A 144,179-nucleotide genomic window follows, 5' to 3' on the forward strand; every position below is an offset into this window, starting at 1 on the left:
TCTTGCATTTTTAGCCCACTCCCACCTGCTAAAACATTAGATCCCCAAATCCCAAGAGACAAATTCCCCCATGCTATTTAAAAAAAAAAAAAGTTGGTTAATATAATTAGAATTAAGACAAAAAAATCTTGCCTAAACCATGTAAAAAATACTTTAATATAATAAATTATAATGAGGGATAAATTTGATGTCTAAGTACTAAAACTTATTTAAAAAACAAAAAACCTTGGTTTACATTGCTAATATTTTATTTGACACTGATGAGAGATTGTATTTTCCTGCAAATTACTGCACTACTTTTTGCCCACCCAATCCCACCCCCCACAAAGTACATTTTACCTGCTCCTTCTATTAAGGCAGCGGGTACTACAGCAGCCACGGGATCCCAGTCCTGCTGCAGAGCTCTAGTGTCTGGTTCCCTAGGCAGCGTAGCCCAGCCTACACCAATGGCTCCCCCTTGCTGATGTAAGTGACACAAACTCAGTGGAAATAGGCTGGAGTATGGGAATGAAAAGTATTTCATGGTAATAGAGTTCCGGGTCTTTGTACTACAGGGTCTTGACTAATTACCTCCTCCCTTTTTCTTATCAATATTACTGGTAAGTGAACTGGAGGGAAGGCGTATGGATTTGGTTATGGGATCTGTCATGTGGGATAGCTTGGCTGCTTCTTTTGTGCAGAAGTGTTGCTTTTGTGTGTTGTCTGTATCTGAAGAGGCCCATTTATGGGTCCAAAATGTCACTGTTCCTATGGAAAATGTGTTTGGACAGCTTGCTTATTTGCACTGCAACAATATCTAGAGGCTCAGGTACTATGATAATAGACAATACATACACAGAGATGGTCCCTGCTTCAGCCAGGCTGCTTTTATGTTGCATCTCTTATGTAACTTGCCTCATGAAAACTAGATCTTCACAGGAAAGGATCTCTATTGTCTTCAAGCTTGAGCTGGTTTTGCCCTGTCAATTTATGTAGGCTGCTCTGTCAGAGTGAAGTCAGCTTGGCCAAGGATTGCTCATTCTGCAAGAGGACTCTGGTGGCTCTCACTTTCAATAGGTTGATGGGCTAGAATTCCTCATTCCTTGATCACATTCCCTAGGTCACGCACAAGAGCCTCCATTAGTATTCATCAGCGTCTTGGGATCCAGGTTGTGGAAGGAACAGATCCATTATTACATACACGGTTTCTGGCTGCCCCTGAGATCAGCTACCTTCATAAATTGGTATTTTTACATACTTATACATATCCTCTTTACAACTGTTCCAGGAAAGAAGCAGTAGGAACTTGTGTAATTTCTCCAGTGGGATAACTGCTATGCAATAGGCTAGAAGTTGCAGGTGGTAAAGACAGACTACATCTAAGTTGATCCAACAGCTGATATTTCATTCTATCCTTTACCCACACCTCTTCTCTCCAATCATCGAATACTCCATGAGTTTAGGCTTTAAACATTTCTGTAATTTAATGTTTCCTGATGGGCTGAACAGCAACCTTCATCTCTTCACAGCTCACCTTTTTGGATAAAAGTTGATTTGCACTGGTTGAAATGAGAGCCATGTTTAAACTTTCAAATTCTGTTACAATTCAAAAACATTGAAGTCTCAAACTAGAACACAAAACATCTTTTCTGGAGGGGATAGGGTGAGGCAGGGAATAAATGAGTTTTTCTTAACTATGAGCAACTGAGTAGACTGCCTTCTGGGATGTATTTATTGCACTGAGAATCCTGTTTTGGAGAACTGGGTCTGCGAATGATGACTGCTCTATCCCCAAAGGAATCCTGGGGTAGACTAGATGGAATATTTTGCTCCGACTTTCTTTACTGCATTCTTCGCTCCATGACTCATAGTATGTAGCAAACCTCTCCAATTTATTAATCAAAATTAAAACAAATACACAATGATCCATCTTCATAACTTTAGCTGCTTTTATTTGAACCATGTGTAGTCGGTAGACTCTGACATTGTGAGAAGAATGAGACAAACACTACTCTCCTGTTGTGCTGTTCTTTGAGATGTGCAATATGCACAATATAGAAAGGAGAAGGTAAAATAGAGGCTTTGGAAAATTTAGTGTGACAGTATGTTTTAATTTGGTATCTCCTTTTGTCACAGCTGCAACCATTTTATAATGTAGAAGTTTTTCTTTCCAATCCTAAGTAGTGACACTCCATTCTTGAGGATATGTTGCCCAATGACCAGAACAGTTTCAGGATTAGTTACTTGAATGTAGTTTATAGAGACTGCACCCTCTGTAATCTTCCGGTACCTTGAAACAAAACAGTAATTACAAGATGAAACTGATTGATTGTTGCTAACTCTCAAACATTCAGTTTAGAAAAAAAAATTACTGTATTGTTGGTGCAGGAGACTGGACAACTTGGGTAGTTCATAATGGAATATGAAACCATTTGCCTCTAGGTCACTTATTCAAGTTCATTTCAGGTCAACATTGACTGGTATCAGTCATGTTCCTAAAGGATACACCAATCCCCACCTCTGGCAATATGCCTTTGCTGAGAGGTGAGGTAAAGGAGGAAACTGACTACTACTGTCTTTACATACATATACAACTATACAGATAAAATTATGGGGTCTAAATTAGCTATTACCACTCAAAAGAAGATTTATGAATCATCGTGGATAGTTCTCTGAAAACATTCATTCAATGTGCAGTGGTAGTCAAAAAAGCTAATAGGATGTTGGGAATCATTAGGAAAGGGATAGATAATAAGAAAATGTATCATATTGCCTGTATATAAATCTATGGTATGCCCACATCTTGAACTGCATGCAGATCTGGTTGCCTCATCTCAAAATGATATATTGCAATTGAAAAAGGTACAGAAAAGGGTAACAAATTGTTAGCAGTATGGAACAGCTTCCATATGAGAGGAGATTAATAAGACTGGGACTTTTCAGCTTGGAAAAGAGATGACTAAGGGGAAATATGAAAGGTCTATAAAATCATGACAGGTATGGAGAAGCTAAATAAGGAAGTGTTATTTACTCATAACACAAGAACTAGGCATCACCAAATGAAATTAATAGGCAGCACGTTTAAAACAAAAAAATGGATTTCTCCATACAACACACAGTCAACCTATGGAACTCCTTCCCAGAGGATGTTGTGAAGGCCAAGACTGTAACAGGGTTCAAAAAAAGAACTAGGTAAGTTCATGGAGAATAGGTCCATCAATGACTATTAGCTAGGATGGGCAGGAATGGTGGCCCTCTGTCTCGCCTCTGTTTTAGAAGCCGATTCTATACCGGTTCTGTTCATTCCCTCTGAAGCACCCGGCATTGGTCACTGTCGGAAAACAGGATACTGGGCTAGATGGACCATTGGTTTGACCCAGGATAGCCACTCTTGTGTGTCCTTAATCATTCATGGCTCTTAATCTGGTGCATTGCACCAGCAATTAATTCACTTATTTCAATATTTTGCTCTAGCCAATCAATTCTCTTGATGGCTCTTTTTCACTTCTTAGTGCATTTGGAATTCATGTGTCATTCCTTTAGAACTCTAGAGAACTTTATGTTCTGGTGCACAGTAAAACCATACCAGACTTAGTTATTTAATGAAATTTAGCAGATAGCAACCCATTCTACAACTCAGATCAATAGTGTGAAGGTATTTTATCAGCACAGTTCAGACCTATCAAATTACTTTAGATTAATTTACAAGTTAAAGTGAAGGTAGTGTGTTGTACAACTTTTACACCTATGCTTTTCTCCCACCTCAGTCTGTAGTACCAACAACTCACTAATTGATTTCTCAGATGGATGACTACTAGGTGTTTTGATATAACTGAAGACTGAACAAAGCAGACCTTCTGTTAGAAATGAATTTCTGGAAGTGTACAACTGCAGCCCATATAACAAACAATTGGAACATACCCACTCGGTCCATCTGGAATGGCATTTGCTTTGTGACACAGGTCAAGTACACTCATTCCAGGTTCAAGCATCAATTCAGCAAATGGAGCTTCTCTGAAAAGTTCCTGTAATTCTTGATCAGACATAGCCTCCAGTGCCTCCACATTGCTGTAATACAGTGCTTTCGTACATCTAAAGAAAATTGTGGTTAACCAGATTAGGGTTCTCCTGTTTTCTTAATTAAAATTTTCTCCCCACCCATCTTTTTACCATAGTAGCCTACTTTCCTGCCCCTCCCCCTCCCCCCCCCCAAAAAAACGAACTGAAACCCTTCAAACCTTGTCAATGCAACTCAAGGATAACAGTATCTGCAGAATTACATGACATATGCCTTTTTCCATTTTGTTGCCCTCCCCTCCCCCACTCAACTGTTCATGAATAAGGCTACGATTTAATTACGGGTACTTTTACTAAAGTCATAGGTCATGGGCAAGAAACAAAAAAGTCACAGCCTGTACCATAAATACCCTGACTGAATCTTGGGAGGGTGGGGGTGAATCTGGAGGGCCCACAGCACCAGCTGCCGGCGGTGTAGGGGAAGCATCCTGGGGGGCCAGCCGCTGCTCTGTCTGCCTGGGGACTGCTGGTGGGAGCCACTGAGCTGTGGCAGCTCCTGCCGCCCCGGCGGCCAGCCACATCAGCCACTGCTTGGGTGGTCCCTGGGGCCAGCTGCCTGGGGCTGCTAGGGCAGTGGCCAGTGCAGCTCCCAGGCCGCTCCAGCAGTGGCTGGCTGCAGAGCTGCTCTAGCAGCAACCAGTGTGACTGTCCCCAGAGCCAGCAGCTTGGGTGGCCCTGGGGTCAGCTGCATTGGCCTCTGCTGAAGTCAGAGCCCTATTCATGAACTATTCACACAGTACCTCCCTCTGGTCATGAAGAGCACTTATCCTAAATAAGCCAGTAATTGGACAGACAAATTAGTAAAACTTTACCTTTTAGCAGATTCCAGACCTTCTTTTCCATGAACAAGCTTAGTTACTTCTGCAGCAAGTCGTTTTTGAGGTCCCCACTTTTCAGGTTCTTTAGCATGCATTTCCATCATGTGCTCAATCTCCGGAAGAGGAAGGAAAGTGAAGAGTTTCAGGTACCTAAGGGCAGGGAGGGAATTATTTTATCTCTACATTGGTCAGTATATTAGACTTCCTTTCTTTCTACCATGCAAATTTAATTCCCTGTGTTAAAATTATTTTAATTAACCCAGATTGTAGATATTCTACTTTTTCAAACCTTTATTTCTGTTTGCAAAGTTAGGACAAACCATATGTTTTCTAGATTATTTTCTCAAGTACATACTCATACACTTTCATGGTGGTGTCCCGAATCCACTTAAAACTCAATGGTCCACTTTTCTGATGCTAACTTGTGATGCATCTACCAGTATGAGTGAATAAAGGAAGTGCTAATGTCATGTACATTTATTAATCTAATGTATATTATTTAATCAATAAAGACTCATTTTCAAAAGAGTAACTGGCATGATGAGAGTGGAAATCCATCTTACTGCATGATTTCATACTGTAACTATCTGTATAGAACATAGGCACATTTTCAGTGCTGCTGTTATATAGAGTTCTCTTGAGCAAATTTTGCAAAAAGTGAGGTTTAAGAAGAACTACTTGCCTTTCAACAGTGCTATCTGGCTGTCGAACAAAAAACTGATACAGCTCAAATGGAGAGGTCCTATCTCTGTTTAGCCAAACTGCATTACCAGCAGACTTTCCCAATTTATCTCCCGTGGTACTGGTAATAAGAGGCACAGTGATTCCAAACACATCTTCTCCCGTCACTCTGTGGAGAAAGAACCACAATGCATTAAGATCATATTGCTTGGTAAGCTTAAATGTAACTTGTACTTGGAACTACTGGTCCTTCTGAGCTGCTTCTAAGCCTTTCACAAAGTAATTAGATTATACTAAAACACATTTTTTTAAAAATGTATCTTGTGAACTCACTGCCACTAAATGTTTGAAGCAACAATATTGGTGGGATACAAAATAAGCTATAGTTTTATATGTAATAATGAGACTATCCACTTAGGTTTTTAAAAAATTAGAAGGGATATATATAAGCCTCAAGCTTCAGGGTATAAGACAACTAGCAGCTAATAAGAGGCAAGGAAGAAACTTTCTCTGTTGGCAGGTTATTCCATAACAGGGAATTTGGCAGGTTATTCTGAAGCACCTGGTTCAGAATACTGCATTAAGATGCACTGAATGTCCATTTTGATGTATTATAGCAGGGGTGGCCAACCTGAACCTGAGAAGGAGCCAGAATTTACCAAGATACATTGCCAAAGAGCCACAGTAATAAGTCAGCAGCCTCCCAGCGCCTCCCCGTCCCTCCTTCCCCATGCCTCCCACCCGCCGCAATCAGCTGTTACGTGGTGCGCAGGAGGCTCTGCTGGGGAGAGAGCGAGGGCATGACAGGCTTGGGGGAAGGGGTGGAGTGGGGATAGGGCCTGGGGCAGAGAAGGGGGTTGAGCACTGAGCACTCCCCGGCTCAGTGGAAAGTTAGCATATATAGGCTCCAGCCCTGGAGTCAGTGCCTATGCAAGGAGCCGCATATTAACTTTTAAAGAGCTGCATGCCGTTCCAGAGCCACAGGTTGACCACCCCTCTACTATAGCGTATTGTAGATGTTCTTGTATGTTCAACAAAACTTGTACAATAACTTTGAATGTTGTCTAGCTTTTTGAGAAGTGCCATAGCAGCCTTTATTTCCATTTCAACTACCAAGACAGGCTAGACCAAGCAGTCTGTTTGCATTTCACTTATTAGTACAGCAGCAACACCCCACTCCCACTGGTATCTGCAGTTGTTCCTTAAAAGCATTTTTCAGCTGCCTTTTCTCCTCTGCTTCCACTTATCTATTGCAGGGTATGCTGCTATAAATCTCACAAACAGTCTTGTATCTTGGAGACAGTCAGAGATGTTTAGAAGCCTCTTCTGTTCTTAACAGGCTAGTTGTTGCCATGATGCAGATTGCAATTACTGAACATTAAGTACCTCCTGGTCTTTTATTATAGATTGTGACTTTAAAAAAAAAAAAAAGTCTGAGCAAGCATTTAAATGCTGCTCCCTCAAAGTCTCTACATCTCAGACAACCTGACAACGGAGGGCTGTACTGTCACCCAGGCACCCAAGAATTGTGTCTACTTATATATTAGAGATGTTAAGAAAAATGATTATTTTTCATTTGTTGAAATTTTGGAAAATATTGACCTGTTTAGCGTTACCCATCCTTGCAATTTTATCAAGTTTCATATCTGATATTTTACTTAATGCCCCAGATGCTGGAGCCAAATGAGCCTGAGACTCTTGGCTTTCATTTAAAAAATAAAAATTTCTAGCCCTTATGGTTACAAGGAAAAGCTTGGAAGCGTGATCCGTGTGTTCCTATAGGCCAAAAAATCAGAGGACAAACACCCACTGTTGTCTTCTTTTTTTTTTTTTTTTTTAAATAATTTAAGCCAATATTAACTATTTGAGGCCTGACTCATTATTTTTGAATACTTGAGCTTGGCCATCCTGAGTTCCTTGCATTACTTGAGGAAACAATAAGGGAAAAAGCTTGACCTCTCCAGTATTTTAATATCACCCTCATCACTGTCACACTTGTGGATCACCATGCGTGAAGCAACATGGTTGACCTTGGGATAGCCATCTCCTTGCTTTTAGATGACAGGTCCCAGCCTGCTAGGTGCCACAGACCACTCGGCACAAGATGGCACCTAGCAGGCTGGGACACGTCATCTCTCAGGGGCTTCCAGTGCCCAGCCGTATGAGAGGAAGCAGTCGGCTATGCTTCTGCAGCCCATGGCAATTTGGGACACGTGGTCTCCCTGAGGCTGTCCATCTCTGTGAGAAATGAAGTGGGAGGCCACGGTGATGCAGCTTGTGCTGGCATCTATCAAGGGCTGTCCAGCCCAATGAGATGAAGTGGTTAGACATACTCGTGCAGCCCATGATGGCACCGGGCAGGCTGGGCTAGCGTCTCTCAGGCTGCCATCCCTGTGAGAGATGAAACTGGTGGCCACGGTGGGGCAGCTCACGTTGGCACCTCAGGGGTTGCCCATCCTGATGAGATGAAACATCTGACCATGCTGGTGCGGCCGGTGGCAGGCCGGCTCCCCTCATCTCTCAGGGGCTGCCCATCCCTCTGAGAGAGGAAGTCAGAGCCCGCTGGTGCAGCCCAGTCACCCCCCTTGTCCCACCGCGCGTACTTGGTGACGAGCTCATGTCCGGACATGATGTTGCCCATCTGGTCGGCTCCCCCGAGCTGGATGCGACAGCCGTGGTGTCGGTGCAGGTGCAGGAAGTCGTAGGCCTGCAGGGCCGGGTAGAGGAACTCGGCCAGGCTCATGCCCTCGGCGCTGCGGAGCCGCGCCTGGCAGCTCTGCCTGCTGAGCAGGGTGCCCATGCGCAGGCGCCCCCCGACCCCGCACAGGAAGCCCACCACCGGCTCGCGCCCCAGCCACCACGCGTTGTCCTGCAGCATCGCCTCGCCCAACCGCGCGCCGCCCGCCGCGGGCCAGAACAGCAGGCGATGGTGCTCGAAGAGCCTCCGCAGCCCCCCGCGCAGGCCCAGCGCGTGCGCCCGCGCGAGCTCCTCCGACAGCGGCTCGCGCTCCTTGGTGCGGCCGCTGGGGTCGCCCAGGCGGGCGGTGGCCCCGCCCACCACGGCGATGACGTTGTGCCCCGCGCGCTGAAAGTGCAGCAGGCCCATGACGGCGAGCAGGTGGCCGACGTGCAGCGAGTCGGCCGTGGCGTCGAAGCCGCAGTAAACGGTCTGCGGGGGCTGGCCCGGCTCCAGCAGGGCGGGCAGCCCTTCCTCCGCGCCCTGCGCCGGGAACACCGCCTGGAACAGGCCCCGCTCGCCCTGCGCCGCCAGCAGCCTCGTGGCGGCCGGAGCCCGCAGCGGCTGGCGATGGATCCGCCGGGAGAGGACCCCGCAGAGACCCGCGGCCCGGCGGCACCCCACTCGCCTCACCGTGGGCGCCGCCATCTTGGCTGGGAAGGGCGGCGCCAGGGACGCTGGGGAAGAAGAGCCTGACGGAAGGTGGGCTCCTCCCCGATTGGCGCCGGGCCGGGCACCGCCGAGGGGCCGGGCTCCCTGGGCCCCGCCCTCTGCGGAGGCTGGGCTCTGCGTAAGAGCGGGGTAGAGCAGCCCCTCTTCCGCCCCTCCCGCGTTTTTGCAGCCCCAAGCGGGGAAAGAGGCGGGCGCACGCACGCTGCCCTTGGTCAAGAAAAACATCCCGTCGTCAAAGAACGACCCTGTGCGCAGCCAGGCTTTGCAAAGCCCTCCCGCCCCGATCAAATCGACCCCCGTGTTCGTCAGGCCCGCCCAAAGGGCTCCTCTTTCCAGGACTCGCTCCCTGGCCAGTTTCATTTCTCCAGCCCCACTTGTTAGTTACAGACGTTAAAATTACTGGCGTTTTAAGCGCTTTTTTTTAAAATGTGTTTCTTGTTCTTAATATTTGGATTCAGTGACACCGCAGTCTGCTTTGGCTGCTATTATTGGGGAGTAAGTGCTAGCTGAACCTGCCAAAGGTGAGAGAAACTCTACTCCGGATAGAAAAAGAGAAACTAGGGTTCCCCCCCCCCCCGCCCCTGGGCCATACCTAACCAAAATGGCGTGGTTCTGGTGCAGCAAAGCACGTGCTTATTTTTAAGTTTGTGAGTGACTTCCTTGAAGTGATTAGGTAAGTACTTATGCGTGTGCTTAAGTTTTAAATTGGTGTCTAGAAAAGGACAGAGGGGTTGCAGACTCTGTCCCTATAGGTACCTTGAGTGGCAGGTGAAATTCTTTACCTACATAAAACGATACATTGGAGGTACTGGGGCATGATGGTGTGTTAAAGAGTTATATTTGTGACAATCCCTTGAAAAGGAAGTATGGAAAGACTCTGTGTACCAATATAAAATATAACCATCAGTGTTAAAAATGTTCAATTTTATGTATCAAATGATTTGTTATACTGCTTTTGCTTTATTATTTTGCAATTAGATGTAATTTGTGGCCTGGGGATGCCTTGTGAATCCTTTCCAATATGTCATTGTAGACTACTGTGAAACTGCAATGCAGTTTTCATAGGAAATAATATCAGCTTTAGGGAGTCACCTCTACTCCTGAATTTAAGTGTAATAGGATTTCACTAACAGTCCAAACCTGGTTGGTGGGCCATCTTTGGATACGCAATCCCATGAAATAGGCTTCACTTATCCCTGCTTCGGTTATCTTCCCGATCACTTTGCTCCCCCTTCCTCCACAAGACATGCTCCAAATACCCTTTTCTTTACATTCCCTGCACATTTCCAGTTCATTTCTTCTGTTAGGTGTTCTCTTTCTACACTTACCACATTTCTGCCCAGGAACTGGGGTCTTTTAGGAATGGGTTCTTCCCTTTTTTCCATGGGAATTATTTCTTTGCTTCTTGCACCATGCTGTCACCTGCCATTTTCTTGCTAGGTGACTCGCGCTTATTCTACTTGGGTATCTGATTTTTTTTTTTTTAGACCACTTGTCAGTTCAGACATTAACATATTGTAGTGAAAGTTCCTTTTAAAAATTCAAACTTTTAATTAGGGTCTTGGGTATTCTCTCTTATGGATACCACAGTCAAAGCTCTATTTGTAGCTATAAGGTTCTTAAGAGGTTTCCATGTCTTCTGAGCCTTGGCACCGTTTTGGTAAAAGCAATTCCATTTATATTCCTTATGTGGAATGGAATGCTAATCAGACTTTTAAAGATTCTTAATCTCTTTTCTGAGGGAAGGCAAATGATTTATAGTTTGTCTGTACTACCAGTTACATGAATTAATGAACTGAACTGCACTTTGCCATGCTCTATGTTAAGCTTTATGGCAGGTCTGAATCAGGTAACATACTCTATCCACTCAAGTCATTCTGTGGGCTTATCAGATTGAAAATTTTATTGAAGGCTGAACTTAGGTATTGACTTTTTTCTCCTTATGCTGGTTAGAGCTTAACATTTTTCAAAAGTTTGAAATTTCAATAAACGTTTTACAAATGAATTTGAATTTGTTTTTCAAAATATTTTCCTAGTTTTGCCTAGTTCTTATTACTGGTTCAAAATAAGGCAGCTTATAATACATTTTCACAATGAAAAAGAACAATGAGTTACTGTGTTCTAACACCAAACAAGGAAGCTAATTAGAATAGGAAAAACAGTATTATTCCTAAAGCTACCTTGTCTCTACTTCAGTGTAGAACTTTCTTCACTCTTCCTCTTGGCAACTTCCTGCTACAGTTTTAAAGAAATAGTGTACCTATCCTTATGGTGAAGGTAGTGGAGACCTTTTAGGAAAAATACCACACACTTGCACCTAGTGCAAGTTGGTGTTTTCCTTAGGCAGATATAATTTTAATGGATAATAGATTTGTCAGAGAGGAATTCTGAGTAGTCAGATGGGAACTGAAGTTCAGAGGCAGGCAATCTCCTCTTCAATTTGATGGTGGGATTTTAACAGGGGACCCCTGCCAGCCTTAAGAGCCCACTCCAGCAGGCTTGTATAATTTTTGGTGGTGCCCAGAATGGGTCCAAGTCCCACCCTGCCCCCCAGCTGCCTAAGGTTCTGGAAGGGAGTTTGGGTGCAGGAGGGGGCTTGGGGTTCAGGATCTTGGAGAGAGTTTGGGTGTGGGAGAGGTGCAGGCTCTGGGAAGGAGTTTGGGTGCTGGGTGTGGGCTCTGGGCTGGGACAAAGGGTTGAAGTGCAGCCTCTGGGTGGGGAAGGAGGGTTGAGGTGTGGGAGGGGCTAGGCCAGGGATGAGGAGTTCAGGGTATAGCAGGCAGGCTTCCCCAGGGCTGGGGGCCAGAGAGAAGGACTCCCCCAGCCCTCTCCCCACCAGCAATCTCCACAGGAGGGGGGACCCCTCCCCAGCACAACATTCAACCAAGCCCCCCAGGCTGCTGATCAGGAGGTCCAGCCAGGATAAACCTCCCCCACCCTAGAGTTGGCTCAGAGTCACCTGCTGGGAGCGGGGGTGGGAGACACACAGCTGCCATGTGTCTCCTCCCCACCTTCCTCCACAGGCACAGCAAGCTGCCTCAGCCTGCCCCCGATGCTGCTCCCTTGTAGTGGACTGTGGCAGTGGCCATCGAGGGAGTGCAGCAGGAGGCAGCTGCTCACTGCCGAGGGTGGGCAGGGACAGCCAGAGGAGGCAGGTGGGGCTGGGGGAGAGCCCTGGCCCTGAACATTAGTGGAGCCAGGCCCCGAATTTGCTGAAGCCTGTGCACCACGGGCCCATAAAACTCACTGCTCACCAGTATATCACTCCATAGTCAGAAGTAAGGAGCTAGTCACTTGCAAATTAACATTAAGGGGGCGGGGGGGCATAATTTTTTTGCTAGAGATGGGCAAAGTACAAAATAAAGTGCCCTCTGGTTCATCATTTCAAAGGGCATTTTTGGAGCTTATCTTCATACCCTGCACTAGTCTGGTCAATTTCCATTATTGACACAGTATGTCAAATAGTTGTGACAAAGCTCTGTCCTTGTCTCCGTGGGTCCTGCATTCCCTGGTGGATTTCGCTAGCCTCAGAGGCTCACTGTGACCCTCCACGTAGCCCTTCTCTTTTTAGGGGCAAGGGTTATAGCCTACTGAGCCATTTTCATCATAAGCTAGCAAGGGAAGTGATAAGAAGCTATCCTCCCTCACACAGTCTCTGTTGTCTCAGTAATTAATCGGGGGGGACCCAGGCCTGCCCTCTACTCTGGGCTCCAGCCCAGGGACCCTAATAGTAACAGCTATGATAGCTGACTTTTTTGAAACAGGACACATACAATTCCCTGAGCTACTTCCCCAGAGCAGCCCCCACTTTTCTGAGATCCACTTCACCCTTACCTCAGGGCCTCCTTCCTTGTGCCTGATATGGTGTGTACTACTCAGCCTCTCCAACCGCACAACTTCCTCCTCCAGCTCCTGACAACCCCCTTGACTACCTGGGAGGTTTTTAACTAGTTTCAGCCAGTCCCTGATTGGCTTCAGGGGTCCCAATCAACCCAGCTGTCTCCACTGCTTTCTGGAAGGATCTTAACTGTCCCCAGGTGTCTTGATTAACCTGGAGCAACTGCTATTTGGTTACCATGGTAACAGGGATTTGTTTAGCCTGGGGCTAACATATCTGTTTCTCACTATTTTCCTATAGCCATCTGGCCTTGCCCCTTCACATAGTACACACAGCATTATGAAATAGGATTGAGCTATTACAACATCATCAGGAAATAGTTTGTGATCACGACAAATAAATGAACTGAAAGTAGTTTTTAAGTTTCACTTCTGCTCTTTAAAAGCCTTTTAAAGGTCTGTGAAGCAAATGCTCTTAGTAATAGAGAAACAGGTAAGAAAAGCAAAAATTTACTCTGATATTAAATGGCTTTTTATTTAAGTGTTTAGAATACACAAAGTTTCTTTCAGTCACCAATAGTTAACAATTCCTTTTAAAAAAAAAAAAAAAGTAGAAATTGGTGTTAATTACACACGAGAAAATGGAGACGACACACCAAAATGATGGTGCAATATTTGCTGAATGTGTTTCTTCTACGTTGTGAGAAGTTGAAACATCAATGTTATTTTTCAGAGTAGCAGCCATGTTAGTCTGTATCTGCAAAAAGAACAGGAATACTTGTGGCACCTTAGAGACTAACCAATTTATTTGAGCATAAGCTTTCGTGGGCTACAACCCACTTCATCGGCTGCAGTATGTTTGAATTAATCCAATTACAAGGAAGGGCTCAATTCTCTTATTTTTATGAAGGTTTACTTTGCTGGCGAACAGTATGAGGCTGTGATATTACATGTCAAAATTTTCTGTTCATGTACCTTTCATTCATATGGAGGAAAAGGGTTTATTATACTGTTTTAGAACACATTTGTAAGCACAATGAAATTATATTTTTTCATATATGTATGATTTTGATTCTGGACATAATGATACAATCTTTCTTTACCACAGTGATATCAGATGAAAGAAAGAGGAAGGAAGGAAGAAATTCTTAAATATTTTCCAAAGGAAGAGACTTTTACAGTCAGACATGGAACGGGGTTTGTATATCTCTTGGCTTACGTTTTTGAGGTGATTAATAGAAGAAACTGGTACCCAGTTAAAAATATTTACACATTTGCAATTGGGCTCTTCCTCGTAGATCTGATGTGCAGATCCCAGCTGCTTATGGACATGCAGGACATTTGTGGCAGCTCAGGTCTATTATTATTATTTATTGTTTGTTTGTATTGTGGTAGCACCGAGGGGCTCCAATCATGGATCAGGATCACAATAACTTCTTGCTGCTCACCTGTCGATGGTGGCTATAGAGGAAATAATAGTAGGGATGTACAACATCATGGAAAGGGGCTCACAGGCCTACATGGTTCTTGGTAGAAGACTGGGGCCTTACTATTTATAAAGCAGTGTACACAATGGGTAAAATATGGTAAACAAAAGATAGTCCACCCAGCCTGAGAACTATGCAGTTAACGAACAAAGTGATAGGTACCATTGGTAAGTTTGATGAAAGATGTAGAATATTTGTAAGAATCAGTTTCCAATGTAATATTTTCTATTCCACCCACTTTTTCCTTTATAAATTTTTAACCACTTGCTCTCGTTTGAACAACACTGAATCACTAATCCTTATTTTTTTTTAAATTCTTTTTTATATTTGGCGTGTGTATCTCAGTACTCAGAATTGCACTTACTTAAGACCCAATCCAACATCTGTTGAAGTCATCTGAAAGACTTCAACAGTGTTGTGACTGGGCATCATCTGAGGCAAGGCTGCACCTCTTGGACCTGATTCCCTACTCCGTTACACTGGTCTTATCCAGTGTAACTACATTCTGGTCTGTAAAGTTAAATGGATAAAACTGATGCAGTGGAGTGAGTATCAATCTTGTGCAGAACAGAGCATTCTGTATCTAGCAAATTGTCCCACATAATGGATTATTGATGTTTTGGTAAATATAAGAAATTCCATATAAAAATTGTTACAAATAATGTAAAGGTTGTAATGTGAAGTACTCAGAATTCAGCAATGGAGCTATGCCAATTTACATCAGTTGAGGATCTGGCCCATTATTTTTTCTGTAAACTCCTGCCTCATCCAGTGTATAGGCTTGTTGGTGAGTAGTGAAGAAAGCTGGAGGCTTTATTTACCCTGTTTGTTTGTTTTTTGCATACATCTGTGTAAAACCAAAGAACTCCAAAACAAAACAAAAAACCTGGAAGGGTCAGCAAGTCCAGCTTCCTGTGCTGAGGCAGGACCAAATAAACCTAGACCATCCCTGAAAGGAGTTTGTCCAACCTGTTCTTAAACCTCCAGTGGTGGATTACACAACCTTCCTTAGAAATTCTCAGGCTACCCAGAGTGGCTCATGAACATGAGTGCCAACCTCAGGGAAGATTGTCAAGAAGCAGGGCTACAATCCCCAAATTGGTTGTATTTTCTATACTTAGATTTCACAAACCAAGTAACAAGTGTGAACTCCACAAGCACTATAATAGCCCTAACATGGTAAGACTAGATCAGTGGTTTTCAACCAGGGATACGTTTACCCCTGGGGTACGCAGAGGTCTTCCAGAGGGCACATCAACTCATCTAGATATTTGCCTAGTTTTACAACAAGCTACATAAAAAGGACTAGCGAAGTCAGCACAAAGTAAAATTTCATACAGACAATGATTGTTTGTACTGCTCTATATACTGTGCATTGAAATATAAGTACAATATTTATATTCCAGTTCATTTTATAATTATATGTTAAAAATAAGAAAGTAAGCAATTTTTCAGTAATAGTGAGCTGTGACACTTTTGTATTTTCATGTTTGATTTTATAACGCAAGTAGTTTTTAAGTGAGGTGAAACTTGGAGTATGCAAGACAAATCAGACACCTGAAAGGGGTACAGTAGTCTGGGAAGGTTGAGAGCCACTGGACTAGATGACCCTTGTGGTCCCTTCTAACTCTATGGTTCTATGATTCGATGTTAACATGGAGTCACAGACAGTCCCCTTGGGCACTCTGGTCTATCTTTCCATCCAGGCAAGCCTGCCTTTGTGATAGATGGTCCCATACACCAGAAAGCACAACAAAATTCAGGTTACTCTCAGTTCCAAAGGATCTGTCGCTTACCCCAGGTCAGTTGCACCTAGATCTCTCACCAAAGGCAAGCTTGTAGCTAATCCTGTAATAAAATAAAGATTTATTAACTAAGAAAAGAAATGAGTGTTATCTACCACAGCAATTCTCAAACTTTAGCAACCTGAGGACCCCCATTTTGATTTAAAAAATTTTGAGCACTCTCAAGCCCTCTCCCCGCTCAGCCCTTGCCCTGCCCCCTTCGCCAAGGCCCCGCCTGCTCTCATTCCATACCCTCTCTCTCCATCATTGGCTCTCCCCCACTCTCACTCACTTTCACCAGGCTGGGGCAGGCAGGAGGTTGGGATGGAGGAGGGGGTGTGGGCTCTGGGAGGGAGTTTGGGTGCAGAGGAGTGTGGGGGGTGGACTCTGGGAGGGTATCAGCATGCCTTCATGGATCACAACTGAGAATACCAAATTCAGGACAAACAGAAATACGGCAAATACATCCCAAAACTGGTGGTTATTCTCCCATAAGATATACTAAATCAGCAACACAAGTAAATTTCTATTTCACCACACTGACTAATAAGTCGGAAAAGCAGATTTTTTAGGCATTCCAGTCCTGGATTCAATACCCAGACACTAGACTTAAAGATGCATGGTTCTTTAAAACAAGTTTCATCAAACAAAGTGTTCTTCTGATCCCAAAGGACCAGCCACACACCCAGGTCAGTGTATCACTCGGATATTACCCAATAATCAAGCTGTTATTAATCCTTTAGTATCTAAAATCTAAAGGTTTATTTATAAAAAGAAAGAAAGGTAAGAGTTAAAATTGGTTAAAGGAATCAAATACATACACAAATTGCAAAGTCCTTGGTTCAGGCTTGTAGCAGTGATGGAATAAACTGCGGGCTTGTTAAGTCTCTGGTTGCTTCCAAATCATTGGAAGGGCTTCAGCCCCTTGGTTAGAATGCTCCCATTAGTATAAATTCATAGGCCATAGGTTTGAGTAGGAAAGAGGCAAAATTGAGATGTTTCCAGCATCTTTTATAGCTTCTGCCATGTGGAGGGAAATCCATTGTTTCAAACAAAGACATCAGGCCAGCTAGTGGAGAATTACAGGTAAAAGATGGAGTTTGGAGTCACATGAGCAAATCACATGTCCATGCATGATTTCGCTTAGTCATAGCAGGAAATTCTATTAAGAGTAAATATGCATCTTCCACTGTGAGCTAAGTGTTCTTCTGATGGGCCACTTAACTTGAATAGTCTCTTCAAGATGTGCAGGCTAAATACCTTGTGGGCGTTGCCACAGGAGCAAACATATTTGAAATCCAGGTATAAAGCCAATACTCATAACTTTAAATACAGTAATGGTAATGCATACAAATAATAGAATAATCATATTCAGCAAATCATAACCTTTCCATAGACACCTTACTTGACAACCTTTGTACAATATTTGTTGCAATTATATAACAGTGGTAGCAACAATAATCTACAGGGTTATATTTTAATCAGATAACTTCACAGAGGGGATGTGGGCTCTAGGCTCTGGGAGGAAGTTTGGGTACGGGCTCTGGGAGGGAGTTTGGGTATGGGAGTGTGCGGGGTGCAGGCTCTCGGAAGGAATTTGGGTGCAGGCTCCGGCCAGGCAGCGCTTACCTTGGGCAGCCCCAAAAGCAAACTGCATATCTGTCTGGCAGCGGTTCCTAGGCGGGGAGGCCAGGGGGTCTCCGTGCGCTGCCCCTGTAAGCAGACACCGCCTCTGCAGCTCCCATTGGCCGTAGTTCCTAGCCAATGGGAGCTAGGAAGTCAATGCTTGGGATGGGGACAGTGCACGGAGACCCCCCTCCTCCTCTTCCACCCCAGGGATGTGTCAGCTTCTTCCAGGACCGGTGCGAAGCCAGGACAGGTGGGAAGCCTGCCTTAGCCCCGCTGTGCCACCAGACTTTTAGCATGCAGGAGGCACTGGGAGGGAGCAGGAGGAGTTGATCAGCTGGGCCTGCAGACTTCCTGGGGTGTGTGGACCCCAGTTTGAGAAACACTGGTCTACAAGGTTAAAGCAGGTAAACATACATACACAAATGAGTTACTGTCTTTGGTTTCAAAATATAATAGTAGTTGCTGTGATGCGCAAGCTTAATATGTCCTTTAGGACAAACCCAAGCTAAGCAGCTGGGGGAATTCCTTGTTTATTAGAATTACTGCCCCCTCCAAATTCCAAGCAGCATAGTGATGACAATTTCTCCTTAACAGGGATTTTTATTCCCTTACCCCAGCATTCAAGCTGTGACGGGAGGATGGTTTGTGCATGTATCCACTTCCTGGGTGTGGGGAAGCAATCAATAAAGTCATTCATCCATTGGTGTTCCCCAATTTGTCTGGTGTCTATAGGCCTTGTTTTGTTGGGGAGGAAATGACACCTCTTGTGGTAAACTAGTGTTTAACACTTGGTAATTCTTCTCTCCTGACTGGGGGGTTTTCAGTTTCATAGCAAACACTTTCGTAGTACAAAGCAAACACTTCCATATTACCTTATAACAAGGGATACAGATATTAACAAGATTGAGATTGAGATTAATGCACGCATCAACTCACAAGCATTCCGCTAAATACATTCTTATAAATTTATCATCTATTGTAACAATGGTAACACACAGGTGAGTCAGACTGGTTTCCAGCTATGAATTTGTTAGTGTTCAGTGATGTCTAGGGGCCCAGCGTCACAGAAGCCTGTTCCGGAGCTTAACTGCCCTCATAGTTAAAAGGTGCCCAAAGGTTAAATTTTAGCCCCATTTACTTCAGTGGTGCCAAGTTTTCACCCAAAATGTTTTTTTCATGATAGATGCTCAGTAAATTACCTGCATTACAACTGTTGACTGTTTTTAACAACATAGATTGGGGCTCTTTTTGAATATGTCTATTGAATTTCTTTCTCTTTCTTTGAAACTATGTAGGTTACAAGATTGCCACACGTTTAGGAAATAAAAAAGACATGTGTATGTTTCTAGCCCTTCATATGGAGAAATCTCCAATGTGTGTTAACCCATCTGAAAAGGTATGCAATGAGAGAGATTTCAGAGTAGCAGTCGTGTTAGTCCGTATTTGCAAAAAGAAAAGGAGTACTTGTGGCACCTTAGAGACTAACCAATTTATTAAAGCATAAGCTTTCTTGAGCTACAGCTGTAGCTCACGAAAGCTTATGCTCTAATAAATGAGAGAGATGTCACTGCAAAGAGGTGTTTCTTTCCAATAAAAGGGGATGAACCCTTAAAATCACTGATAATATGAATTAATAGGTACCAACAGTAATCAATACCGTTTAGTTTTCAGTCGGCAAGCAGATGAACAGTTACATAAAGAGCTCAGTTCTCTAATTAGATAACAGCTGAGATGTGATCATTCACAGCCACTATATCATATCAATATACCATAATTCTTAACATACCTGATGGTAGATAGTACAGTGGTAGGAGATTTCTGGAAAAAGGCTAGTGTATACAAGTCTTCTGTTTTAGTTTTCCTATCTGTTAAATGGGGATCGTAATGCTTACTTGCCGGGGTGCTGGGGAGATTTGTTCATACCTGTATAGAGATTTTAAAATGTAGAACATTTTATGTATTAAATATTATTGTTATTGATCACTTTCCATCCTTCCTGTGCATAATAGGCCAGATTAACTAGTATGCTACTGTTCTTTAAGATAATTGTATAACATGTGAAACCCCCTAGGGTAGATTATTCCAGTTACTGCCTCCACAGAGAAGACTAGAATTTTACCTTTAAGAGTGAATTTGTTAGAGCTTAATTTATACACTAACTTCATAAGAAAGCTTTGTCAGATAATATTATCTATTATTTGAATCCAAAGCCACTCAGAAAGATTAGGTCTTTATTGTGCTGGGCACTGTATTGAACAGAAGAATGGCCTTACTGGGGCAGACCAAAGGTCCATCAAACCCAGTATCCTGTCCTCTGACAGTGGCCAATGGCAGGTGCCCCAAAGGGAATGATCAGACAGGTTATCATCAAGTGATCCATGCCCTGTCACCCACTCCCAGCTTCTGGCAAACAGAGGCTAGGGACACCATTCCTGCCCATCCTGGCTAATAGTCATTGATTAACCGATCTTCCATGAATCTATCTAGCTCCCTTATACATGGACATAGTTTCTCCTCCAAAAAGCTTGCAATCTAATCAGTAGCACTGATGTTTCTCTGCTTTACTGTATCCATCACAGCTAATGTAATCCTGACTAAAGATCCTGATAGAAATCATAGAATATAGAATATCAGGGTTGGAAATGATTTAGACCCCTCACAAAGTCACGGTTCCTTTTTCTTGCTCATAAATTTCATTTGAGGGTGTTTTAGAAAACTATGGGTTGATCTTGCTTGCTTGAAGTCACTTGGAGTTTCATCAGTGACTTCAAAGGGAGACTGATTGGGTCCATTCAGAAACAGCATACACATATAAAGATAGTGAATTAATAAGAATAATGAACAAGTAAATAAATATGCATAGGACTGATAAAGCAGAAAGACAAATTTAAGAGCCAAAGATTATTAGGACTGAAGAATCAATGTACTTAAATACAGTGTAGCCAAATCTGTAATACATTGAAGCTGCTTTTTAAAACATAGGTGTTTGTAAAATAAAATTTGCAGACAAATAGTAAGTCACAATGTTTTCTTTCAGTTCAATAAAACTGGGATTGTTGTGTGTGAGTCAGACAAAATACACAAAGTGGTAGCAATGAGCTGCTCCAGAGAAAACTTACATGCTGTGCAACATGTCATGCTGAACGTTCCCTGTTCTTTGAGTAACTGCACTGTGTATTTGTCCAGGAAACCCTGCTCCACCTGTACTACATTTCTCATTCAAGGTAAATAATAAACTGACCAACCCTTGAAGTCAATGGGAGGTTTTTTCTTTTTCTTTTCTTTTTCTTTTTTCTTTTTTGGGTAAGGAGGTCAGAAATAAGCCCATACTGAATATCAGGTTTGAAAAAATCATGTTATCTTATGGAGCTCAGTCCTGCAAATCCTGACTCTCACAAGTAGTCCTTTATTCATGTAAGTAGTCCCTTTGAAATCAGTGAAACTACTTGCTTGGGAAGGATATGCAGGTGAGGGTCATAAATTGTAGTTCTCATGTCATGTAGTGTGAGTTTGTGTCAGGATCCACTTATGAAGCAGGTCCAAAAATATATAACTCTCAGTTTTTGGCTCCCCTGTCCCGAAGGGCCACATGCTACAGCTCAAGTTGGTGGTGCAAAGCTTGCTTTTATGCCCTCCCACTATTGGGCTAGCTGGGCACCAGGCCAGCCCCTAGCAAAAGTTAGAATAGCTGGGTGTAAGGCTAACCTGGCCCTGGCTCCTTTTCTCAGCCATGCTCTCTCTACTGGCCTCAGGCATGACGGATGTGATAGTACCCGTTACAGTGATCTTACAGTGATTCTACAGCATCCAAGGAGCCCTCTGTACTCGGGTGGGGATATTCTCTGTGGACAGCTACATTAGTTTTTTTACATTAGAATGCACCAACAGTGTTGCACACACTGGCTGCACTGCAATAGAGAATTAGGCCCATCATTGTTATCAAGAAATGTAGGCATTAATGATCCTTCTGGTTGAATTATACTGTAAATCAGTCTAAATTTTCATCTTTAGGATCAGTTTCTTCAGTCTATTACTGGCCATTGTCTCCAGAAATGAAAGGGGAAGATTCAGCAGTTCAGGAAGATCTCAAGCAAGTTGACCAAATGTTTCTCAGAAGTAATATAAGTAGCAGTGTTTTTCTACCAATCGCGGACTCTGACACTGTATTTAAGATTTCATCTAGAATCAAAATATACAAGTGCACAGAATGCAGTTCCCATTATGCTGAGGCTGTCCCTAAAGACATGGAAAAAAATAGTTCATTGCTTAATATGCAAGGCCATATAAGGATATGTGCAGAGCAGACGAAGAATGCATTGTGTTGCCTTGATTGTTTACTGCACTGTCCCCATGGAGAATTTGAAAAAAAAGAAAAGATTGAAGTGGAAAAAATGCACACACATGCATTGCAGCTTTGTTATCTTTTAGCAGCAAGATCTGGTAAGTATACTGAAAATATAGAAAAAATAGCAAACAAATATGAAAACGAGGTATTTTTTCCTAATAAATTTAGCTAGAGCTAAGCGAAATATTTCATAACTCATGCTGATAACAAAGGAATGGGCATGCTTTCCTCACCCAGGATCTAAATAAATAATTTTTCATTTAAATAAGTAGATATGTTTATTGAAATCGTATCCAGTACTACATTTGAGTCAAAATAGATTTAAACTCAAATCAGTGCAAGCAGTGATGAGCTGCCAAAATCTTAACAACTGGTTCCCTCCTCACCCCATGAGGGGGTTGTTGCCCACCCCCAGAACCCCTGCCCCATCCACCCCCTTCCCCTGTCCCCTGACTGCCCCCAGAACCAGGCAGGAGGGTCTTGTGGGCCATCGTAGTGGGTGTCCACCCCACCCCTAAGAGCCAGAGGGACCTGCTGTGGGGGCGAGATAGGGAGTCCTGGTGGTGCTTACCTGGGGCAGCTCCCAGGAAGCATCTAGCAGGTCCCTCTGGCTCTTAGGGACGGGGGAACGTAGCTAGGGGGGAGAAGGGGGAGCGGTTGTTCCCCACATTGATCACATCAAAAGGAGCACCCATGGGGAAAATTTGGTGGGTGCAGAGCACCTACTGGCGGCTCCCCGCCCCACGCCTGGTCCCAGCTCACCTCACCTCCGTGCCGCCTCCGCCCCTGAACGCACTGCCCCGCTCTGCTTCTCTGCGCCCCCCTGCTTCCTGCGAATCAGCTGTTTGGCGAGAAGCCTGGGAGGGCGGAGAAGCAGGCAATGGCTTTACGCTCAGGCCAAGGGTGGTGGAGGTGAGCTGGGGCAGGGAGCAGTTCCCCTACGCGCCCCCCCCCCCCCGGTTACCTGCTGCAGTGCGGGCAGCCCTCCTTGCCGTCACTGTCTCAGCTCACCTCCTCTCCACCTCCCTGGGCCTGAGCGTGAAGCTGCCACCTTTTTCTCAGCCCGCCCTGGCTTTCCACATGAACAGCTGATTCACAGGAAGCCTGTGGGGGGCAGAGAAGCAGAGCAGGGCGGCGTGTTCAGGGGAGGAGGAGGAGGGGGAGGCGGAGGTGGGCTGGGGGTGGGGCAGGGAGCTGCCAGTGGGTGCTCTGCACCCACCAAATTTTCCCTTTGGGTGCTCCAACCCAGGAGCACCCATGGAGTCGGCGCCTAAGGCGCCACTTTTGGCCGGTTGTTAAATTTAGAAGCCCTTTTAGAACCGGTTGTCCCTCATGGAACAACCGGTTCTAAAAGGGCTTCTAAATTTAACAACCGGTCTAGCGAACGGGCTCCAGCTCACCACTGAGTGCAAGTGAAATTGCAGCAATTTATTTTGAATCACACTATCGTATTTCAAACCCGAAAAGCTTTGTTTAAAAACAATGAAGATTACTAAGTGACAACCATGTCCTTATCTAATATCATTTATAAAACCTAAGCAATTAAAATCAAGGAAATGGTAGTAAATCTTATAATGTCCACCTAATAAACATAAACAAAAGTTTTTTTTATCAAGTACAAAGAAGTGCATATTTTATCACAACACAGCATCCATAATTCTGACTCTCTGGATTGTATGTATGTATGAATATATTTAGATATTTTTTATTTTCATGATTTTGGCCTCTGACATTTTCTTGTGATAATGTCAAACAAAAATGACAGTTAATCTATTTATCCACAGACACATTTTTTGGTAAAGTACTTATAATTGCTCATTCTTCTTTTGCATTTGTAGTTTACCAGGAAAAGTGTATAAAATTGTTTGTTTATGGTAAAGCTATGTATGTAAGTGGCCTTGCATTTGGAGTTCATCACCATACCCAATTAATGTGTACATAAAACATTTTATGTTCCATTTTCAGGGTTTTGTATTGTGTTTATATTTTGAGATTACTAATCAAGGAAAAACTTTACATTGGGTTGTGGTGTTGTGATGAAATATGCTTTTCTTTGTATCTGATTATAATGATACCTTTCCATAATAACAGTGTATATGTTGTTATCTAGATAATGTATTAATATAGGGTATGCTCTGTAAGGGTACTTGTGGTAGTTTAGACAGATCAATCTACTTATACATTCTGTTTCAATATTCTAAAGCATGACACCTTAAACTACAATATAATATTTAAAATCTAACCACTAAAGTGATATAAACTGTTCTTTTTCTTCTAAAAGATGATCCAGATCGAGGTGTGGGTTGCATATTATACAGTCAGAATGGATATTTTGTAAGTATGGCAAATGCTCCATGCACTTCTTTAATGTTCACTCTCTCCAGTGCATTAACTAATGAGTATACTAGGACTGGTACTTCCAGCTTTTGCCACTGTTAGCTGGCTGGTCATTGCTATATTAATGTATCTACCTTACAACTAGATAATGCCTTCAGTATTTAGTCCTTAGTTAAGTGTATAAGGCACAATACCCCATAGAAACACAGGACTTTTTGGCTGCACTTTCAACCACTTCTGTAACACAGTGATAATGCATACCCTATTATTGGGCCTCGAAGATGAGATTTTAATCTAATCTTAGTTACACTAGACTTTATTTTACATCAAGATAACTGAATCAGAATCTGGCCTTGAACCTTTCTCACCTCTTTGAAAACCGAAAAATACTTATTAAAACACCTAAAGTTTCTAGAACACCACGTACAGTTCATTTAAAGAAACACACCTTCTTTTTGTGAAATTGCAGCTAACAATTCCTGGCACCTCCTTCCTCTGATATTCTGGATTTCACTTACAGCCTCCTTTCCCTCAGAAGGCTAGCTCCTAATCACTTAACTATAAACACAGTAACAATAATGATAGCACTTTATCATTGAAATCCAGACAAGTGATTCACCATGGCCCAGCAAAGAAGCTGGCCCTAACTATATTATTAAGGTAGGGAGGGAAATATATTATGATGGTGGAGGAATTTTGAGGTCACTGGATGCAGGAAAAAAGTATGTGTAGTAGCTAGTGGTTTTGAATGGGATAGTGAAGGTGAGAAGGTTATTTGCTGGTGCAGTTGAGTTATTTTAGTCTGATAAATTGGAAAAATTGCCTCAACTTTGGGAAGCAGTATATTAAAATATACAAAATAATGTATATTACATTAATTATAGGGCTTCAGACTGTTGTGTATATATGTAAGAAATAATTGGTCTTGATACTAGACAGTGACTGAGTATTTGAGTAGAAAAATATTTGAGATGTAAAAGTGATGTAACTTGTATATTACAACTTTTCTCAAACATGGCAATTGTGTGTGTCTAAAAAAAAGACAATTTCATGTATTTGTATTTATCTTTATTTAAACTACAGTGATACGTGTCTTATTTTTTTTAGTTATTCTTGTTATCTTACAGCTCTATTAGGGTCTACTAATTTTTTTTCTTAGTTTGGGGCAGGTTATAATGGATATCCTATTGGTGCAATATTTGCAAACCTGCCTTGTGCAGGTAGAAACATCAAAAAAGAGTCGGGAACAGCAAAAGGACCAGTCCTTATCCATGCTGAAGCAAATGCTCTACTATTCAGGTTATTATTATTATTTATTATATATTATTATTTTATTATTATTATTTGTTTAAAAGTAATTCAGTGGTTTTACATAAATTCCTTATGATACTATATATCAATGCAGTTGTAATATCCATGTGATTAATTGTGGAGCCGTGATATAAATTGCATTCAGCATGCACCTTTGATCACCTCACCTGGTGTCTGCCCAGTAATTTATCTCCCCCTAGGACTACTAATATTCTACACCTCTGGCACAGTAATATGCTGTCAAAATTTTAACAAAGGCTTTTTCACAAATTTTTCACCATAACACCTCACTGTTCCACTCTTCAGGAATAGTTACCCAACATGCCAACCTCCTCCACACAACATGAAGCTCCAAACACCCTTTGAAAGATTTACCTGGCAGCATCAGCTGATCCTTAGAACAGCAACAGTAGTGGGAGGTGGGTTGACTTGAGGATTCTGGTGGAAATAGTAGTGGCTGGTGAATTATTTACATCTGTATGTGTGGGGAGCTGATGCGGGCAGCACTGGTACTATCGACTTTGTTGATAGCAGAGACTGGCCATTTTGGGATGAAAATGCTATGCTTCCATTGCTTAGCAACAAGCAAATGGCACTATTCGCTGTGCAGGCACTTAACTGTGGTACTGGAGAAGAAGGAGAGAAGATGCTTTGGCTGGCATTGCTGCTGCCTTAGCAATAGGCAAGCAGCTGTGTTCGAAGCAGATTAAGACTATCTGAGGTTCAGATACACTAGAATTACAGAACTCTCCTGCCCTTCAAAACAGACACTTCTTCTTTGAGTAGTGTCCTTGTGGGTGTTCCACTTCAGGTGTGCATGTGCCACTCCTGATCTTGATAGGTAATTTTCCATTAGAAGTGTCCATTCAGCCCATGCGTACACTCTATACAACCTTGTGCTATGCTGCAAAGGTATATAGGGGCTGCGCGGGTGAACCACCCTCAGTTCCTTCTCTATCACCTTGGCTTGAGAAGGAGCTCTAGCGTGTCTGTCTCAAGTGTGCCTCAGCGTGTTTTGTAGTTGTTATTTAGTTAGTTTAGTGTTTCTAATTAGTATTAGTTGTTGCTAGTATAGAAGTAGTTAGTTGTGAGAGGTTTCACTTTTTCCTCTCCTCCTTTTTCTCTCCCACTTTTCCTGGGGAGCTTATTTGGCCTGACTGGGTAAGCTTGGCTCCCCATGTTTCAAACTCTGCCTCTCTCATCGGAAGGCTATCGAGATCTGCGACAGCCACTCTACATGTATCTGTTGCTTAGGAGATTCCAACACTATACATATAAAATCGTAGGACTGGAAGGGAACCTCAAGAGGTCATCTAGTCCAATCCCCTGCATTCATGGCAGGACTAAGTATTATCTAGACCATCCCTGACAGATGTTTGTGTAACCTGCTTTTAAACATCTCCCATGATGGAGATTCCACAACCTCCCTAGGCAATTTATTCCAATCCTTAACCACCCTGACAGTTAGGAAGTTTTTCCTCATGTCCAACCTAAACTGCTCTTACTGCAATTTAAACCCATTTCTTCTGGTCCTATCCTCAGAGGTTAAGGAGAATAATTTTTCTCCCTCCTTCTTGTAATAGCCTTTTATATACTTGAAAACTGTTATGTCCCCTCTCAGTCTTCTCTTCTCCAGTCTGTACAAACCCAATTTTTTCAATCTTCCTTCATGTTTTCTAGACCTTTAATCCTTTTTGTTGCTTTTCTCTGGACTTTCTCCAATTTGTCCTCATCTTTTCTGAAATGTGGCGCCCAGAACTGACATCTCCCAAAAGTGTAACTTTTGCCTGGTTCTTAAATCTAGAGCTTTGAAGAATCAGGAGACCAAACTGAAGCTGCTGCTGATGGAGCACTCCCTGTGATCTGCTTCCAAGTTAGGTCAAGATACTCCTGTCCCACACATTTATCTCCAGACAGATCCAGTACCCCTTTGACTTCGGCTAAGGTCTTGTCTAAGAAGGGGCGGAGCTCAGAGGACTCAAGGAATGCTCTGAATAAGAGGCACTCAGTCTCTCATCACAAGGAGCAGCTCTCAAGAAGTCCCAATCTCCTGCCAGCTTTACAGTGTCAGAGGCTTTAACCTCTCGACTCGGTCCCATGGAGGCTAAAGACTACTTCTGGTACCAGATTGTGGAACACTTCGGAGAAACATGGCACTGGCAGGACCCCGGTACCATCCGCCTCCAGATTTGGACCATCTATTTCAGACTTACCAATGGTGCCTTTCCACATTGGTACTGACAACATCAAAGCACATACCTTCAGCCCCGACACCTGTGGGTTCCAAACCAATGATACTGTCCTAGTCAACTGCTGTATCATTGCTAACCCACTCAGTACCACAGGAATGCCATTACTCCAGGGACTTGCAAGTATTTGGTGAGTCGGAGTCTCCATTGCTTATGGGTACCGAACAACTCTCAGTACTGAGACCCCAATCTCCACATTACTGGTGCTTCCTGGTACTGTAGGATTCTCCACCCTTTTCTACTGGGCCCCCCCTTTGGAGGACAATGAGGAGGATGAAAGAGACGTTCAATCAGTTGCCTCCTTATCAGAATGGGGTTCCATTTCACATCACTAAAGAAACCCATGCTTTGATGTTAGGGATAGTGGGCTCAGTCTTGGGTATCACCTGCTCTCCAGCATGGGCCTCCCCAGTGGCCAAACTGGGATCCTTGAGCAGCACATTAGCTGCAATTTGCCAGATCTCCAGCTCCACTGCACCAGGAAATTAGGGTCACATAGTCTCCGGCACCAAACTCCCAATGTTAGGAGACCTTTGAGGAACAGGAAGTTAGGGCAGACAGAGGTTCCTTAAGTCTCTATTTTGTCTGCAACTCCGGAGGAGGCAGTAATGCCTGCACACCATCAATAGCCAATGATTTTTGTCAATTCCAAGACCTTGTGAAGGGGGTGGCAGACACCCTCCAGACATCTCTTGAGGTTAAAGGCTCACATTACAAGCTCCTGGACATTTTGCAGTCAGTGACACCCACTTGGGTTGCGCTACCCATTAATGAAGTGCTCATGCATCCAGCAAAGACTGTGTAGCAAACTCCTGCCACCAAATCATCAACTTGTAAATGGGTGGATAAGAAATATTATCTTCCCTCTCAGGGACTCAGAATTTTAGTTTTCCTATCCCAACCCTATTTCCTGATGGTGGATGCTGTAAATGAGCAAAGTAGACAGCATTATTCCAGATCTGCTTCTCATAACAAGGGCCATAAAAGGTTAAACCTTTTTGGATGGAAGGCCTAATGATCCGCAATCCTCCAATTTTGGTTCACTAATTATCAGGTGATCATAGCCAACTACGACTACACGAATTACAAGTTCACATCCTTTATTAAACATCTTCCACAGGAGCATAGAGAACATTTCCAGGCCATCATTGAGGAGTGTCAGTTATTACCCAGAACCTCTCTCCAAGCATCCTTGGATGCCACAGACACTGCTGCTAGATCCATTTCCATAGGAGTTGTCATGCACAGGGCGTCATGGCTCCAGTTGTCAGGATTCCTGAGAGAGGCTCAGAATATAGTTGAGAACATCCCATTTGATGGTCAGAAACTTTTCTCAGGAACTACAGATGAGTCCTTGCACATGCTGAAGGACTCCAGGCCCATGCTGAGATCTCTGGGTATATACACCCCTCCAAACAAGAGGAGATTTAGCAGGTCTCAAACTGCCCAGAGATTGTGCCAGCTCAGTTCTCTGGTTTTCACATAACTACCGAACCTGCAAGAAAAAGACAGATTTCAGCGGGAAAAGAGCTTCCCACCCTCCTTCAGCTAGCACTCAGTCATCATTGAAACAGCAATTTTGACAGTTCAGTTGACGGCTCAACTCCTCCCTTAGCTCTAGTTTGCAAGCTGCAACCTTTTGCCCACCTTCCCACTTTTGGAGACTTTTTTCCCATTCCCATTAGGCTTGGCAGCATATTACAACAAACAAGTGGATCAGAGAGGTTATAACATCGGGCTACACCATCCGCTATAGGTCTCACCCACCCCCCCTTCCCTATCCCTCTTCAGGGACTCCTCTCACAAGAGTATACTCAGTGAAGAAGTACACTCCTTCTTTTGATTAGGAGCAATAGAATCAGTCCCATCCCCTCACAGGGGGAAAGAGTTTTACTCAAAGTATATGTCGTGCCAAAGAAGGATGGAAGGTGGAGAGCGACCTTAGATCTAAGACAACTGAACAAATTTGTAAAATCTCAAAAGTTCCAGATGGTGACTCTGGCATCTATAATCCCTTCTCTAGAGGCAGGAGATTAGTTTTCAGCCCTCAACCTCAGGAGGCCTATTTTCATATAGCAATACATCCCACACACAGGATATATCTGTGCTGCACCAGGATCCTTTTCAATACAGAGTACTTCCCTTTTGCCTCTCTTTGGCCCCATGGGTGTTCTCAGAGGTTTTAGTGGTAGTGGCTGCTTACCTTCAGCGAGAAGCAACTTTAGTCTTCTTGAATTTTCTTGTAGCTTGACAACTGGCTGCTCAAGGGCTAATCTTACAAAGCAATACTAACTTCCACCCAAACAGCTCTCTCCCTCTTCCAGGAGTTGGGTCTCCAGCTATACCTAAAGAAGTCCAAGTTAGTCCCTGCACAGAGAATACAATTCATAGGGGGCATATTGGGATTCGTTGGCAACCAGGGCCTCCCTTTTCACAGACAGATTCATAACTTTGTCGAATCTGGTTGGGACAATTTAAGGACGTCCCCATACTACCGTAAGGAACTGTTAGGAGCTCCTGAGTCATATGGCAACTTGCACCTTTATGATCAAGCATGCAAGAATATGGGCATGTCTAAACTAGAAACATAAGTTGACCTATGTTAAGTTGACTTACAACCACCACAGTAATTACTGCAGTGGAGCATGTCCACACTACCCTCCTTGGGTTGGTGGTGTGTGTGCTCACCAGGACCACTTTCACTGACCTAAGAGGGGCAGTTTGGGGAGATGAGAACCAAGTGTCTCAGCTCAACTGGCAGCTCCCTGCCAGGAGCTCCTGATGGGTTGCCTTCTCTCGCCTCCCTGTTCCCCGCTGGGAGTGAGGGAAGCCGCCCAGAGCTTCTCATCTCCCCGTTCCCTACTGGGAGGGGGTGGGAAGCTGCCCAGGGGTTCTTACCTCCCCATTCCCTGCCAGGAGCAAGGGGGAAGCTACCTGGAGTTTCTTGTCCCCAGGGAGCAGGGTCCAGCTGCCTCAGCTTCTCCCCCTGTCCGCTCCCTGCTGGGAGCTGGGCAGCCTTGTCAATTTCTCAGAGCCACGAAATTGATAAGACAGCCAATGTTCCAAGCTGGGAGTGGGGTCTAGTTGCCCAGCTCTCCAGGAGAGCAGAGGGCAGCTGGGCTCTAGCTGCTCAGCTTTCTTGTCAATTTCACGGCTCCTGCCATCTACACAGACACTGTGTTGTCCTAACAACAACGACATAACCGCACCTCTCTTGGAGGTGGAGTTATTATGTCAGTGTAGTAGGGCACTTAGGGTTTGTCTACACTACCCGCTGGATTGGCGGGCAGCAATCAATACAGCGGGGGTCGATTTATCGTGTCTAGACGCAATAAATAGACTGCTAAGCACTCTCTCGTCAACTCCAGGACTCCACCAGAACGAGAAGCTCAAGCGGAGTCAATGGGAGAGCGTCAGCTGTCAACTTACCGCAGTGAAGACATCACGGTAAGTAGATCTAAGTACGTCGACTTCGGCTACGCAATTCACGTAGCGGAAGTTGGTATCTTAGATCAACCTATATGGTAGTGTAGACAAGCCCTTACATTGGTGGGAGCAAGGCTGAAGTGTATACACTGACATAATTAGATTGACATTAGCTGCCTTACGTCAACCTAACTGTGTAGTGTAGACCAGGCCTATGTCTTTGCTGCTATCAAGGGCTGGTTCAGGGGGACCTATTATTCTGCCAGTAATAGCTTGGACAAACTGGTTACAGTTCTTTTCAAGGTGAAGAACTTGCTGGATTACTGGAAAGATCACGCAGTGTCTGCACGGGCATCCCAGCTCCAACAATAACTGTGAGAATGGATGCCTCACTATTAGGGTGAGGAGCGCACCGTAACATACTCACAACTCAAGGCACCTGATCACCTCAGGAAACTGGTCTCCATATCAACTTGTTGGAACTCAGGGCAGTCAGAATTGCCTGCCTTCAATGCCTACCCCTCATCAAAGGCAAATCAAAGAGTATCGTGATGGACTATGTAGCTTATATGTTCTATATCAACAAATAGAGCTGAAAGATTCCCCCTCCCCGTGCGTTGAAGCTATAAAGTTATGGAACTGGTGTATAACCCATCAGATTCAGATCTCAGCTGTTTACCTTCCTGGAGTCCAGAATATCACAGTCAATATGCTCAGCAGATGCTTCTCCCGGAAATACAAATGGGAGTTGGACTCTCAGACCCTTCATGGGATATTCTAGAGGTGGGGACTTCCACAGGTGAACCTATTGGCCACATACAGCAACAGGAAGTTCCCCTCTCTTTGGGAGATGCCTTTCTCCTTCTTTGGACAAACGGCCTGTTCTTCGCGTTCCTTCCAACACTGCTAATTCTAAAAGTGAGGAGGAAGATCAGGCAGGACAAAACCATAGTTATCTTCGTAGTACTGACCTGGCTCAGGCAAGTTTGGTATCCTTATCTGCTTCACCTGTATGTCCAACCACCGTTCAGTCTTTCAACTGTGCCTCATCTCCTCTCCCAGGAAGCGGGTCATGTGCTTCACCATAACCTAGGGGTCCTCCATCTCCAACCCTGGCTCCTAGATGGCTCATGGGATTAGAATCCATCTGTTCAATAGGAGTACAACAAGTATTATTAAACAGTAGAAGGGCGTCAACTTGAATTATTTATCATCAGAAATGGAAGAGCTTCAATCACTGGTGTCACCTGCACTGCCTTGCGTCTGAATCTTCTCTGCTTTCAGCCATCTTGAATTATCTGCTCGACTTAAAAAAATCTGATTTATCAGTTAGTTCCATTAAGATTCTCCTTGCTGCAATATCAGCTTTTCATTCCTCACTAGAGGGGTATTCTGTTTTTGCACATCCTCTGTCCTTAAGATTTATTAAGGGTCTGGGGAATCTATATTCTGACTTGGGATCTCAACCTGGTACTTAGTTACCTTTTGAGACCTCCATTTGAACCTATGGCAACCTGCTCCTTGCTTCACTTATCTATGAAGATGGCCTTTCTAGTAGCTATCATGTCAGCTGGAGAAATTGGAGCCTTGACCCATTTACAATATATTTCAAGGATAAGGTCTCCCTGCAACCACACCCAAAGGTTTTACCTAAGGTGCTGTTGGATTTTCATCTTAATCAGTCTATTAATCTACTGGTATTTTTCCCTAAACCACACAAATCTCAGTGAGAGACTTCCCTTTGTATGTTAGACAGGCATATGTTAGACAGGCGTTGACCTTTTATCTGGATGGACCATGCAGTTTTGGAATCACTGAGACACTTTGTCTCCATTGTGGAAGGATCAAAAGAACCTATGATCTCTTCACAGACACTGTTGAGATGGATCTCTGGGGGTATTACTGCTTATTATGGTGCAGCTGGTGTTTTGCCTCCTCAAAGGATTACAGCATACTCTACCAGATCACAAGCAATTTCCACAGTGTGACTCAAAAACATCCAAATGCCTCAGATGTGCAGAGCTGCTATATGGTTTTCAGTGCACACCTTTTCTAAACACTACGCCTTGTTCCACACCATCAGATCTGATGCAGAACTTGGTTCTGCTGTGTTGTCTTCAGTGTTGGACTTGATTCTGAAGCTTCCTGTGAAAATACTGCTCAGGAGTCACCTGAAATGGAGGACCCATAGGGACACTACTTGAAGAAGAAAAGGCTACTCACTTTGTGCAGTAACTGTGGTTCTTCAAGCTGTGTGTCCCTATGGGTGCTCCACTACCTGCCCTCCTTCCCCTCTGATTTAGACTGTTCTTGTTGCATGTTGGGGTAGAGAAGGAACTGAGGGCAGTTCACCCATGCAGCCCTCTTTACCCTCTGAGCGCAGCACGAGGTTGTATAGAGTGCTTGCACGGTCTGAGCAGACACTGTTTACAGAAAGTCTTCGATCAAGGGCTTGAAAGGTGCATATGTGCCTGAAGTGGAGCACCCATAGGGACACTCATCTTGAAGAGCCAAAGTTACTGCACAAGGTGAGTAAATCTTTCTTCTAGCTAGTACCCCTGAGTCCAGCAGACTGCACTTTCCTCTCCAACCTACAGCATTCCCTGGCCAGGTTGAAAATATTCACTGTCATTTAATTTTCACATTCCTTTAAAATATGCAAAAATTAAATAACAGTATTCCCAGTACTGCAGTATGAGCCTGATTGCGAACTCGCACCTGTTTTACACTGAAGATGAAGTGAACTGTAGCTGTAGCTCACGAAAGCTTATGCTCAAATAAATTTGTTAGTCTCTAAGGTGCCACAAGTACTTCTTTTCTTTTTGCGAACACAGACTAACACTGCTGCTACTCTGAAACACTGAAGCTTGTAATTACCATTAATAATTCTTATCATATAACTGTTAAAAATTATTTTGAGGCGTTAATTAATTAATCCATAACATTTCTGTGAAGTAGGCAGATGATATCCTCATTTTACAGATGGGGAAACCAGTACAGATAGAGTTTGTGACTTACCCAAGACTACAAAGGGAAGCAGTGTTAGTACCAGGACTAAAATCCAAATTTCCTGGCTTCCCTTCCACTAGACTACATTGGTCCAACTCCATTTTCAGTGAAGTTGCTTTTGATTCACAGCTGAGAGCACACTGAGAGTACAAGAAGACTGTACATCCAGCGGTTGAGGGAAAGATGGTAGTTATAACTGGCCTAGCAGCCAGTTTATGGCCATTTTCTCTGTAGAGAAAAGACAGAATACTCCAACAAGATTGAAATGGTTTCAGATAAGACATAAATATTTTACTGTTGTAAATAATAAGTGTAAATATATATGTATAATGATGGGAAGCTCAAAGGCAGAAATAAAGTGAGATGGGAAATCTGGAACAGAGAGAACTAACAATAAATAAGGTTCTTCAGGGAAAGTCCTAGGATTTATTTGAGGGTCACCTCATCATGATCTCTTGTTTTGCTTTTGCAGAGAATAAATGCTGCTACTTTATTTTTTTTCAGATCCAGAAAAAAAATAGAAGAGAACGATGTTCTTTACTGCACGAAACCTCCCTGCTCTGAATGTCAGAACTATATACAGTTTGTGGGCATAAAGAAAATTGTTTCTGTACAAGAATCATCACAGTCATCGTCAAACCAACAAGTAAGCTATTGTAATGCAATTACCTTATTTTAATTATTTATTTAAACATTCATTTGGTGTTTAGTGCTACAGGTTATAATCAACGTACTCAATTTAAAAGACCCTAAGCATCTGTACATGCCTGCATCACGTAGTAGAGGAACCTTCACTATACAAAACACCTTCAACATACTTCAACGTTCATAATTATACAAATGCATGCCAAAAACAATATGGCTTTCACTGTTCCCTGAAAGCCTTTAAATCCAGACTTTTCTGGAGCCAAAAAGGGAGTAAATGCTATATTCTAGGACCCTCTCCATTGAGAAAGTGCAGCCTCCTGCAGTTTAATCCTAGGGATTGACAGCAAAAGCCTCCCTAGCTGAGCTCATCTTTCTTTCTTCCACTTCCCATGCTTTTGTCTACTTTGACATTCACTCTGTCAGACCATGTGTATATTTTCAGATCCATCAGTATGGCTCACTGGCCTAGGATCATTGAAGCACAAGGAGTTCTCTTTCAAGTGACTATCTATATGATCATTCCACTAAAGGTTCATGTGTGCTCAAGTTCAGAGTCTTTTGGACAGCAGCATCTGCTATGGCTACACATGTATCCTGCGATTCTTCATTGAGTCGTGTCCCTATGGGTGCTCCACTGTAGGTGTGCCTGTACCCCAGATCAGAGATTTTAGGTAGCAGTGTCCGTTAGGTCTGCACATGCATCCCCTGCAGCCTCGTGCCCTGCACCGACACTATATAGAGGTGCCCAAGCGAACTGCCCTCAGTTCCTTCTCAATTGCTGTGGCCTGAGATGGAGCCTCAACAGCATCTGAGTTGAGTTTACCTCAACTGTATTTTTCTTTCATTGTTAATAGTTAGTTAACATTAGTTCTTTGAGTTTCCTTTGTGTTAGTTAGCTGTAGTAATTTTTATAGTTTAAATTAAAAAAAAAAGTAAACAAAAAATCTTTTAAAATAAAAGATTTTACTTATACTTTTAGGATAAGGACCATTGTTCCTCCATCTGTTTTTCTTTGTTTTTTTTTCTCATCAGGGGAATTGAAGCCCTGGGAGGGTATGCCCAGTTTACCTGGGTTTAAATGTTGCCTTTTGTGCCGAGAGGCTATACTGGTCAGTGTCCATTGCCTTGGGGAATTGTATGTTTCCCAAAAGTGTAATTTCTGCCTGAAATTAAAATTGAAGGCCAGAATGAACTGGAAACTTAAACTACATCTTCTTATGATGGAGAGTTTGCTCTGACTGACTTCTGACCTCAGCCAGGGCCCCCCCCAACCCTGCATACAGTTGTCTCCAAATGGGTCAACTGCTTCAACTTCCTCAGTGCAGCTCTCCCCTAGAGCATTGAAGAGGAAATTGCTCTCATCCTGCCGGACCTGCTGCTGGCCACTTCTGGGGTGCAACGCAGTCCGTGGTGCCAGGACAGGCGGGAAGCCTGCCTCTGAACCCCGGCTATGCTGCTGACCGGGAGCCACTGGAAGTAAGCCTGCACCCCAATCCCCTGCCCCCAGCCCTGAGCCCTCCCTCAAACCCGGAGCCCCTTCCTGTACCCCAAACTCCTCATTCCCAGCCCCACCCCTGAGCCTGCACCCCCAGCCCAGAGCCCTGACCCACTCCTGCACCCCAACCCTCTGCCCCAGCCCTGAGCCCCTCCCACACCCCAAGTCCCTCATCCCCAGCTCCGCTGGGTCGCGGGCATCAACAATTTTCTTCAACTGTGTCATTGGTAGTGATAGCTGCTGATGAAAAGTCACATCTGCAAAATAAGACTACATCAAAAGAACGTGATCACAAAACACTGGTTTTTTTTGGCCATAAATCATATTAGTTGGCTACTTTACAATTGCAAATGATCAGGCCCTCATGGCCAGATATGATTATTTGAACTATGAGAAGTTTGCAGCATTCCGGGCAAACTGCCTCCAGATGCAAGGGAAAGAAGGTAAATGAAGGACAGCTGATTGCCAGAACCATCCTTCAGGCTGCTTTGCATGCAGCAGACACCACTTCACAATTGATGGCCACCGCAGTCATGATGAGAAGGGCATCTTGGCTGTAGGGGTCTGGCTACTGTCAGGAGGTTCAGTCTACAGCAGAGGATTTGTCCTTTCAGGGATCAGAGTTGTTCACCTCTAAAATAGGTGGTGCCCATCATATAGAAAGATTCTATCATGACTCTTAGCTCTCTCGGGTTCTATAAACCTGTCCCGAAAGGAAAAAATATCAGGCAGCAATTGTATGCCCCACAGAGCTCAGCTCCACCTCCCTTCTTTCACCAAAGATCGACTGAGCCTTCCAGTGGCAGCATTACCATAAGAGAAGACAGGGTACCTCTGAAGCCTACTTATCACAGTCTGCATTGGAGCCAAACCATTCATTTTGATAGGACTGTCAAGACATGCACCTTACCTCTTTGGATCCAGAGCCACTGACCCTTCCTTTGTGACCATTTACCCCTTTTCAGGTATGCCTGGTCCTCCATAACCCCCAGACCAATGGGTCATGATATGATTACAACAGGATAGTCTATCCAATTTCACACTGTGCCTATTCCCATCCCACCTTCGCTGGCCCTTTTCAGGGACCCATCTCATTACCCACCTATTACACCAGGAGGTCCTCTCGCTTCTTTCTCTTGGAGTAATAGAAAGGGTATCTTTAAATTACCAGCAAAAGCATTCTACAGCAAATACTTCCTTATTCCAAAGAGGAAAGAAGGATGATGACCCATCTGGGACGTAAGAAAGCTCAACACATTCATATGCAAGTTGAAGTTCAGGATAATTCCCTCTCTGTATCCAGGGTACTAGTTAGCATCTCTTGATTTCCAAATTGTGTACTTCCATATATCTATAATTCCATAGCACAGGAGGTATGTAAGGTTTGTGGTAGGCCTTCTAACTATCGACTGCACTGAGGGCTTCTAACAAGGTTGTAACAGTCGTCACTGCACATCTAAGAAAAAAATCCTTCCCTGGACAATTGTCTAGTTCAAGTAAGGGCTCCTCATCAGGTATCAGATGCCATAGTTATGCCTTTACCTGTTCCAGAACCTGGGCCTGAAAGTGAATGTGCAGAAATTCAACTTAACTCCCATTCAAAGACTTGAGAGGAGCAGACTTCTGCTTGTTCATACATCACATTACTGTGTGGCAAGCTAGGGTGTGACTCTGCAGCGCACTAGTTTTGCTTTGTAGTGTGACATCTTGTGTGCACATTGCTGCAGCACAGTAAAAGTCCGGCGGGTGCTCTGGCTTACTAAACTTTACCAGTGCTTTCTACCTCTCACTTTAAAGACTGTTGGACACAAGGAAAACAGAGAACTGAAAATTTGATCATGCAAGTGAATGTGCTTTCTTGAATCTTCCATATCTGACAGTCTGGCCTTCCCTTGGAGCATTGTATTGTGTCCAGAGTTTTTCTGGCCATTACTCACTTGCTGAGTAACTTGAAATGGAGGACCATTTCCTTCAAGGAAATACTTATATTTCTTTCCTTGCCTCTATTGCAAATGGCTTGAGTTGACTTGGTAACTTTTATATAGTTTAGTATTTTTCAGTTTTGGAAACTATAGTTCTGGAATATTCTTTTTGGGGGGTTGTCCTAAGCCTGGCTTACATCCAGATACCTGGTCTGCCTCCAGTTAATAGGAGAAATGAGAATATGCATATTGTAAAGACTACCAGACATGGAGAATTCTGGAAAGAATATTCACAAATAAGAGCACATTTTTCTATCGGCCAGAGATATATTTGTATTTTTAAAAATTTTTTTTTTCCTTTTCAGGACTCCACAGACTCTTTAAAGAGCAACTTTGAATATTATCAGGTATGTATCCTTATTGAGGAGTATAGAGCAAGGAAAATGTTGCAAAAAAGTATTCACAAACATTCATTTAATAAAATCAAATTCACTTTGATGTTGCTCAAGGCCACTTTAATTTTCTTTTATTTAAATGTTTATCCAAGCCAATTTTGGTTTGTAAGAAAGTTTACCAAACAAGAAACTGTGGCGCATACTTATGTAAATATGTATTCACGCTAGTGTTCACAATAGAGGTGTTTGGTGGCTTTCTTGAAAGCTCATTATGGGTTTGGGAGTCATCCTGTCAGGGATAGAGTGGGAAACAAGGCACCAACAAGAAGAAATGTCAGGAGTAGCACCAGAGGAGGAAAACAATGTCACTTAAAGAATTAAGATTTTTTAAACATGTTTGATAGAGGTAAAGGGATCAGAGTTTGGGGGAGGAAAGAGAAATGGGAGAGACAGAGGTAGTGACAAATTAGATAAATACTGATATAAAGGTAGCTTTTTGACCTGGAGTTTGCCTTGCCCCAGTAAACTGAGAGTTTTAGGAATGAAATAATGACACAGATGGGATGTAGGTTTGTGTAAAGGTACCTGGAATTGTCTGATCTCCCAAGAAATTCCCTGGACAGATCTAATGAATAGCTAGGATGAATAAAGGCAGCTGTGGTCAGAAAAAGAGCTATGCAAAAAAATTATTTGGGACTGTGCTTTGCATAAATTCCTTCTGTTTTTCAACAGTGGAAACCTCAATATGCGGAATGTTCTGGTAAGATAACTACATACAGTTGAACATTGTGTCTTAAGGTTGCTAAATTTGATATTTTATTATTACTCAATTATTTAAAAACACTTCTAGCATGTCATAACATATTGGAATAGGCCCTTTTATATAACAATCACAGTTTTCAGTTGTGAGTCCTTAACTTAGAACTATTATCTCTATTTTGGTTCAGGGCCATACAATTCAAATATCTGCATCCTATCATTCTACTTGCTGGTTTAATACTTCTGACTGAACAACAGGCTGACGTGTACAAGAATCCTGCTCTCTGCACCATAAGTGGCCCCGTTTTCTGCATGTGTTCATGGGCCTTAGATTAGCTGTAGGAATGTGCAAAATGAATAATAAATTTACAAAATAGCAGGTGTCTTTCAATCACCAGTCTTTGGCATCCCTTTTGGTCTTTGGTCTTTAGTCTCTAGTCTTTCTTTGAGACTCAAATGAATATGAAATGAAAATTTCATTTTGGACATAGGCTTCTAATTCTCATGCCTTTGATGTGTGTTTAGGTGGTTTCCTCTGGCGCTAAATAAGCTGATCAGAATCCTGCATTTTGTTTTTCTTTTATCTGAGAACAGTTTGGATTCCTTAGGCTTGATTCTTCAGCCTACTACATTCATTTTATGCTGGTATAAATCCACTGAAGTCAGTGGAGTAACACTAGGGTAATGGAATGAATCAGGCCCCTTTATTATAAAATAAGAGCCAATACTAAAATTGTCTTACATAAAACTTTGTTTATTAGAGTTAGAATACCAATAAAATATAAATGACAAATGTTAAGCAGGATAGTGTATGCCTATTCTAAGAATACACTGTCTTCCTTAGGTATGATACTTGTTATAGTTTAGTCCCTTTGATTTAAGCAAGAGCAACCATACATCCTGAAATATGCTTAAAATTATAAAAAATGCCTAAGTCCCATTTTCAAAAGTGATATAAATATTTAGAGTCTAAGTCCTGTTGCCTTTAATGAGGGTGGAAACCAGACTTGAGAAGAACCAAGAATGGAATTGGAAGAAAGAAGCTCCAGACAGCAGTTGTGGACAGCATGGTCAGTGTATCTGGAGATGAAGGGAAGAAGAGATGTTGGGTAATAGTATGAGCAGGAGAAAGGGTCAAGTATTTTAAGATGGAGAAGATAAAAGTATGTTTATATAGGGAGGGAAAGGAAACTGATGAGAGTGAGATGTTGAAAAGAGTGAGAGAAGGGGTGACAGCATGAGAGCTGGGCAAGAGAGGTTAGAATAATAAAGGTAAGGGGTCCTTTGGGCAGAAAGAGAGGTTGACAAAGGAAGACAGGCAGTGTTTCACAGTCTGTGACAGGAGGAGAATGTACTGGGGATAAGGAGGGAAAGGAAGAGAGACTGGCCATTTTGATGAGTAAGGGAGTTGATCCATAGGTGCAAATCAAACAAAGAAGTGAGGGCAAGGAGGCAGAAGGCTGGAAGGTGAGATGGGACATGAGTATGGAAATTAAAGTAACCAAAGATGAGGGTAGGGGATTCCAGTGTGAGGAGGAATGAAAGCCAGGAGTTGAAGTCAGAGGGGAAGGTGGATGCAGGGGAGTTAACTGGTTAATAGACAGCAGCAGTATGGAGAGGGAAAAGTAAAAAGAGTTGGCTGGGTTGTTGTTCAAAAGAAGAGAATGACTGACAAGGGGGAGGATAGAGGAGCTAGAATTGACAAGATTGGGATAGGAGAAGTTCAAGGCTCCCACTATGATCCTTTGAGGGTGACTTGGTCTGCCTAAGGTCTTTTCTGTGCAATGATGATGATGATCTCGCTCCCCTGCATCTTGTACTATGGTTCACATTTTTGTCTTGATTTTTTCATGATAAGCTTTGACAAATCTGAATTTTGCCTGGATAGAAGGACCTTTGGATCCAAATATCAATCAGATTTTAATGTCTTGTTTATCAAATATAGTAGTAAACTGATCCTGAGATACCCCACCTGCTCCCTTTTGTAGTGAACAAAGATCTGGTGCCATTCATGGTAATAGATGGGATCCCATCCATTACTAAACCTCATAGAGCAAATCTGATCATTTCTGATTTAAACTTTTTTCTTTTTCTTTTATCCTCCAGCTTCCCCCTTCAGTAAGCAAACAGAGAATTCAGAAAAAAGAGATGGAGAGGAAACAGAAAGAAAGAATGATAAAGGCAAAAACTATATATTAATCAAACTTGCTCATATTCTTATTTCTTGGTTTACATAATTCTTTTTTCTTTAAGATGTTTGAATAAATTTAATTGTTCTGAAAGTCATGAGCCATGGTACGGGCAGGCAATTTGAATACTTCTAACATCCATCTCTGGCAACATACCTCAGTCTTAATTTGAAATTTCCATGCTATTCCATTTCTGGGCCTCTCTTCCTATAATAATAAAAATAAAGTTATTGTCCTGATAGAATGGGTTGTTATTTGTATAGCACTGCTGCTGTGCCACTGGTGCTTTACAGACATGTACGGACGTAAGGTCCCTGGGATCTTACAACCTAAAACACACAGGTAACATAATGGATAGTGACAACAGATCATTGTGGGGAGGGGGATAGACACAACAGTAATGGATGGGAAGGGAATATACCTTTTGGGAGAGTATTGTTTTTAAGTAAAGCTGATTGTATAAAATGTATTATTTTATATTATTTGTATTAATTATGAGTTATTTATTTAAATAATGTTCAGGTAACAGAGAGGGACATATAGCATCAAAGAGAAGATACATGGCAGTATGCTAGTTGAAATAAATGAGTTTTGGAGAGGAACATGAAGTTGAGTGAGTGAGAAAAGGCTGTCCCAGGTATAGGATATCTTGTTTGGGCCTGATACAAAACCGGTTGAAGTCAATGGAAGTCACTCCTTGTGCCAGCCAAAGGAAGGGGCAGGTATAGGAGTTACTCTCCCTTCAACAGATACAGGTGGAGTAGCCAGAGAAGGGAGCAAGACTAGGGTATCATTGCACATTGGCAATCCCCAGCTGCTGGAATGGCCAGTGTAATTTACAGCAGGGACTGAAGAGGCACAGATTGGTCTCGGGATTAGGAAAGTTCAAGAATGAGGATCCTCACAGAAGGTCAGGTAGACCAAATTTTATTGTGGTTTTAGGATATAGTTCTTTATTTTAATACACATAGAAATGAAAGGTACAGCAATGTTCATTTTAACCAGAGACTGCATAATTTGGGAATTATTCTCTGTAGCTCAGACCCATTGGCTATTTTATTTTTACTCCATTTGCTGCTTTTGCTCCATGCTTGTTTTGATGAACTAGCTTCTAATTCCACTTTTTTCTTCAGGTCCTCCTCCTCGTCTACCAAATAAAGAAGACCTGTGCATTTTCTTAGCACTCCATATGGAAAATTCACCAAACTGTCAAGAGCCAAGTTGTAAATATGTGCGTAACAAACAAAAAGAAACAAAAGTGAGTTGAGTGAATTCAGTATCTATTATGCAGAATAAGAGAGGCCATGATATTAATTAGGATTTTGACTATTACATATTGCTGATTATGATTTTGACTGGTTAGAATTTTAACCTAAATATGCAAAATGTCCAAGAAGTTCTGATAAATCAAAAACTCCTTTTATTTTTCCAAACTACATAAATACTTGGTCTCTATGCCAGCCAACAGTGGTGGAATAGCCTTTACCAAATAATGTTGTGATGCTTTTAAAGATTTCATATGAGTGAGGTGGTTTCCAAATCTTAGTGTTTTCACATGGTCATATAATGTTTAGTCTTACATGATCTCATCATAGTCCAGATTTGGTATATCATAAAACAAGCACACCGCACAGCTGATAGTGTCTGTTTTAAAGTGGTTCAGGACCAGATGAGCAGAGATTTTGCAGGTTGGGGTTGAAGCGCACTGTCACTTGTGCTTGCAGAGAAAGTGTCTGCCTCAAGCCAACTCTGATAGTTCCTCATTTTCACAAGCACAAAATTCAGCCCCCCCCAATCAGGAATTCTTTATGTGATGTTGTCTAGGATGTTCTGATATTGTTTAACATAGCGCTGCAGAACTAGGAGTAGTAAGCAGGATAGTTTGGCTATATTAGTACTAAATTATTGCAATTCCCATCTATCCTTATGGATATTGATGGATCTGTGTGTCTAGCTGGAGAAGAATTTCTAGACGGAAGGACTATATTTTCCTTCCTTCTCACTAATTCTCCTTATTAAAAATGTTCAGGGTAACCTCTTTGGACTAGGGATTGACATGTGTTATATGTTCACACAGTGTCTGGTGCAATGGAGCTCAACTTTGTTGAGGTCTTCGTGTACTACAGCAATATAAATGTTAAATAATACCAATAATATATTTGCTAACATTTGGCTCATGGAAGACTTAAGTTTGTAGCATAGTCAGCCTTAGTTTTCAAGGACAGAAATATAAAAGCAAGACTTTCATACTGAAGAAAGCGTTAAAATAAGTAATACTAAAATATATAATTCTTACCTATATTTTTCTCATAACTTTTTTTACAATTGTTATTAAATATTAGATATACTTACCTCTGTTTAAAATATTGTCTCTTAGCCAATATTTTCCTGTTTGGTCCTGCAGTGAAATTATTGTGCTTGTTTCATCCCTGCAGTTGCAGAGGATATAAATTGCATCTCAAGGGGCAGTTGCTCTGGGAGAGGGTTCACCATATTGGAAAGTAGTCAGTCATACAACTTTTACATTCCTGCATGTGATTCACCCTGGGGAGCAAGCATAATTCTAGCTAGGACTTCCTAGGATCCTCGCTGAGGGTGTGTCTTCACAGCACATTTAGCTTGAGTTATAACTTGAGTGATACCCCTAACTTGACTCCCATTCACACACCAGGCTCTTGCTTGGGTTAAGTGGTGCTTTAAGATCAAACTAGCTGGCGTATCTAGCCAATGATGGGTTGAAGCTCAAGTGATGCTGGAGTGAAGCTCGAACTAGTAATGCAGTGGGGGTGCAACCCCTTGAGTTATAATAACGCATCAGTAGCTAATCCAATTATCAGATCACTTGGTGTAACTCTAGTGTTTTTTTGAAGTGTGGTCGCTTGCACTTAAACTAGGTAAGCAGTAATTTGAATATACTAGAACTAACTGTTTCAGTGAAGACAAGCCCTAACAGAGATTTCCCCGGAGATGCACTGAATCAGCAGATCTCCTGAGTGCATTAGACCCACCACCTTCCCAGTCAATCCCAAAAACAATATCTGTGTTCTGCTTAGCTGGCTGCACATGCCCTCACTCAGAAGAAAGTGTTGCAAGCAGTTTGCTTTGGTGAAATGGATATTGCCATCCCCTGTTTTAATTGGCAGGTTTAATCATAAGAACATAAGAACAGCCATACTAGGTCAGACCAAAGGTCCATCTAGCCCAGTATCCTGTCTTCCGACAGTAGCCAATGCCAGGAACCACAGAGGAAATGAACAGAACAGGTTATCATCAAGTGATCCATTCCCTTTTGCCCCTTCCCAGCTTCTGGCAAACAGAAGCTAGGGAGGACACCATTCCTGCCCATCCTGGCTAATAGTCATTGATGGACCTGTCCTCCATGAATTTATCTAGTTCTTTTTTGAACCTTGTTATAGTCTTGGCCTTCACAACATCCTCTGGCAGAGAGTTTCACAGGTTGACTGTGTGTTGTGTGAAGAAATATTTCCTTTTGTTTGTTTTAAAGATATTGTAAAAGCATTTTTTTGTAGTTTTTCAAAACTGGAATTGTCATCTGTGAAGCTAACAAACCGAAAAGGATTATTACAATGGACTGCTCCACTGAAGATCTTCATGCGGTGCCAAAAGCATTGTTAAGATTTCCAAATGCACTGAGAGGCTGTGAAGTTTACCTGTCTCGAATGCCTTGCATCAGTTGTGCAAAACTTTTGATTCAAGGTGAGTATTAGAGATACAATACTTGTAACTAACTGGCATCATACCTGTGAAAGAGTCACAGGTTGATAAAATAGTGATGTCAAGGGTTACTTCTTTTCCCTCTCTACTCTTTTCCCATTCCCTCCTGCCTTCTGCTGAATAACTCATCCTATTGTTGAGTGATGGTTTAGCTAGAGAGGTAAGTCATCCTGTCCTGCGCAATAAACTTTCATACCACAATCCTGTTATTGAAAATGAGTGAGTAAATGAGTCCAATTAAAACAGAAACTGCAACCTTAATGCTGACCAGAGGTGGCCTGCTGGAGGCTCAGGTTAGGAAAGTGTTGTCTTTTTTTTTTTTTTTTTTTTTTTTTTTAAAGTTAGGTCAGTCAGGTTAAAAATAGAGAGAGATTGTATGGGAATAAATGTTGTAGACATTGTGGTGCCAAAAAGATTTTATGCATATATGGTGGACATGTCCAGCCATTAGAGAATATTAGGATGCAATTTGTAACCTGATAATAGTTGGATATATTATAAATGATCCTTTGGCAAGCCTTCTGGGGCTTCATAGAAGAAATGGTCACACTCAAAGAAATGAAAATTCATCTCTCATCTGGTTGCAGCTGCTAGACCACTGATAACCTCTGACTGGAAAAAGAAAAATAATACAAAGCTAGAGGAATAATTCTCAAAAATTAAGGGAGGGTGTTGCTATGGAAAAATTAATGTACCAATTATGCCCAGCAAAAAAGGCAGAAGACAAATAGATAATTAGATATTTGGTTGCCATTTATTCAATACTAAAAGTACATTTGCCTGCAAAAAACAAACAAACAAACAAAAATTGATCAACAACAACAAAACCATATAGAATCCGTTTAATATTTTTGAATATTAGCATTTGATAGTCACACCTGGTTTGATAAATATGAGTAGTCTGTAGTTTCACTCAGCTTAATCACATTACCTGAAACAATGCTTCCTGGATGGTGTAAAGAGATTCACTCTGTAATATGGTAACACCTTGCTAAATAGAAAGGAATCATTTATATCCTTAGTCCAAGCACAGTTAAATGATCACATTATATACAAATAGAAATATCAAGATCTACTTGACTAAGCTGAATTTTAAATGAGTTATGTTTCTAAGATTTATAGTGGTGATATTAATTTTAAAATGTGCCTTTCTGTGAGCATTAAAATGGATTATTTATATGTGTGGGCAATTCCGTCATTAGGGTCGTATTGAGATTTCCATTTACGGTGGCAGCAAAGCTCTTAAAACAAATATGACAAAATAAGTACCTGGCTTCATATTATATATGTAATTCAAAAGATGTCAATTTTTAAAATTTCTATTAATAATAATTTGTTTTGCTCCAAGGGTGAAATTTCTGTTTTATTGTTGATTGAGCTATGTTATCAATTTACTGAATGTGTTCAGTGAAGAGGATGTATTATGTCTGAGATTAATAGGTAGATGTAGAATGTTAATGACATAGCTGTTGTTTTCTCATTTTTCATATTTGTGTAGCTGGTGCTGTACATAGAGGGTGATTATTATTATTATTTATTTGTAGTGTGGTAGCACCTAGGAACGCTAGTCATGGTTCAGGACCCCATTGTGTGTATTAACCGTAACTGCCTCACACTGCTGTTCTCATGAATAATAATACATGAAAAACTATAACTAATATAATTACTTCCAGTACTGCTTTAATTTTACTAGTTAAGAAGGTGTGTTCACTTTATTATATTTCTTTTTAAATATTATCTTACATATATTTCTCTTCATACAGCTCAAGTTTCTCAAGTGTATTACTGGCCTAATCTTGAAATACAAACAACAGAAGTAAATCTGAAAAACATTGAAATGGAAGCTGAACATGTTGATAACATCTTTAGGGAAAGCTACATCACTGCAGCAGTCTACATACCAATATTAGATGTTGAAACAGTGAAGCAAAGGATTTTCCCACGAACAGGATCTCCACCAGTTGATAAGAACACCACTCCAATTACCTCTGTGTATAATCATAAACGATCACCTAAACTTTTAGAAATACTTAACCTGGCGCACATTACAAAAGATAAATTATTCCAAGAATCATACAGAGATGATATTATTAAAGCAATGCAATCTTTTCAGACACTGGCAGGTGGCATTGATACCGAAATAAAGGAAAATAATTTTCAAGAGGATAAACATGCCATTCAAAGAGAACCCAAGTATATTCACGCGTTGCAGCTCTGTAACTTACTAGCAGCCAGAAATGGTAAGTGAATGATTAGTATTAAGGTAAAGTCAGTAAATAACATGGTGTAGGAAAGAAATGGGTTCAGGATTTAGAGTCCTGGGTAGAAGAGAATTATGTGTATTTAATACGTGATATAGGAAGCAGCTATGAAGCTGTAACACTGAGTTCTGTGACCTTATTCAGGTAATGACTTTCAAGGAAGCTGTGCATACGTTTAGCTAACTTGCTACATTAGAGGTGAAATATCACAGTGGTATCGCCTATGTTAGAAAATTAGCCTGTGGTATGCAGACCAGATTAAATTAATTATACCTCAATATTACAGAACCAATACAGGTCATCTGAAAAAGATACTTTCAAGGCTGGTAGTAGAGATCGGCAAAAATATCCATAACAAAGGACCAGATTGCATCGTTAACCCTAGACCAGCTTGCATTTGGTGAAGAGCCACGCTGCACTACCAAGAATTCCTTGCAGAATTATGCCCCAAAGAAGCACAATGCTTCCTACAGGTCCATTGTGAGCAAGAGAATAACATCCATTTCACTAACCTCTAAGAGGATGGCTCACATTTTATCTCTGACTAGCCAGCAGGGACATGACCCTACCTTCACCCCCACCCCTTTGCGGTTTCTGGCACCTCAGGGGGTGCTATTAGACAGTCATCCTTGTGCTCTGAATGCAGACACTACAGTTACGGCTGGTCCCTTGCCCACACTTTTGCTCCCACTCTTGTGCACTCACACAAGATGTCGGACATATTGGTCCAAAATATATTTTTTAATCAGATTTGACTGGTTTTTAGTTCATTAAACGTTTGCGAATTTGGAGCAATTTTATAACAGTTTAAAAGCAATTCTGGGACAGTATTCCATATTACTTTTTTTGCATTTCAAGCTGGGTTGTGATTGGTCATACTCATAGACTTTAAAGCCAGAAGGGACCACCATGATCACCTAGTCTGACCTGCACATTGCAGACCACAGAACCTCACCCATCCCTCCAGTAATAGACTGCTAACCTCTGGCTGAGTTACCGAAATCCTCAAAGATTTAAAGATTTAAATACTTCAAGTATTTAAGTATTTAAGTATACTGCAAGTCGCCCCATGCTGCAGAGAAAGGCGAAAAACCCCAGGGTCATATTGTATTGGTTTTGGTTCACTGAGTTTCAGAGTAGCAGCTGTGTTAGTCTGTATTCATGCATGCATCCGATGAAGTGAGCTGTAGCTCACGAAAGCTTATGTTCAAATAAATTTGTTAGTCTCTAAGGTGCCACAAGTACTCCTTTTCTTTTTTGGTTCACTGAGTGGATGAGTTCACCTTTTGTAGTCAGAAGACTTAGCAGAAACCATTATGACTCGCTTTCTCAGGTGGAGGTAGTATTTTTTTATGCTTTTTCTGAGATACCAGGAGATATAATAACTGTTGGAATAAGCAGCAAGGAGTGCTACAGAAATTTAACAGATCATTGGCACTTCCACTCAAGAAGACACCACCAGGTGGGGGTAGAGGTGGGTTGCATAGGGACATAGGGCTGTGTGGGCTGAGGTCTTCCATTCAGGTAAGTCAACTGTGGAATGTGCTGATTCACGACATCCCTGGGTAGTCTTCACCGCTGGTGCTGATATGGAGCCCTCACTGCAACTTAACACTTTCTTTCCTTGGTTGAATCTCCTTTGGAGGGCAGTAGTGGTAATAGCAACCTCTTCTGGCTCAGGGAAGTGTACTTTGCATATCTTTGCACCAACAGGATGAATCAAGTCCTGAGACTTTATTGGTAGCTTCACTGTTTGATTTTTTTTTTTTTCCATGCCAGACAGTCCTAATACTGGAGTGGGGACACTGATCTACAGAAAAGAAGACATTGTAAGTACAATATATGCAGCCCAAGAACTATTAATATTAGTCTGGATACCATTTGAAAATGGTGAGGAAAACCCCTCAGTCTCACAGTCAAGTATTCATTTTTGATACAAACATTAATCTGTTATAGCTGATTGTCACATTAAACTTTTGCGTGTAGGATTTTTGTGCAATATATTGTGATTCATAGAAATATTTAAAAGAGCTCACATCTGCCATAGATATGCACTGCATTTCTGTGGGTTTTCTCAGTATTATTTACATAAGTGAGCAAGTTAATTCTACTGACATAAATAATGATTCTTAAAAACTCTCCTGCACCACCCCTCCTCAGGCAAGTCAAAATCTGAAAGGATTTTAAAGACAGTGAAACTTGCACAAGGAGAAAATTACTCACATCATATTTCCACAAGACTATTTTTAACAGAGTATAAAAAATAATCAAACATTCAAATAGAATATAACGAGGCTAATAAAATGTGCAGCTGCAATCTTCCGTAGGCCTTAGAACTTATTGCCTTAGTATGTCCAGAGCCCTACTCATATTTCACACAATTGCATATGCCAAGCCGTAACATGGTGTATTTGACTGAGGATGGGGCTAGGTCTAAGGAATGCACTTTTGAGGTCTATTACCAAGTCAGTGGAGTCACAACACTGTGAGATCAGAATCATGCCCTCTGTGTCTGTTTCTCCATGTAAAGAATGCAGATAAAAATACTTCCTGGCCTACTTCCCAGGATGTTGTGATGATTAATTATTTAATATCTACACAGTGCTTGGAATGTGCAAAGCCCCCTCCATTTGATATATATTATTACTAATCAGCTGACTTCCCTGCATTCCAGTCCTACTACACTCATGCAATCTCTACAGTATAAATACTTGCAAAATGAATAACTAATTCCACCTCAGCTGGGCAAACACTGCAGTCTTGCTCAAATTTTTAAATTATTTCACTGCATGCACTACAACCTTTTTTGCATTTGTCTTCATGACTAATCAGGTTTCACTGAAATGTCTGGTTTCAGAGTAGCAGCCGTGTTGGTCTGTATTCGCAAAAAGAAAAGGAGTACTTGTGGCACCTTAGAGACTAACAAATTTATTTGAGCATAAGCTTTCGTGAGCTACAGCTCACTTGATCGGATGCATTTGGTGGAAAATACAGTGGGGAGATCTATATACACACACACAGAGAACATGAAACAATGGGTTTATCATACACACTGTAAGGAGAGTGATCACTTAAGATAAGCCATCACCAACAGCAGGGGGGGGAAGGAGGAAAACCTTTCATGGTGACAAGCAGGTAGGCTAATTCCAGCAGTTAACAAGAATATCAGAGGAACAGTGGGGGGTGGGGTGGGAGGGAGAAATACCATGGGGAAATAGTTTTACTTTGTGTAATGACTCATCCATTCCCAGTCTCTATTCAAGCCTAAGTTAATTGTATCCAGTTTGCAAATTAATTCCAATTCAGCAGTCTCTCGTTGGAGTCTGTTTTTGAAGCTTTTTTGTTGAAGTATAGCCACTCTTAGGTCTGTGATCGAGTGACCAGAGAGATTGAAGTGTTCTCCAACTGGTTTTTGAATGTTATAATTCTTGACGTCTGATTTGTGTCCATTCATTCTTTTACGTAGAGACTGTCCAGTTTGGCCAATGTACATGGCAGAGGGGCATTGCTGGCACATGATGGCATATATCACATTGGTAGATGCGCAGGTGAACGAGCCTCTGATAGTGTGGCTGATGTGATTAGGCCCTATGATGGTATCCCCTGAATAGATATGTGGACAGAGTTGGCAACGGGCTTTGTTGCAAGGATAGGTTCCTGGGTTAGTGGTTCTGTTGTGTGGTGTGTGGTTGCTGGTGAGTATTTGCTTCAGATTGGGGGGCTGTCTGTAAGCAAGGACTGGTCTGTCTCCCAAGATCTGAGAGAGCGATGGCTCGTCCTTCAGGATAGGTTGTAGATCCTTGATGATGCGTTGGAGGGGTTTTAGTTGGGGGCTGAAGGTGATGGCTAGTGGCGTTCTGTTGTTTTCTTTGTTGGGCCTGTCCTGTAGTAGGTGACTTCTGGGTACTCTTCTGGCTCTGTCAATCTGTTTCTTCACTTCAGCAGGTGGGTACTGTAGTTGTAGGAATGCATGATAGAGATCTTGTAGGTGTTTGTCTCTGTCTGAGGGGTTGGAGCAAATGCGGTTATATCGTAGCGCTTGGCTGTAGACAATGGATCGAGTGGTATGATCTGGATGAAAGCTAGAGGCATGTAGGTAGGAATAGCGGTCAGTAGGTTTCCGATATAGGGTGGTGTTTATGTGACCATCGCTTATTAGCACCGTAGTGTCCAGGAAGTGGATCTCTTGTGTGGACTGGTCCAGGCTGAGGTTGATGGTGGGATGGAAATTGTTGAAATCATGGTGGAATTCCTCAAGAGCTTCTTTTCCATGGGTCCAGATGATGAAGATGTCATCAATGTAGCGCAAGTAGAGTAGGGGCATTAGGGGACGAGAGCTGAGGAAGCGTTGTTCTAAGTCAGCCATAAAAATGTTGGCATACTGTGGGGCCATGCGGGTACCCATCGCAGTGCCGCTGATTTGAAGGTATACATTGTCACCAAATGTGAAATAGTTATGGGTCAGGACAAAGTCACAAAGTTCTGCCACCAGGTTAGCCGTGACAGTATCGGGGATACTGTTCCTGATGGCTTGTAGTCCATCTTTGTGTGGAATGTTGGTGTAGAGGGCTTCTACATCCATAGTGGCTAGGATGGTGTTTTTAGGAAGATCACCAATGGACTGTAGTTTCCTCAGGAAATCGGTGGTGTCTCGAAGATAGCTGGGAGTGCTGGTAACGAAGGGCCTGAGGAGGGAGTCTACATAGCCAGACAATCCTGCTGTCAGGGTGCCAATGCCTGAGATGATGGGGCGTCCAGGATTTCCAGGTTTATGGATCTTGGGTAGCAGATAGAATACCCCAGGTCCTGGCTCCAGGGGTGTGTCTGTGCGGATTTGTTCTTGTGCTTTTTCAGGGAGTTTCTTGAGCAAATGCTGTAGTTTCTTTTGGTAACTCTCAGTGGGATCAGAGGGTAATGGCTTGTAGAAAGTGGTGTTGGAGAGCTGCCTAGTAGCCTCTTGTTCATACTCCGACCTATTCATGATGACGACAGCACCTCCTTTGTCAGCCTTTTTGATTATGATGTCAGAGTTGTTTCTGAGGCTGTGGATGGCACTGTGTTCTGCATGGCTGAGGTTATGGGGTAAGCGATGCTGCTTTTCCACAATTTCAGCTCGTGCACGTCGGCGGAAGCAGTCTATGTAGAAATCCAGGCTGCTGTTTCGACCTTCAGGAGGAGTCCACCTAGAATCCTTCTTTTTGTAGTGTTGGCAGGAAGGTCTCTGTGGGTTAATATGTTGGTCAGAGGTGTGTTGGAAATATTCCTTGAGTCTGAGACGTCGAAAATAGGATTCTAGGTCACCACAGAACTGTATCATGTTCGTGGGGGTGGAGGGGCAAAAGGAGAGGCCCCGAGATAGGACAGATTCTTCCGCTGGGCTAAGAGTATAGTTGGATAGATTAACAATATTGCTGGGTGGGTTACGGGAACCATTGTTGTGGCCCCTTGTGGCATATAGTAGTTTAGATAGCTTAGTGTCCTTTTTCTTTTGTAGAGAATCAAAGTGTGTTTTGTAAATGGCTTGTCTAGTTTTTGTAAAGTCCAGCCACGAGGAAGTTTGTGTGGAAGGTTGGTTCTTTATGAGAGTATCCAGTTTTGAGAGCTCATTCTTAATCTTTCCCTGTTTGCTGTAGAGGATGTTGATCAGGTGGTTCCGCAGTTTCCTTGAGAGTGTGTGGCACAAGCTGTCAGCATAGTCTGTGTGGTATGTAGATTGTAATGGATTTTTTACCTTCAGTCCTTTCGGTATGATGTCCATCTGTTTGCATTTGGAGAGGAAGATGATTACAATTACATTACAATCTACATACCACACAGACTATGCTGACAGCTTGTGCCACACACTCTCAAGGAAACTGCGGAACCACCTGATCAACATCCTCTACAGCAAACAGGGAAAGATTAAGAATGAGCTCTCAAAACTGGATACTCTCATAAAGAACCAACCTTCCACACAAACTTCCTCGTGGCTGGACTTTACAAAAACTAGACAAGCCATTTACAAAACACACTTTGATTCTCTACAAAAGAAAAAGGACACTAAGCTATCTAAACTACTATATGCCACAAGGGGCCACAACAATGGTTCCCGTAACCCACCCAGCAATATTGTTAATCTATCCAACTATACTCTTAGCCCAGCGGAAGAATCTGTCCTATCTCGGGGCCTCTCCTTTTGCCCCTCCACCCCCACGAACATGATACAGTTCTGTGGTGACCTAGAATCCTATTTTCGACGTCTCAGACTCAAGGAATATTTCCAACACACCTCTGACCAACATATTAACCCACAGAGACCTTCCTGCCAACACTACAAAAAGAAGGATTCTAGGTGGACTCCTCCTGAAGGTCGAAACAGCAGCCTGGATTTCTACATAGACTGCTTCCGCCGACGTGCACGAGCTGAAATTGTGGAAAAGCAGCATCGCTTACCCCATAACCTCAGCCATGCAGAACACAGTGCCATCCACAGCCTCAGAAACAACTCTGACATCATAATCAAAAAGGCTGACAAAGGAGGTGCTGTCGTCATCATGAATAGGTCAGAGTATGAACAAGAGGCTACTAGGCAGCTCTCCAACACCACTTTCTACAAGCCATTACCCTCTCATCCCACTGAGAGTTACCAAAAGAAACTACAGCATTTGCTCAAGAAACTCCCTGAAAAAGCACAAGAACAAATCCGCACAGACACACCCCTGGAGCCAGGACCTGGGGTATTCTATCTGCTACCCAAGATCCATAAACCTGGAAATCCTGGACGCCCCATCATCTCAGGCATTGGCACCCTGACAGCAGGATTGTCTGGCTATGTAGACTCCCTCCTCAGGCCCTTCGTTACCAGCACTCCCAGCTATCTTCGAGACACCACCGATTTCCTGAGGAAACTACAGTCCATTGGTGATCTTCCTAAAAACACCATCCTAGCCACTATGGATGTAGAAGCCCTCTACACCAACATTCCACACAAAGATGGACTACAAGCCGTCAGGAACAGTATCCCTGATACTGTCACGGCTAACCTGGTGGCAGAACTTTGTGACTTTGTCCTGACCCATAACTATTTCACATTTGGTGACAATGTATACCTTCAAATCAGCGGCACTGCGATGGGTACCCGCATGGCCCCACAGTATGCCAACATTTTTATGGCTGACTTAGAACAACGCTTCCTCAGCTCTCGTTCCCTAATGCCCCTACTCTACTTGCGCTACATTGATGACAACTTCATCATCTGGACCCATGGAAAAGAAGCTCTTGAGGAATTCCACCATGATTTCAACAATTTCCATCCCACCATCAACCTCAGCCTGGACCAGTCCACACAAGAGATCCACTTCCTGGACACTACGGTGCTAATAAGCGATGGTCACATAAACACCACCCTATATCGGAAACCTACTGACCGCTATTCCTACCTACATGCCTCTAGCTTTCATCCAGATCATACCACTCGATCCATTGTCTACAGCCAAGCGCTACGATATAACCGCATTTGCTCCAACCCCTCAGACAGAGACAAACACCTACAAGATCTCTATCATGCATTCCTACAACTACAGTACCCACCTGCTGAAGTGAAGAAACAGATTGACAGAGCCAGAAGAGTACCCAGAAGTCACCTACTACAGGACAGGCCCAACAAAGAAAACAACAGAACGCCACTAGCCATCACCTTCAGCCCCCAACTAAAACCCCTCCAACGCATCATCAAGGATCTACAACCTATCCTGAAGGACGAGCCATCGCTCTCTCAGATCTTGGGAGACAGACCAGTCCTTGCTTACAGACAGCCCCCCAATCTGAAGCAAATACTCACCAGCAACCACACACCACACAACAGAACCACTAACCCAGGAACCTATCCTTGCAACAAAGCCCGTTGCCAACTCTGTCCACATATCTATTCAGGGGATAGCATCATAGGGCCTAATCACATCAGCCACACTATCAGAGGCTCGTTCACCTGCGCATCTACCAATGTGATATATGCCATCATGTGCCAGCAATGCCCCTCTGCCATGTACATTGGCCAAACTGGACAGTCTCTACGTAAAAGAATGAATGGACACAAATCAGATGTCAAGAATTATAACATTCAAAAACCAGTTGGAGAACACTTCAATCTCTCTGGTCACTCGATCACAGACCTAAGAGTGGCTATACTTCAACAAAAAAGCTTCAAAAACAGACTCCAACGAGAGACTGCTGAATTGGAATTAATTTGCAAACTGGATACAATTAACTTAGGCTTGAATAGAGACTGGGAATGGATGAGTCATTACACAAAGTAAAACTATTTCCCCATGGTATTTCTCCCTCCCACCCCACCCCCCACTGTTCCTCTGATATTCTTGTTAACTGCTGGAATTAGCCTACCTGCTTGTCACCATGAAAGGTTTTCCTCCTTCCCCCCCCTGCTGTTGGTGATGGCTTATCTTAAGTGATCACTCTCCTTACAGTGTGTATGATAAACCCATTGTTTCATGTTCTCTGTGTGTGTGTATATAAATCTCTCCTCTGTTTTTTCCACCAAATGCATCCGATGAAGTGAGCTGTAGCTCACGAAAGCTTATGCTCTAATAAATTTGTTAGTCTCTAAGGTGCCACAAGTATTCCTTTTCTTTTTGCGAATACAGACTAACACGGCTGCTACTCTGAAAACTGTAAGGAGAGTGATCACTTAAGATGAGCCATCACCAGCAGCAGGGGGGGAAGGAGGAAAACCTTTCATCGTTGACTCCAGAGTCTCTCGAGACTGCTGAATTGGAATTAATTTGCAAACTGGATACAATTAACTTAGGCTTGAATACAGACTGGGAATGGATGAGTCATTACACAAAGTAAAACTATTTCCCCATGTTATTTCTCCCCCGCACCCCACCCCCCACTGTTCCTCAGATGTTCTTGTTAACTGCTGGAAATGGCCTACCTTGCTTGTCACCATAAAAGGTTTTCCTCATTTCCCCCCCCCCCCCCCCGCTGCTGGTGATGGCTCATCTTAAGTGATCACTCTCCTTACAGTGTGTATGATAAAACCCATTGTTTCATGTTCTCTCTGTGTGTATATAAATCTCCCCATTGTATTTTCCATCAAATGCATCCGATGAAGTGAGCTGTAGCTCACGAAAGCTTATGCTCAAATAAATTTGTTAGTCTCTAAGGTACCACAAGTACTCCTTTTCTTTTTACTGAAATGTCTGTTCATGGAAAGCAAATTTCAAATTTGCATGAACAAGATTTCATGGAAATTGAAAGAAAAATTGTCCTAAAAACAGGATTTGCTGTTAGGGACTATAACCCTAACTGGGACTTCAGATGTATTTAATATTCATGATTCAAAATCCAAACATTTTTGGAGATGGAAATCTACATGCTCAAAGAATAATAATGAGCTGATCAAAGTGCACAACAATACAGCAACTTCCATGGAAATCAATTACAATCTTTGGGAGTTGGATTGGGCCTAAATGTATCAGGATCCTGGGAAAGTATTCTTTTTTTTTTTATTTACTTTTGCCTGGTGTTATTATAGGTTGCTGTTGGCTACAATGGATTTCCAAAAGGGACAGTGAATAGTTTGTTTTCACAGAAGGATGATGGTAGTTGTGACCAGCATGCAATCATCTGTGCAGAAGCTAATGCAATTATTCTGAGGTAGGAAGTGTGAGGAATAGTGGCATGAAAGGGGAGGGAGGTGGTGGCAGAGGGTGTGGATGTGGGAGGTAGAGAGGGTGGAGGAAGGGACAGAATGGGGGCAAATGTCACCAGAGGTGAGGAGGAGGATGCAGATGTAGAACCTACATTTGTGCTGGTGGGAGGAGAGAGGAGAAAGAGGTGGGGAGGGGAAGAGGAGTAGGTAGACCTGATGGGAACTGTAGAGATGTGAGAGTAACAAGGAAGAGGAAATGGAGACCATGGGGAAAGTGGGAGGGAGGATGATGATGGATGCTATGATGTAGAAGAGGGGTGTGGTGAGAGCCATGGGTGAATGGTGGATGGACAAGATTACAAAAAGGTACACTAGAATATGTTACCTCACCCTACTAGAGAGGGTGACGAAGACAGCTGGGCTAGGAATTGGGAGGATCTGGGTGGTGGTGGGCAGGGGTGTGTGTGTGTGAGGACAGGAGTATTATCTGTACAGTGCTGGGACCACACAGCTGAAAGGAGGACCATACAGACTTTTCTCCTTGGATAGAGTCTGTGCAACCTCATTCCATCACTTCCCATGGCAGTGAGTCCACAGTATATCCTGAGTCTTAGCCATGGGGCTGTGGTTCCTTACTAGTCTCCTTTGGTCAGTGGCAGAGGAAGAGAAGGAAGAAGAACTCGCGTTAGATATGCTAAGAGAAATAAGTTCAACCTAAAAAGAGCTAATTTATAAAAATGACAGTGTTTTTGTCTTTTACAGAACTGAGGATGATCTGAGTGACACTGAATTAATCACCACATATGAGCCCTGTAGTGTCTGTGAAAACCTAATTAAAGCAATGAAGATAAAGAAAATCATTTGGCCTAATCGAGATGAAAAAGTAGGTAGCAGAAAGTTTACAGCAAAAAGCCGTGTGTCACAGTTACAGGGCTAACTGCAACTCTTCCCCTTCTCTGAGTGCACCACCTCAAGTCTCAGACCCTGTGACTACCTCTCTTCAAGTGGAATCACATGATTTTCCCACTCGCAAATGGCCCTAGGCTGCAGTACCCTGTTCACCAAACATGTTTATCCACCTGGTCCTACTGGGTTTAGTATCTGCTGTTCTTCCCTTTGGAAGCCTACGACCTTCTGATTACAGTGACCTTCTTAAAAAAGGTTTCAGAGTAGCAGCCATGTTAGTCTGTATCCGCAAAAAGAAAAGGAGTACTTGTGGCACCTTAGAGACTAACACATTTATTTGAGCATAAGCTTTCATGAGTTACAGCTCACTTCATCGGATGCATTCAGTGGAAAATACAGTTGGGAGATTTATATACACAGAGAACATGAAACAATGGGTGTTACCATACACACTGTAACGAGAGTGATCACTTAAGGTGAGATATTACCAGCAGGAGAGTGGGGGAGGGGGGAACCTTTTGTAGTGATAATCAAGGTGGGCCATTTCCAGCAGTTGACAGGAACAGCGGGAGGAGAGGGGTAATAAACATGGGGAAATAGTTTTACTTTGTGTAATGACCCATCCACTCCCATTCTTTTGAAAGTTCTAATTCTTGACGTCTGATTTGTGTCCATTTATTCTCTTATGTAGAGACTGTCCAGTTTGACCAATGTCCATGGCAGAGGGGCATTGCTGGCACATGATGGCATATATCACATTGGTAGATGCGCAGGTGAACGAGCCTCTGATAGCGTGGCTGATGTGATTAGACACCTATGATGGTGTCCCCTGAATAGATATGTGGACAGAGTTGGCAACGGTCTTTGTTGCAAGGATAGGTTCCTGGGTTAGTGGTTCTGTTGTGTGGTGTGTGGCTGCTGGTGAGTATTTGCTTCAGATTGGGGGGCTGTCTGTAAGCAAGGACTGGCCTGTCTCCCAAGATCTGTGAGAGTGATGGGTCGTCCTTCAGGATAGGTTGTAGATCCTTGATGATGCGTAGGAGAGGTTTTAGTTGGGGGCTGAAGCTGATGGCTAGTGGCGTTCTGTTATTTTCTTTGTTGGGCCTGTCCTGTAGTAGGTAACTTCTGGGTACTCTTCTCCCTCCTGTCAATCTGTTTCTTCACTTCAGCCGGTGGGTATTGTACTTGTAAGAATGCTTGATAGAGATCTTGTAGGTGTTTGTCTCTGTCTGAGGTGTTGGAGCAAATGCGGTTGAATCGTAAAGCTTGGCTGTAGACAATGGATCGTGTGGTGTGATCTGGATGAAAGCTGGAGGCATGTAGGTAGGAATAGCAGTCCGTAGGTTTCCGGTATAGGGTGGTGTTTATGTGACTATCGCTTATTAGTACTGTAGTGTTGCTTATTTAACCATAAGCACAAAGCATTTAAGAGAAAAGGCTCTTAAAATAACCAAGGGGGCCCTTGAAAAGTCTAGCTTACCCCAGACAGCCCTGGGTCACCTTAGCTCTTGCTCCCACTGAGAGCATGCCTTTTAGTCAAGAAAAAAATCCTATTGTCCTCCTGTGTTCGCAGGCTCGCCTGAAACTGGTGTCTCTGTTGCTGCCACCTGTGCAGCTCTGACTATGCTGCCATTTAAACTTGTACTAGCTCACTGAGAGCAAGTGCTAGTATGTGTATACAAGCAGGGGAATCACACCCTTAGCTCATAGTGTAGGCGTAGTCCCAGTCAACCATTGGTTCCCTGACTGCCTCCCCAGTCCTGGTAATCCATCTTTCGCCTCATTTCCTTTAGAAATCTCCTCCTAATCCTCCTACTTTTACAGTGGCATTAGGAGAGGCATAACAGGACTAGCAGCTTTTTGATGGAGTGTGTCATGGCAATTTTCATGAGTTCTATGCCCGAGACAATATTGTGCCCTATAGATAAGCCCCTTCATTTTCCAATTAAACTGATTTTTACCAAAAAAAGTCTGGGTTTTACAAAAAGTATTATTCAGTTTTTTCTCAAAAAGAAAAGGAGTACTTGTGGCACCTGAGAGACTAACAAATTTATTAGAGCATAAGCTTTCGTGAGCTACAGCTCAGTTGCATCCGATGAAGTGAGCTGTAGCTCACGAAAGCTTATGCTCTAATAAATTTGTTAGTCTCTAAGGTGCCACAAGTACTCCTTTTCTTTTTGCGAATACAGATTAACACGGCTGCTACTCTGAAATCAGTTTTTTCTGATTTTCATCTTACTTTTGTATCATTTAAATATATAAAAAATAACTTGTTTTATTAGGAAAATACAATACATTGCATGAGATGTATGTTTTATGATAATACATTAATCTGTGTGTATAAACAAGCTGTTATTGATGTAAGGCTATGTATTAGTCTAGAAGATGCACGCAATAAACAAAAAGGTGCACACACAAGCTGTGAAGTGCGTGTGCATCTGAACGTACTGATGAATCTCATGCCTACCACATACACATTTCAAGCTATTAGCAGATAATGGTTTAAAGGTTTGACACATGAAAATGGGAAGAAAAGGAAAATCTGTATTGGACTACATTTCAGAACATAAGGAAGTATTTGAAAGTTTTTAAAAAAACAAAAACAGGAGAAAAGGATGAAGTTGAGTGTATGCGCTGCAAAGGGAGTGGCCCAATTATTAAATGTAAATATTTATAGGCTAATAGTTCTAAGTCTACAACTGTAAATTGTTTATTCAAATGAAAAATGGGGATTCCAGAGACATTGTTTTCTTAAACTCAGGGTGGCATTGTGTTTTGAATTCTGTTTTAGTACTGCAGCAAACCACATTGATGAATGGAATTCAAAGCATTAATCTACTGAATACTTTTTTCCCCTGTCTTTCCATCCACCAAAATAAACTCTAATATTTACCCAGAAAAATTAATAGTTTTTTGCACTGATTTTCACCTGTTTTTGTGATGATAAACACTGATAGTTTCTTGGGAATTAATTAAATTAAAACTGAAAATGAAGGGCCCCACCTATAGAATAAATTAAACTGGAAATTTCCAGGGGTAATACCTAGCAGAATGCCTGGCAGATCGCTCCTCTTACAAGATGGAGAAATTCAAAAAAGGGCTGCCTGAATATATGTGGAAAGTTTTATTTTAATATTTAATCAAAGGCTCAAGTGCATTTATTTGCATATATAATCATAGTGCATTAAGGACCTGATCCTGCAATATTGAGGTTAGTTTTACCGTTGACTTCAGTGGTTACAGGACCAGGTGCTATGACTTCCATTTCATGGTGTAATTATTTTTAGCTAGCCAAAGAAATTAAATTCAAACAAAAGCATTATAACTGAAATTACCCAGGCTCAAAAATCAGGAAATTCCATGATACAGAGTGTGATTTTTTTTTTCCCCTGCACACCCTCTCCATGGCCAGCCACCTTGCATGATAAAACCATGGAGATTTTGCTGTATTTTACAGTTTTCTGCTTTGGAAGGGGGCAGGGTTTGGTCCTGTATATGCATCTGGGGCTCAACTGCAGCTGCTGCGTGAAACGTAACTGAGTTTTCTGACCTTGGTGCTTGTTAAATATGTGTCAGCTGTGATATTCCATTAACAGTGTTTCATTTAATATTTCATAGAGTGAAATAGGACTGTTTTTTGGAGTCACAAGTCTCAATCTTGCAGAGATTTAACTCAGTGGGACTATGTTCACAAATCGTTCAATGACTGGGGCCAGAGGGCCTGACTCTGCAGTCACTTCCTATATACGGATATTTCTACAGTATAATTATTAAAGTAGAATGAGAACTTCTTTTTTCTGAAGATAATACAGCTCATTGAACTAAGATCCTTTTTTAATGACTGTATAAATGATTCTGTAAAGTCATTTCAGCACAAGAATTAATCTACCTGATTAGAGTTTGAAATAAAATTATTTGACAGTCAGCAACTCATGATAGTTACTATTATGCCCCACTATGAAATGAATCCAGAAGATTATTTAAAAAATTCCCTTCAGCACAACAAACTACTAAATAGTGCCACTTTTCATTAGAAAAGTGAAATGGTCAATATTTTCCACTCATTTATTTTCTTTTTGTTTTCTTCTAGAAGCAACCAGAAGGTGCAACTAAAGATCCAACAGGTAGGCAACTATATAAAATATGAGCGAATATTAAATGCATGAAAATACTGCTTTAGGCCCCGTTTGGCAAATACACAACTTTACATATGCGAAGACCCATTGAGTTTAAAGAGACTTGTCACATATGTAAAAAGAAAAGGAATACTTGTGGCACCTTAGAGACTTGCAAATTTATTTGAGCATAAGCTTTCGTGAGCTACAGATCACTTCATCAGATGCATTCAGTGGAAAATGCAGTGGGGAGATTTATATACATAGAGAACATGAAACAATGGGTGTTGCCATATACACTGTAAGGAAAGTGATCACGTAAGATGAGCTATTACCAGCAGGAGAGCGGGTGTGGTGGGGAGGGAATAAACAAGGGAAAATAGTTTTACTTTGTGTAATGACCCATCCACTCCCAGTCTCTATTCAAGCCTAAATGAATTGTATCCAGTTTGCAAATTCATTCCAATTCAGCAGTCTCTCGTTGGAGTCTGTTTTTGAAGTTTTTTTGTTGAAGAATTGCCACTTTTAGGTCTGTAATCAAGTGACCAAAGAGATTGAAGTGTTCTCCGACTGGTTTTTGAATGTTCTAATTCTTGACATCTGATTTGTGTCCATTCTTTTACGTAGAGAATGTCCAGTTTGACCAATGTCCATGGCAGAGGGGCATTGCTGGCACATGATGGCACATATCACATTGGTAGATGCGCAGGTGAACGAGCCTCTGATAGTGTGGCTAATGTGATTAGGCCCTATGATGGTGTCCCCTGAATAGATATGTGGACAGAGTTGGCAACAGTCTTTGTTGCAAGGATAGGTTCCTGGGTTAGTGGTTCTGTTGTGTGATGTGTGGTTGCTGGTGAGTATTTGCTTCAGGTTGGGGGGCTGTCTGTAAGCAAGGACTGGCCTGTCTCCCAAGATCTGTGAGAGTGATGGGTCGTTCTTCAGGATAGGTTGTAGATCCCTGATGATGCGTTGGAGAGGTTTTAGTTGGGGGCTGAAGCTGATGGCTAGTGGCGTTCTGTTATTTTCTTTGTTGGGCCTGTCCTGTAGTAGGTGACTTCTGGGTACTCTTCTGGCTCTGTCAATCTGTTCTTTCACTTCAGCAGGTGGGTATTGTAGTTGTAAGAATGCTTGATGGAGATCTTGTAGGTGTTTGTCTCTGTCTGAGGGGTTGGAGCAAATGCGGTTATATCGTAGAGCTTGGCTGTAGACAATGGATCATGTGATGTGGTCTGGATGAAAGCTGGAGGCATATAAGTAGGAATAGTGGTCAGTAGGTTTCCGGTATAGGGTGGTGGTTATGTGACCATCACTTATTAGCACCGTAGTGTCCAGGAAGTGGATCTCTTGTGTGGACTGGTCCAGCCTGAGGTTGATGGTGGGATGGAAATTGTTGAAATCCTGATGGAATTCCTCAAGGGCTTCTTTTCCATGGGTCCAGATGATGAAGATGTCATCAGCGTAGCGCAAGTAGAGTAGGGGCATTAGGGGACGAGAGCTGAGGAAACGTTTTTCTAAGTCGGCCATAAAAATGTTGGCATACTGTGAGGCTATGCGGGTTGCCATAGCAGTGTCGCTGATTTGAAGGTATACATTGTCCCCAAATGTGAAATAGTTATGGGTGAGGACAAAGTCACAAAGTTCAACCAGGTTTGCCTTGACATTATTGGGGATATTGTTCCTGACGGCTTGTAGTCCATCTTTGTGTGGAGGCAGCTTTGTGTCCATGTTGGTGTAGAGGGCTTCTACATCCGTAGTGGCCAGGATGGTGTTTTTAGGAAGATCACCAATGGACTGTAGTTTCCTCAGGAAGTCAATGGTGTCTCGAAGATAGCTGGGAGTGCTGGTAGCGTAAGGCCTGAGGAGGGAGTCTACATAGCCAGAGAATCCTGCTGTCAGGGTGCCAATGCCTTAGATGATGGGGCATCCAGAATTTCCAGGTTTATGGATTTTGGATAGCAGATAGAATACCCCAGGTCGGGGTTCCAGGGGTGCGTGTGTGTGGATTTGTTCTTGTGGTTTTTCAGGGAGTTTCTTGAGCAAATGCTGTAGTTTCTTTTGGTAACTCTCAGTGGGATCAGAGGGTAATGACTTGTAGAAAGTGGTGTTGTTCATATTCCAACCTATTCAGGATGACGACAGCACCTCCTTTGTCAGCCTTTTTCATTATGATGTCAGAGTTGTTTCCGAGGCTGTGGATGGCATTGTGTTCTGCACAACTGAGGTTATGGGGCAAGTGATGCTGCTTTTCCACAATTTCAGCCCGTGCACGTCGGTAGAAACACTCTATGTAGAAGTCCAGTCTGTTGTTTCTAGCTATGTAAAGTTACTCCCGTGCATAAATATTCACAGCAGAAGTGCCTTTTCAATTCAGCCTTTTGTTCTCTTTGTGACAGTGGGACAGTCCTTTTATCTATCATGAGTACATGAGCCCTATCAAAGTTATTTAGGAGACTTTCTATTTTTGTATCCTACTGTTTCTTTCCCAAATTGTATCCTATCCTGTTGCCCCACCAATGAACTCTTTCTTGAGAAGAGAGGAATATACATTATACATCAAGGATCTGCTGCCATCCTTTCTCTTAAAAGCAGAAATCAGTATATGGAAACTAGAAAGTTGGTGCTAATTTATATGTTCAAAAAAAGTAAAGAGGACCCTGAGAATCGGAACAGTTTAATCTTTCTGTAGGCACATGAGTTCACAAAGTAAACAACTTGAACTGCTGCTCCTTCTCATTTCAGATGCACAGTAACTTCTATCCTACTTGTTATAGTCTGACTCTTATTTAATGTGATTTATTGATATACATTTGCTTAATCATGAAAGCAATGATGCATAAAATAGTCCAGTTAATGTAGAAACACCGAGTCATATAGAAAGATGAAGTAGTTTATTCCTTTAATAAATATTCAACTCCTGTTAACATTAGTAGGTTATGCTTAACATTAATGAGAACTGCTCATATACATCAAGAGAAATGACTGATTAGCAAAAATTGTGCAACTGTTTCTGCAGTATTTTGTAGAACTATTGTTTTTCTGTGCTATCTTGATAGACATTTGCCTTATCTTATTGTATTTCCATATGTTTGTAAAAACGGTACCAATTTAAGGAATTATTTCGAGTAAAAGTATCAGAGTCTTGAGGTGGATGGACTCCATGGCTTTGGAGACTGACACTAAACTGCCTTCTGAGTGCATATTGCCTAAACATACTAATACTTTACATTTTCCCCCTCATGGAATCCCACATTCAGAAGAAGAAGAAAATAATCCAAGCACTGAATCCTTTCAGGTAAAATGCAGCATCAAAAAAGTCATGAGCATTTGTGATGAAAAGATTTTAGCACTCCAAGGTGAGTTTTCTGGCTTTTTAATACTTTCTCTGAGATCTGCTGAAGACTCTAATGACTTTAAGGTTTAATTCAGCAGGAAGTTTGATCAGTGTTTTTAGTCTTTCCTATACTGGCATTAGTTTAATCCAATTTTAAATGCAGTTTGAAAGTGTATGTTAGTCTAATCACTTTCAAAATCAGTTTAGAGTATCCACACTAGTCCACCAGGAATGATCAGGTATGTTAAATCATGTTAAGACAAATCTCTGGTCAAGAACCCACCATCCACCAAAAAGGCCTTAGCATAGTTCTGAAAAATTGTTGCAACCTATATTTCCCAGACTTACAAATTTACTTGCATAAGAATGTACTTTTCTTCTAAGGAGGAGAGGAAGTTGTGTTTCTGTTTAGTTCTAAGTTTCATCAGGCAGTATTTATAGTTGCAGTTTTACTTACAGCTGATCGAGAGAAATGTAATAGAAAGGATGCTGAAGGAACTCCAGTCTCAGGAGAGAAGGAAGGAAAGACAATGGAAATACAGTCACCAGCAGATGAGGAACATGCTTCTGGTCAGGTAAACACATTAAAAAAAAGAAAAAGAAAAACGGATAAAACCAGAAAAATATGGCTACATAATGCTTTAAATATTTATATTAGAATGGTTAAGATAGTAAGCTCTTTGGGCAAGGAACCATCCTTTAATTTTGTATTTGTACCGCACCTAACACAGTAACGTTCTGGCCCATGCCTGGTGCTCCTGTGTTACTATAATGCACATAATAATAATTAATAATATGGTAAAGATGAAAACTCACTAAATTGGCCTGTGAGCATTGAGTAAAATTTTTAATGCCAAAATTTTTAATTGGTTGGAGATTATCCCTTTGACTTTAATTGTAGTTAACATTTTGAGAAGTATGCTGGTATGAGACTGACAAATTTACCATAATTTTGTTGGCTACTGTAGCTGAGGTTGCTGGCCCCTTTAATAGCAGGAACTACTGGTCTGCCTATTAACGGAGCTTGGCCCTTTAAAACTCAGGATCCTTTTTCGAGTGCTGTCCCTGTGGGTGCTCCACTCCAGGTCACAGTGCGTCCCGGCGCCGTTGATCGGAGATCTTCAGTAGCAGTGCCTGGTCGGGACGCACGCGCTCAGCTGCTGTCTCACATCGTCGTTGGGGTCTGCCTGAGTACGTGCATCCCGCACCCCCCTCAGTTCCTTCTCAACTGTTGTCGGCTGAAGAGGGGACTTGGGGCAGTGCTCATCTCTTCCCTAGTTACTGTAAGAAATAAGTAGAGAAAATAGAAATAGTTAGCTAGCCATTTCCCACTTCTCCCTTTCCTTTAGCATAGTTCATTAGTTTAAAAAAATATATTCCCCTGCCCTCAAGTTAGTCTCTTGTTGAGACTTCCCTGGCCGTTCATACTTTTGTTATGCTGTGGTCGCCACGGTTTAAGAAAAAAAAAAAAAACCGATGAAGTCCTTCACACTATGAAAACTCTAGAGCCACTTTGCGCGCATTGGGCATATACCCATCCATCCCCTGGAGACCACGGTATCACCCTTATCAGAGGCACAACAATATCAATATCACCGACCCCAGTATGACACTGGGAGAAACCACAACAGACCTCTTAGGCGCAGGCAAAACCAGGCACAACCAACTACTTTCCACCTATCGGGTAACAAATAACAATTTTGAAGTGCTGGTCAGGGGTTCTGCGCGACCACCCCTTGACTCCGCCGCCTATTTGCTCATTGGCTACTGCCTCCAGGCTTTCCACCATGTCTGGCAACAGATCACGCAGGACCGCTTGGTCCTGGAAATAGTTCAGTCAGGTTACTCCATTCCTTTCTTATCTTCCCCGCTCACCCTTTCCCCTTCCTTGTCCCTCTTTAGGGACCCCTCTCACGAGCACCTTCTCCACGTTGAGGTGGCTCATCTTCTCCACCTAGATGCAGTTGAACATGTACTGACGCAACATCGGGGGAAAGGGTTCTACTCCCACTACTTTCCGACCCAAAAGAAAGGAAGGGGGTGGAGACCTATTTTAGACCTACGCTGACTGAGCTACTTTGTTCGTGTACAAAAATTCAAGATGGTTACATTGGGCACAATAATACCCGTGCTGGAACAAGGGGACTGGTTCACAGCCCTCAACCTACAAGATGACTATTTTCATATATTCATTCATCCAGCACACAGATGCTTCTGCGATTCACACTCAGACACAACTACTTTCAATACAGAGTACTTCCAAACGGACTCTCCACAGCACCGTGGGTATTCAAGACCCTAGCTGTAGTTGTAGCCCACCTCCGCAAACACAGGATTATATTTTTCCCCTGCTTGGATGACTGCCTATCAAAGCCAGCTCCTACGACGAGACGTTAAATGCGACAAACTTTACCCTCTCCCTTTTCCACAGTCTAGGCTTGCAAATAAATTTCCAAAAATCCACCCTAATACCTACACAGCCGGTAGAGTGCATTGGAGCCCACCTGGACTCGATTCGAACTATAGCCTCGCTTCCATACAACAGATTCCTCACGATTACGCTTCTCATACACATGATCGCTTTCGCCCCAGAATACAGGCATGGACCTGCCTTCAGCTTCTTGGTCACATGGCAGCCACCACCTATGTGGTCAAATACGTCACGCTGCACATGAGGTGCCTTCAGGGTTTTCATAGATTCATAGATACTAAGGTCAGAAGGGACCATTATGATCATCTAGTCCGACCTCCTGCACAACGCAGGCCACAGAATCTCACCCACCCACTACTGCGAAAAACCTCTCACCTATGTCTGAGCTATTGAAGTCCTCAAATCATGGTGTAAAGACTTCAAGGAGCAGAGAATCTTCCAGCAAGTGACCCGTGCCCCATGCTACAGAGGAAGGCGAAAAACCTCCAGGGCCTCTTCCAGTCTGCCCTGGAGGAAAATTCCTTCCCGACCCCAAATAAGGCAATCAGCTAAACCCTGAGCATATGGACAAGATTCACCAGATACCCAGGAAAGAATTTTCTGTAGTAACTCAGATCCCACCCCATCTAACATCTCAACTCCAACTACAAATCCAAAAGACACAGTTTCTGCATAACACTGACTCCGCCACCAAACTTATTGGCCTCCCTACATTGGTGGACAAAACCAGGGAACCTATGCACGGGTTCCACCCACACTCCCCAGTACTCAAGCTTACCACAGAGGCTTCCCTGTTAGTTTGGGGAGTGCATCTAGGCGACCACAAGGCACAGGGCTGCTGGTCCCTATCAGAGACATGTCTACACATCAATCTCACACTCAGCAGACACTTCTCCGAGAACACGAATGGGAATTACGTTCCATGATACTCTGACAGCTCTTCTCCCACTGGGGCACTCCATCGACCTGTTTGCCACTCCTCAAAACCACAAATGCCATCTATTTTGCTCCAGAGCGGGACTCAGAAACGCATCTTTAGGGGATGCTTCCTCATTCCTTGGAACAACTCCCTCATGTACAGTTTTCCACTGATTCTACTGATACACAGGGTTCTACGCAAGCTCACAGAGGACAAGGCCTGGGTCATACTTATTGCCACAGCTTGGCCCAGACAGACATGGTATCCCTACCTGCTACCCATGTCCGTCCGTGCTCCCTGGACTCTCCCTGACAGACCAGATCTCCTCTCCCAGAACCGCGGTTGGCTTCTTCATCCGCAGCTCTGGAAACTCCATCTGACGGCGTGGTTCCTTCATGGTTTCAATCCCATGAATTTGCCTGCTTGGAATAGGTCCAACACGTCCTCCTGCATGGTAGAAGGGACTTCACTCGTAACGCTTACCTGCAAAAGTGGAAACGCTTCTCCATCTGGTGCTTCCACAGATGCCTAATACCCCAGACTGCAATCCTCCCTGACATCTTAGACTATCTTTTCAAACTAAAACAGGATGGGCTTTCGCTCAGTTCTATCAGAGTACACCTCGTGGCCCTTACCACCTTCTGTGACGCTCTGGACGGCTATTCACTCTTTGCCCACCCCACCATGAAACGCTTCCTCACGGGCCTGCAACATCTCTACCATGAAATTCATTCACCAGTAGCTTCCTGGAGTCTCAACCTAGTTCTCCATGCTCTTATGAAACCTCCTTTTGAGCCCCTCGCTACCTCATCCCTGCTCCACATGTCCATGAAAGTGGCTTTCTTGGTTGCCAGAATGTCAGTGAGAAGGGTTAGTGAAATAAGCACCCTGATGGCCTACCCTCCCTACACCATTTTCTCTAAAGACAAGGTTGCTATGAGACCCTACCCCAAATTCCTCCAAGGCGGTGTCTACCTTCCATCTTAACCAGCCAACATACTTACCTGTATTCCATCCCAAGCTTCACACGACTCCACAGGAAGCAGCGTTACATACCCTTGATGTCCAACGGGCTCTTGCTTTCTATCTTGACAGAACTAAACCATTTCATAAATCCCCTAGGCTATTTGTTTCTACTACCGAGAGATCAAAGGGTGAGGCTATCTCTAAGCAAAGACTCTCCAAGTGGATCTTGGACTGCATCATATCCTGCTATCAGACCCAGAATGTTCAACCACCAGAGAGTGTTAGGACTCATTCTACTAGAGCAATGTCAACATCCATTGCCCTCCTTCACAAGGTACCTATTACAGGCAGCCACGTGGACATCTGACCACACATTTGCCAAACATTATGCCATCACATGGGATACCATGGCAGAAACCATAGTCGCCCATACGGTACTGTCTACCGTTGTCCCTCACGCAACTCCAAAAGCCCACCGACCATAGCGGGTACTGCTTCAAATTCATCTGGAGTGGAGCACCCACAGGACAGCACTCAAAGAAAAAGAGAAAGTTAGTCACTTCCAGTAACTGAGGTTCTTCAAGATGTGTGTCTCTGTGGGTGCTCCACTACCCACCCTCTTCCCCTCTACTTTGGAGTACTAATCAGATAACTCTATGGTAGAGAAGGAACTGAGGGGGTACAGAACATGTGTGCTCAGGCAGACACTAACAACACTGCAAGACAGCAGCTGAGCACGTGCGTCCCGACCAGGCACTGCTACCGAAGATCTCCGATCAATGGCGCTGGGACACACTGTCACCTGGAGTGAAGCACCCACAGGGACACACATCTCGAATGACCTCAGTTATTGCAAGGTGAGTAACTTTCTCTTCTGGGAGATGTAGTTCTCACAGTTGCTTGGTAATTGTGGGCAGAATTGCAGTGCATGGTGGGAGAAAAAGCAGGCCCTTTAAAGGGCATCCGTTCCTTAAAGTGACTGGAGATGTTGTGGGAGGGAGAAAGGAGAGAGGGGAGCATGTACTTGTTGGGGAAAGTTCTCTGGAAAGACCAGGCCTTGTGTGGGGCTGATCACTTATAGAACTGGGTAGGCACTGAGCTCAGGAGGGTCTGTGGAAAAGGTTGGTGAAGATGCAGGAACCCTGAGGAGGAGTAAGTTTCTCAGGGCCTGAAGAGACAAGACAAAGGAGCCAGGAAGAGGTAGAGTAAAAGAAGGAAAAGACCTGCCACAGTAAAGCACTGGAGTAAAGTATGCTGGAGGTCCAGGATTGCATTCAGTTTTTGTCTAGGTGCCCAGGCCATAGCTTCCAGTGGGGATCGAAGGAAGCCCCACTTCAACCCCTGAATGGGGCTTGCCATCCCAAAAGGGCCAAAAATCATGAGTCAGGCCCTAACATATTAATCATGCAATTGGCTTAAAAATCATGTGTTTTTAAATAGGTGCTTTCTGTTTGACTTTTGATTTTTGAGCCTTTGTTTCATGTTTTCAGTCTTTTCTCCACAACTGGAAGGGCTAGAAACTTACCCTTCTGTTTAAATGAAAGCTGAGATTCTCATTTAATCATACAACTCTAGGAGCTGGGGCTTTACGAAAAACACCAAATATCCTGAGACTTGTGATAAAATCCTGGGGAAGGGCAAAGGAAATACTTTGTTTTGTGCTTGGCCTGCTTTTGTTTGTCCTGGAAGTGAGGACTTTATAGTTTGGCCAGAATCCAAACTAATGTAGCAGAAAGGAAACTGAGTACTTGTGGGAAAATTGAAGTGATGCTAGGGCCATAAAGATCCTTTTATAGCTAGCTACAGGTATAATGGAGTCCATAATGTAGGATTCAACTCATTCATTTTCTTTATACATATCCAGTCATGTGTCATGCAACTTTTATTAGATAGCAATTGTAAAATTTCTGTAAAATTTCTTGTAATATAACTGTTGTTTCAGTGGTTAATTGTATTATCTTTGTGATTATCAATAACTGGGGCAGAAAATAGCCCCAAATTTGAGAGATTCCTTTCAAAGTTTTGAAGTGGCAATATCAATAATTCAGAGCCTATCATTCACATGACAAATTTTCTGTTCACAAATTTTCTATGAGCAGTCTGATTTTTCTTGAATGTCTTCATTATTTGAAGTTCTTTACTTAATTGTTTGATTGAATCATTCTTGAGCTATAGATTATTCACTAACTGTTCAGTGTGAAAATTTAATATCTGAAGTTCAAGTGGTGTTGATTAGTTCTGAGGGATTACGTAAATCACATGGTAAATTTCTGTTCCACGACTGGAGGAACATAACTCCTAGAGTCAGGTTCTTCATCGAGTGGTGTCCCTATGGGTGCTCCATTTTAGATGGCGGTACATCCCAGCATTATTGATCGGAGATTTTGCTAGCAGTGTCTGGTTGGGGCGCGCGTGCGCAGGAGCTGTCTTGTGGCAGTGCTGATGCCTCTTCTGGCACGTGCATGCACTGACCCCCTCAGTTCCTTCTCAACTGTCCTTGGCTTGAGATGGAGCCCATTACAAGATTTTAGTTAGATTTTAGAGCTTTAGGATAATACTTATAGTGTTAATAGTGAATAGTGATTTTAGAGATTTAGGATAGTACTTATAGTGTTAGTAGTTAATTTAAGCTTGGATTTAAGTAGATGTAGTTTTTAGTAGTGTAGTGTAAAAAAAGTTTTTTTTGGTTTTTTTACATTTCTTTCTCCCCATCCTCAAAACCTTGAAGAGGGACAAAAAACAAAAATGCCTGGACACATCACCAGATTTTAAGAAGTGCGCATCTTGCAAGGATGCCATGCTGGTCTCAGACAGACGTTCACTCTGTGCCCACTGCCTGGGGGAGTCGCACATCCCTCAAAAGTGTGCTCACTGTAGTAACCCAAAGGCAAGGGCAAGGAGAGATAGGGATCTCTGCCTAAAATGCATCCTAATGGAGAAAACATTGACCCCCCACAACGGAATCCACAAGTGGCTCCCCTGGGGCCATGCCACTGGACAGAGCTAGTGCCTTGTCCTCAGAGAAATCAAGGAAGAGAGCATTATCTCCAAGCTGAGAACCTTTAAAAAAGAAACGGTCTCCGGTGAGATCCGTGCCCTCGATGTCAAGCTTCTCTAGAGTAAGCACCTTCAATACACCGGACACCTCCAGCACCATCTGCCAGGCAACCTCTGCCAGCAAACTTAAGGAGTCGAGCAGCAGGCACCATTCAGCCTCCTACTCCTACTCCACGGTGCCCTCTACCCCAGGGAAAGGAAAGGCACTGCAACCGATGCTGCAAACCATGGTGCCCCCTCCAGCACTGCTGATAGTGGCACAGAGCATAGAACAACTTAATCAAGACATCACGGTGCTGAGAAAGGCCACACACAAGTGATCGGCACCGAAAGCAGTGGCACCGCAAACAGTAGCACCGATGTCTGCCGAACAAACCTCAACAACTCAGATTGCATCTGCACCGACTCTCCTCTACTTGGCACGGCGGATTTGCCGGTACCTACGGCACCAAACCAACCCCACTCTCCCATCGCACCACCATTTTCAAGAGATGAAGAAGATGAAGAAAAGGAAGTTTTTTCTTCTTTTCTGGCCATTCTTCCCCAACAGCAACCAAATACAAAAGAAAATCAGACCCAAATAAGGGTCTTCCACCATGGCTGGCTAACCCCTGGATATGCCCACCCATGCCATTCCAGTTACAATGGCCACAATGGAACCCATGGGCAGCTTTTAGGGCACAATTCCGACGGCCTACATCCGCACACAGAAAAATCATAAAATCAGCATCGACTTCAGTACCCGAACCCTCTGAAGCCACAGAGGAAGGGGAAGAAGAAAGAGATAACACATCAGAACATGGTGAGCCTCTAGAATACAACTCCTCATCTTCTATGGATTAAACAGTTATACCCACAACTACAATGGCCCCTGATGACTTCAAAAACCTCTAGGAGCTCTTCGGGGTGTGGCACAGAGCCAGAACATCCCTCTAGTGGAAGTACAGGAGACACAACACTAACTTCTGAAAACACTCCATACATCAACTTCCTCCAAGATCCCCATCCCCATCAATGTTGCCCTCCTGAAACCAGCAGACATAATGTGGCAAACATTGGCCTCCATCCCACCAACCAACAAGTGCATGGATAGGAAATACCACGTGCCAAATAAAGGGATGGAATTCCTATTTGCACACCCACTACCAAACTCCTTGGTGGTGGATGCAGTAAATCAAACAAACAAATATAAATCCACTCCTCAAAACAAAGAATGGAAGAGACTGGATTTTCTAGACCAAAAAGTGTACACATCAGCTACACTGCAATTCCTCACCGCAAATTACACCGCGCTACTGGCAAACTATGATCATGATAATTATAACAAATTCACAGAATTCACCCAGAATATACCTGAGGGGAAAAGAGAACAATTCTGGGCCATCGTGAACAAAGGCCAGCTTATCTCCAGGACAGCACTACAGGCCGCCCTCAATATGCCAGACACAGCAGCTCCCATGACTGCAACAGCCATTGTAATGTCAGGACATCATGGCTAAATTCATCAGGAATCCCCAAAGAACTGCAACATAAAGGGGAAGATTTGCCCTTTGATAGAGACAGACTATTTTTGGCCAAAACCGATGAAGTTCTCCAGTCCATGAAAGATTCCAGGGGGACCCTCCGAACATTAGGGCTATACACAACACCAAACAGGAGTCAACTTTATCAGCCATACAACAGAAACAGGGACAACACATCTCAGCAACAGCAGAGACCATACGAATCAAGGGGACAAAGAAATAGACCACGAAGATACCAACAGAATCAACCCCAGAACTCAGCGTCTCAACCACCACCAAACAAACTGCAATTTTGAAGTATTGGTCAAGGGTCTGCATGACCTCCCCATAACACCTGAATCAGCGGACAACACACAAATCTTTGGGCACTGATTCAGGCCATTTTACACCAACTGGCTGTGATCACATCTGATCAGTGGGTTTTAAAACTAATTCTAATGGGCTATGCCATCCCTTTTACATCTATACCAACTACCCACCCTCCTTCCCTGTTCTTCTGCAGGGACCCTTCTCACAAGCATCTATTGAGACAAGAGGTGCATCGCTTTCTGCAAATAGGCACAATGGAACTAGTTCCAACACAACACAGAGGGAAGGGATTTTATTCCCATTACTTTCTGACTCAAAAGAAAAATGCTGGGTGTAGACCCATCCTAGACCTAAGAAAACTCAACAAATTCATCTGCCCACAGATTCAAAATGGTCACCCTGAACTTGATCATCCTTATGCTGGAAGAAGGGGACTGGTTTGCAGCCCTTGACCTACAAGATGCATACTTTCACATTACAATCCATCCAGCTCACAGACGCTTCCTAAGGTTCACAGTAGGACAAGAACACTTCCAATACAGAGTGCTACCATTCGGCCAATCGACAGCATCGAGAGCGTTCACCAAAGCACTGGCGGTAATAGCTGCACAGCTGCACAGACAAAGGATACTCATAGTCCCTTACTTAGACGAATGCCTAATCAGGGGTTCCACAAAGACAGAAATAGAAAGAGGTGTTCAATTAACTATATCCCTCTTCCACTCACTGGGGCTACAAATTAATGAAAGGAAATCCATCCTCACTCCAGTATAACAGCTGGAATTCGTAGGTGCTCGCCTGTACTCACTCCCTTCCAGAACCCCGCTTTACCATGATGACCTCCCTTATATTGGTGGTCTCGCACAACTCATGGGTGTATGCATGCACCTGCTTACAACTACTGGGACACATGGTGACCACCACGTTCATGGTCAGGCATGCCAGGCTACACATGCAGTGCCTATAAAGATAGCTAAATATAGTCTACAACCACGAAGGCACAGCCTAAGCAAGAGACTCACACCCACCGCAGAGGTGATTCAATCGCTGCACTGGTGGACAAACCCATCAAACGTGTGCTCAGGCATACCTTTCCAACAGGAAGAAGAACATGACTACTTGTGGCACCTTAGAGACTAACAAATTTATTAGAGCATAAGCTTTCGTGGGCTACAGCCCATTTCATCGGATGCATAGAATGGAACTGTGTGTGTGTGTGTGTGTGTGTGTGTGTGTGTGTGTGTGTGTACACACACACACACACACATATACAGATAAGTTGGAAGTTACCATACAAACTGTGAGAGGCTAATTAGTTAAGATGAGCTATTATCAGCAGGAGAAAAAAACTTTGTAGTGATAATCAAGCTGGCCCATTTAGACAGTTGACAAGAAGGTGTGAGGATACTTAACTTAAGGAAATAGATTCAATATGTGTAATGACCCAGCCACTCCCAGTCTCTATTAAAACCCAAGTTAATGGTATCTAGTTTGCATATTAATTCAAGCTCAGCAGTTTCTTGTTGGAGTCTGTTTTTGAAGCTTTTCTGTTGCAAAATTGCCACCCTTAAATCTTTTACTGAGTGGCCAGAAAGGTTGAAGTGTTCTCCTATGAGTTTTTGAATTTTATGATTCCTGATGTCAGATTTGTGTCCATTTATTCTTTTGCATAGAGACTGTCCGGTTTGACCAATGTACATGGCAGAGGGGCATTGCTGGCACATGATGGCATATATCACATTGATAGATGTGCAAGTGAATGAGCCTCTGATAGTGTGGCTGATGTGATTTGGTCCTATGATGGTGTCACTTGAATAAATATGTGGACACAGTTGGCATCGGGCTTTGTTGCAAGGATAGGTTTCTGGATTAATGTTTTTGTTGTGTGGTGTATGGTTGCTGGTGAGTATTTGCTTCAGGTTGAGGGGCTGTCTGTAAGCGGGGACTTGTCTGGCTCCCAAGATCTGTGAGAGTGAGGGATCGTTTTTCAGGATAGGTTGTAAATCTTTAATGATGAGCTGGAGAGGTTTTAGTTGGGGGCTGAAGGTGACGGCTAGTGGTGTTCTGTTATTTTCTTTGTTGGGCCTGTCCTGTAGTAGGTGACTTCTGGGTACTCTTCTGGCTCTGTCAGTCTGTTTCTTCACTTCAGCAGGTGGATACTGTAGTTGTAAGAATCCTGGATAGAGATCTTTTAGGTGTTTGTCTCTGTCTGCGGTGTTGGAGCAAATGCGGCTGTATCGTAAAGCTTGGCTGTAGACAATGGATCGTATGGTGTGATCTGGATGAAAGCTGGAGGCATGTAGGTAGGAATAGCAGTCAGTAGGTTTCCGGTATAGGGTGGTGTTTATGTGACCATCGCTTATTAGCACCGTAGTGTCCAGGAAATGGATGGCTTGTGTGGATTGGTCTAGGCTGAGGTGGATGGTGGGATGGAAATTGTTGAAATCCTGATGGAATTCCTCAAGGGCTTCTTTTCCATGGGTCCAGATGATGAAGATGTCATCAATGTAGCACAAGTAGAGTAGGGGTATTGGGGGATGAGAGCTAAGGAAGTGTTGTTCTAAGTCAGCCATAAAAATGTTAGCATACTGTGGGGCCATGTGGGTATCCATAGCAGTGCCGCTGACTTGAAGGTATATATTGTCTCCAAATGTGAAATAGTTGTGGGTGAGGACAAAGTCACAAAGTTCAGCCACCAGGTTTGCTGTGACATTATCGGGAAACACCATCGGTTCAAATCACAACAGACAGCTACCTGATTGGATAGGGGGCCCCCCTGAAACAATATACTGCCCTGGGCAAATGGTCACAATAGAGATGCACCTTCTCATAAACCTACTAGAACTACACATGGTCCGCAGTGCATGCTACCACTTCCTTCCACTCATAAGAAACAGAATGATAAGGATATTAACAGACAACATTGCTTGCATGTTCTATATCAACCGCCAGGGTCGAGCGTGATGCCACTCATTATGTGTGGAAGCTCTAAAGTTATGGAACTGGAAAAGTATAACATCACTATAACAGCTTCATATCTACCAGGCTGCCTGAATATCATGCTGGACACACTAAGCAGACAGTTCTCACAAGAACACGAATGGGAACTGAATGACAAAATAACACAACTCATCTTCGGAGGTGGAGAAATTCATCCATAGATGTATTTGCCACACAAGCAAACAAGAAATGCCCAGGATTCTCCTCATAAGAAGGACAGAACACAATCACTGGGAGACATGTTCCAGATAAATGGAACGCCCATCTCTTATATGCTTTCCCTCCAATTCCTCTAATCTCTAGAGTCATACACAAAATATAAACCAACAGGGCCAAGATAATCATAGTGCCAACATGGCCCAGGCAGACTTTGTTCCCTTATCTGAATCGCATGGCAATATGCACTCCATTCAGTATCCTTTGATGACATGATCTCCTCTCAAAGGACAACGGACAAGTCCTCCATCCCAATCCAGGGAAAATTCACCTCAGAGCATGTCTCCATGGCTCTGAAGGAACGAATTAACTTGTTCGGATCAAATACAACAGATACTTATTAACAGCAGGAAACAAAACACACGACATACATACACCTAAAAATGGAAGAGATTTTCCATTTGGTGCCAAAACAAATATCAGCAAACCAAACCCCACTCCCATTGATCGTGGAGTACCTACTATCGTTAAATAAATCAGAACTGGCTACAAACTCGATCAAGGTCAACCTCGTGGCAATAATTGTCCTCCACCAACAGATAGAAGGGACATCAGTATTCGCAATCATGCTTAACTCGAGCGCAGACACTAAATTGGGCTGTAGAGTCCTAGCAGCAGCTACACAATCAACTCCAAAGTCCCTTCCATCTGCATGAGGGCACTGCTCTACATTCTCATGAAGTGGAGCACCCACAGGGACACCACTCGATGAAGAAGAGAAGGTTACTCACCTTGTGCAATAACTGAGGTTCTTTGAGATGTGTGTTTTGTTTGTTGCTCCACTACCCACCCTCCTCCCCTCTACTTTGGAGTAGGAATCAACTGCTCCAGGGTAGAGAAGGAACTGAGGGGGTTGGCACGTGCGCATGCCAGAAGAGGTGTCAGCACCACCATGAGACAGCTACTGCACATGCGTGTCCCGACCAGACACTGCTAGCAAAATCTCCGATCGACTGCTCCAGGATGCACTGCCACCTGAAGTGGAGCACCCACAGGGACACACATCTTGAAGAACCTCAGTTACTGTACACGGTGAGTAACCTTCTCTTTCTAGTGAAAATACACTTATGAGTTTAAGATTTATTTTCCTTAAATAACCTCTAATATTCTCTTAAGATACGCTGTTTCCATGAATGAATATCTCTGCTAGTGAGCTCATTTAGTCATGGAAAGCAGACACACAAGGGGTGCAAGCTCAACCAAAATACATCATTTGTTTACTTAAGTGAATATTCATGAACATTTCTTGGGGAATTTCCATTTCTTTAGATTTATGCACATTGGTCATTGTCCTTGTATCTGAGCTGCCTCTCTCCATTACTCATAGTGTGGGAACAATTTGCGTACATAGTCATAGCCTCTCTAACTGCTACAGGCCTCTGATAATGAGGTCAACATCATTGAAAAATACTTAACCTTTGATAAAAGGTCCTAAGGGACAAGATTCTTATGGCTTGTCTACATGGTACGGCAATGCACACTACAAGAGCGTGATTTCTAAAGTGCACTAACATGCACTAATTGGTCTGTATAGACCCTGCTAGTGCACACTAAAAGTTTCCTAGTGTTCTTCAAATAGTATTATGTTAAAGTGCACTAGGGAAATTCTAGTACACATCAGGATGGTCTGTGTGGACCAATTAGTGTGCAATATGTTAGTGAACTTTAGAAATCACACCCCTGTAGAGCACATTGCTGCTCCATGGAGACTTGCCCTAGTTTGGCTGTAGAGGTGACAAATGCTGATGGCCATGCTTAATAATAGTTCTGACTACTTCCACTTTCTGTAAGGAGTTTTCTGAGAGATTTCTCCTTGTATAACTTTTAAAAATTAAATTAATAACACAGCAGTCAATTGTCAGTGAAACAGCAAAGACTAAGGTTATTTTCCATCTCTTCAGCAGTTCTAGAACATTAAGGTCAAATTATATCCACTCCAGGATGAGTGCACTGTGGGGCAATGGAAGCATTTCTTCTTGCTAGAGCAGTTGACAGTGTTAGTTTCCCAGAAAGTGATGGTATGGGGCCAGGGCTTCACATTGGCCAGCAGAGCTAGCGTGGTATGGATGGGAGAATACACTGCACTGTTTGAAAGTGTGCTGGAGCTGCTGATGCATTGTGAGCTACACCAGAGGACATGGCAAATTCCTCTTCAGGTGCCTACTGGAGCATGGATCCTCCCGCCTTCCCCTAATGCAGGGGTTCTCAACCTTTTCCTCTCTGAGGCCCCCCCAATATGCTATAAAAACACCACAGCCCGCCAGTGCCTCAACTGTTTTTCTGCATGTAAAAATCAGGGCCAGCATTAGGTGTTAGCAAGTAGGGCAATTGCCCCAGGCCCTTACACCACAGAGGGGCCCACAAAGCTAAGTTGCTCAGGCTTTGGCTTCAGCCTCGGGGGGTGGAGTCCCAGGCTTTTGGGGCTTGGCAGGACTTTGGCTTTCTGCCCTGGGCCCCAGTGAGTCTAATGTTGGCCCTGCTTGTTGGCCCCCCTAAGACCTGCTTGTGGCCCCCCAGGAGGCCCCCGACCCCTGGTTGAGACCACTGCCCTCATGTACAAGTAGTGGTTTAAAGCCATGGGATAGTTGCAAGATTTTTTTTTAGTCTCAAGTACCATATAACAGCTTGAAATGTTTAATATTTAATGAGCTTCTAGTTCTTCAACTACATTTTGTCTAATATATGCAGACCATATGTTCTTCGACTCCTATTTAACAGAAAATTTTGTAATTGCTTTTCCCATCATTGTCTATGAACAAGGTATTTCTATTCAGATAGTCTGTATTTATTATACTCTGCACTGTATACAGACAATCACAAAACTTTATATTTATATTTATTTATAATTTATTTTTATATTTCATTTATTTATTTATTTATTTATATTTATATTTTAGCAGGCCATTTTAAATTCGTCTGAAGTGTCTGCATCCCACAGAGATGACATAGTGAAAGAAGACAGAGAAAAAACAAATCCTTTATTGGCTGAGACTGAATCAGAGCTAGAAACTGAATCCTTGGACAAACCAAAAGGTACATAGCATAGACCAATGAACTAATATTACTGTTTTATCTGAGGAGTTCAAATGGGGAATCCTGTACTTTCTCAATTGACAAGCAGGAAAATCTAAATTGTAGTTTGAAACATATTCCCCTTCTATCACATGGGAAATGTCTTAAGAAGAACCCCTGCTAATTCTTGGCTTCTTAAATACTTAGTCTCACCAACTGAAGGAATTCATTACACAGATTCAGGTGAGTCCATGATAGATATTAAGATCTGAAGGGACCATTACGATCATCTAGTCCGACCTCCTGCTCAGCACAGGCCACGGAATCTCACCCATCCACTCCTGCAAAAAACCTCTCGCCTATGTCTGAGCTATTGAAGTCCTCAAATCGTGGTTTAAAGACTTCAAGGAGCAGAGAATCCTCCAGCAAGTGACCCGTGCCCCATGCTACAGAGGAAGGTGAAAAACCTCCAGGGCCTCTTCCAATCTGCCCCGGAGGAAAATTCCTTCCCGACCCCAAATATGGCGATCAGCTAAACCCTGAGCATATGGGCAAGATTCACCAGCCAGATACCCAGGAAAGAATTTTCTGTAATAACTCAGATCCCACCCCATCTAACATCCCATCACAGGCCATTGGGCCTTTTTACCATGAATATTAACCTTATATCATTCTAACTCATGATTTTGGAAGTAGCTAGAGCCAGAGTAGCATTTGTTTATTTATTTATTTGTATTACTCTAGTGCCTAGAAGTCCCAGTTATGGACCAAAACCCCATTGTATTAGGCATTGTACAAACACAGAATAGAAAGGAAGTCCCTTGAAGCATGACCAACCGTGAGGAGGTCTGAAAGTGACTAATTGACCCACAATAGGTGAACCATTGCATTTAATAAGCAGGAAACCAGTGCCACAGTGACATGATTGTGTAGGTTGTGCAGGACATTCTGTAAAAACAGGGCCTTCTGGGATGGAGAAGTGCACTGTGTAGAACTACATTAACAAACTGAAGCACGTTAATATAGAAGTGGAAAGAATATCTGTGATGATTTCAGAATAACAGTTGTAAGTCACTGAAATGACACGGGGGTGCAGATTAGTGAGTGATAGCCTCAGTTGACCCATATCTGTTTAATTCAGTGACTAGTAAAGTATCAGCCAGGAATCATCTTACCAATGAATTATTTTTAATATGTCTTATATTTTTGCAATAATTTCAGAGTCACATAATGCAGAAGAGCCATCTGTGAATGCTGCAGAAGATGAACCAGCATAAACATCAGAACAATCAGAAGAGTTTTAGGGACATAGATTCATAGATACTAAGGTCAGAAGGGACCATTCTGATCATCTAGTCTGACCTCCTGCACAGCGCAGGCCACAGAATCTCACCCACCCACTCCTATGAAAAACCTCACCTATGTCTGAGCTATTGAAGTCCTCAAATCGTGGTTTAAAAAGACTTCAAGGAGCAGAGAAGCCTCCCTCAAGTGACCCGTGCCCTATGCTACAGAGGAAGGCGAAAAACCTCCAGGGCCTCTCCAATCTCCTTGGAGGAAAATTCCTTCCCGACCCCAAATATGGCGATCAGCTAAACCCTGAGCATATGGGTAAGATTCACCAGCCAAATACTACAGAAAATTCTTTCCTGGGTAACTCAGATCCCATCCATCTAATATCAAATCTCAGAGGATTAGTCCTATTTACCCTGAATATTTAAAGATCAATTACTTACCAAAATCCCACTATCCCATCATACCATCTCCTCCATAAACTTATCGAGTAGAATCTTAAAACCAGATAGATCTTTTGCCCCCACTGCTTCCCTTGAAAGGCTATTCCAAAACTTCACTCCTCTGATGGTTAGAAACCTTCGTCTGATTTCAAGTCTAAACTTCCTGGTGGCCAGTTTATACCCATTTGCTCTTGTGTCCACATTGGTGCTGAGCTGAAATAATTCCTCTCCCTCTCCTGTATTTATCCCTCTGATATATTTATAGAGAGCAATCATATCTCCCCTCAACCTTCTTTTAGTTAGGCTAAACAAGCCAAGCTCCTTAAGTCTCCTTCCATAAGACAAGTTTTCCATTCCTCGGATCATCCTAGTAGCCCTTCTCTGTAGCTGCTCCAGTTTGAATTCATCCTTTTTAAACACGGGAGACCAGAACTGCACACAGTATTCTAGGTGAGGTCTCACCAGTGCCTTGTATAATGGTAATAAAACCTCCTTATCCCTACTGGAAATGCCTCTCCTGATTCATCCCAAAACCGCATTTGCTTTTTTCACAGCCATATCACATTGGCAGCTCATAGTCATCCTATGATCAACCAATACTCCAAGGTCCTTCTCCTCTTCCGTTACTTCTAATTGATGCGTCCCCAACTTGTAACTAAAATTCTTGTTATTAATCCCTAAATGCATAACCTTACACTTCTCACTATTAAATTTCATCCTATTACTATTACTCCAGTTTACAAGGTCATCCAGATCCTCCTGTATAATATCCCGATCCTTCTCTGAATTGGCAATACCTCCCAGCTTTGTATCATCTGCAAACTTTATTAGCACACTCCCACTTTTTGTGCCAAGGTCAGTAATAAAAAGATTAAATAAGATTGGTCCCAAAACCGATCCCTGAGGAACTCCACTGGTAACCTCCCTCCAACCTGACAGTTCGCCTTTCAGTAGGACCCGTTGCAGTCTCCCCTTTAACCAATTCCTTATCCACCTTTTGATGTTCATATTGATCCCCATCTTCTCCAATTTAACTAATAATTCCCCATGTGGCACGGTATCAAATGCCTTACTGAAATCTAGGTAAATTAGATCCACTGCATTTCCTTTATCTAAAAAATCTGTTACTTTTTCAAAAAAGGAGATTAGGTTGGTTTGGCACGATCTACCTTTTGTAAAACCATGTTGTATTTTGTCCCATTTACCATTGACTTCAATGTCCTTAACTAATTTCTCCTTCAAAATTTTTTCCAGGACCTTGCATACTACAGATGTCAAACTAACTGGCCTGTAGTTACCTGGATCACTTTTTTTTTCCCCTTTCTTAAAAACAGGAACTATATTAGCAATTCTCCAATCATTCGGTACTACTCCTGAGTTTACAGATTCATTAAAAATTCTTGCTAATGGGCTTGCAATTTCAGGTGCCAATTCCTTTAATATTCTTGGATGAAGATTATCTGGGCCCCCCGAATTAGTCCCATTAAGCTATTTGAGTTTCACTTCTACTCAGATATGGTAATATCTACCTCCATATCCTCATTCCCATTTGTCATGCTACCATTATCCCTAAGATCCTCTTTAGCCTTATTAAAGACTGAGGCAAAGTATTTGTTTAGATATTGAGCCTTTAACCTCCACTCCATCCTCAGTGTTTAGCAGCCCCACTTCTTCTTTCTTAGTTTTCTTCTTATTTATATGGCTATAGAACCTTTTACTATTGGTTTTAATTCCCTTTTCAAGGTCCAACTCTACTTGACTTTTAGCCCGTCTCACTTTATCCCTACATGTTCTGACCTCAATAAGGTAGCGTTCCTTGCTGATCCCTCCCGTCTTCCACTCCCTGTATGCTTTCTGCTTCTTCTTAATCACCTCTCTAAGATGCAAAAAGAAAAGGAGTACTTGTGGCACCTTAGAGACTAACAAATTTATTAGAGCATAAGCTTTCATGAGCTACAGCTCACTTCATCGGATGCATTCGATGAAATGCATTCGATTAAATGCATCCGGTGAAGTGAGCTGTAGCTCACGAAAGCTTATGCTCTAATAAATTTGTTAGTCTCTAAGGTGCCACAAGTACTACTTTTTTTTTTGCGAATACAGACTAACACGGCTGCTACTCTGAAACCTCTCTAAGATGCTTGCTCATCCAGCTTGGTCTACAACTCCTTCCTATGAATTTTTTCCCCTTTCTTGGGATACAGGCTTCCGATAGCTTCTGCAGCTTTGATTTAAAGTAATCCCAGGCCTCCTCTACTTTTAGATCCATAAGTTCTTCAGTCCAATCCATTTCCCTAAGTAATTTCCTTAATTTTTGAAAGTCAGCCCTTTTGAAATCAAAAACTCTAGTTGCAGATTTATTTTTGTTAATCCTTCCGTTCAGTTTGAACTGAATTAGTTCATGATCACTTGAGCCAAGATTATCCCCTACAACCATTTCTTCTATGAGGTCCTCGCTACTCACCAAAATTAAATCTAAAATGGCATCCCCTCTAGTCGGTTCAGCAACTACTTGATGAAGGAATCCATCAGCTATCGCATCTAGGAAAATTTGAGCCCTATTATTATTACTAGCACTGGTCCTCCAGTCTATATCTGGGAAGTTAAAGTCTGCCATGATCACACAGTTTCCATTAGTATTTACTTTATTAAAAACATTAAAAAGGGCTCTATCCATATCCAAATTAGATCCTGGAGTTTTATAGCACACCCCAAGCACTATCGTAGGAGAGGCTTTACTAGTTATCTTCCCCAATGTAATTTTTGCCAAGACGGATGTGGGAAATACTGAGTATCAGATGTTTTAGAAATGTGTACCAAATAATGGAAAAGAACAGAACAAGAGGCGGGGCTGCGGGTAACAAGAGATGAAGGACAAGGACAGAAAACTTTGGCTGAACTAAGGATTAATGATATAAGCAGTGTCTGAGAGTCTTCACCACCACAAGATAATGGAACCCAAAGATAAGAACGTTGGGCACATTGGGTAATAAACAACAGAAAAGGAATAAACAAGTGCTGTATATATATGGCTGTGGGAAGGGAAATAAAGTGATTTTTACCAGCAACTGTTTCAGTTGTCCTGTGAGCCAGCCTGCTAGCAGCAACAAATGGTGACCCCGACGTGATAGAATTCTGTGAATTTGGTACCACGGACGGAGGAAGAAATAGCAGGGACCGCCGCTGCCGGTGTCCTCCGTTCAGGTGAGGAACCGGGACGCCCTATTGAGGCGGGGGAGCTCCCACTGAAAGGTGAGCGTTGGGGAACATCTCTCATAATGGGAGCGGCAGCATCTGCAGATGAGCAGGCCGTATTCAAGGTCTTAAGCAATCTGCTCAGTAACCAGGAAGAAAAATTTTCCCCGGAAGCTCTTCAAAAACTGCTTCGGTGGGGAAGGCGACGGGGTTTTTTGGTTACTGCAAAGAATGTATTTGATTTTTCGGTATGGAAGGCGTTGGGGGAGGACATGTGGGATTCAGTGGGTGTCGGAAATAAAGAAGCTATTGCCTTGAGCGCTATCTGGCGGACTGTTCATCGAGCAGTTACCACCGCAGCAGCTCAGGCAGGGGTGCGTATTGCATTACGCGAGGCATTAGAATCATCAACGAAAGGGGTGTTCCCGGCCGGGGCGCGAGACTTTTTTGGGAAAACAACACCCACGATCCCCTTGGCACCCCCAGAGGCTGGTGAAGTGCCACTACCTGGAGATGCCGATTTCTCCGGTAATGAAGAACCAATGGCAGTGGATCAATTGGTTTCAGAGGGACAATCTCCCCGGGGCAAGGTTGTTTCTGTGCCTGAGAAATCCAGGCTATATCCTTCGGTGGAGCATCCTTCGGTTTTACCGTCGGCCCCTGTTGGACCGGTTCGGATTACTGATTTGCCTGAAGGGGGAGAATTTGATGACCTGACGCAGGAACAAATAATTCGCCGTTTGTACAAGGAGGGCAGTAAGGCTCAGCAGATAATGGAAGAACTGGATCGAAAGGAGGGTAGACCAGTGGGATCATCACAGTCACAGTTATTGAAACAGCTACGGGATCAAGGCATACCAGATCCTTCGCAGTGGCCTCATGTTTGCAAATTATGCGGATGTTATGACTGTACGGAACATCTCACATCGGAAGGAGCCTTGACGACAACAGCAGAGGAAGACTACCGTAAACTTTTGAATCCTATTACGCGACCGGTCCAACCAAAGGCAAAGACTCTGCCACCTGAGTACTCTCCGGTCAAACGAGAACAAGGGGACAGAGGGAGAGGGGTGATTTGGAGAACAGAGGGAGAAAGGAGAGAAGGATCCCCTGATCCAATTAAGAGGTGGCATGGGTTGATAAAGGATGCTATTATTGAAGGGGAAGTCTTGGATGCTATGCCAGCTACGTTCCCAGTTTCAGTATCACAGACCGGGGCTAGAACATGGGTACCATTGGATTGGAAACTAATGAGGGAAGCCCAAAAGGCTATTATGGCATATGGGCTAAAAAATCCTTATGTACAAGCATTATTGGAGCAAATGTTTTTGGGGCAGGCTATGTGTCCTTTTGATGCACAAAAATTTGCTGACATGCTGTTAACATCCACACAGAAATTGTTATGGAAAGATTCGTGGAAAAAGAAGGCTGAGCATGCGGTAGTGACTAATTTAGATAAACCCCAGGGCGCCCTCTCCAGGCAGCAACATTAGACATGCTGTTGGGAGAGGGGCGATTTGAAGATCCTCAGGTACAGGCGCAATTGGTACCCCAAATATTACAACAGTCTCAACTTCTAGCATTGGAGGCATTTAAGGAGCTCCCTGATTTGGGCACCCCTTCACCCCCATATTTAAAGATCATGCAGGGTATGGGCGAATCCTTTGCCCTCTTCTTGGATTGTCTAAGAACGGCATTGGATAGGGCCCCTAATTTAACACCAGAAGCCCGATCGGCGCTAGGATTAGATTTAGCTCTCCAAAATGCTAATCCCACGTGTAAGATTTTGGTGACTTTGCCAAAATCGGCCTCCCTAGTCGATATGATTGAAGCCTGCACTCGTGCCCCCTTGGTGGAGGAGGAGTTTAAGGCAAAGATTCATGCACGCGCCTTGGCGGTAGCCTTGAACACCTCCAAGCCAAATTGGCGAAAGGGAAGGGAGGGGGCGTGTTATCAGTGTGGTATGATGGGTCATTTAAAACGAAAAAGCCCAAAGAGAAGCGCACAAACGCAAAGCGGCTCACCCCCTGCCCCTTTTCCTGGGACCTGTAATCGATGTGAAAAATTCGGCCACAGGGCCATGGAATGCTGCTCTCGGTTTAAGAAAGATGGGACCCCTTTGTCGGGGCCAGGAAACGCCCCGCGGAGCGCCAGCCGGCAGGGCGTGAGAACAAACAATACGCCGGCTGCTTGGACAGCCTCCGCGGGGCAACTTCCGGCAGTGCTGGAGTTGATTTGGCCACCGCTGCCGACGTCTCCTTAGAGGATGATAGGGTGACGCTCGTTCCATCGGTGGCATCTGGACCACTGGGGTATGGGTTAAGCGCGTTATTAATAGGTAGATCATCCGCCTCCTTGCAGGGGCTTTTTGTGCTTCCAGGGCTAATTGATGCTGATTATAGTGGGAACATAGGGATTATGGTACGAGCTATATGCCCGCCTATTACAACAATGGCCGGAACTAAAATTGCACAATTAATACCCTTTTGTGCAATTGTTCCTGTAAAGTCATCCCAGATAAGAGGAACTGGGGACTTCGGGTCATCCAGTCAGGTAGACCCCACACCACTAACAACGGCATTTGTTTTGTCAGTGGGACAAGATCGTCCCACTAGACTAGTTCAATTTAAGGGCCCAGATGGTGCTTCTTTCGAGCATCAGGTCCTTATCGATACTGGGGCAGATGTGACGGTGTTGCCCCTGCAGGGTTGGCCGGTGACATGGCCACTTCGACCGGTAACCACACCTCTTCAGGGCATTGGCGGACAGCGTGAGCCCATGCTAAGTGAATTTTTTATTAATATTACTGATGCCAGCGATAATACGTTAAGGGGGTCAGTCCGCCCTTACCTTGTCGATACAACTATTTTGTTGTTGGGGAGGGATTGCTTGAGTCAATGGGGGTTGGTGATTAGCTCTCCCCCTTTCTAGTAGTGGCCACTGAGGAGCGGCCAACCCTGGCATTGGAATGGAAATCCGATGAACCAATTTGAGTTGCTCAGTGGCCGCTGCCAATAGAAAAACTTGCCGCATTAACAAAACTAGTAGAGGAGCAAGTACGTCTTGACCATCTAGAACCCTCAGTTAGTCCATGGAATACACCTGTATTCACTATCCTAAAGAAATCAGGAAAATGGCGTTTGCTCCAAGATTTGCGTGCCATTAATGCTATTATGGTCGATATGGGTGCACTACAGCCCAGTTTACCTGCCCCATCCATGCTCCCATCAGGGTGGCCATTACTAATTATTGGCTTGAGGGATTGTTATTTTACTATTCCATTACACCCGCGAGACAGAGAGCGCTGTGCTTTCTCTATTCCGATGGTAAATCGTGAAGCACCTTCCGTACGGTATCAGTGGAAGGTTTTGCCCCAAGGAATGAAAAATTCCCCTACCATTTGCCAGCTCTTCGTTGCATGGGCAATACGCCCAATCCTAATGAAATATCCCCAATGGAAAATATATCATTACATGGATGATCTTTTATTTGCGGCACCTGTAGTTTTTGAACCCATGGTTATAACTCAGATCACCTCTACGTTAGCAGAAGCTGGTCTGTTTGTGGCGCCAGAAAAAGTTCGGACTAAAGCCCCTTTTTTGTATTTGGGACTTCGGGTCACTGACTGCACCGTATGCCCCCAACAATTGAAAATCTCTCCTCATGTTCGCACACTGTATGATGCACAGAAACTGCTAGGTGAACTGCAATGGCTTCGCCCCCTTTGTGGCATCACAAATCAGGATATAATTCCTCTTCTTCCTTTATTAGAAGGGGGGAGAGCCCCGGGAGATAAACGACAACTGTCGGTACTACAGAAGCAAGCATTACACCGAATAGGGCAGAAGGTGGGGGATGGTTATTCCGGGAGATATCGGGAAAACTTACCCTTCGTGGTAGCGGTCTTTAGCCTAGATGCAGTATTGGAAGCGCTATTATTTCAATGGGATACAAGGGATAAAGACCCCCTAGTCGGTTTAGAATGGATATTTCCACCGTGTAAAAATGTGCGTACGGTAACTTCCAGAATTGAGGCAATAGCCATGTTAATAGTGCAAGCACGGAAAAGAGTAACTGTAATGACAGGAGTTGATCCGCATCAGATTTTGTTGCCATTTTCAAAAACTATGATTACACATCTGTTGATGTATAACACTGTGTTTGCTGTTGCCCTAGCAAATTATCAGGGACAATTGAGTTGTCATTACCCTCCCCACCGCCTGTTTTCTTCCCTGTTGCAGTTGGAAAAACACCTTATGAGACAGGAGAATCCAGTGACAGGAATAACAGTATTTACCGATGCGGCGGGGCGAACAGGGAGAGCAGGGGTAGTCTGGTGGGATGGACATACTTGGGCCCATAAGAAGGTTATTAGTGAGGGGTCGGTACAGATATTAGAACTCCTAGCTATACTTTTGGCATTTGACCACTGGAACCAAGAATCGCTCAACGTGATGAGCGATTCTAAATATGCCGTGGGGTTAGTAAACAGGTTGGAGAGAGCTATGCTGGGAAAGGTTCATAATCCAGCATTGCAACAGATACTCTTGCGCTTCTGGCATCGACTCAATGGAAGAAAGTATCCATACTTTGTAGGCCATATAAGGAGCCATACTGGCCTGCCTGGATACTTAAGCACGGGCAACGATCAGGCAGATGCACTGGTGGGATCCGTGGTAGTACCCAATCGGTTTGAGCAAGCTCGCCTGTCTCATGGATTTTTCCATCAATCTGCGAAAGCCCTAGCGCGACAATTCTCTCTACCTATATCCCAAACCCGAAGTATTGTAGCCTCTTGCTCAGAATGTAATAGGTTGACACCCACCTTTCCCGCCGGGGTCAATCCCCGAGGTGTAGAGGCTTTAACATTATGGCAGTCAGATGTCACCCAATATAACCAATTCGGAAAGCAAAAATACATCCACATGTCAGTGGACACCTTCTCTGGAGTTATCTGGGCTACACCCCAGGTGTCCACGGGCAGCAAGGATGTGATAAAACATTGGCAGGCATGTTTTGCTGCATTAGGGGTGCCCCGATCGATTTAAAACAGACAATGGAGCTGGGTATGTGGCCAGGCGCACCGCAACCTTTTTGCAAATGTGGGGGATAACACACAAAACGGGTGCCAGGCAATTCGACAGGCCAGGCCATTATTGAACGATCTCATGGTACTTTGAAAGGAATGTTGGATAAGCAGGCACAAACTGACAGGATGCAATAGTTCCGACACCAGCTGGGCGATTAGCTAAAGCGGTATATGTCCTTAATTGGTTGCAACCTAGTAGTGCTGATAATAATCATGTTCCAATGCAAAGACATCTAGGAAGTATTGGGATAGAACATGAGCAGAAGAAACCTAAGGTGAAATGGTTTGACTATGCCTCTCAACAATGGAAGGGGCCAGCACAATTGCTAACCTGGGGACAGGGTTATGCTTGTGTCTCCCTTGATGTAGGTCCTCGGTGGATACCTGCGAAGTGAGTGCGGCCCTGGATAGAGATCCTGGGAAAAGATGAAACTGCTGTTCCTGTTGATAGCCCTATGGCTGCTTTGGCTGGCCTTTTCTCTCCCTACTCGAATTGATCCACGCCAGAATGTGTGGATAACATGGGCAAATCAGACAGGGCAGTCGTCATTTTGTTTGTCAATGGCAACACCAACTGACCCCTTTAGCACATGCCTTATTGGTTACCCTAGTATAAATTTGGAAAGGTTCCGAGGTTATGTAAATAATAATACTATTTTACAATCAAGTTAATTATAATCATACTAACATTAATGCTACTTGTTATAAAATGTATAATGGAGCACCAGGAGCACTATGCCTGGGAGTAGCTTGGGAACTCCTACAGGGAACTATTATAAACTCATTAAACCGATCTTTGTACAATCCCCCGCAAGAGTTAACCTTATTGGGGTCCCTACCAGCTACAATTAATAATACTAATAATTATTCGATGGGTTGCATTGAGTTTGGAGGGCAATTTCCTGTATTATATTACAAGTATGGATGGAAGATGGATATGTCAATGTATCATAATATGCAAAATCTCACTCCTGTGGCTTCGTTCGTGGCAGGCAATTATTGTCACGCTGGTGGGGCTAATATAGGTATTCAACTACCCCCTAAAGGAATTTGGAATAATGGGTCTGCAAAGGCCCTACCGCCGGGTACCTTCCTTATTTGCGGGAATCGTGCCTGGCAAGGTGTTCCTAGTTACCCTATAGGCGGACCATGTTATTTGGGCAGTCTTACACTTTATGCCCCTAGTCGTTGAATACTTAGCCAACAATCAAATCGTACAAAGAGGGCACTGGAAGACTTTACCCCAGATTGTAAGGATACGGTGATTTTTTGGGACACTCCTTCAAAGGTATTTGCAGCGTTTTTTGCCCCTGGTGTTGCTACTATGGAAAATGCTTTTAATTTAGAGAAATTAGCTTGTTGGAGTATTAAACAGTTTAATTTAACATTTGAAATATTAACTGCATTATTAACCGATGTAGATAGCATTCGCCATGCAGTTTTACAAAATCGTGCTGCAATTGATTTTTTGTTATTAGCACATGGACACGGATTTGAAGATTCTGAGGGTATGTGTTGTTTTAATATGTCAGATCGTTCTCACTCTGTTCATGAATTACTTGTAAAATTAGAACAAAATATTCATAAGCTGACAAAGGAGACCAACCCTATTTGGGATTGGTTGTCGGGATTTGGAAGGCCTGTTTGGATAACATCGTTATTGCACATCCTTTTGTTAATTGGTATCTGTATTTGTATAATTCAATGTATGTGTTGGGGAATGTCACGGATGATTCAAGCTGCTTTTAAACAAAAAGGGGGAGATGTGGGAAATACTGAGTATCAGATGTTTTAGAAATGTGTACCAAATAATGGAAAAGAACAGAACAAGAGGCGGGGCTGCGGGTAACAAGAGATGAAGGACAAGGACAGAAAACTTTGGCTGAACTAAGGACTAATGATATAAGCAGTGTCTGAGAGTCTTCACCACCACAAGATAATGGAACCCAAAGATAAGAACGTTGGGCACATTGGGTAATAAACAACAGAAAAGGAATAAACAAGTGCTGTATATATATGGCTGTGGGAAGGGAAATAAAGTGCTTTTTACCAGCAACTGTTTCAGTTGTCCTGTGAGCTAGCCTGCTAGCAGCAACAGATGGACTCTGTCTTATCCATTGCATCGCTTCTTATTTCTTTACATTCTACCTCATCATTGATATACAATGCTACTCCACCACCTTTACCTTTGTTTCTGTCTTTCCTAAACAGCACATACCCTTCAATACCTGTAGTCCAGTCATGACTACTATTCCACCATGTTTCTATTATCCCTATAATATCTGGTTTCACTTCCTGCACCAGTAGCTCTAGTTCCTCCGTTTTGTTACCTAGGCTCCTTGCATTGGTGTACAAACATCTTAATTTTTGCTGTTTGGACTCGCTCACATTTTGTACCCTATTAAGCACAGTCATTCTACAGCCAGTATAACCTATTAAACTAGTATCGACATCGCCCTCACTCCTTATATACGTTCTCCTACCCACGGCTGTATCCTTTCTTACTTCGTCGTCTTCCCTCTCAATGCTAAAATCTGGCGTGGAGGTTACCTGGACATCTTCCAATCATCTCCCCCAAATTCGTAGTTTAAAGCTCTCTTTATCAGTTGTGCCAGCCTTGATCCTAGAAGTCTCTTTCCTTCCCTACTCAGATGAAGTCCGTCCCGAGAGAACTGTCTTCTGTCCATGAATGCCTCCCAATGGCCATACATCCCAAAGCCCTCCTTATAGCACCACTGCCTAAGCCATCTGTTGAGTCATAATCTTGTCACACCTTTGTTGCCCTTCTCTAGGAACAGGCAGGATCCCCCTAAAGATCACCTGAGCCTCAATTTCCTTAGGTTTCAGAGTAGCAGCCGTGTTAGTCTGTATTCGCAAAAAGAAAAGGAGTACTTGTGGCACCTTAGAGACTAACACATTTATTTGAGCATAAGCTTTCGTGAGCTACAGCTCACTTCATCGGATGCATTTCATCATCCGATGAAGTGAGCTGTAGCTCACGAAAGCTTATGCTCTAATAAGTTTGTTAGTCTCTAAGGTGCCACAAGTACTCCTTTTCAATTTCCTTAAGCGTCTTCCCCAGCCTAGCATAGTCTCCCTTAATACTTTCCAGCGAGAATCTAGCTGTATCATTCCTTCCCACATGAAGGATAATTAGGGGATTCTTTCCCGCTCCCTTTAGGATCCTTTTCAACCTCAGGTCTACATCCCGTATCTTAGCATCCTGAAGACAGCACATCCTTCTATTCTCTGGATCAGCTCTGGTTACAGACCTGTCTGTTCTTCTCAATAAAGAGTTCCCGATCACATAGACCTGCCTTGTCCTGGTGACGGTGCTATTCTCCAGTCTCTCCCCTGTTCCCTCTGGCTGCAAGTTCTTTCCATTCCTATTTTCCCTTATAATCCTCTTCAACCCATCCTGTATCCTCCTGGGACTCATATTTGGTGTAGTCTCCCTTGACTCTTCTGCTTTTCCTATAGGACTAGCCTCTCTTCTCTTCTTCCTTACCCTTCCACCTTCAGCAACTACCTGCTGAGCCCCTTCTTCATTTTCCAACTCTGCAAACCTGTTCCTAAGCTCTATTTCTCCTTCACTAGCCCGTCTTTTCCTCTACCTGGTTCTTTTAGTCACATGCTTCCACTGACCACTTTCCTCACCCAGTCTCCCCTCAAAATTCCCCAGCCCTGCTTCCATCTGTAAGTCTGAGCTTTTCCCTTCAGATACCTCATATCTTTGCTCCATCATCTGCTCAAACCCCTTCCTAAACTCAACAAGACTTTCCACCTGCATCTCCAAACCTCGGATCTTTTCCTCCATCAGCTCTATCAGACGGCATTTCATGCAGAAAAAACTCTTACCAGGTCCCCGCTCCAGGATCATGTATATACCACAGCTTCCACATCCAGTCATCCTCATTGTGTCTTCCACTACATGAGTCACTCCCACAGCTGCCTCCGTATCTGTCATAGCGTTCCCACCTAAATCCAGTTAATCTGGGAAACACAAGCCACACCAAAAAGACCACCCCCCCAGCAAAAACAAACCCCAAACAAGCACCACAATACAAACTCCCCTTACAAACTCCCCCTCAAACTCCCCTGTTTACAGCTCTGTTTGCTGGGTCCTGTGCCGCTGCAGCTATCTGTAGCAACCCCCCAAAAATATCTCAGTTAAGTATCAGGTTTTTAATCTTGAGATGCCTATGCATTTTAATTGTATAGGTACCTCTTTCCATAAGTCTCTAGGCATCTTAGCAAAAATAACTGAAAACATAATATATGACAGTTCCACACACACAGCCCTAGTAGAGCTCCCTATTCTGACTGAGCATTTCCCAGACTGTTGTGTTTGGGATCCAGTGATATGGGCCCTGTGTGCTCTTCAGGTCTCTTGAACAGAGTCCAGACCTTACCCCTGCGACAGTGAAATCCAACAGACACATAGACAAACTTTGCACAGCATTCTAAAACACCATTACGCTTTACTTGGCAACATAAGAGATACACAGACTACATAATAAGCACAACTCAGTTTCCTCATCACTCTGGAGAGTTTTTTGGACTTGGGCTTCCCCTCGGATGTCCAGGATCCTTCTTTTGCAGCTCATGGTTTCTTTTTAGAATCATTGAGTACTTCTAAGTTAGCTAGGTTTCTCTGACCTTGGCTAGCCCTGAACTCTCTACTAAGAGAGCATGCACTTCTCTTCCTCTCTCCTGCCCAAAGTTTCCTGTGTCTTGATCTGTGAGTCTTCCCTCACATTTTTATGGCCACTACCAACTTCTAGTTACTTTGTTCTCCTGCTGGGTATTTTCTGATTCCCCTTCCTGCAGAGACACTTGGTTGAACTGATTTCCCTACTTGGGCAATCTCCTTAGCATACCCTTTGATCAGAGAACAGTCATTAAGGTTCACAACTCCCTGGTCTGGTGGAATCCACATCCTCACACAGGTGTTTCCTGATATAATAATTTCATAATTTCATAACATCAAACAGAATTCATAAGTTGTACCTAGAGTCCCCAAATAATCACAGTGACACATAATGTGGAAATATTTGGACATATGCAGGAAAATTATTTTTATTATTATAATAGTGTCTAGAGGCCCCAGCTGCGATTGTGGGGCCCCATTGTGCCAAGTGCTGTACAAACACATTTAAGAATTTTATTAAGATGATGTTAAAATAAAAAGAAAATGGTACAGACTTTAAGCGTAGAAGTTTCTGGTTATCAGGGAATAATGTACAGATTTTAAAACAATCTCTGTCCCAAAGAGTTCACATCCTGAGGCCCTGAACCTGTGAATACTTGCAAACATGCTTAATTTAAAAAAAAGACCAACACAGTTTGTGAGAAAGTTTCCTTATGCCCATTTTAACTGGAGCACATAGAGACTCGAGGCCTGGTCTACACTACAAGTTTGTCGGATTTAGCAGCATTACATCAAATTAACCCTGCACCCGTCCACCCAATGAAGCCATTTTTTTCGACATAAAGGTTTTAAAACCTCTTAAAACTGATTTCTGTACTCCTCCCCAATGAGGGGATTAGCGCTGATATCGACATCGCCGTTTCAAATTAGGGTTAGTGTGGATGCAATTCGAAGTTATTGGTCTCTGGGAGCTATCCCACAGTGCACCATTGTGACCTTTCTGGACAGCACTCTGAACTCAGATGCACTGGCCAAGTGTACAGGAAAAGCCCCGGGAACTTTTGAATCTCATTTCCTGTTTGGTCAGGCGAGCTCATCAGCACAGGTGACCATGCAGTCCCAAAATCGAAAAAGAGCTCCAGCATGGACCAAACGGGAGGTACTAGATCTGATCACTGTATGGGGAGAGGACTCAGTGCTATCAGAACTACGTTCCAAAAGACTAAATGTCAAAACATTTCAAAAAATCTCTGAGGCCATGAAGGACAGAGTCTACAGCAGGGACAGAACACAGTGCCGCGTGAAACTTAAGTTGCTCAGACAAGCATACCAGAAAAACCAAAGAATCAAACAGGCATTCCAGGACAGAGCACCAGACATGCCGCTTCTATGCTGAGCTGCATGCAATTCTGCGGGGGGGCACCACCACTACCGCACCCCTGTCCGTGGACTTTGATGATGGAGTACTCTCTGCCATGCCTGAGGATTTTGTGGACGGGGAAGATGAGGAGGAGGAAGAGCTGGAGGAGAATACACAGCACACCATTCTCCTCGACAGCCAGGATCTTTTTCTCACCCTGACTGAAATACCCTCCCAACCCAATGAAGCTGGAGAAGAGACCTCTGGTGTGTGTACCTTTTAAAATATAATACATGTTATAAAAGCAAGCATTTTTTAATTTTTAAGTAGCCCTGAGGACTTGGGATGCATTTGTGGCCAGTACAGCTACAGAAAAGTCTGTTAACGTGTCTGGGGATGGAGCAGAAATCTTACAGGGACATCTCCATAAAGCTCTCCTGGAGGTACTCTAAAAGTCTATGCAGAAGGTTTGTGGGGAGACCAGCCTTATTCAGTCCTCCATGGTAGGACACTTTACCACGCCATGCTAGTAGCAAGTAATCTGGTATCATTGCATGACAAAGCCTGGCATCGTATGGTCCCAGTGTTTCCTGGCATTCAAGCAACATCCATTCTTTATCTCTGTGTTATCCTCAGGAGAGTGATATCATTCATGGTAACCTGGTTGAAATAGGGGAATTTGATTAAGGGGACATTCAGAGGTGGCTGGTCTTACTGGGCTGTTTGTCTGTGGCTGAAAAGAAATCCTCTCTGCAGTTAGCCACGCTGTGGGGTGGGAGGGGAGCCATTAGCGCTGAGTCCACGTTTGGCTAGCAGGGATCTTCCCTTATACCAGCCACGCAGTGGGTAGAGGGGTAAAGTGATCTCCCAGAGAATTGGATGGGGGCGAGGGGGTTAGTTTGGTTTCTGCTGCTGCATATTAACTGGAAAACTGCAGCACTAAATGGCCAACTCAACGTGCTTTGCTTGGTATGGGAGAGGAGGGGGCTGCTGTTATGAAGGTTGCAGAAGCCGAAAGACTATGGCTTACCATGGCCGTCTGCAAGCTGAATTCTGTTGCCTGGCACTGCGTGTGTGATCTCTAACACCAAAGCCACAGGCACTCAATATAAGATGCAAAATGAGACCTTGTACCAAAATCACGTGCTATGTAATATGAATAGTGTTGTGAAAGAGTATAGCCATTGTTCTGTAAAATGTATCTTTTAAAATACTTCACTACCTTTTTTTTCCTCCAGCAGCTGCAAATGTTTCAAGTGTCCCTCCACTGTCCCAAAGGCTCACTCAGATAAGGCGGCGAAAAAAATGCACGTGCGATGAAATGTTCTCTGAGCTCATGCAGTCGTCCGGCACTGACAGAGCTCAGCAGAATGTGTGGAGGGACACAATAGCAGAGTACAGGAAAGCGGCCGATGAACATGAGGAGAAGTGGCAGCAGGAAGATCAGAGGAGGCATGATGCAATGCTGGGGCTACTGTGGGATCAAACGAACATGCTCCGGCGTCTGGTGGAGGTTCATGAACAGCAGCAGGATCACCTACTGCCACTGCAGCCCGTTTAACCGCCCTCCCTCCTCCCCAAGTTCCACAGCCTCCTCACCCAGACGCCCAAGAACGCAGGGTGGGGGAAGCTCCGAGCATCCAACCACTCCACCCCAGTGGACAGCCCAAGCAACAGAAGGCTGGCATTCAATAAGTTTTAAAATGGCCTTTTCCTTCCCTCCAACCCTCCTCCCACACCCACCCAGGCTACCTTGTGAGTTATCTCCCTATTCTTATAATCAGTTAATAAAGAATACATGTTTTTAAATGATAGTGACTTTATTTCCTTTGCAAGCAAGCTGTGATCGAAGGGGGGAGGGCGGGTGGCTTACAGGGAATTTAGAGGCAACCAAGGGGGTGGGTTTTTATCAAGGAGAAACAAACAGAAGTGTCACACAGTACCCTCGCCAGTCATGAAGCTGGTTTTCAAAGCTTCTCTGATGCAGAGCACTTCCTGCTGTGCTCTTCTAACCGCCCTGGTGTCTGGCTGTGCGTATTCAGCGGCCAGGCAATTTGCCTCAACCTCCCACCCCACCATAAATGTCTCCCCCTTACTTTCACAGAGATTGTGGAGCACAAAACAAGCAGCAATAACAATGGGAATATTGGTTTTGCTGAGGTCTGACCGAATCAGTAAACTGTGCCAGCAACCCTTTAAGCGTCCAAATGCACACTCCACCACCAGTCTGCACTTGCTCAGCCTATAGTTGAACAGCTCCTACTACTGTCCAGGGTGCCTGTGTATGGCTTCATGAGCCAGGGCATTAAGGGGTAGGCTGGGTCCCCAGGAATAACTATAGGCATTTCAACATCCCCAACAGTTATTTTCTGGTCTGGGAAGTAAATCCCTTCCTGCAGCCGTTTAAACAGACCAGAATTCCTGAAGACGCGAGCGTCATGAACCTTTCCCGGCCATCCCATGTTGATGTTGGTGAAATGTCCCTTGTGATCCACCAGTGCTTGCAAAGTACCCCTTGCGGTTTATGTACTTGCTGCCCTGGTGGTCTGATCCCAAGATAGGGATATGCATTCCGTCTATAGCCCCACCACAGTTAGGGAATCCCATTGCAGCAAAGCCATCGACTATGACCTGCACATTTCCCAGAGTCGCTACCCTTGATAGCAGCAGCTCAATGATTGCGTTGGCTACTTGCATCACAGCAACCCCCACAATATATTTGCCCACTCCAAATTGATTACTGACTGACCGGTAGCTGTCTGGCGTTGCAAGCTTCCATAGGGCTATTGCCACTCACTTGTGAACTGTGAGGGCTGCTCTCATCTAGGTGGTATTGTGTTTCAGGGCAGGTGAAAGCAAGTTACAAAGTTCTATGAAACTGCCCTTATGCATGCGAAAGTTTTGGAGCCACTGGGAATCATCCCAAACCTGCAACACTATGCGGTCCCACCACTCTGTGCTTGTTTCCCAGGCCCAAAATTGGGCATTCCACGGCATGAGCCTGCCCCAGTAACACCATGATCTCCAAACTGCTGGGGACCGCGGTTTTAGAAAAATCTGTGTTCATGTCCTCATCACCGCGCTGCCGTCGCCTCCTTGTCTGGTTTTTCAGGTGCTGGTTCTACATAAACTGCATGATAATGCATGAGGTGTTTACAATGGTCATAACTGCTGCGATGAACTGAACAGGCTCCATGCTTGCTGTGCTATGGCGTCTGCTCGGGCAATCCAGGGAAAAGGGCGCAAAACGATTGTCTGCCATTGCTCTGATGGAGGGAGGGGTGACTGACAACATGGCTCACAGGGTTGGCATACAGGGAATTAAAAGCAATAAAGGGAGTGGCTTTGCATCAAGGAGAAACAGAATAGCCCTCTCAAGGCTAGAACTCAAAACCCGGATTTAGCAGGCCATTGATTTCATGGAGGGAGGGAGGAGAAAATGAATACAAAACAAATCTGGTCTATTTCTTGTTTTGATCCACTTCATCTATCTTTATACATCTTACTGGCAGCAGACTGTGCAGTACGACTGCTGGCCATCATCATCTCCTGGGCGCTTGGCAGAAGATGGTGCAGTATGACTGCTGGCCATCGTCATCTCCTGGCTGCTCATTAGAAGACGGTGAAGTAGGAGTTCCGGCAGGACTGAATCGCCATGAGATGAAACTTAAAGGGAAATGACCTGGCTGAGTCACGCCCATGTTTGCCCAGGTGCCCCTGACCGACCTCACCACGATCGGCTAAAAGAGCACCCTGGAGCACGGCAATGATGGCTATCAGTCATACTGCATTGTCTGCTGCCAAAAGGCGACGAGCGGCTGCTGTATAGCAATGCAGTACCACGTCTACCAGCACCCAGGAGACATACGGTGACTGTGAGCTGAGCGGGCTCCATGCTTGCTATGGTATGGTGTCTGCATGGGTAACCCAGGAAAAAAGATGTGAAACGATTGTCTGCTATTGCTTTCACGGAGGGAGGGAGGGAAGGGGGGGGCCTGACGATATGTACCCAGAATCACCTGCGACAATGTTTTTGCCCCATCAGGCATTGGGATTTCTACCCAGAATTCAATGGGCGGCGGAGACTGCGGGAACTGTGGGATAGCTACCTACAGTGCAATGCTCCGGAGGTCGACAGTTGCTTCGGTACTGTGGACGCACTCCGCCGACTAAATGCACTTAGAGCATTTGTGTGGGGATACACACAATTGACTGTATAAAAGTGCTTTCTACAAAACCAAATTCTATAAATTCGACCTAATTTCGTAGTGCAGACATGGCCTAAGTGACTTTCCCCAGGTCACACCGGAAACCCGTAAGGCTGTCAGGAGCTGAGCCCACTCCAGAGTCTGAACCATGAGACCATCCTTCCTGGTGAAAATATCTGGAAACTTGTGTTGGCAATAGCTTCAAAGAAACCAAAGTATCCTAGATTGTTAAAGAAACTCCCTCTTCAGGTAGCATATATATAAACAATTATACACTATTAGAATTTTGAAGTAATTGCCCCGTTTCAGTGTGGGGATATATATATGCATATGTATCTATAATACCTTATTTTTCATTTGTTTAATGCCCAACAGCTTGCTCAGGCCAGGCGAACTTCATTTAGGGCAGGTCTACGCTATCACTTACACCATTCAGGGGTGTGAAAAAGACACCCCCCCCTCCGCAACGCAAGTTACAGCAACCTAAGCGCTGTTCACGCTGGCATTATGTCGGTGGGAGATGCTCTCCCACTGACATAGCTTGCGGAGGTGCAGTAATTATGCTGACAGGAGAGTGCTCTCCCACTGGCATACAGTGTCTTCACCAGACACACTACAGCAGTGCAGCTGCATTGGTGCAGCTATGCAGATGTAGCGTTTCTAGTGTAGACCTGCTCTTACTAGCATAACAGCCTCTTGTGGCGTTAGATATCAGGCTTTGGTAACAGCTTTTTTCATGGTTTTTTTCCATTTGTTTTAATGCTATAATTGTCAAATTACCTTGTACTGGAAGCCATTTAAATAAATGAATCAAAACAAAGCTGAGGGTGGCATTGTCTATATCTTTCCTTCAGAAATTGGAACAGAACCAGGGATACATTTGAAGGGTAGTGTGGTTATCATGGAGTTTTGGAAGATAGACTCCAGACATGACATTATTATCCACTGATTAGTTAACATAGCTGAGAATAATAAAGTTGTATTGGTTTTAATTAAAAATTTTTATATTTATTGGTGAGTCATATGATAGCTCATGACAAAGCCACCATGAACGGACACTCTCCAGCTGAGCAACTGATTGAGTCTTACTCTGAGAATATTATTTTGCCTGCAGTTTCCTACGCATTTGTATAGTTTTAGCAATGAACGCCATGTCCCAGATGACTGACCTGGGCCACTTTGGGACCCTTGATGGTACTGTCACTCACTCAAGAAGAGGAGGAATTGATCCTGTTTCATGCCTTTAGCCTCACAAAAACCCATACATGAACCTCCAACTCTGTTTCATTTACTCAGCCAGTGAATGGTGATATATACATGTCATAGTTAAAGTTTATATTGTAAAGAATTAAGAAAAAGACAAGTTTACAGGTAAAACAGAATTGCCTTAATTCCAACTAAATTCAGAGTCGCTCCCTGGCCTCCTGAACTATTAACAGGAATTTCCCAGAAGGATCATAGTAAAATAATTCTGTAATCAACTGCTTAGTGATGGTGACATGTTAGTTTTCTGGGATATGGTACTCTTTTGTTGGCCTCACCAACAAAATAATGCGAGGGTGACTAAGTGAAGTTTCTGCATCATAGAGTATATTGATAGATAGCTAAGTAATGGATTCTTATCTGATTTACACTCTTCTTGCAAAGGCTATAACTGGCATAACAAAGACTGTATATCAACATTCAGTCATGTTATTAACTCTTTCTCTTTTAAGAAGGCAGATAGTAATTCCACTGAGATGTATTTACATTACACACAAGTTGAAATTTAAAATTCTACATTGCTTTGTGCCAGACAGTAAATTGCTAATCACTGCAAGAAATTCTTTATATATGTTCTGATCACCATAGATCAAATTATCTAGGTTGAAAGTGGAGTTGGTAGTCTGGTCCAAATGTACATGCAATTAGTTTGTTTTTGGCTGCTACTTTATTGTATGTAAATTTGACTGGCCCACTAATTGATCTATGGACTGAACACCAATAGGGGAAGTTTGATATGTGTGACACTTTATATTATTATATTATATTTATATTTATTTATATTTAAGGGGCCTACTCAGGTGAGTAAAATTACATGTATTTACATCTTGTCAGGTCCATGATCTAATTTAGCACTGAGTTACTGGCTTTAAAGATTTTTATTAGGGCTCACAGATTTTTTATGGGGAAACCCTGAGAAAAACAAACTTATTCTGAGAAGCTTTTTCATGTGTTAAAAATATGCTTAATATATATGCTAGGATTGTATTCTAAGTGGGTGTTAGGCTTCTCATAAATTTTAATACTGGAACATTTACGGTTTTGGATGACCAATAAAGGATGGGATAATCAAGTCAGAAACTGAAGTGTTACTGAGAGGGAATATTTCAGAATTGGCTCATTTTTCCTTTGAGCCAGACAGCTGGCCACATTTGAGTGCCAATATCTTTTTGCAGCACAACTACAGCTTTTCACACTGGCAGGATAATATTGGCACACAGTGATATGGCATTGTACATCCCATAAATAAGTATTCTCTGAGACAAATACTCTGATCTAATTCACTTGCCATGATGATAGTTAGGTGCCCTGCCTATGGAAACTAATGCATCCGATGAAGTGAGCTGTAGCTCACGAAAGCTTATGCTCTAATAAATTTGTTACTCTCTAAGGTGCCACAAGTACTCCTTTTCTTTTTGCGAATACAGACTAACACGGCTGCTACTCTGAAACCCACAGGTACAACAGTTACTCAGATAAAATGGTGGACAAAGGGCTTTCCTATCACAAGTCAAAAATAAATTGATTCATATCGATGTTAACCACTGGGTGGCAGTATAACAATTTTATCCACTAAGTGATAATGCTAACATTCATTCGCTCAGGTTGTTACATTTATTCTCAGTTAACTGAGACAGTTATATTTTCAGTGTCTAGTGTTGCTATTGTGTTTGACTATTTTGCCTGCTAAATAATAATAAACAGTTATCCCACATTATACATCATTGACTGTTTTCTGTGAGAATGGTCAAGTGTTAATTTGTACAAATTTAAGTGCAATTTAAATCGAGTCCCTATTATGCAGCTGGTAACTCGGTACCTACATTTAGGAAGCTAAGCAGCTGATAAAAGGTTCAGGGCTGAATACTCACGTATAGCCTAGGAGCACACAGCATAGCTCAGGAGAGAAGGTATCAAAGTAACATAAAGCTGCTCTAACTCACCCTGAGTAGTCTACTGTTTAACTGGGCTTTTAAAATTTGGTCTGGGATTTTCAAGAGAGTCTAAAGTCAACTCTCATTGAATTTCCAGAACAGCTAAGTACCTAACACCCTTAGGTTCTATTTGAAACCCCAACCTTATTTATTTAATACTTTTTATTATCCAGGTTGCTGATTCACTTCTCAGCATGTCTGACTCTTATCACCATTAGTTCTTTGGACAGTGTATTAAACCAAACTAAAATGGTAATCATTCTCCTCCTTTCTTGTTGCTAAAAACAATTCATATCAGTTGCAGATTCCAGAATATTAAGAGCATCGACACCATCTTCAATAGCAAGGTCTCATTTCTCTGACCCTGTGAGGAATGAAATGTGTAAAACATTGTTCAGTTTTCAGCATTATGCCTTCAACATTATTTGAAATCTACAGTGTTAGAGCATATACTATTTCTTTCTTAAAGCAGATGCATAAACACCTGATTATGTAGAGCCAGGAATGGATCTTAGTCGAGATATGTTGTTTAACTCTGCAGCATGTGTCACATGTCTACTGTAGCCACCATTACTATTTACAAATTAGTAATATAAATTGATGAGGAACCCATCAGAAACCAGCGCGTTGCTGATTTATTCAAAGGCATAGCAGCTTGCAGAATTGTTGCTATTCTTGCTTACCAGAATTTGAATTGTCCTGCATTAGAGAGAGAATATCTATGACTCTAATCAAGGTAATTATGTTGCATTGTGCTATATAAATCCTTAAATTTGGGAAACTTTTTTGTCGTGTTTTTGAGGGCTATACTAAGATTCATTGTGATAGTACATAACTCTTCTTGTTGGTACTGAGTGTGTGGTTAAGTAAACGAATAGCAGCACCAAGGACCATAAAAAGATAGGTTTCAGAGTAGCAGCCGTGTTAGTCTGTATTCGCAAAAAGAAAAGGAGTACTTGTGCACCTTAGAGACTAACGCATCCGATGAAGTGAGCTGTAACTCACGAAAGCTTATGCTCTAATAAATTTGTTAGTCTCTAAGGTGCCACAAGTACTCCTTTTCTTTTTGCATAAAAAGATAAGAAACCTATAAGCAGTAAAATTTTTTCTCTTGAGCTGACAGTTTTTTTAACAAGGAAGCATTAGCAAGCCAACTCAGAGTGTGTACTGGGTGTGGTCAGGCTCTCTGATCTGTTGTGGATACAGCTGCAGGAGTACTGTGTACTTACAGTAAAATACAGTTAGTTTTACAAACCCAATTCCAGATTGTGTGTAGTGTATAGGAATTGGGGACTAGCCCTTTAAATAGTCTGGGTGCTCTCTGGTGGGCCTCCCTGTTGTCTGTTGCTGAACCCATCAGGATCCTGCCAGAACAGCAGTGTCATGGGTGGTGCATGACTCCTCTATTTGGTAGGCTGCGCACCTCCACACCACGGCCCTATCCCGAGGCCTGCCTCCTCCACTCAACCTCCTCTGCTTGAAGCCCCACCCATGCTGAACTCCTGGAGCTACTCGGCCCCCCTCCCCAAGGCCCACCGCTTACGCCTTTTCGCCCCCTCCCTGGACCCCCGCCACCTGCCCGTTGGCCGGCCAGCCGGCCAGCCAGTCGCTCGCTCCTCATGTGTACCTCTTCCCATGAGGCCCCATGCAGGAGGAGCAGGTCTGGAAACAGGCAGAGCCTCAGGGGAAGAGGACAAGTGGGAGCAGGGCCTCAGGGCGGAGCGCGAGTGGGGCCCTGGCCAGGGCGACCACCCTTTCAGCAGCGGCAAGCTCCAAAGGCAGCGGGCTCCCGGCTGTTTGGGGAGGCTTAGCCTCCACTGTCCTCTTATACCTGCCGCCTTTGAGCAGTGTACACAGGGAGCTAAGTCTTGTATAATTGTAAATAGTTAATAAACAAATTTTTTTTGGACGGCCAACTGTGCCCATATGATTTTCCCCATACTCTTGATGTCGTGTAGAGAGCAAGGACATGACACTGTATTATTCTAAACAGTTTTCAGGACAAGGAACTTTGAACTAACGAGCTGTCTAGTAGCACCCCTCTCTCATATTATTTACTGTGGTTCTGCTTGCTAGATATGCTTCTCTGCTTTCTGTCATCAAACTTAGTTACATGCATGGAGTACGCTAAATACAGTTCTCAGGAAAAGACCCTTTGGCTTGAGTTGCTGTGCTGCCAACTATCAGTAAACTTATGAATGTCCATTTATCTGCCTGTTTAGATAGCTGGTAAATCAGACATTGCCCTAAAAGCTGATAAAAGGAGCTTTCTTCTGGGAAATGGTCTAAGCCTCCCTCAAGGATGGTTCTGTTTCTGGAGGCAAATGGTTATACTGATCCCTGACTTAGCCTTCTTGTATGTGTGTATCAGCTGTTTGATTGTTTACAGCACTGTATGGCCTGCGGCCATGCATCCTTAGGTTATGCTCTTGGCTGATTTCAAAACGTATGTGGTGTGGTCATTATTTGGATGGAAAATGGAGATCTATTTAGATCACATGCAGTACTTCATAAAAGACGTGGGGTTACCAGTCCCAATTCCTGGCCAAATTACAAATCCAGTAATGGTTTTGGTTACCTAAATTTCCTGTAGTTTACAACTGAATATAGTATTTTGCTATTTCAGTATCCTAACAAGCTGAGGCTCTTTACTTTTTTTCCCAGGCTATAGCATAGTGCTGCTATACACTATAGCGTATAAAAGGGCCATGCGCCATGACAGAGCTGGCTGCATTTTGGTGTAGGGTGAAGTGTCAGAAGTTCTCAAAACTTTAGACCTAGTCTGAACTACATGGCTAGGTCAACACAAGGCAGGTTACATCGACCTAGCTGTGTATAAGAGTAGCAGCCATGTTAGTCTGTATCTGCAAAAAGAAAAGGAGTACTTGTGGCACCAGAGACTAACAAATTTATCTGAGCATAAGCTTTCGCAAGCTACAGCTCACTTCATCGGATGCATTCAGTGGAAAATACAGTGGGGAGATTTATATACATAGAGAACATGAAACAATGGGCGTTACCATACACACTGTAACCAGAGTGATCACTTAAGGTGAGCTATTACCAGCAGGAGAGCGGGGTGGGGGGGAGCATGGGGAACCTTTTGTAGTGATAATCAAGGTGGAACATTTCCAACAGTTGACAAGAACATCTGAGGAACAGTGGAGGGAGGGGAGGAATAAACATGGGGAAATAGTTTTATTTTGTGTAATGACCCATCCATTCCCAGTCTCTATTCAAGCCTAAGTTAATTGTATCCAGTTTGCAAATTAATTCAAATTCAGCAGTCTCTCCTTGGAGTCTGGTTTTGAAGTTTTTTTGTTGAAGTATTGCCACTTTTAGGTCTGTAATCGAGTGACCAGAGAGATTGAAGTGTTCTCCAACTGGTTTTTGAATGTTATAATTCTTGACATCTGATTTGTGTCCATTTGTACTGTTATGTAGAGACTGTCCAGTTTGACCAATGTACATGGCAGAGGGGCACTGCTGGCACAGGATGGCATATATCACATTGATAGATGTCCAGGTGAACAAGCCTCTGATAGTGTGGCTGATGTAATTAGGCCCTATGATGATGTCCCCTGAATAGATATGTGGACTCAATTGGCAACGGGCTTTGTTGCAAGGATAGGTTACTGGGTTAGTGGTTCTGTTGTGTGATGTGTGGTTGCTGGTGAGTATTTGCTTCAGGGTGGGGGGCTTCTGTAAGCAAGGACTGGCCTATCTCCCAAGATCTGTGAGAGCGATGGGTCGTCCTTCAGGATAGGTTGTAGGTCCTTGATGATGCATTGGAGAGGTTTTAGTTGGGGGCTGAAGGTGATGGCTAGTGGCGTTCTGTTATTTTCTTTGTTGGGCCTGTCCTGTAGTAGGTGACTTCTGGGTACACTTCTGGCTCTGTCAATCTGTTTCTTCACTTCAGCAGGTGGGTATTGTAATTGTAAGAATGCTTGATAGAGATCTTGTAGGTGTTTGTCTCTGTCCGAGGGGTTGGAGCAAATGCGGTTGTATTGTAGAGCTTGGCTGTAGACAATGGGTCGTGTGGTGTGGTCTGGATGAAAGCTGGAGGCATGTAGGTAGGAATAGCAGTCAGTAGGTTTCTGGTATAGGATGGTGTTCATGTGACCATCACATATTAGCACTGTAGTGTCCAGGAAGTGGATCTCTTGTGTGGTCTGGTCCAGGCTGAGGTTGATGGTGGGATGGAAATTGTTGAAATCCTGGTGGAATTCCTCAAGGGCTTCTTTTCCATGGGTCCAGATGATGATGAAGATGTCATCAGTGTAGCACAAGTAGAGTAGGGGCATTAGGGGACGAGAGCTGAGGAAGCGTTGTTCTAAGTCAACCATAAAAGTGTTGGCATACTGTGGGCCATGCAGGTACCCATAGCAGTGCTGCTGATTTGAAGGTATACATTGTCCCCAAATGTGAAATAGTTATGGGTGAGGACAAAGTCACAAAGTTCAGCCACCAGGGTTGCCGTGACATTATCCGGGATATTGTTCCTGACGGCTTGTAGTCCATCTTTGTGTGGAATGTTGGTGTAGAGGCTTCTACATCCATAGTAGCTAGGATGGTGTTTTTAGAAAGATCACCGATGGATTGTAGTTTCCTCAGGAAGTCAGTGGTATCTCGAAGATAGCTGGGAGTGCTGGTAGCGTAGGGCCTGAGGATGGAGTCTACATAGCCAGACAATGCTGCTGTCAGGGTGCCAATGCCTGAGATGATGGGGCGTATTGGCTCTCACAGGACTGTGGGGAGAAGAGGCTGGGCAGGCACAGCTGCGATGCAGCTGTAGAAATATCGACATCTATGAGCTGATTGCTTGGCGGATGCTGGAGAGGGGCTACAAGAGGGACCAACAGCAGTGCTACATGAAAGCCAAGGAGCTGCGGGCACAGCGTACCAATAGGCCAGGGAGACCAACAATTGCTCTGATTACCATGAGCTGCAAGGCATCCTTGGCGGAGACCCCCCCCCACGTCCCCCAAGAACACTGTGGATACTTCCGAGGGGCTCAAATCACAGTCCCCTGCCACGAACAACGAGGAAGAGGAGGTGGACGAGGATGATGATGAGGAGTATGGGAAGGGGGGCTCAGGGCTGGGGCAGGCGGTTGGGGTGCAGGGTCTGGGAGGGAGTTTGGGTGTGGGAAGGGGCTTAGGGCTGGGGTTGGGGTGTGGGAGGGAGTTTGGGGTGTGCTCCAGGAGGGGATTCCTACCTGGGGCAGGGGTAGGGGTGTGGGAAGGGGTTCAGGGTGCAGGCTTCAGCTGGGCAGCATTTACCTCAGGCGGCTCCCACTGTGGGGAGCCCTGGACCCTCCACCTGACCTGGGCGGCATGTCCTGGGTGGAGGGGGGGCTGGGCCATGTGCCAGGGGCTGCTCTTGTGCACCCCATCCCCCCCCCTCAAGGCAGGTGGAGCGTCTGGGGCTCCCTACAGCTGACTGGGCTCCCTGGGTGGCTTTTACCACAGCTTAGGGCAATGGCCCCAAACTGTGGGGCATGCCCCCCTGGGGGGCACAGAGGAACATTTGGGGGGTGGGGGAGAGCAGCTGGGCCCAGCCCAGCCCTGCCCTGCCCCCAACCCCAGCTGTGGCTCTGCTCCCAGCCGTGGCCCCACGCCCGGCCCCCAAAATCTGGCCCTGGCTCCTGGGTTGGGGGGGCAGACTGGGTAAGGGTGGGGCCTTATATAGGCTCCTATTACCCCCCCACACCCCCATCCCAATTTTTCACATTTGCTGTCTGGTCATCCTAGCCCAGCTGCCAGGGAGCGCAGCCAAACATGTGGCAGGAGAGGCGCTAGGAGAGAAGGACAGAGCCCCTCTCCTCCCCTGACCTGGTAGAGCAATCTGGGGTGGGGTGGGGGAAATTGATATCCCGCCATCACCCTCCCATATGTCGCCTCTGCATAGACGACTGATGCCTCCCTCTCCTGGGGGGGCACAATGTAAAGGGGAGGACATGTGACCATCCCACCTGTCTCCCCTGCCCAGTGACACCCCTCCCCCCCGTGCGCCCAGCCCTGGGCTGCAGCACTCTCCCTGCCCTGCGTTACCTGCTGTCGGGGGCTCTCTGTCCCCACAAGTTCAGCTGTTTGCCCTGGCAGCCAGGCGGGGAGCCAGACGGAGTCACTCCTGCCTGAGAGAGCCTGGCTGCAAGGTGGCAGTGACCTACTCCCTGCCCAGACTTCAGGTGGCAAGTGTGCCAGGTGTGTGTGGGGGGAGGCTCCAGCTCACTTAGTCCCTGTCCCTGGTAGCCGAGCCCAGGCAGGGAGCAGGCTACTGTTTCCTTGCCCCCAGAGTCTCTCAGGTAGGAGCAACTTCGTCCCGCTCCCCGCCAGGCTTCCAGGGAGAATGTCTGAACGTGGGCGGGGGGGGGGGGGTGAAGCACAGGGAGAGCAGGCCAGAGCCCCTCTCCCTCCCCGTCCCTGGCAGGCCAATCTGGGGGGGCACTTGACCCCCTATACGCATCACCTCTGGATAGCTGGTAGAGAGCTTATTTACTACATACTTTACCTTGCGGAAGAGATGAGACTCTCCCTATTTTCCTTCTTTATTTAGCTTCATCCTCCGAGATACCCAGCTGGCTGTGGTTGGTGACTATCTATAAGCAGGTTTCAGAGTAGCAGCCGTGTTAGTCTGTATTTGCAAAAAGAAAAGGAGGACTTGTGGCACCTTAGAGACTAACAAATTTATTTGAGCATAAGCTTCCTTCTGTGTTTTGCTTTCAGCATGTCATCTGTTTTCTTGCCTGGAATTTGGTAATGACTAAGACACTGTAGGATAGAGGGTAGGGGGAAAGGGCTCTGAAATACGCAGAAGCAACCTTAAAATGCAGGATCTTTGTTATTATAGAAATATATTTTCCTAATCTTGCCAAGAGTCTGAAATAGCCTGAAAATCTTCTCGGAATGTCTTCATAAGCTGCCTGGATTCTTCATGTTTTGTTTCAGTCAGGCGGAAGGTGGTTTCATTGGTAAGTAATGGTCCATACACCATTCAGAATATCAAATATAATTCCTACTCCAAAATGTGTGTGCTGCTGGTCTTTTGTCTTCAGCATTCTATGCACATCTGATCCAACTCCCTCTGAAGTCGATGCATCTGTCAACCGACCTCAATAGGCATTAGATCAGAGTTAGTGTGTGTTTTTCTATGCATGGTGTTTTAAAATCTTCAGTAAACATTTCATTGAAAAAGCAGGCATCTGCTGACCACATCAAAGAATCACCAGAGCCATAGTTAACTGCTAGAGAACAGCTCATGTTTTCATAATAGGGTGGAGGTAGATATTAATAATCATGTTTTTATTTATACAGCACCATAGGTGTCCCTAATACTTCCCAGATGAACAACATGGAATACTGATTCCTTTACCCAAAGGGGATACTCTTTTTTTCTTCCTAGGAATAGCCAATCAATGCACTTAGTTCAGGCTGTTCATTACTCAGTTTTCTCTCTACCTCCATATGATTCAATGGCAAATCAGACAACAGGAGTCCATTTAGAGTCCTTTAAGTCCATGGGCGCTCTCCTGAGTATGCCACAGACACCCTACAGATAGAAGGTGAGACAGACAGAAAATGCCAATAGTCAGCAAAGTTCTCAATGCAGGGTTTTCATCAGAGAAGAGTTCCGTGCAGCACCTTGCTAAGACAAACACACCTAATATGTGTCTTATTTATTTGCAGTTAAGCACCTTCATGTTTAATGTACCTACAAAGCATTCTTATGGTAGTTTTCATATGTATACATAGCTAAGGGAAATTTGCACTGGTGTAATTACATTGATGTAGATGCAAACCCCTAGTATAGACACATTGCACCAGTTTGACTTACTCTGGTAACTTACAAGTGGAAATCGCCAGTGCAAACCTTATCTTCCATTGGTATAGCTCACCTACAGTGGGTATTTGCTCTGGTGTAGCTACGGTGCTGGAAAGCTCCCAGTATAGACATGGCTATCGCCAGATTTCATGTGACACTGGGGTGTTTATAGATTCCTTGCTTTCACACACTGGCTGTGTAACATAACAATGCTGTAATCTTAAAGCTGGCATTCCATTAGTGCATTCTTGCATGAGAAATATGTTCCCACTTGCTGAGAAACACTAAGGAATCAAATGGGCTTGAATGCCTAGTCCTCCATGTCTTCTGGAGCAGCAGCAGCTGGGGCGCCTTGCAGTTCCCAACTATAGCCATGGATGGACCTACTCAAAAGAAGGTTTAGGCAACATTTCACTGATGGCCTTGTACACAGTGTTACTCCTGGGGGAATTCTGGGCCATTGCATGCATGCAGAATTCATGTCCCCTGCAGATTTATTTGCTTCCCTGCAGAAAAATGACTTTCTGACAGGGAAGCAAAGGGAAGCCGCAAGAGTAGTCACCGGCCCCTGCCCAGCAGTGTGGGCATGTCATTTTGGGTGCCCAGAGCAGCCAGCGGAGAGGTAAATCCAAGGGGGGGGGGGGCTGGGGATGCGCTGGACAGTGGCTCCTATCCTGTGCCATGTGGTTGGGCTGGGGGCAAGGGAAGACGAGACTTCTGTGACATTATTGACAGAATCTGTAACTGTATAGATCACTGTTGCAACCACTGTTATATATTTGCAGCAAATATTGCACAAAGGTTGTTGTGTGAGGTGTCTATGGGAAAGTTATGATTGGCTGGTTATAATTATGCTATCTGTATATATATATCATTTTTGTAGTTGAAGTTATGAATATTGGCTCTATATAGTCTGTTTTTCAAACTTGTGCTATGCTTCTGGGTGACACCCCAGACAAGTTGGTGTCAGCTCTGCCTAGCCTGCTTGATGGCCCATTAAGGACCATCAGCTATACAATTGACCCATTGAGAGAAGGCAGACATGCAAGGTATGCAGGGACATGCCTATGGACAGAACTCTAAGGTTTTTCCATGCCATGTGATGAATGCTTGTCTTTGGAACAAAGAAAGCAGAGACCACATGGCAAGAGAATATAAAAAGCTGCTGCAGCTCCTCCATCTTGTCTTCAATCCTGCTTCATACCTCTGGAGGGACTTTGCTACAAACGGAAGCTCTACACAAAGGACTGAATGACCCATCCCAGCTTTGGATGAACTCGAGAGACTTGATTTGAACCTGCAGTTTATTCTATCACTGCTACAAACCTGAACTAAGAACTTTGTCATTACTGTATGTAATCGATTCAATTTATCCAATTCTTGCTCTCATCTATATCTTTTTCCCTTTATGAATAAACCTTTTGATTTTAGATTCTAAAAGATTGGCAACAACGTGATTTTTGGGTAAGATCTGATTTGTATATTGACCTGGGACTGGGGCTTGGTCCTTTGAGATCGAGAGAACTTTTTTTCTTTTACTAGGGTATTGGTTTTCATAACCATTCGTCCCCATAACGAATGGCACTGGTGGTGATACTGGGAAACTGGAATGTCTAAGGGAATTGCTTGTGTGACATGTGGTTAGCCAGTGGGATAAAACCAAAGTCCTCTCTGTCTGACTGGTTTGGTTTGCCTTAGAGGTGGGAAAACCCCAGCCTTGGGCTGTAAGTGCTCTGCTTTAAGCAATTTATCCTGAATTGGCACTCTCAGTTGGGTCCCACCAGAACCAGCATAGTTTCTGCAAAGAGTGGCCTGGGTCATGGCTGAGTCGGACACATCCCCAGAAACCTTCTCAGCTGCAAGAAGCTCCAGCCACCACACTTCTTGCCCCCAACACTCCTCAGCCATGGCCAGGGGTGTGTGTGTGGAAGAGGTCACTGTACAGGGAACTGCTCCCCTGTCCACCCACCTCTGTGCGTCTGGGCACCCACCCCTCCCCGACACCCAGATCCCTCCCATCAAGCCTCACGCCCCTGTCCCCAGAACCATGTTATACCAATAAAATAAAAACCAGCAGGATCTTATTAAAGGGGAAAATGCAAAATACCACATTTATTGTGAATACAGAAAGAATCATAGTAAGCAGCTAGTTATAGTGATAACAGTCCCATTCAATCTCATGTTTATTCACACATTAATTCAGAAACACACACACACACACACACAGGTTCTGCAAGGTTGTTATCATAGTTACCAGCCTTAGAGTTGCTAATGCCAAGCCACTGGCCAGGTGGCCTGGACATGAGGAGGGAGCAGGGCCTTGTCAGATGCTCATCTGATGCTCCTGGAAGTTGGTTTGCAGAATCAGACCCCAAAGTTCTCACTTTCTAGAGTCCATTTTTATAGGAATTTCTTCCTATGCCAGTCTATGGGAATTGCTTCATCATGTTGTTGCTGAATCAATCAGCTGATGGCATATTCCTGATGTCTCCATGGTGCCAGATGTTATCTTGTTCTTTGGTTCTCCCATTCTTGAGGCTGTTGGGTGGATTACAGTCTGCCCTCTGGGGGTCCTCTGGTTATTTCCACTTGACACCTTCTTCAGCCAATGGACACTGGATTCTTAGGCTGGCACCTCCCTGATCATTCAGTTATTATCCACACCAAGCATCCATCCACATACATCCTCTATCTCTATTTTAATCACAATTGTTAACAAAGTGAGATGAATACAACAAAAGGGCGGGGAGTCTCTGGGTGCTGTTTCTATTGTTACGGAGTATTGCTTTGAGTCTCTCTGTGTGAATAGTTGTTGTTACAAAGAATTGCTTTGAGAACAGACTCTGCCTTAGAATGTACTAACACAATTAGCAGCTTGCAAGTTTCGCACATAGAGGGAGAGAAACAGTACCAAAAACCAAGACACATCTTAATTAGTAATACCCTGGAATTTAAACTATGGGGAATCAAACTCATTTGTGATTTTAATACAGAACTTCTTTAATATGATCCAACAACCGCCCCACTAACCCACCTGCCCTGGAACCCGTGCCCCACTGAACCTCACACCACTCCCTGCTGAGCTTATCACACTTGAACCCCCAATGAGCTCCCCCTGAACCTGGACCACCATGATGAATCGCCCCACCCCCATGCCCCCAACCCACTGAGCCCCAAGCGTCTGCACCCAGACTCCCCACCCCACCAAGCCCCATTCCCCTAGCACTCAGACCACCCCACTGAACCTCCTCCCACCCAGAGCCCCATGCCAAGTCCCACCCCCACACCCAGATTCCCCTTTCTGAGCCCCCAACCACCTTCACCTGCATCCCCCTGCAGCATCCCATTGTCCCTACACCTGGAACCCAATGAGTCCCTGTGCATCCAGATCTCCCTGCATCTGGATCCCCCACTGAGCCACTCACACCCAGATTGCCCAACACAGAACTCTCTCACCTCACACCTGGATCACCCTACACTAAGCCCCTCCATACTTGGATCCTGCCAGACTGAACCTACCTGCCCCACACAATGTGCACCTGGAGCAGAGTGGCAGGGCCCTGGGATGTTTCTGGGCAGCTCTGGCCCTTCTGCTGTGTCATGGTTTGGTGCAGCCTCACCGCCAAGTCCATGTCCCTGGTAGGAAAGGGACGGCTGCAGGGTGATCTCCCACCTCGATGTAGTCAGTGGCCTGTGCTCCTCACTGCCATGCTGGAGTCTACACATTTATTTGTTGACAAATAAAATTTGCAGAATTTTAAAATATTGCATGCAGAATTTTTAGGGCACAGAATTTTTGGTGCAGAATTCCCTCAGGCATAACACTGGTATGAAATTCACCCTAACGTTTGTAAAGTGCTTTGAAGCCTTGGGTCACGTAAATGCAAACATTCTTAACAGGAAGTGCCTTAAAAACCTTTGGGTGCTATTAAATAATTTATACTGAACACCAGCCTGCGCTATGTAGAAGCATGGACATGTGCTGGAGTAGCAGACTCAGTAGGAATAACATGTGCCACAGAGAAAAGATGCTATATAAAAGCAACATTTTATTTTAGAATCCAACTTGTTTGTTACTGATGCTCAGAGGCCCTTGATTTTTCTGGGCAGGATTCTTTCAGGAAGCCATATCATTTGTGTGTGGAGACAGGATACAGTGAGTTTGAAGCGTAGCCTACGACTGAGGCAGATCTAGCTGATCCAGTTTTAAGGCTGGTCAAGACACAGAGCACATGACCTCACAGGAGTGTTTAAGAAGTATGAAGCCTCCACTATGGGGGGTGGATAAAGCTAACTGAAGGGTTGCTGATGAACGGCAGCAAGGCTGAATCATCAAAGGCCAGGCATCAGAGATAACTTTATAAGAGAGTCTACAGTATACTTCTATTCCTACAATGCTCTCTCACAGTAATACTTTCCCAGCCCTTGGGTTAGCACTGAGAGATTAGATTCAATCTTTGTGGGGGATGTTTACATTTGGGTGTAACAGCAAAGCTGCCAAAATATTGGTTCCAGATCATATTCATTACTGATTAAACAAATGGTTTCAGAGTAGCAGCCGTGTTAGTCTGTATTCGCAAAAAGAAAAGGAGTACTTGTGGCACCTTAGAGACTAACAAATTTATTAGAGCATAAGCTTTCGTGAGCTACAGCTCACTTCATCGGATGCATTTGGTGGAAAAAACAGAGGAGAGATTTATATATACACACACAGAGAACATGAAACAATGGGTTTATCATACACACTGTAAGGAGAGTGATCACTTAAGATAAGCCATCACCAACAGCAGGGGGGGGAAGGAGGAAAACCTTTCATGGTGACAAGCAGGTAGGCTAATTCCAGCAGTTAACAAGAATATCAGAGGAACAGTGGGGGGTGGGGTGGGAGGGAGAAATACCATGGGGAAATAGTTTTACTTTGTGTAATGACTCATCCATTCCCAGTCTCTATTCAAGCCTAAGTTAATTGTATCCAGTTTGCAAATTAATTCCAATTCAGCAGTCTCTCGTTGGAGTCTGTTTTTGAAGCTTTTTTGTTGAAGTATAGCCACTCTTAGGTCTGTGATCGAGTGACCAGAGAGATTGAAGTGTTCTCCAACTGGTTTTTGAATGTTATAATTCTTGACGTCTGATTTGTGTCCATTCATTCTTTTACGTAGAGACTGTCCAGTTTGGCCAATGTACATGGCAGAGGGGCATTGCTGGCACATGATGGCATATATCACATTGGTAGATGCGCAGGTGAACGAGCCTCTGATAGTGTGGCTGATGTGATTAGGCCCTATGATGCTATCCCCTGAATAGATATGTGGACAGAGTTGGCAACGGGCTTTGTTGCAAGGATAGGTTCCTGGGTTATTGGTTCTGTTGTGTGGTGTGTGGTTGCTGGTGAGTATTTGCTTCAGATTGGGGGGCTGTCTGTAAGCAAGGACTGGTCTGTCTCCCAAGATCTGAGAGAGCGATGGCTCGTCCTTCAGGATAGGTTGTAGATCCTTGATGATGCGTTGGAGGGGTTTTAGTTGGGGGCTGAAGGTGATGGCTAGTGGCGTTCTGTTGTTTTCTTTGTTGGGCCTGTCCTGTAGTAGGTGACTTCTGGGTACTCTTCTGGCTCTGTCAATCTGTTTCTTCACTTCAGCAGGTGGGTACTGTAGTTGTAGGAATGCACGATAGAGATCTTGTAGGTGTTTGTCTCTGTCTGAGGGGTTGGAGCAAATGCGGTTATATCGTAGCGCTTGGCTGTAGACAATGGATCGAGTGGTATGATCTGGATGAAAGCTAGAGGCATGTAGGTAGGAATAGCGGTCAGTAGGTTTCCGATATAGGGTGGTGTTTATGTGACCATCGCTTATTAGCACCGTAGTGTCCAGGAAGTGGATCTCTTGTGTGGACTGGTCCAGGCTGAGGTTGATGGTGGGATGGAAATTGTTGAAATCATGGTGGAATTCCTCAAGAGCTTCTTTTCCATGGGTCCAGATGATGAAGATGTCATCAATGTAGCGCAAGTAGAGTAGGGGCATTAGGGGACGAGAGCTGAGGAAGCGTTGTTCTAAGTCAGCCATAAAAATGTTGGCATACTGTGGGGCCATGCGGGTACCCATCGCAGTGCCGCTGATTTGAAGGTATACATTGTCACCAAATGTGAAATAGTTATGGGTCAGGACAAAGTCACAAAGTTCTGCCACCAGGTTAGCCGTGACAGTATCGGGGATACTGTTCCTGACGGCTTGTAGTCCATCTTTGTGTGGAATGTTGGTGTAGAGGGCTTCTACATCCATAGTGGCTAGGATGGTGTTTTTAGGAAGATCACCAATGGACTGTAGTTTCCTCAGGAAATCGGTGGTGTCTCGAAGATAGCTGGGAGTGCTGGTAACGAAGGGCCTGAGGAGGGAGTCTACATAGCCAGACAATCCTGCTGTCAGGGTGCCAATGCCTGAGATGATGGGGCGTCCAGGATTTCCAGGTTTATGGATCTTGGGTAGCAGATAGAATACCCCAGGTCCTGGCTCCAGGGGTGTGTCTGTGCGGATTTGTTCTTGTGCTTTTTCAGGGAGTTTCTTGAGCAAATGCTGTAGTTTCTTTTGGTAACTCTCAGTGGGATCAGAGGGTAATGGCTTGTAGAAAGTGGTGTTGGAGAGCTGCCTAGTAGCCTCTTGTTCATACTCTGACCTATTCATGATGACGACAGCACCTCCTTTGTCAGCCTTTTTGATTATGATGTCAGAGTTGTTTCTGAGGCTGTGGATGGCACTGTGTTCTGCATGGCTGAGGTTATGGGGTAAGCGATGCTGCTTTTCCACAATTTCAGCTCGTGCACGTCGGCGGAAGCAGTCTATGTAGAAATCCAGGCTGCTGTTTCGACCTTCAGGAGGAGTCCACCCAGAATCCTTCTTTTTGTAGTGTTGGCAGGAAGGTCTCTGTGGGTTAATATGTTGGTCAGAGGTGTGTTGGAAATATTCCTTGAGTCTGAGACGTCGAAAATAGGATTCTAGGTCACCACAGAACTGTATCATGTTCGTGGGGGTGGAGGGGCAAAAGGAGAGGCCCCGAGATAGGACAGATTCTTCCGCTGGGCTAAGAGTATAGTTGGATAGATTAACAATATTGCTGGGTGGGTTACGGGAACCATTGTTGTGGCCCCTTGTGGCATATAGTAGTTTAGATAGCTTAGTGTCCTTTTTCTTTTGTAGAGAATCAAAGTGTGTTTTGTAAATGGCTTGTCTAGTTTTTGTAAAGTCCAGCCACGAGGAAGTTTGTGTGGAAGGTTGGTTCTTTATGAGAGTATCCAGTTTTGAGAGCTCATTCTTAATCTTTCCCTGTTTGCTGTAGAGGATGTTGATCAGGTGGTTCCGCAGTTTCCTTGAGAGTGTGTGGCACAAGCTGTCAGCATAGTCTGTGTGGTATGTAGATTGTAATGGATTTTTTACCTTCAGTCCTTTCGGTATGATGTCCATCTGTTTGCATTTGGAGAGGAAGATGATGTCTGTCTGTATCTGTGCGAGTTTTTTCATGAAGTTGACAGATTTCCACTCTATACGGCTAAATTCAGTGCCTTGCATAATGACAGGTTTCAGAGTAGCAGCCGTGTTAGTCTGTATTCGCAAAAAGAAAAGGAGTACTTGTGGCACCTTAGAGACTAACAAATTTATTAGAGCATAAGCTTTCGTGAGCTACAGCTCACTTCATCGGATGCATTTGGTGGAAAAAACAGAGGAGAGATTTATATATACACACACAGAGAACATGAAACAATGGGTTTATCATACACACTGTAAGGAGAGTGATCACTTAAGATAAGCCATCACCAACAGCAGGGGGGGGAAGGAGGAAAACCTTTCATGGTGACAAGCAGGTAGGCTAATTCCAGCAGTTAACAAGAATATCAGAGGAACAGTGGGGGGTGGGGTGGGAGGGAGAAATACCATGGGGAAATAGTTTTACTTTGTGTAATGACTCATCCATTCCCAGTCTCTATTCAAGCCTAAGTTAATTGTATCCAGTTTGCAAATTAATTCCAATTCAGCACTACCTACATGCCTCTAGCTTTCATCCAGATCATACCACTCGATCCATTGTCTACAGCCAAGCGCTACGATATAACCGCATTTGCTCCAACCCCTCAGACAGAGACAAACACCTACAAGATCTCTATCATGCATTCCTACAACTACAGTACCCACCTGCTGAAGTGAAGAAACAGATTGACAGAGCCAGAAGAGTACCCAGAAGTCACCTACTACAGGACAGGCCCAACAAAGAAAACAACAGAACGCCACTAGCCATCACCTTCAGCCCCCAACTAAAACCCCTCCAACGCATCATCAAGGATCTACAACCTATCCTGAAGGACGAGCCATCACTCTCTCAGATCTTGGGAGACAGACCAGTCCTTGCTTACAGACAGCCCCCCAATCTGAAGCAAATACTCACCAGCAACCACACACCACACAACAGAACCACTAACCCAGGAACCTATTCTTGCAACAAAGCCCGTTGTCAACTCTGTCCACATATCTATTCAGGGGATACCATCATAGGGCCTAATCACATCAGCCACACTATCAGAGGCTCGTTCACCTGCGCATCTACCAATGTGATATATGCCATCATGTGCCAGCAATGCCCCTCTGCCATGTACATTGGCCAAACTGGACAGTCTCTACGTAAAAGAATGAATGGACACAAATCAGACGTCAAGAATTATAACATTCAAAAACCAGTTGGAGAACACTTCAATCTCTCTGGTCACTCGATCACAGACCTAAGAGTGGCTATACTTCAACAAAAAAGCTTCAAAAACAGACTCCAACGAGAGACTGCTGAATTGGAATTAATTTGCAAACTGGATACAATTAACTTAGGCTTGAATAGAGACTGGGAATGGATGAGTCATTACACAAAGTAAAACTATTTCCCCATGGTATTTCTCCCTCCCACCCCACCCCCCACTGTTCCTCTGATATTCTTGTTAACTGCTGGAATTAGCCTACCTGCTTGTCACCATGAAAGGTTTTCCTCCTTCCCCCCCCTGCTGTTGGTGATGGCTTATCTTAAGTGATCACTCTCCTTACAGTGTGTATGATAAACCCATTGTTTCATGTTCTCTGTGTGTGTATATATAAATCTCTCCTCTGTTTTTTCCACCAAATGCATCCGATGAAGTGAGCTGTAGCTCACGAAAGCTTATGCTCTAATAAATTTGTTAGTCTCTAAGGTGCCACAAGTACTCCTTTTCTTTTTGATTAAACAAATGGTTCCTTTCATAGACAATGCAAATAGCACTTAAATATAATGAGAGTGACTAATATAAAAACTAAGTGCAGACAAACGTAGAGCTGTGTTTTCACATGCATAATTTAATTAGGAACCAACTTGTCACAGCAAACTAATTTAAAAGAAATGGTTTGGCCCAAAGAAGAAAAAAGAAACTTTATTATACAAACTGTCTCCTTTGTTTTACTGTCATTTGTCAGATGACTATGCCCAACTGTTTTGAAAAGACATATTTCTTCCTCATGATAAAATAGAGAGGGGACTATTGAAAAGTGAAAGCTCATGAATTAAAGCATCTCTGAGATTCTGCAGGGAGACTTTTGCATTGCAATTTAGAAGCCATTCTTTCCCATAGCTCTCAGGAGGGAGAAGGCGCTCTCATGAAAAACACAGCCTGTTGCAGGTATCACCAACAGATCAGCTGGACAAGCTCACTGCAGCGCAAAAACATCATATCATGCTGCAAAGGCATGAAGTGATAACATTGCATCAAACCAAAAAGATATTTCAGAATGCTTTAATCTAATCATGTTTATAGAATGCCCATCACTGCAGTATCACGGTGCCATAGTATCTAACCTGGTATAGAGGATATTAAGGAGACACAGCAAAACGATGGCTACCCTATGAAGTTTGTGGTTATCAATTATCACTTGGTGCTTAAGATCTGCTTTATTCTGTGTCCCATTCTAATTGAATGGGCATAACAAGAGCTTCACAGTACCCCACCCAGCTACACTGCCTGGGAAGCCCTTAAAGACACAGTTCCCAGTCGCATAAAGTTCAAGATGGTGAGAACCCTGAAAAACTGACATTCTTGCTGGATTTGCAGAAAACTTAGTGTTTTCACCTCAAAAGTGGTATTTTCCACTAAGGAGAAAGCAACTTTTCCACAGATGAAAATTTCTTTTTATCCTAAGAAATCTCTTGCTGCCAAGGTCACTGTGGCAAAAACTGTTATTCACTGGTGGAAAAAAAATGCTCTGGCAAAAAAGAGGAAAAGTTCTTAAGAGGGTTCCAAAAAAAAAAAAAAGTGACTGTGGCTTTAGTACTGGTGAAAGGTCCTGGATACTAGAAACTCTACTAACCAAACAAACATAGCATGGCAGGCACAGGGCAAAGCATCCCCATGCTGACCTTCCAACGTGCCTGAGCTGTAGCTCACGAAAGCTTATGCTCTAATAAATTTGTTAGTCTCTAAGGTGCCACAAGTACTCCTTTTCTTTTTATCCTGAACTAGAAAGCCCTCTGGTAGGGCTGAGAGCAGAGTTTGGTCTCCATGGCTTTTCATCTTTCAGTTTCTCTGTTGATGATGCCAACAGAGGGGCTGGGGGCAATTAGGCCAAGATCCTGAAAGGTATTTAGGTGCTTAGTGCCTGTTGAAATCAATGCAAGGTAGGTGCCTAAATACCTTTGAGGATCTGGGCCTTAATGCCCATTTTGGTGGGTAGGGATTTGTTGTGGAAACCTGTCCATTAGGAATGACAGTGAAGCCACCAACTCATTTCCATGGGAGGACAGCAAATACAGATGACAACATCTACTTTATGATGCAGCTTCACGCATAATGTGGTCTCATTTGGTGGGAAATAATGAAAATTAGTGCAAACTTATGGAGCCACATTTTTGCGGGGAGGTATAAATCAGTGTTTTCACAACAAGCAATTCAAGAAGCAAATATTGAGTGTTTTGCACTACGCTGCTTGTTACAATATTGCCAAATACGACTGCAGTTTTTGACTGCCCATATCAGTAGAGGATTAAGATGTGACCTAGTTCACCTGTTGAAGTATGTTGGATAGAGTGAGAGAACAGAAAAGCATGAGAAATCTGCTGGTACCAGCACAATGTATGTTCCCATCCTCCCACTAAAGCAAAGTTTTAAGTGATAAACAGGCGTAATACAGCACACAAACGTCTATCGAAAACAAATTGCAAGTCACATGGAACTTTTTTGACTCTATTCTTCTATTTTAATCACTAAAATGTCAATCCCTTTCCCATTCCCACCACAAGTTGAGTTTAATTGTAGCTGGTACTACTAAAGTTGCATGGAGTTTGTGACATTGTCATATGACAATGGTAAAGAATCACAGAAGAATCTACTTTCTACTTACAGTGAACAAAGATGTTAACTGAAGTACTGTTACTCTGTCTCTCTACTTCATTGCAGATTTCTGCTAGAACCTTTGTCAGCCCCTCTTCCAGCTACACACTTTAAAGAAACAGTACCCAGATCCTCAGAGATATCATCTAGTTCCTCTGTGAGGCGGATTGGGAACTGACAGCTGTGGGTTTAAGTCCCTGACCTGTTATAGGCTCCATGTGTGACCTTGGGCAAGTTACTTAGGGCTAGATCTACAAAATATTTTTGGTGCCTATGTCCAAATTTAAATCCTCAAAACCCCTGGTCAGCTGCTGTCTAACCCTCAAGGTGTCAAAATCCATAGGTGCTAGTAAAATCCTCATAGTGTTCAAATGTCTGCCAGTAGGTGGTGCCCAGGCACCTAAATCTGGGTGCCCAGCTCATAACTAAGCCCCAGCAGGATCTTCAAGTGAAGTATTGTCTTGCTTGCTGAATTGGACCATGAACAAAAGATACTGGAGGAGTAGGTGGTTGCCCCCGATACCCTTTAGCCCAGGGGTTGGTATACTCACCCAGCCTGTGGGAGAGCCAGGTTCAAATCCCCATGTTGCCTGATTTGGAGCAGCAATTTGAACCTAGGGCTTCCGCCTTCCCAAAGGAGTGCCCTAGCCATTGGGTGATAGTGGAGCCTGGGGTGGGTCTCTCAATCTCTCCTGTTAGAGCTGTGTTAGTCTGTATCACAAAAAGAAAAGGAGGACTTGTGGCACCTTAGAGACTAACAAATTTATTTGAGCATAAGCTTTTGTGAGCTACAGCTCACTTCATCAGATGCATTCAGTGGAAAATACAGTGGGGAGATTTATATACATAGAGAACATGAAACAATGGGAGTTACCATACACACTGTAACCAGAGTGATCACTTAAAGTGAGCTATTACCAGCAGGAGAGAGGGGCGGGGGGGGGGAAATATATATCATTTGTATAAATGATTAAATAGTCATTGGGCCAGACAGCGAGAGCAAGAAAAAAAAATGACTCTGCAGCTCAGTAATTAGGGTCCTCACCTGCAATGTAGCAGATCCAAGTTCAAGTCTCTGTTCCCAAGGCTGTAGAGGTGAGGAGATTCCCTCCCTCATACTCTAGTACCCTATAAATTGAGGGCTCGGATCTTGGGGCTCCAAGTAGCCTGCCTAAATCCATCACTGACTGAATTCCCTGTGGTGGGACCTAGAACCAGCACATCAGTCACTTGTGCATGTGGGGATTTTTTTTTCAGCCTCTCGTTGAGTTGAAAGCCAAGAATCTTGAGTTGAGTTGAGAGCCAAGGGGAATCTTCAGAATATTCATAGAGTCAAAGACCAGAAGGGACAATTAGATTATATAGTTTGATCTGCTATATATAATAGGCCCCCAAAAGTTCAACCTATTGAGCCCAATAACTTGTGTTTGACTAAAGCATATCTTCCAGAAAGGCATCTAATCTTGATCTGAAGACATTAAGAGATGGTAAATACACCACTTCCCTTGGTAGTTTGTGTCAAAGGTTAATCATGCTCACTGTTAAAAATGTGTGCCTTATTTCTAATTTCAATTTGTCTGTCTCCAGCTTCCAACCTTTGGTTCTTGGTATGCCTTTCTCTCCTAGGTTAAAAAAAGACCTTTAGTACTGGGCATTTTCTCTCCAAGAAGGTACATACACTATAATCAAGCCACTTCTAAATCTTCAGATTGAGCTCATTAAGTCTTGCACTGTAAGGCATTTTTTCTACTCCTCAAATAATTTCTGTGGCTCTTTTTTGCACCCTCTCCATTTTTTCACAATTTTAACATGTGAACACCAGAAATGTACACAATATTCCAGTATTGGAGCTCACCAATGCCTTGTACAGAAGCAAAATCACCTGTCTACTCCTACTGCCTTGTTTATACATCCAAGGATCACATTGCCCCCCACCCCTCTTTTTTTTTGCCACAGCATCACATTGGGCACTTATGTTTAGATGCTTGTCCACTATGATCCCTAAATCCTTTTCAGGGTCCCTGCTTTCGAGGACCCAGTCCCCCATTCTGTATGTATGGGCTGCATTCCTTGTTCCCAGATCTGTAACTTTGCATTTGGTTGTATTAAAAGGCATGTCATATGAATGGGCCCGATTTACAAAATGATCCACAGTGCTCTGTATCTTTTGCATCCTCTGCAGTGTGTGTGGCTTTATTTTAGCTATAACGTTGCCAGCTACACTAACCAGCTCAACCCAAGAGAGTCTGAAAAACAGCCCAAAGTCTTGACCACTGAATGGTCAGTCAGTTCAGACAATCATTCCTTCAATCAATGCTAAATATAAACAAACACTCCCACTGGCTCTTAGAGCTTTGAAGCTTCCTAACATCCACTCCCATTAGCAGCTGGATTTATGGCCATGTTCCCCAAGCTGTAAAATGATGCTTATTGGATTATTTTTGAAAACCAAAGCTCTGTATAGTAACAACGCAAATTATAGCTACTCAGGTCCTGTAACCAACCGAATCCCACAAAGTCACCAAAGATTGTGAGAATTGCATGGAAGTCATAAATTTGCTTAGCCAGTATTTGACTAACCTCCATAACAAGGATTAGTCATTGAAATATATTGCAGAAGTGAACAAACTGCCCTGTTACTTTAGAACTCATAAACTGTCTGAAAACCTGATACAGTGTGTGCGTGTGCGGGGAGAGGGGAATGCCAAGCAAGGGAAATGTCTTTCTCCTCCTGCAGTTACTGAATTTCCCCTGAAAATGGGTGTAAATACCATTTTCTCAGTGATGTTAGCAGCTCAGCATCACTGCCTGCTATGGTGTTACCATTAACTACTTATGTTTCTTAGATCCGGTATATTTAAGGGAAGTGGATAGGGGGAAATGCTATTTCAGAACTCAAAGTAAAAACAGACAGCTCCAGAATGCAATAGAGCTCATTGAGTTGTATGGGCTTCAGAAGGCCAGGTGCATCTGGGAAAACAATTTGTTGCTTGTGAAACTATTGGCTCAGTTTAACCTACCTGGTATGAGGACGTTGTTCAGCACTTTTTCCGGATAAAGCATGTGTTCTCTAAACAAAGAGCCCATTAACGGTAGAAGGCGAGGAGCTGCCTGAATGTCTTGGCTTTCTGCTACAACTGAGTACAATCAGATTAATAGTTATATTTGTCAGAGTGCCTCCAAATTATGCAAGGCTCTTTGCAGACTATCAAAATATTTTGGGCCTAGCTCAAAGGGAATTCCCTGGTGGTGTAAAGCCCATAGAGCTGACTCTATGCCACCTGATCTGTAACCCAATATAGGCTGGCAGAAGAGGGTGGAGCTAAAGCACACGTTCCTCTGACAGTTTCCAGTTGGTGAAACTGTCCCTAGGGGACCACTGTAGCAATAGTAACCCGGAGCAACCCTTAGCCTGCTCTAAAGTGTGCAAGGGGCCAGGGATCAGAGGAGAGGATGGATGGCTTAGTTTCACCTTTCTACACCAATATACCATGAGCCCTTGCTCCACATTCAACATAGCTGGACTTGGTGTGCTGGCCCATCACCACCTTTGCCAAGGGCTGGACTTAGGGAAAATGGCACCCTGGGTGAACTTGTATTTTGGCTCCCTGGTCCCCATGGGTGCAGTGTCTCCCCATTGTCCCTGGATCCTGTGGGTGCCCCCCATCCCCCAAGGGCTCCCTATGCTCCCAACCTCCCCTTCACCCCAACCCTTGCACTCCCCCACCCTTTGCCCCAACCACTACCCCCACTTCTGCCCCCAAAACCTGCACTATTCCTCTTCACCCCTAACTCCTGCACTCCCCCCTCCTGTGCCCCTAATCCCTGCCCACTCCTGTGGCCCTAACCCCTGCCCCCCCTTCACCCACATGGGAAAATTGACCTGGATGCACAGAGTGCTGGCATTGCTGCTTGGTCCCCCCAGAAATGCTGCTCCTCTGCCCCCTCTAAGAGGCTGTGGGGGGAGGGGGAGTGAGGAGCAATGTCAGGGGCCCCTGCATCCAGATCACTTTCCTCACCTGAGCTGCATAAAGACAGGGCAGGAGAGCAGCAGTTCCTGATGCCTCACAGCACAGCCCAGGTGGGGAAAGTGGCCTGGATGCAGGGAGCGCTTGGTGTTGCTCCTCACTCCTCCCCTCACAGCCTCCTAGGGGGGCACAGAGGAACATGGGTGGGGGGGATAAACAGTATGTGTGTGTCACTGCTTGCCCCTCATCCATGTTCCTCTGCTGGAAGGAAGCAGGGAGAAATTTGGGAGTCCCCCCCTGCCACGTGGCACTCCCCAGGGAGCAGTTTCTGGCACTATACTGGCAGCGCGCACCTCTGAGCTGCTGTACAGTGCCCCCTTCATTACCAGGGGCTCTGGGCGGTTGCCCGGGTGGCCCACCCCTAAGGCTGGCTCTGCCTTGGCCTTTAAGATCTTGCAAGCTAATTTCAGATGTGACATGCTAAATGGGGGTAACAAAGAGACGGGAGGGACTGGGGAAAGAGAGAGAAAGTGTTATAGCAATGATGACCCTGTGATTTAATGTAGACATACCTCGGAGGCCCAATCCATTTTCGAAAAATAATTGTTATCAGCATCAACTCACTTTTTGTGGTGTGAAAGAGAGTGTTAAGGAGAGACCTGACGATAGGGAGGAGCATGGGACAGGCCAGATTTGGGATGAGTGTTCCATGCTTTACGTGCAGTGTGGAAGAAAAGCATGGTGCTGGGGATGGCTGGGAGGAGAGAATGAAAAGGGCATCCAGGGCGGTATCGCTGGCTTAACAGAGGTGATGGGGCAGGAGACACTGATGGGTTGCATAGCTTTAAATCAAGACTGGATGTCTTGCCAAAAGATGTGCTATAGCGCAAACGGAAGTTTTGGTCTTGATGTAGAAATGATTGGATGAGGTTCTCTGGCCTGTGCTATGCAGGAGATTAGACTAGATGATGCTCATAATGGTTCCTTTTTGGCCTTAAAAACCTATGACTCTTTGTGGACAGAGACAGCGGAAAGGCGTGATGGGGTACTGATAAATCAAGCTTTTCCAGCATGGGCTGCAGGCTGAGGCAGGGTGAAATCAATCTGAGGGGTGCTAAGAAGAGCACAGGAAAAAAGCAACAGAAAAGCAAAGACGCCCTGAGAAAAACATGTATTACTTAAAATATTTTAACTAAGGGATTTGGATTTCTCTCTGGGTTGGAGCTTTTCTTAGCCCTTCTTTCACTTGTCTTTCTTCTTTCCTTTGTTTTATATGCCTATTGTCTCAGCACATAAACCACTGAATAAACAGGGTGGACATTATTTTCTCTGCCTGACCTGGACCAGCTTCTTGCTGAGCTTAATAAGAAGCCCTAGAATCTCTTATGATGGAAGGTCAAATTAAATGAAAGTGATTTTCCCACTTTGTTGTTGAAGCTGAATTCCACTCTGGGTAAAATAATAAAAAACAAAGTAGAGTAAGGAGAAATAAATAAACTGATGTGTAAGGGAGAGAAAAGAATTAAAACACATTGCCCAAAGCTCAGTGTAAAGCTTCTGATTTAATTTTTATCAAACTTATTAGACCATTCAACTATAACAAATGCCAGCATAAAAGATCAGCTTAGTGAACTGTGCAACAGCCATCAGGACACAAAATCTGAAATAAGAAAAAATATATGCACTCGTTAGCCAAGAGGTGTTTGCAGTGTGCTCCATGGCATGAAGGTGTTCATCATGGAGATAAAAAGAGCCTCATGCAGCATTTGTTCTGTCTGAACCTGGTCAGAAGTTGGGCTGGATTTTTACAGAGTTGCACTCAGACACATATAAGAGCCCAGCAGACCGACTCACTTCTTTTAAATCACAGTAGCCTTTCCAGGTAAGGAAGATGTTCTTCTGCAAATGCCTTCTCCTGGGATTATTTGTTGTAATTGCTTATTGAATGATATATAGTAGCACAAGTCTCATACTTCTTGGTTAGGGTTGCCAACTTTCTACTCGCACAAAACCGAACACCCTTATCCCGCCCCCTGCCCGGCCCCTGCTCACTCCATCTCCCTTTCCCTCTGTCACTCACTCTCCCCACTCTTACTTACTCATTTTCACCAGGCTGGGGAAGGGGATTGGGTATAGGGAGTGAGGGCTCCAGCTGGAGGTGCAGACTCTGAATGGGGCTGGGAATGAGGGGTTTAGGGTGCAGGAGGGGGCTCCGGCTGGGACTGAGGGGTTTGGAGGGCAGGAGGGGGTTTGGGGCAGGGGGTTGGGGTGTGGGGGGAGGTGAAGGCACCAGCTGGGTTGTGGGCTCTGGTGTGGGGCCAGGAATGATGGATTTGGGGTGCTGGAGGGGGCTCCAGGCTGGGGGGTGAGGGCTCCAGCTGGGGATGCGGGCTCTGGGGTGGGGCTGGGGATGAGGGGTTTGGAGAGTAGGAAGGGAATGGGGGTGCAGGTTCCAGGTGGCGCTTACCTCAAGCAGCTCCCAAAAGCAGTGACACGTCCCCACTAAGGCTCCTAAGTGGAGGCGCAGCCAGGTGGGTCTGTGTGCTGCCCTTTCCGCAGGGGCCGCCCCTGTAACTCCCATTGGCCGTGGTTCTCAGCCAATCGGAGCTGCAGAGCCGGTGCTTGGGGCAGGGGCAGCGTGTGGAGCCCCCTGGCTGCCTCTATGCATAGGAGTTGGAAGGGGGACATGCTGCTGCTTCCGGGAGCTGTGAGGAGCCATGGCAGGCAGGGACCCTACCTTAGCCCCGCTGAGCCACTGACCAGACTTTTAACAGCCCAGTCAGCAATGCTGACCAGCGCTGCCAGAGTCCCTTTTTGATCAGGAGTTCCGGTCAGAAACCAGACACCTGGCAACGCTATTCTTGGTTCTTCACCAAAACAAGAACGAATGCCGCAACTCCTGAAAATTCAGTTCTTCTGTAATACCCACAGTAAGGGAGTCAATTGTTTTCCCAGCGCACGTTTTACTTGTGCACATTAAAACAATAAGCCAAGACATGCCCATTCCGTACACGAAGCAGCAAAGTGATCATATTGGCTTTACTCTGGTCCATCCTCAACCGGGTCTATAGTTTGTTACTTCACTTTGTGCGTTGTGTCTAATTTTAGATTGGAAGGAGCTGAATCTTTCTGTGTCGTGTGTGAAGTGCTTATCACACTTCAGAGTGCTGCAAAATAACTAAGGAATAAGAATGTATCTTACAGGCCTGGATACTGAAAATTCTACCGGTCCTGCAGGCAAGGAGCATCTTTCTAATAAGAACTCAGGTTTTTTCTGTGGTGCAGTCAGGAGGTGCGATTGCAGCACATCTAGCTAGATCAAAGTTAGCTTGACTAACAATGGCTGTAAAATTGCAGTGGCTGCTCCAGTGTGTGGGAGCATGGTGGGTAGGCCATGCAGCCTCCGGTGTTGCTTTGACTACTCTGCTATTGTTACTCGAACGAGCCAGTGTTATTCCATGTAGTTCATGTGCATGATGGGACGTCTTCGCCAGGCTGGACTGACATTTAAGGCACCCAAACTTTCCAGGTGTGACTCTGAATCTATCACTTTTTTCATTCCTGTCTTTGAGGAGCTAATGATACCAAAGAGCAGTTCAATAAGCACAGGGTCAATACTTAGTTTATGCATCTTTTCCGCTTACACAGCCCACCAGCAAGTGGTTGCAACCAGCCTCATTGGAGAAGGATCTGGAAGCAGTTCCCATGGCTAAAAATGAGGCATGGGAAGGGAAAAAAAGTGAGGCAAACTCCTGTACTCTTCTTCTACAACATTGCCCCATGCTGATGAGGTTTGCTTTAGTGGCACTTCATAATAATAGCTTGCACAACCAGAACTGCAACTCATAGATTCATAGATACTAAGGTCAGAAGGGACCATTCTGATCATCTAGTCCGACCTCCTGCACAGCGCAGGCCACAGAATCTCACCCACCCACTCCTATGAAAAACCTCACCTATGTCTGAGCTATTGAAGTCCTTAAATCATGGTTTAAAGACTTCAAGGAGCAGAGAATCTTCCAGCAAGTGACCCGTGCCCCATGCTACAGAGGAAGGCAAAAAACCTCCAGGGCCTCTCCAATCTGCCCTGGAGGAAAATTCCTTCCCGACCCCAAATATGGCAATCAGCTAAACCCTGAGCATATGGGCAAGATTCACCAGCCAGATACCCAGGAAAGAATTTTCTATAGTAACTCAGATCCCATCCATCTAATATCCCATCTCAGGGGATTTGGCCTATTTACCCTGAATATTTAAAGATCAATTACTTACCAAAATCCCATTATCCCATCATACCATCTCCTCCATAAACTTATCGAGTAGAATCTTAAAACCAGATAGATCTTTTGCCCCCACTGCTTCCCTTGGAAGGCTATTCCAAAACTTCACTCCTCTGATGGTTAAAAACCTTCGTCTGATTTCAAGTCTAAACTTCCTGGTGGCCAGTTTATACCCATTTGTTCTTGTGTCCACATTGGTGCTGAGCTTAAATAATTCCTCTCCCTCTCCTATATTTATCCCTCTGATATATTTATAGAGAGCAATCATATCTCCCCTCAACCTTCTTTTAGTTAGGCTAAACAAGCCAAGCTCCTTAAGTCTCCTTTCATAAGACAAGTTTTCCATTCCTCGGATTATGCTAGTAGCCCTTCTCTGTACCTGCTCCAGTTTGAATTCATCCTTTTTAAACATGGGAGACCAGAACTGCACACAGTATTCTAGGTGAGGTCTCACCAGTGCCTTGTATAACGGTGATAAAACTTCCTTATCCCTACTGGAAATGCCTCTCCTGATGCATCCCAAAACAGCATTAGCTTTTTTCACAGCCATATCACATTGGCAGCTCATAGTCATCCTATGATCAACCAATACTCCAAGGTCCTTCTCCTCTTCCGTTACTTCTAATTGATGCGTCCCCAACTTATAACTAAAATTCTTGTTATTAATCCCTAAATGCATAACCTTACACTTCTCACTATTAAATTTCATCCTATTACTATTACTCCAGTTTACAAGATAATCCAGATCCTCCTGTATAATATCCCGATCCTTCTCTGAATTGGCAATACCTCCCAGCTTTGTATCATCTGCAAACTTTATTAGCACACTCCCACTTTTTGTGCCAAGGTCAGTAATAAAAAGATTAAATAAGATTGGTCCCAAAACCGATCCCTGAGGAACTCCACTGGCAACCTCCCTCCAACCTGACAGTTCGCCTTTCAGTAGGACCCGTTGCAGTCTCCCCTTTAACCAATTCCTTATCCACCTTTTGATGTTCATATTGATCCCCATCTTCTCCAATTTAACTAATAATTCCCCATGTGGCACGGTATCAAATGCCTTACTGAAATCTAGGTAAATTAGATCCACTGCATTTCCTTTATCTAAAAAATCTGTTACTTTTTCAAAAAAGGAGATTAGGTTGGTTTGGCATGATCTACCTTTTGTAAAACCATGTTGTATTTTGTCCCATTTACCATTGACTTCAATGTCCTTAACTAATTTCTCCTTCAAAATTTTTTCCAGGACCTTGCATACTACAGATGTCAAACTAACTGGCCTGTAGTTACCCGGATCACTTTTTTTTCCTTTCTTAAAAATAGGAACTATATTAGCAATTCTCCAATCATTCGGTACTATTCCTGAGTTTACAGATTCATTAAAAATTCTTGCTAATGGGCTTGCAATTTCAGGTGCCAATTCCTTTAATATTCTTGGATGAAGATTATCTGGGCCCCCCGATTTAGTCCCATTAAGCTGTTTCAGTTTCGCTTCTACCTCTGATATGGTAATATCTACCTCTATATCCTCCTTCCCATTTGTCATGCTACCATTATCCCCAAGATCCTCTTTAGCCTTATTAAAGACTGAGGCAAAGTATTTGTTTAGATATTGGGCCATGCCTAGATTATCTTTAACCTCCACTCCATCCTCAGTGTTAAGCGGCCCCACTTCTTCTTTCTTAGTCTTCTTCTTATTTATATGGCTATAGAACCTTTTACTATTGGTTTTAATTCCCTTTGCAAGGTCCAACTCTACTCGACTTTTAGCCTGTCTCACTTTATCCCTACATGTTCTGACCTCAATTAGGTAGCTTTCCTTGCTGATCCTTCCCATCTTCCACTCCCTGTATGCTTTCTGCTTCTTCTTAATCACCTCTCTAAGATGCTTGCTCATCCAGCTTGGTCTACAACTCCTTCCTATGAATTTTTTCCCCTTTCTTGGGATACAGGCTTCCGATAGCTTCTGCAGTTTTGATTTAAAGTAATCCCAGGCCTCCTCTACCTTTAGATCCATAAGTTCTTCAGTCCAATCCACTTCCCTTACTAATTTCCTTAATTTTTGAAAGTCAGCCCTTTTGAATTCAAAAACCTTAGTGGCAGATTTATTTTTGTTAATCCTTCCATTTAGTTTGAACTGAATTAGTTCATGATCACTTGAGCCAAGATTATCCCCTACAACCATTTCTTCTATGAGGTCCTCGCTACTCACCAAAATTAAATCTAAAATGGCATCCCCTTTAGTCGGTTCAGCAACTACTTGATGAAGGAATCCATCAGCTATCGCATCTAGGAAAATCTGAGCCCTATTATTATTACTAGCACTGGTCCTCCAGTCTATATCTAGGAAGTTAAAGTCTCCCATGATCATGCAGTTTCCATTAGTATTTACTTTATTAAAGACATTAAAAAGGGCTCTGTCCATATCCAAATTAGATCCCGGAGGTCTAGAGCACACCCCAAGCACTATCGTAGGAGAGGCTTTACTAGTTTTCTTCCCCAATGTAATTTTTGCCCTGACGGACTCTGTCTTATCCATTGCATCGCTTCTTATTTCTTTACATTCTATCTCATCATTGATATACAATGCTACTCCACCCCCTTTACCTTTGTTTCTGTCTTTCCTAAAGAGCACATACCCTTCAATACCTGTAGTCCAGTCATGACTACTATTCCACCATGTTTCTGTTATCCCTATAATATCTGGTTTCACTTCCTGCACCAGTAGCTCTAGTTCCTCCATTTTGTTACCTAGACTCCTCGCATTGGTGTACAAACATCTTAATTTTTGCTGTTTGGACTCGCTCACATTTTGTATCCTATTAGGCACAGTCATTCTACAGCCAGTATAACCTATTAGACTAGTATCCACACCGCCCTCGCTCCTTATATACATTCTCCTACCCACGGCTGTATCCTTTCTTACTTCATCTTCTTCCCTCTCAATGCTAAAATCTGGCGTGGGGATTTTCTGGACATCTCCCATCCATCTCCCCCTAATTCCTAGTTTAAAGCTCTCTTTATCAGTTGTGCCAGCCTCGATCCTAGAAGTCTATTTCCTTCCCTACTCAGATGAAGTCCATCCCGAGAGAACTGACCTCTGTCCGTGAATGCCTCCCAGTGGCCATCCATCCCAAAGCCCTCCTTATAGCACCACTGCCTAAGCCATCTGTTGACAGTCATAATCTTGTCAGACCTTTGTTGCCCTTCTCTAGGAATAGGAAGGATCCCGCTAAAGATCACCTGAGCCTCAATTTCCTTAAGTGTCTTCCCCAGCCTAGCATAGTCTCCCTTAATACTTTCCAGCGAGAATCTAGCTGTATCATTTGTTCCCACATGAAGGATAATTAGGGGATTCTTTCCCGCTCCCTTTAGGATCCTTTTCAACCTCAGGTCTACATCCCGTACCTTAGCACCTGGAAGACAGCACACCCTTCTATTCTCAGGATCAGCTCTAGTTACAGGCCTGTCTATTCTTCTCAATAAAGAGTCCCCGATCACATAGACCTGCCTTTTCCTGGTGACAGTGCTGTTCTCCAGTCTCTCCCGTTCCCTCTGGCTGCATGTTCTTTCCATTCCTATTTTCCCTTACAATCTTCTTCAACCCATCCTGTATCCTCCTGGGGCTCATATTTGGTGTAGTCTCCCTTGACTTTTCCCCTTTTTCTATAGGACTAGCCTCTCTTCTCTTCTTCCTTACCCTTCCACCTTCAACAAGTACCTGCTGAGTCCCTTCTTCATTTTCCAACTCTGCAAACCTGTTCCTAAGCTCTATTTCTCCTTCACTAGCCCGTCTTTTTCTCTGCCTGGTTCTTTGAGTCACATGTTTCCTCTGACCACTTTCCTCATCCAGTCTCTCCTCAAAATTCCCCAGCCCTCCTTCCATCTGTGAATCTGAGCTTTTCCCTTCAGATACCTCATATCTTTGCTCCATCATCTGCTCAAACCCCTTCCTAAACTCCACCAGACTTTCCACCTGCATCTCCAAACCTAGGATCTTTTCCTCCATCAGCTCTATCAGACGACATTTCACGCAGAAAAAACTCTTACCGGTTCCCCCCTCCAGGATCATGTACATACCACAGCTTCCACATCCAGTCATCCTCAATGTGTCTTTCACTACAGGAGTCACTCCCACAGCTGCCTCTGTATCTGTCATCTCCTTCCCACCTAAATCCTGTTAATCTGAGAAACACAAGCCACACCAAAAAGACCACACATCCCCCAGCAAAAGCAAACCCCAAACAAGCACCACAATCCAAACTCCCCTTGCAAACTCCCACTCAAACTCCCCTGTTTAGAGCTCTGTTTGCTCATTATCAGAAGGTGTCTCACTGTGCTCAGGAAATAGACATTAACCAAGGTGCTTAAAATGGCAACCGTTACTGGAGTATCCAAGTGTCTGAACAGGTGGCAGAACCTGATGTTCTCTATGCTTATATCCATCATATAGAACAGCTTGTGTTCCCTCCTTCCCTGTGTAACCGAACAGTTACTTTCATCAGAATATGGTTACATAGAAATATACGGCAGTGCCGCTTGCTGGTGAGCTCCAGCAGCGACACCCAGAACACTGAGCCCCACCCTCCATTTTGTGATTGACTCCTCCCTGGCGGTTCTACTCTCTCAGCATTCCACTCTACGTGTTTTAAAGTGACGTGTGCCTTACAGAAATGCAAAGAGCCAAATCTATCTCTGGTGTAGCACCCCTGATTTCAGTAATAATGGAGTTACACCAAGGATCAATTTGGTCCATTATGTATAATTTCCATTGTGTTTATAATGGATTTTCTGCATTGATAAGGAAAACCACAGCAATCGGATTTTACACTTGGTGTCACCCGAATTGTTAGACTCAAATGATACGTGAATAATCCTAAACAATTGCATCATTAAGTAAACTTTACAACGTGTTCATTTAAAGGATTATATTTCATTTCTTATCTGTAAAGGGCTGCTGGACAACTGTTACTTTTCAGATATGATCACATATTCTAGGATTGGTGATACTCTCTGTTATTCAAAATACATTGGACATCAGCACAAGCTCAGAATGTTCCTGGGTGGGTGAAGGTTACTAATATGAATCTGAGTTTAACAGTGGCATATATCAGATCCAAAATATTTAATGTATATTTCTTTAAAGTGCTAAATTAGAAATATTCCATTGTCCATGTTTTCAACATAACACCAGGTAAAACATAGCAGTTGTTAGGAAATTTTGCCTTGGGTTTTTGGATTCAAATCCAAACTCAAGAAGGCTTGAACCTCACATTGATGGAAGGAAGGAAGGAAAAAAAAAATTTATCATTCCTCAAGTATAGTAAAAATAGAAAATTAAAAATACATTAATCTTAACAACTTAATAGAAAGGCTGTTCTTTGAATGTATACAATGATCCATGCAAGCCAGAGTCAATTTGCTGTGTGTTTTGCTGCTTATAGAAGTTGAGGAGAATGAGAATTAGAATAAGAATTTTCTTCCATTATAGCTACACATTTTGCCCTGCATAGGCATCTATTAAAGTGATTCCTACTATCTGATGATGGAATTCTAGTTGATCCAATATTGCAAACCCTGACTCACACAAGTCATTCCTCTGCCGTCTGCTGAGACTAGCCAAGGGCCTGATCCAACTCCCGTTGAAGTTAATGGAAAAATTCCACTGAGTGGGAGCGAGATCAGGGAGCAGTAAGGATTGCTTCCATGAACAACAGTTTTTAGGACCAGACCCTATGTAAATGCAAAATCATAAATGGCCCAATTCTGCATTCCTTGCACACTCAAATTTCACAGTTAGGCCACTGATGGTCTGGAGTGCAGTGGGATTGGGGCCCAGGAGTATGAAGGTTTAAATGCTTGGTATAGTCAGGGCAATGCAGATTCCATGTTTGTTCTTGTACAGATACAGTAGTAGTCGCTCCATTCAAATCACTACCATGACTCTCACTCAACACCCGCTAGTGCCCGTCTGGCTGAAGGTCTGGCAGCAGTTCCATTATGAAACCTGCTATCCAGCACTTTATAACCTAGGCATTAAAAAACAGAGCAGTTTGAGGCTAGAACTCAACAAAGGTTCTGATCAGGAAAACAAACACTTCTAGAAAGAGCTCAGGGTCTGTGACTCCAAGACAGCTCTGCCATGCAGACTGCCTGGGGGCTGAGAACCACTGGGGCTTCCAGGCTCCCTGCCATGCAGCCAGGAGCTTGGTAGCTCAAGAAGCCAGGCTCTCAGGGCTTCTAGACTCCCTGCTCTGGAATGGGAACTTCTCTGTTTCCCAGGAAGCCTTTGGGCTGTCCCTGACTCCCTGGCTGCCCCTAATTCTGGGCAACTTCTTGGGCTGCCTCTGACTCTGGCCTAGGGAGTCCCTCAGTGTTGGGGCAGCATGCAGAGTCCCTGAGAGTTGGGGCAGCCAGCTGCTCCATTTCACTTCCGAAAAATTAAATCAAAACATTTTGATTTTTCCAAAATAAACTTTCTTTTGGAATTTCCCTTCCATGGGAAACTGTGAATGTTGACCAGCTCTACTTTTGTCCTGCCAAGGCCCAAATGTGGGACCCAGGTTTTGACAAAAACCCAGAAAGAGGGCTCCACAAAAGCAAGCCATGCAGAAAACTTGACATCCTCAGAGACTCCTTCCTTTCATGTGGATAATTCTTTCTGTACCTTCAGTTTTTATTAGTGTTGTAAACCTTTTTCAGTAATATCAAGTAAGAAGAGTGTAGGCCCTGGTGCTACAATTGTGAGTGCAACCGTCCACCCATCATGCAAGAAATTACAGAACTGAGACCCAGATTTGTGTGGAACATCAGGAACTTTGGGTCTAGAAACTGAGTGATGTCCCACAGAATGAGGTACAGCTGAGGTGAGTGACAGTGCGGTGATAACAACAGAAGTCACACATTTCATTAAAAAAGCAACAGCCCTCTTGTCTCTGCAGCTGTGCACTGCTGCTGAGCCTGAAATGCTCTTCTGCATTTTTGATCAGGTTGTTCTGCTCTGTTTTAACACAGCTTTGGGCCTAGCCAGGCATAGTGAGGGAAGAAATTTAAGAGTCCAGAATAGGAAGCAGGAATCATGAGGATTTGTGGGGTTATGCAAAGTTCTGTGCTCTAAGTTACCCAAGGTGGAAAAAAGACCAATTCGGCTGGTACCATAAAATTGTTTATGAAAGACAGCAAAAGTTGGAGACAAACAGATTGATACAAACTGGTTTGTTTAAGTTAAAAGAACTATGATAAGAGATTTTCAGGGCTTTTGGTAAAGTCACAGTTGGCATAACAATAAACTAAAAGACTCTAGGAATGAGAGGAAATATTTCAAGTTGAAACCACTGAAATGTGTTTTGATTGGTTAATTTTAATTGGACGTTGTTTATGTCAGGGTTGCTGATGGGAAAGTCAGGTCACATGGTCTGGAAGACACAAGCTTTACCATCATGGCTGCCACCCCCACTATCTCCTGGGACACTGGGATCCATCTTGACCCCTTTGAGCCTTCATCGTCCTGTTCCTGAAAGGCATCCTGACCAGACCAGGTCAGAGAGGGAACCAGATATCACCACCACCTCCAGCAGCACCAGCTAACTCCTGAACACCACCTGGGATGTGAGCTAATCATTAACCCTTCCCTGGTGTCATTTTCCTTCCTCATGATCACTAACCCTTCCCTGGTGTCATTTTCCTTCCTCACCTTCTTTCTTCTCTTTCCTGTTGCTTTTTGTCTCTGTCCAACAAGAATTAGGCTTAGCAGGCCAACACTTTATTAGGCTTTACAACACTGCTGTAAGCCTGTGACCAAAAAGACAGTTACAAGTAATGCCTCACATATCCCAGTGCTGGTATCAGTTTGCCAGGTCTCAGAAAACTGTGTGCTGTTTTTTCAGCAGTGAGGTTGCAAGTTAAAGAAATCATCAGAAGCTGCATTTTCTACCATTGCTAGCTAGTCTTTTCCTCTCTCCTTCCATGTGGGTTTGGCTTGTTTTTTCTTAAAGGAAATAGAATCAAACTCCAACAACCATCAGTCTGGACCATCTAAACTAACTGTTCCTTCTCCCCGGCCCCAAAGGAATATTTAAGACTCTATAATACCAGCTAAAAAGAATGGCGGACAAGGGTTTTGCCTATAAAAGCTGCTGGACAGCTAAAGGGAAAAGGAATAAGGGGAACTGTTAAAATGAAAGCCATACTTAATGCTTGGACTGCTTTTTAAGAAAAGATTTAAAAGATTTTGAATGGCGATTGTTACAATGGAAATAAGCCACTGATAACTTGACAAAAAAATCCAGGACACACTAACTGTGCTGTGGGGTAACAGTGAATAAGTGTTCCGTTCACATCTTATCGTTGTTGGGCCCAGAGACCTCTTTATCAGGAAAACAGTGAACAGAGGGGCAAAAAATCTCTAGGCTGTTATTTGTGTATATGCCGTAACCAAAAATATCATTGATGTCTGTTGGAGTGTTGTTTCTTAAATCTATTTCAAGTAGAACCACGCTGAGTGCCTCTAACATTAATTGTCTTAAAACAGTGGAATCAATATAATGTTGCTGGCAAAGCAACATACTCTTGATCCAGATCAATAATATAGTAAATTTGCCTTTTGGTACTACATGTCCCTCTTGGAAAATTCCAGGAAAATAAGAGATAAACTGCTGAACCGGCAATGAACTACACAATAATGTGGTTTACACTGACGTTATCCCATTGTCCTTGAGACACAGTGACCAGTTCAACTGAAGATGGGGGCTGACTGTGCTCTATTAACTAAGTACTCAAACAAATAAAGCCAAAGGGCAGATGATAAAGCAGTAGGTGAGTCCTGAGCTTTGACACTCAGAGGTGCTGGCATGCTGGGTTAACTATTTGTAAACTGTTCTGTTGCATCCATGTGGAAAACAGAGATTAAATTACAAGTCATCCTAGAAGCTCTTTCAATGGCCAGAATGTTTCCATATTTTAGCAAAAGATTCAGAGTTCTTGCCTTAGGATCCAGGCCTGGGAAATCAGTGGGAGTTGTGGATGCTCCATGCTTCTCAGGTTCTGGTCTTAACTTTCCAAAACAAGACCATTAAGTTTCTGTTGGAGTCAATAATAAAAGGTCAATTACTGGGTCACAGAAGGGCCAATTTATACAGGCACTATGGCTATTTGTGTGAATAATAACATCAAGGTTTGGAGGTAGTAGGGACCAGCCTGAGAAGGGATTTTGCTGCACACACAGTTTATCAACACTTCGTAAAATGAATCACAGACACACAAATGTAGAGCTGGAAGAGCCCTCCAGAGGTCATCTAACTCATCCCCCCAATGGAAGGACTTTCCTTTTTGAAATACAGTATCTTCAAATTAAACATATACATACACAGTGGGTGAAATTCTGCACTGGGCTTCTGAGAGGCACATCACAGAACTCACAGCCCAAGTGAAGAGGAGTGACTAAAGTAGTTTTGAGCCACCATCCCAAGTCCTGGGTTGCTGTAGGGACTGGTGAGGTACAGACATAACTTGTTACAGTATGGCTGCCTCTCTGGGCTGCCCTGTAGATCACAGTAATTCCTGGGATCTCCACAGAGCTGCTTGCTGCTGCCCTACCCCACCAAGTGCATGTGCTACACCAGGGCTTGCAAAGGGTTCTGGCTGTCTCTGCAACACTTGCATCAGGGAAATCCTCCCTATGCCACATTCACTGTTTTTTTGGCCTCTTTATGCCACTCCAGCCCTTTCACACAGAATAAAGGGGCCGGAGCAGGGATAAGGCTGTCACCCAGTCTGTTTCTCCTGCAAACATAGATTTTTAATAAAGTAGTCAGTAGCTGGTTGTGACCAAGGTCCCAGTGGGGGCCAGCTATGGTCACTCAATTAGGGTGAACTGCAAAGAACGGGGAAGACAATCCCCACAAAGCTGGTAGATATTCCAATACTTAGATTTGCCAAGCCAGCATAAAACAGCTTCTTTATTACCTTCCTGGTCACTCAGAAGTCCAAACAACACAGTTCCCTTAACGTGATACAGCCTCAGGCCTCCATCTAGGTACCCACATCAAATATGATGAAAATTTCTGTAAATCTTATTTCATCATATGAAAGAAAAGGTTCTACCAATCCCAAAGGATTGGACACATTACCTCCCAGGTTATTGAATATTCCAGATCTTACCCACGCTACAGCCAATTCTTATTAACTAAACTAAAATGTATTAAAAAACAAACAAGAGAGAGATTATGGTTAAAAGATCAGTATACATACAGATATGAGTTCAATTCACTGAGGTTCAGATTTATAGCAGAGATAGTGAGCTTTGTAGCTGCAAAGAGTTCTTTCAGAAATAGATCATAGGTTATAGTCCAATATCCAAGTATCATATTCAGGGCATACCAGCATAACTGGGACCTCAGTCTTAGAATTCAAACTTCCCCTGATGAAGCCTAAGCAGATCTGAGATGACAGAATCAGGACCCAAGGATCTTTTATATAATTTCATGTCTTTTGACAAGTTGGAATTCCTCGGGGAACAAAAAGTAATTACCATGACTTTGGAGGAGGTCCATCCCCAGTACTTAGCTATACGAATTAACATAAGACCATTTGCTTGTTCCTCCACCATTCACAATACATTTCAAAGAGAGATGAATACCGAGATATCCTGTGTTTACAGTTCATGTACATGATAGGATGTTCTTTTGACCTCTGAATTATCAGAATACAGCATAGACAGAGACTATTGATTGCATTGTTCACCCTTCTCAGACATATGTAAATACACAAAAACACAAACATCATCTCCCCACATGTCTTTTGAGGGTTATTTATTTTTCAGGATGTTTAACCCTTTCTAGCCATGCATCACACTGGTGTATTGGCAATGTGTAAACATCTCCAGACACAGAGTCAGCATCGCCTTTTCTTCCCAGGGTTGGTTGTCTGGTGTTCTCACTCACTATTTGTTTTATAGTAGGCACCCAGAGACTCCAGTCACACCTGCCAGAACTGGCAAACCTTGCATTCAGGGGAATGCCAGGATGTTCCTGAGTTGCTTGCCACAGGAAGTACAGTGACCCGAAAGGGACAGGAAGGAACTGGGAGATGGTGGAGCCATAACTCCCCATCCCCCTGCCCCACACACCAGCCAGTAGTGCTGCCTGGCTGGGGTGAATCATGCTGCACCTTCGAGGTGCAATACTGTGTAGGCTCTCTATGGCGTTCTGGGGGCACCTCTCTGCCGCAAAAATCTCTTTGGTATTTTCCATAGGCTAGTGCAGCTCTGCATAGTCTGCAACATAGGCCTCTGCCTGAATGGCATGATCTGGCTGTGTGTTTGGCCAAAGTGTCCTCTCCACTTTCTCAGGGATGAAACCCTTGTGGATATTCAGCAGGCATTGTGACACCTCTGCAACAGCATTCCCTGCATAAGCATTTCACGAGGTTATGGATTTGTGTCTAGAGAACAGGCACGCCTGGGCAGGAGAAGCTGCAAAGACACCCATGACCCCCCCCAATCAATCCCATTAGGCTTTGCAACATAGAATGAGAATACAAAACCCAGTCAACATTGACTTTGCTCTGGAACCTAACTAAGAAGGGACTTCAGGGGCTGTAGCCAGCAGGTATCACTTGGCATGGCAGCTAGACTGGTGCTGTGCACTAGGGAGTCAAATTGGGCAAAGGGGCAGTGGGCCCCAGTGTCGTTGCAGAGACACAGGCAGAAAGCAAAGCAGGTGCTGAGCTGCAGAGGATTGCACAGAGTGTGGGAGGATCCGTGGGTTCCAATACGTAAATAACGGCTGCAGTACCTTTGGTGAAAACACTGCAGGGGAAACTAATGTGCAGAGTCAGAGTAACCCAGTTGAAACTGAATTTGAGGCTGGATGTGATTTTCCTGGTGAACTACAATCAGCCAGTTTCCACAGTGAAGTCTTTCTTATAGACTGGTTTCAGAGTAGCAGCCGTGTTAGTCTGTATTCGCAAAAAGAAAAGGAGTACTTGTGGCACCTTAGAGACTAACAAATTTATTAGAGCATAAGCTTTCGTGAGCTACAGCTCACTTCATCGGATGCATTTGGTGGAAAAAAC

General features: G+C 43.7%; 2 protein-coding genes across 11 annotated transcripts; one reads left to right on the plus strand and one right to left on the minus strand.

The window, feature by feature from the left end:
* Positions 1-2,069: 2,069 nt before the first annotated feature.
* YARS2 (tyrosyl-tRNA synthetase 2) lies at positions 2,070-9,211 on the minus strand. The gene is made up of 5 exons (XM_038383668.2): positions 8,159-9,211; positions 5,557-5,724; positions 4,869-5,024; positions 3,901-4,071; positions 2,070-2,269 (listed from the first exon to the last, which is right to left on the minus strand). Exons 1-5 carry the CDS (start codon positions 9,187-9,189, stop codon positions 2,110-2,112), a joined length of 1,686 nt encoding a protein of 561 aa, XP_038239596.2. The 5' UTR covers positions 9,190-9,211; the 3' UTR covers positions 2,070-2,109.
* A 201-nt stretch (positions 9,212-9,412) lies between these two features.
* Positions 9,413-98,671, plus strand: LOC119848137. 10 transcript variants are annotated; one of them, XM_043518426.1, is made up of 24 exons: positions 9,413-9,485; positions 13,910-13,998; positions 18,319-18,470; positions 18,997-19,097; positions 20,739-20,925; positions 21,713-22,141; positions 24,328-24,380; positions 25,543-25,682; positions 34,883-35,024; positions 38,809-38,850; positions 39,571-39,598; positions 41,704-41,778; positions 42,920-43,044; positions 45,317-45,503; positions 47,285-47,761; positions 49,562-49,611; positions 57,318-57,439; positions 58,197-58,317; positions 62,431-62,464; positions 65,695-65,811; positions 66,249-66,364; positions 81,108-81,243; positions 82,444-82,531; positions 95,388-95,487. In XM_043518426.1, the coding sequence occupies exons 4-23, from the start codon at positions 19,035-19,037 to the stop codon at positions 82,497-82,499; spliced, it is 2,700 nt and encodes an 899-aa protein (XP_043374361.1). In that variant the 5' UTR covers positions 9,413-9,485; positions 13,910-13,998; positions 18,319-18,470; positions 18,997-19,034; the 3' UTR covers positions 82,500-82,531; positions 95,388-95,487. The 10 variants fall into 10 exon arrangements, with proteins under 10 accessions (XP_043374361.1, XP_043374326.1, XP_038239487.1 ...); XM_043518417.1 differs by having other exon boundaries at positions 9,431-9,637; XM_043518434.1 differs by lacking the exon at positions 9,413-9,485 and adding an exon at positions 13,130-13,294.
* The last annotated feature ends 45,508 nt before the right edge of the window (positions 98,672-144,179 follow it).

This window comes from Dermochelys coriacea, chromosome 1 (assembly GCF_009764565.3).
Source record: "Dermochelys coriacea isolate rDerCor1 chromosome 1, rDerCor1.pri.v4, whole genome shotgun sequence".
Taxonomy (NCBI): Eukaryota; Metazoa; Chordata; order Testudines; family Dermochelyidae; genus Dermochelys; species Dermochelys coriacea.

What these genes read in the sequence shown, in the direction of transcription:
- YARS2 (XM_038383668.2), bottom strand. Translation starts at nt 9,189, where the DNA reads ATGTTTTTCTTGACCAAGGGCAGCGTGCGTGCGCCCGCCTCTTTCCCC. An exon ending in CCAGATAGCACTGTTGAAAG is followed by an intron (nt 5,025 to 5,556) that starts GCAAGTAGTTCT and finishes CCCTGCCCTTAG; the next exon opens with GTACCTGAAACTCTTCACTT. An exon ending in GGTCTGGAATCTGCTAAAAG is followed by an intron (nt 4,072 to 4,868) that starts GTAAAGTTTTAC and finishes AATTTTCTTTAG; the next exon opens with ATGTACGAAAGCACTGTATT.
- LOC119848137 (XM_043518391.1), top strand. An exon ending in GCAACTTTGAATATTATCAG is followed by an intron (nt 38,851 to 39,570) that starts GTATGTATCCTT and finishes GTTTTTCAACAG; the next exon opens with TGGAAACCTCAATATGCGGA. An exon ending in TGCAACTAAAGATCCAACAG is followed by an intron (nt 62,465 to 65,694) that starts GTAGGCAACTAT and finishes ATTTTCCCCCTC; the next exon opens with ATGGAATCCCACATTCAGAA.